This window comes from Vanellus vanellus (assembly GCF_965231255.1).
Source record: "Vanellus vanellus genome assembly, chromosome: 16".
NCBI classification, from domain to species: domain Eukaryota; kingdom Metazoa; phylum Chordata; class Aves; order Charadriiformes; family Charadriidae; genus Vanellus; species Vanellus vanellus.
Window position 1 is genome coordinate 13,833,072 of NC_138921.1, and position 121,896 is coordinate 13,954,967.

General features: G+C 42.7%; 5 protein-coding genes across 5 annotated transcripts; 2 read left to right on the forward strand and 3 right to left on the reverse strand.

The window, feature by feature from the left end:
• Positions 1-12,645: 12,645 nt before the first annotated feature.
• IFT81 (intraflagellar transport 81) lies at positions 12,646-54,683 on the reverse strand (the record flags this gene model as incomplete). Its single annotated transcript, XM_082491546.1, has 18 exons — positions 12,646-13,132; positions 14,064-14,109; positions 18,910-18,995; positions 19,084-19,155; positions 20,736-20,822; positions 21,834-21,923; positions 23,081-23,209; positions 25,163-25,312; positions 33,931-34,077; positions 36,038-36,133; positions 38,807-38,970; positions 46,876-46,960; positions 48,228-48,338; positions 48,657-48,722; positions 49,776-49,865; positions 52,809-52,989; positions 53,635-53,738; positions 54,540-54,683. 18 exons carry the CDS (start codon positions 54,681-54,683, stop codon positions 12,950-12,952), a joined length of 2,031 nt encoding a protein of 676 aa, XP_082347672.1. The 3' UTR covers positions 12,646-12,949.
• A 5,105-nt stretch (positions 54,684-59,788) lies between these two features.
• P2RX7 (purinergic receptor P2X 7) lies at positions 59,789-75,497 on the forward strand (the record flags this gene model as incomplete). Its single annotated transcript, XM_082491923.1, has 13 exons — positions 59,789-59,913; positions 61,984-62,116; positions 62,670-62,741; positions 63,591-63,663; positions 64,616-64,712; positions 67,774-67,854; positions 68,423-68,552; positions 69,483-69,607; positions 72,970-73,060; positions 73,523-73,588; positions 73,679-73,795; positions 74,401-74,496; positions 74,973-75,497. The coding sequence occupies 13 exons, from the start codon at positions 59,789-59,791 to the stop codon at positions 75,495-75,497; spliced, it is 1,731 nt and encodes a 576-aa protein (XP_082348049.1).
• Positions 75,498-77,776: 2,279 nt separating this feature from the next.
• P2RX4 (purinergic receptor P2X 4) lies at positions 77,777-84,759 on the forward strand (the record flags this gene model as incomplete). The annotated part of the gene is made up of 12 exons (XM_082491781.1): positions 77,777-77,907; positions 78,529-78,676; positions 79,702-79,773; positions 79,868-79,940; positions 80,406-80,502; positions 80,687-80,767; positions 80,874-81,015; positions 81,352-81,488; positions 82,935-83,028; positions 83,115-83,180; positions 83,271-83,366; positions 84,066-84,759. 12 exons carry the CDS (start codon positions 77,777-77,779, stop codon positions 84,096-84,098), a joined length of 1,170 nt encoding a protein of 389 aa, XP_082347907.1. The 3' UTR covers positions 84,099-84,759.
• A 960-nt stretch (positions 84,760-85,719) lies between these two features.
• Positions 85,720-99,070, reverse strand: CAMKK2 (calcium/calmodulin dependent protein kinase kinase 2). The gene is made up of 17 exons (XM_082491870.1): positions 98,949-99,070; positions 98,050-98,539; positions 97,241-97,288; positions 96,766-96,819; positions 96,554-96,605; positions 95,952-96,085; positions 95,243-95,279; positions 94,415-94,436; positions 94,033-94,121; positions 93,598-93,797; positions 93,454-93,507; positions 92,903-92,976; positions 92,258-92,345; positions 91,925-92,020; positions 91,221-91,349; positions 89,410-89,510; positions 85,720-89,032 (listed from the first exon to the last, which is right to left on the reverse strand). Exons 2-17 carry the CDS (start codon positions 98,488-98,490, stop codon positions 88,960-88,962), a joined length of 1,692 nt encoding a protein of 563 aa, XP_082347996.1. The 5' UTR covers positions 98,491-98,539; positions 98,949-99,070; the 3' UTR covers positions 85,720-88,959.
• A 6,801-nt stretch (positions 99,071-105,871) lies between these two features.
• On the reverse strand, positions 105,872-120,952 carry ANAPC5 (anaphase promoting complex subunit 5). Its single transcript, XM_082491675.1, has 17 exons — positions 120,730-120,952; positions 120,532-120,611; positions 119,600-119,709; positions 119,015-119,210; positions 117,521-117,587; positions 115,726-115,827; positions 114,506-114,696; positions 113,498-113,579; positions 112,681-112,770; positions 111,548-111,729; positions 110,937-111,072; positions 110,626-110,700; positions 109,729-109,850; positions 108,449-108,556; positions 107,774-107,921; positions 107,004-107,166; positions 105,872-106,191 (listed from the first exon to the last, which is right to left on the reverse strand). Exons 1-17 carry the CDS (start codon positions 120,931-120,933, stop codon positions 105,977-105,979), a joined length of 2,271 nt encoding a protein of 756 aa, XP_082347801.1. The 5' UTR covers positions 120,934-120,952; the 3' UTR covers positions 105,872-105,976.
• Positions 120,953-121,896: the final 944 nt, after the last annotated feature.

The following is a 121,896-nucleotide window of genomic DNA, read 5'->3' on the forward strand; positions in this document are numbered from 1 at the left end:
TTTTAGTATTCCACATCTTCTAAAAATGTCTCTTTCAAGAATGAAGTCTGTTCTCTGAGTTGCAGCTGGAGAATGAGGGCAGCGCAGGCCACCCCAAATCTCAGGAGATCAATAGTGTTAGCAGCTGATGATCTAATTATGGATTATTTGGGTCGGACTCTTTTCTCCTAGCTAGGTGTGACTTGATTTACTCAAAAGAGGTTAGTTCATTCGGTTCATAGGGGTTACAGCATGAGTGAATCATTCCCCCAATAACTGTCATCCTATTAATGATAAGGAGAGTCTAACATTTCCTATAAGCAGACATTTTGATCTTATAAGACATTTTTTATGCATATCTTAATGATATTGAATGAATTGCTGGCAGTTATGTATGTTATTATTACACTTGCATTAGTTCTCTATATTTTTAGTAAAGATCAGGATGAAAGCATTTACTCATAAAAATACTGTTGCGAATGTTTCGTTTGCAACGTATCTCTCTCAATTTTGCAAAGTCATATATCCAAAACAGGCTGTCATAGTGCGTAGTCATTCATTCACCTTAAGCTGGCCATAAACAAGTCACATGATAATATAGGCCTTATTACATATTTTAAATATTCGTTGCTTAAGAGATTGAAAAATATTGTCTGCTTGAATTACATTATTACCCATAATTGGATTCCAGTATTTTGGAGTTTTCCACAGTTTCGTGCATAAGCATTTTTGTAATCTTCCTATTGTCCTGTTTTACCTCGTATTAACTATCAGCCTTACAGAACATGTACAATGTGTCAGGGCATTAATGCAGCATTGAATAAAACTCATTAAATTCTGCCTTACAGTAAGCAAGGCTCAGTGTAAATGATGGGGTACGCTAATTAGGGCAGTCTATTTTCTCTTTGGTTGTTCCAAAATCATGCTCAGGAGGTCGGAAGGGATCTGTCCAAGACGTTACATCAGGAAAGCGACTTATGCTGATTTATATCAGTGTGTAGGCAGACAGATTTCCAGAACTTTATGTTCTAGTTCAACAGATGCGTACGTTCTGTGATGGGAGGACAATGAGTTTGTAGATGGAAAAGCGTTCCCTGGAAAATCAAAAGCCCAGGTGATCTTTCTGCAACTTTGTATTTAATTTTTTCCAGAATCACACAAAGGAGAGGAGCGTGGCACCTCTGACAAAGCTAATCAGAAGTTATGACTATTAATTTCCTGCCTTCCAACACTGATCGCCTGGTAAGCATTTCTTAAATGATAAAATGTTTCTGTATTATTTTTTGTTATTTAACTCTGTGTTCACTCAACATCCCGTTAGGGGAGTAGGATTTGATGAAGGGGAGATTTCACCTTTGTTTATGAACTTTTTAATAAAACAGTTGTTTTTCTAATTTGCCTTCAGACCGTCTTGAGCCGATCACTGACACACATTGAGGACAATAGGAATCTATCCAGACAGAGGTGCAGTTCTGCAAAACACATTCGTTGACGGTGAAGGCAGCGTAGGAAGCTCCAGACCCTTGTTCTCTGTGTCCCTGCCCACTGGCTCCCAGCTCCTTGCCTGCTGCTCTCTACCCCTTGGGTTGTGCTTTTACAATTATTTGTGGCTATAAACTGAGTAACTGAGTTAATAATCATCTTTCACCAAGAAACTGTGATAAGCCTGACCATGCAGCCCCACAAGGAGTTGTGCCAGCACAATTTCCGCAGTAATTGCAAGCTGGTTTAGACTATGGTACCATAGAGCAGGGCAGTCCCACCTCTTCTCTCAGGCTACCACTTGGTTTTTCTTAACCATTCACACGTCTATCACTGTATGCTAGAGTAATCCATCAATGAATATACTGACGTAGAATCTTTGAACTCATCTGGGATGCGAAGTTACTGTCTTTCATAGGCTTTCTATCCAGGCAGCCTGGGGTTTCTTTACAGCTGTTTTGCTCCACAGGCGCTGTAAGTGGGAAGGAGCGTGCTCTGCCCATGACAGAGCTTCTGTTGTGTTCTTTAACTAGCCCTACGTCCTGGTTTGAGGTAAAACACGACACCCGCTCATCTTAGTGTAGACAGCACTTAAAATAATAATTTATTTTTTAAAAATTATGCAAACAGCATGAGCCTGTATACAGTATCTCATAGTATCTTATACTGCATTTGTGGACTTGTGTGTCCACAATGTGTGGCTGCAAAAAAGCCTTGAAAAGGGGGGTTTCAGATGGGTCAGTTCTCCAAAACTCTTAACACGCTGTCAGTCATACAAGGAGTTTGCTGACGAAGCACACAGTGCTTACTACTGGAGGAACATGAGTGGGGGGACTGATGTTTTTTCCCATTAGTGCAGCAATATCTATAAAACAGCAGTCCTATGGGAAAAGAGAATCTTTTATGCTGAACAAATTTTCGGATGGCTCTGCTTTGGGCAGAATGGTTGGGATTACTGGAGGCTGTGGTCTAATGGCAGGAAGTGTGTGTGTGTGTGGAATGCATGTATGTGCAGTTTCTCTTCTGAAACAGTGTTTTGTCATTTTTGGTTTACTGTCTGTGCCTTGTAAAGATAAATTGTACAGAACGTATTAATATATAGCAAGTAATGATCTCAGTTAAAAGCAGAGTCCTTGCTACTACTTTACTGGAGGGATCTTGTTTTTGAAAAAGCTTTGGCTTAAGCTCCATACTGTCTGTGCAGCACCCTGCATCTCTTTTTTTTTGGCCTTCTTTTAGATTCCAGGTGCAAATTATTGATGGATTTAATCTCCTGGAAACCCACATCCTCATTGTATTCAAGGAGCAACCATAGTATGTGCAGTAAGAGGGCAGGCTTAATCCATGCTTACTTACTGTGTGCTTTATCTCCGGCCAATAATCACCCCCAACTTAATTAGCTAATGTTGTGTTTAGGTATTCAATATTTATGCATCAGTGAAGCAATAACATTGGAAACCACTCTATTTGTTGAATGCCCTTTTATAAAAACTGGATGTACCCATACGGATTGTTTCAAACAAAGATAAATTGCACCAGCACTATGTATTTGCAGGTAGAATTGGCTCTGATGCAGCTACTGGATCAAAGGAAAATTCCCTTATTATGAAACTCCAGTGTCTATGCCTTTCCATGGGGAATATAATACTTGAAAGCATTGCTGAGCCTGCTGTGAAGAATTCATCTGATTCTAATGGAACTACACGGTAACAGGCTGTACATCTTGTAAGTAAGGAATACATTTCCATCAAAGCTATTTGAGTTGGTTTCAATTTTTTTGTATTGACTAAAAAACCTTGTGTCAGTTTTCTTTTGAAAATTTTAACTTTGCATTAAAAAGTTGTGGGATTTTATAAACATGATTTTTCATTTTTTTTCAAGAAATAATATGAAAATTTAATTTTTTGTTCTGTTTAGACTGAAATTTTTCATGGGGCAAATCGTTTTACTCCCCTGTGGTATCTGCTTGTATCAACAAAAGTTCTGTTTTTGTTTAAGGCCAAATTTATCAGACTAACCAGGAACTATCACCATTGACGGGGTTATTCATTAACTGAGGTTACCCTGGATTTGTTCTCACATATAAAAACAAAATGTAGTGCTCCTGTGATAAATCTGCTGCCTTTCTATTTGAGGTTCTAATTCCAACCAATTCCAGCATGCTGATACACTGAGGAGTAGACCAGACAAGCAGCAGCAGCAGCTTTGAGCACAGCTGCCTGGGGCAATAAACCAGAAGCACAAACTCTCTCGTCCCTCACCATGTTCAAAGCCAGCCAGTTTTTCTCTTGTGGCGCTTTCACATTCGTGCATCTTTACATTTTTTGAAGACAACATTGAATAATATTCAAAATCTCTTCATTTCCTCTAGATGTTTTTTTTAAGAAAAACTAGAATTTCCTGTTGTTTCTGCACTAGGTTATACACTTAATGTGTTTCAGCCACAGCACGCAGCAGACACTTGTGAAAAACTGAAAATGTACCCAGAATAGGCACACAAATAAAAAGTTGCCCCAGAGTGCTGTATACTGGTTTATAACTGAGACCTAATCTTTGTTTGCATGCATGCATGCACATAGAGTGTTTCTATTTAGGACTGCTTCTCCTGATATTTATCTCTCTGGGACTATAAAAAGATCTCAGGGTAAGAGAAAATCTCACATTTAGTTTTGTTGACTCCATTAGCTCAATGAAGGTAGCTGTGATGCTTTTTATGTTTGAAATTCCTTGTCAGAATTTAATTAAAGACTCCTTCAGGAAACGGCTTTACATTTGTCTGTATCGTATTTGTTTATCTGTATCTGTTATGGCCTGTTCCGTTACACGTTTCAGTGAATTATCACGTTGCAAACGTACAGACATTTTACTTCTCAATTACTTTTTAGGGACTGGCAGGGGTCAGATGAGGATACTCAAAGCTGGGACACTGACGACTGCACTGGGAAATTTTGTGACGTTTGCTGTATCATTCCTTTATGTTCCAATACACCAAACCTGGGGCTAGGACGAGGGTTGGGGGTCTGAACGACCACACTCAGGACAAGACTCGGGAGGTTTCTCCAGGAAAAGGAGATCAGGCTGTGAACCCTGGGCATGCCCCGAGCCCACAGCCCAGAGACAAGGGCTGCATTCCGAGTTTTGCTTCTGTTTTGTTCCCTACTGTGGTTTCTTCATCTAGAAAATAATATAAATAGCAGCCACTTGTTTATCTGGCTATACAGTCAGCAGACTTTACTAAGAGTTGTTTGTAAATTATCCTGAGATAATGATGGAACTTGCTATACCAAATAGTTTATTTTAACATGATTTGTGCATATGCTAATGTAGTCACGCTCACGTACATACAGGTTCACAGGATCAGTCTCGCTTCTCTTAAACTGTCCACAAATACTTTACATGAAAATGCCGTAAAAACAGGGAACTGGATATTCTAGAGTTTTAACTTGAGCCATCAGTCATAGTAAGTATATAACAGAGCTACAGAAATATGCATTGACAGTAAGTGTAATCAAATGAATATAAACAATATACTCCTAAGTGGTATATTTACATCTGCATTTGCATAAACCGCTTATTTCAAACAGATTCCACTGGCATGACTAGATTTAGTTTCCATATTATGCTTTGTATTTGATCATTAGGTAACACCGACAACATTATTATTGAAGAGAGTAAATGTTGTACAGGATACATGACAAGAATACTGTCCTCTGTCAATTCTGGTTTTATTCACAGCACTGAAACTGCATTATCATTGCAACAGACTAATTCCATTTTGTTACAGAAGGCAGTATGCCTGTAACAGAGAGTAATACAAATTAATTAGAAGATATTGATTATATAGAAAATTAAGTGCAAACTATTTAAAACATCTTAAGTGACTAGATGTAATAAAATTTTACAGATACAATTGCACAGCTGGCAAACCGAAGTCAGAAGAAAACAATCACCCCATTCTAGCTGTACAGAGAACCTGGCTCCTAACCTTGGCTTTTAAACTTTAAGTTTGACAAACAATATTTCTCCTGTGATGTGGACAGGTGGCAGTCCCATCATAGAGCATTCGCCAGCATTACCACGCTCCTCATTTAGACTTTACATCAAGTCTGTGTGAGCTCTGGCTTGACATCAGATTCCTCATGTTTATAAGCAAAGACAAAGGCTAACGCTTATTTATTAGCACTAGTTCTAAAGAAGCAAAGGTATTACATAAAGGACTGCTGTTCATTTAGATTACACAATATTTTTAAGGGACATGTGATACATCAGAGGACTTTTTATATGTCTGTTTACAAGTAACTGTTGATTACCTAAAATAATTCTTATCCTAAACAGACCGACACTACAAAGAAGGTACAGAAAAACAATTCTACAATAGCATAAAATAAAACTGTCTCATTTGTGGGTACACAAAAGGATTAAAGAATATAATTTTACTCTCTTAGACCAAATGAAGTCCTAAATTGGAAAAGCAGCTCCATCCAAGGTCGCCTCTGTTGTTTCCAAAAATATCTTGAAACAAACGCAAGAGGGGCACTTTGTTGGGTGTTATCTAGACATATATAGTTTCAATCAAATTCTTCAAGAAGTGTCAGAATAAAAGTTGAACATTTGTTTGACACTGCCAAGTCACTAGCAAGTGAATCCCTTCAAAGGTTGAAAATAACTTTGATAACAGAATTAAGAATTATGGGATGTTTTCTTTACACTTAAAAAAAAAAGCCACAGTAATTTGGGATGGAATTGTAAACACTTTTTAGACATTTCATAAAAGGATTGTATAATTCTTTCCGCTACACGGGGTGAAGTGTTACAAGGTTGTGTTAATGATCCCAGGAAAATATTTATAGTGCTTTTTCCAGTATATGAGTTCTCTCTTTCCCTCTCGGTGTATTTTACAATCAACCTTGACTTCATTCAATTAAATCAACAAGCCGAAAAGGACCTTCAGTGTATATAGATTTTCAAGTGATGCATTTCACATACAAATGGTTGAAGTATGGTGCAGTAAAGAAAAAATACAAAAGGAATAGTAAGCACAACAGAAAAAAAAACACTACGAAGTATGCTACTCTCCACCTCTTTGTTAGAAGAATTCAGATTGCTTTCTAGTTATTAGCTGTGGGAGATATTTTCCTTAATTTTGAGATGATGTTGTCATTGCCCACGAAATAATAAATGCCCAATTGTCATTACTGTTCTGTGAACATTAACTAGATCTCTCACTGTTTCCTGGCTCACTCATGCAGATACCTGAGCACTCGAATCAGCCTACGTAAAACGAAAATGAAGTAGAGAAATCCTTCAAGACAAAAGATGCAACGTGAATGTAAAGTATTAGTGGAACAGGTTGTCTGTGGGTGACTTTCAATGTTCTGATACAGTTCTGTTTGCTTTTTAATATGCTATAAAAACATGGCAAATCTTTAAGGCACAGAATAAGGGAGATGGGTACAATGTCTTATAAATACTTTTAAAACCTCAAAGTTTTGGAATGCTGCAGTCCACAGAATGCTGGTTTAGAGCACTGCATCATTTAAATAGCAGTTGATAGGCAAAATGCATCATTTTCACGGGATTTTTAATTTTTAAATCTTCCATTTTTAGAATCCCAAATTAATCGGCCATTTTTGCTTTTGGTAATTCTTCACTGACGGCTCTGAGATTTCTGTGATAACTGCAAAGAAATGCCTAGACACTAGCTTACTTGCCAGAAAATGCTGCAATAGTGTAAACGAAGTAAAATGCTGAATTATTCATATCTTATAACCTTAGAGTTTCGGCTGCTATTTAAAAAACAGTAATCCAGTAAAAAAAAAAAAGGCATTAAACTCCCACAAATTTTAATTGCAGAAAAACTTAAGATTGTTGTGTTTTTTTTCCCAGTATGAACCAGTTGTAAAATTTATAAAGAAATTGTGAGATTAGTTCCTTCAAATGATTTCCCTTACATGGTTATTATTTGTATGTGATGTATGCCTTTACGGTTTTGTTGTTGCTGCTCCCTTAAGTGCCAGGCATATTTTCTATTCCATTCCAGGGAAAAGAAGTAGGGAGAGAGAAAGGAATTTATCTTTGAAAATTGGTAAGATCCCATTTTCCATACTCCTACCAACTGCATTTTTTCTGGTATTAGCAAAATGTGCAGGATTTGGCTTTATCCTATTTAAAGAGTAGACCTAATTAAGTGCTTATTGTATAAATGAGTGGTTTTAAAACTTGAGTAGTTGCAATAAAATGTAGACGCTTAAAAAAATGACATGCTATTCTGTACTGACAGTCTGAACTGAAACAGTGTAATAGACATTGGCTTGCGTGGATCCATTTGCAGGAAAAGAACTCTTGTTCTTGGCATTCAGCAAACGTTGGTTGTATGTATCCTAATTTGCAAAAACATACTTTTTTCAAAACTACGAAGAATGGAAATGCAAAAAGGTAAAAATATACTTTTAAAAATAATAGATATAAAGCCTTTAAATACAATGTAATTCATAAAGTTGTATTTTAATGATAAACACTATAAATACTTGGGCACTACATTTGAGCAAGACAGCCTCTCCTAGACATCTAATAAAAATCAAACCATATCACTAGGGACGTGTATTTTGATTGCTTGTGCTGAGAAAAACTTCCACAAACATTTAAATTTTGTTATAAATTAGAATGTGTCTACAGGAACATTGATTTGTGTTGGATGAAAGTTGTTATTTTAGATAATTACGGTTCTTTTTTATTCTCTGTGTCTTATAAATCTGATGCTGGCCCTTTAATTCCTGCTTGTTCTGTCAGGAGGAAGAATACAGAGCTAAATCCAGCAGACCTTATTTTGGCAAAACTCCCACTGAAGTCAGTGAGGGTTTTGTGAAAGTAAGGACTGCATGATTTGTCTCACAGTTCCTGCTGATTATTTGGAATATGTTTGCTGCCCCCCTCAAATAGCAAAGCTCCTCACCGAGTCTGACATCACCGCTGCACAGTGGCTTACAGCATTTTTTTTGCCTGTAAACTAGAATCATGCAAATCAGTGTAATGCAATTGTGAAAAATACCCTTTTCACCCAATGACCTTGGAATAAAACGGATTGCCTTGGGAGTCTGGAGACTGCTATTGCGGAACTAACACTACAGAAAGAGGAACACTGAGAATTTGGAGAACTTATATTAAATTCAGGCCGAGAATTTAAAGAACTCTTTAAAGAAGTTGGAAATAGGTCAAATTCTCATTGTTAAAAAACAGCTACCCAATTGGGTGTTGCCCAGACAGGTGGTACCTTGTGATAAAATTGTTGATTCATGTAATACTTCCTCACTGGAACACTGCATGTCCATGAAAACTTCTGTTCTGTTTCCATTACAGATTGCAGTAGAGAAAAGCAGCTGAAGAGTTAACAGCATTCCTTCAGCAGGAAACCTGCTGCTACAAAAGATAACACAGGGCACACGTTCAGACTGAGTTCTTTCATTTTTTCACTTAAGTCTGAGCAAACGCAGGGCCAACGAGAGAAACCAGATCGGCAAGCATCAGCGCTCTCCTCATCCACAGGCAAGAGGATGGAGTAACAGATTCCCACACTCCACTGTGTCAATGTGTCATGACCTTTCTCCCAGGAGGACACCTTTTGGGTGACAACACTTCGCTCTCCGTGGTCTTTCAGTCATACATCTGTCTGCCTTCATGTGGAAGCTGGCTCCAGGCTCGCCAAACACTGCCAGAGTGGTGATTTAGGAATCAGACTGATACTGCCAAATGGCTCTGCATAGATCCCTGGCTGAGGGCAGCCACCAGTTAGTTAGCACAGAGCTTTCAGTTGCTGCCCATCTGGGCCAGACATGAAATAATGATCTAAGGAGAAGCAGCTCTGTACTTTATTTCCAGTTCCCGAACCAGCAAGTCACTTGGAGAACAGATTTTGTATTGCTTTTTGCGTACTGTAATATCCATGCTTATTAATCAGAACATCCTCATCATGAGGACATTTTGTAGGCACTGAACTGTTGCTAAATACTTCTGCTGTACTGTGTTTTGTAACAGTGAGCAGCATCATACTGTAGGGAAGTCTTATCAAGAAAGCTCTGGAAATCAGTATATTTAAGGATAATAAAGACAATAGCAGAGCCTAACTTTTATGATTCTGGGTGACTATATGCATATGACCTCATTAGGAGTAATATCCATTTGAGTAAAGATACACAAATAGGTTACTTAAGGAAGTCTAAGAACGTTTCTTTTATTTATCATAGTTCAAATGGAAGTAAAATGGTGCCACTAATAAAATAGTATGGTACCACTAACAAAATAATCTGATATCCAGATGGTAAAATGGCTCGTCATGTAACTCGGTAGATGTACAGAATGTTTTCTCATGCTATTTCTGATGCCTGGAATTATTTCATCTCTTAGGTCCATACAGAATTTGCTTGTAGCTCTAAGGACAGCTGAAGTCAACACAACTAATGCAAAACTGCAGAATACTATAGTAGTTTTGTAGCTGGAATACTTCCTCATCCAGTTCTGGGTAAAGATATGGAGAAGCCTTTTTGAAACCACTGCTCGTGAGTGACTGGTTGGCTCAGTGTTCCAACTGGAAGAAATCCGGTAAGTGCTGAGGCCCCAAATTTAACTACGCACATTTTTTATTTATTTGGACCTTCACAAGGAAAAGGCAGGGATTTTTCCCATATGGCACGTTTAATCTTATTAGTTAACCAGGTAGGCTATTAATAATAACAAAGTAAAAAAAAATTGGAAGTAAGCTTTTTGTTGCAAGTTAGGAAGTAAAGATATAACTGTGAAATTCAGTCAGAGTTTTGAACACTCCCATCAAATCATGAACTAGGTGGAAAAGCCAGTGACAGAATCCATTAAAGTTGCATTTATTAAATGTCCACTTATATAAAAAGCTAAAAATAGCATTTGAGTTTTTCCAATTTTCTTTTCATAGCAGTTATTATGATTTTCTGCTTCATCTCAGAAAGTCATTTTGCTGCTGCTGTAGTGTATAATCTGTGTGCCCTTTCTTGGTGCAGTACAAATGACAGAACACTAATCAGATCAGAACAACAATCACGTCATCTTTGAGTAACTAGCAATAAACTGTTTTTACAAGGAAGAAAGATGAACTATTTTTAGGGCAACTCTGAACAGAAAAACAGAAAATGATTATACTCAATCTTACTCTACATCATTGCTATGAATTTCAAAAGCATTGCTTTTTCCTGGGCAGCAGGCTAATCCGTGTGATACATCTTTGCATAAATGGTCTAGTCAAATAGGGGGTTTTGTTAAAAGTTTTGACTTGACGTATATAACATCCCCTTTCTCCCTGCCCTGTCTGGTCACTCTGAACCATAGGCTGATTAAGGAACCTAAATTCCCATTTTCGGTGATTATCCCATGTTTTCAGCGCATCTCATATCTAGTTGTCTGTGTTATTTTACTGTTGCTGGCAAGTATTCAGCATACCCCTCCTTTAAGAGCCCAAGTATATGACTACCGTAACTTTCCTCAGATCAACAGGCCCTACAGTGCAACGCAGGTGAAGTACAGTAAGAACGGTACAGGGCTAGCAGGGAGAAAATGTAGAGGTGTCTCTGGAGATGGCTGTGCCCACACTATATAGTCTGCATACGTCCTTTTCCTGAGCTTCTCCCTTCCCGATCCCTATGGTCTCCCTCCAGTGCCTTACTAAATCCCATTCTCCTGCCGTGTGATCAACTCATGGATGCAGCGGGTGGTGGCAATGCTGCACCATGTCCCCACCCCAGCTAAACCTACCTGTGCCTGTGTCTTACACAACAGCCTTCCTTCCACACTCCCTGAAAATGTGTGTAGGGCAAAACGTGCTGCTTCTCCTTGTCCTGAGAAAGATTAGTGTGCAGCTGTTGAGAAAGACTATCTTCAGCTATTCAGCAGTGTGGGAGGGCTTACATGAGGATGTCCTGGGAATCTACGGATCTGAGACCCACTCCTTACACATATGCTGCGGTTTCGAACACTTTGGGGGCATCTGAAATAAATGTCATTAAATGACCCATTCAAACCTCTTTTGCCTGTGGCCCAGCAAGCTGCTTGTCACTAGTAATTTACCTTCTTTCACTTAAGAAATGTAAAAAAAAACCCAACCATACAGTCAAAATGTAGTCATCAGATTTTATTTTAGTTCTGTTAACAAATATACTTAATGCAAAGGCAAACTAGGAACTATATAATTACCATACTCTTTCTTGATATAGAAAACAGCAGAAGATCTCATAGTTAGGTACCAGAGAAAATGAAATTATTTTTTATGTCCTGAAAAGACATTTTACCTCAGGCAGGAAAAGCTAAAAAAACCCCAAACCTATCTAGAAATTCAATAAGCCGAGAGACTAAAGAAGAACAGCAGGAGTTCTGGTCCCGCAGACTTATCTCTCTGCTACTGATCTTTGTTTGTTGCTAAGAGGCGCTCATCCGAGATGATGAAGCGTGGGGGACAGTTTCAAGCCTCACCTACATTCCTCTTACCCCGGGTCTCATGATGCAATTTTAAGGGCAGTGACAGTTGCTTGTAGCTCACAGGTCAAAGCCAGAGTACAGGGCTGCCTTGCCTGTCTCCCTGTTTTGCACACCCACCCTAACATGTGCAAGAGCCACTCTGCCATGTCTACATCCATCAATATCCCTCCATCCCTGGGACGACCCTCTTTGGGTAGTGTAATCAGTTTGGAACCTGCTGCAGAGACAAAACAGCACAAAATGTCCTCAGTGGAGAAAGCCTTTAGTCAACCACTGTTTACACTTGCTCGTGGGCAACTCAGAAAAAATAGAAGATGGTATAAGGAAAACACATTCGTTAAAAACAACAACAAAAGATAATGGAAAAATCTCAGAGTCCAAGTAATTGTTCTCAAAACCTATTCCTGACGCTGTAGCAATGAACTGTCTCCTGGAAGCACAATCAGTTTAATTCAACCGTGCAAGGAAAGTATGACTAGGAGTGTGCAGGCAAGGTCTGTGCAGCTCAGAGCGAAAATGGCTCCATTCTTGCCAGTCACACTAGATGAATAAAGACAATAGGGAAGGAGAGGGCCAAGCCAGGAGGGCCACAATTATACTATATCAAGTCCCAGGCCTTGCAAAAACGTAACCTTAGTGATACAGAATAAGGAACAGAGCAATTACCCAAGTTTTCTGTGACCCTGGAGAAGGATTTCTTTTCCTTTGATCTCTATGCAGATGCATGCCATTCCCAGCCTCATAAACCAAAGATTTACGATGAGGTTCACCCTAGTGCAGCTCTTTGTAACAGATCTTCCTAACCACGTTATGTCACCGAAACGATGGAGGAAAAGCTTCGTAGAGTGGTTAGTTGCTCTTTGTTTATCCGCCAAAACGAAACAATGTACAAAAAATTTATGTAGAAATGATGAAAGCAACAATATTTAGTAAGAGGTTACCTTTAGGAAGCCAACACGCTGTCTTCCTACTTCATGTTGTTAGAAGGAAGAATTCATAACACCAGCCTATCTTTACCTCCTTCCTGAATGACTTGACCAATGGCTGTTTGATTTTGTTGTTTCAGAAAACATTCTCTCTTACATTCCATTAACTGCTCAAAATCCTGCCACATTTTAATTTGCTTCATATTTGGCCCGTGACTTTCCCGTACAACTTTCTGCTTCTCTCGTAATTTCTGTTAAAAATACAAAAACATTAGATTTTTGGAACAGTTGTACGCCACAAAAGTTGCTTACATAGGCAGCTTGGAATGACAAAGGTTTTTATATGCTACTGAAATATTATTATCGCTCCTTGCAAGTGATAAATGCGTTAACACCTGGGACTCATATCTGCTTTGTATGGATTGACAATGACAATGATTTCAATGTTTTAAAACTGTCTAAATAAGTCTTGTCTATTTCAGAAGTTATGCTAAAATTCTTAGTTCATTTCCATACAGAGCTCTTGCAGTATAAAGCTGCAATGAATTCATATCATGATATTATAAACATGAAATTAATGTTTTACAATGAAACCCGCTACTGATTATTAATAGTGGCAGCCCAAACCTGTAGAAATCGCTCACAGACTCTCTCATAAAAAAAGAAACTAATAAAAGAAAGATGTTTAGCATGAGTTGGTAAGCCTAACCTCGTCCATGCTGATCTGAGCTTCATACAAGATTAAAAATGGACAACTGCTTTTGTTTAACACTGCTGTGCTGATGATCCCCTGGCCTTTAATAACAGTGATAAGGCTGACAGGCTCAAAATTTATTGTCTTCAACAGGTTGCTTTATATACAACATAAAATTTGAGCTGGCACAGTTTGTTATGCCCATGTTTCAATTTCTTATCCAAATGGTTTTCAGGGAATGTGCTGTCACGTTAAGCTGTTTGACTATCTTTTACAAGCGGCTCATGCTATACTCTGCAGGAAATCAAGCCCTGAAGAGCGAGCATGATCTCTTTTCAGGGTATTAGTTACCAATGCCAGCAGTAATGGAATTTTCTTTGTAGGCTGCAATATGCTTTTTATAAAAGACTGACCACAGCCTTTGGTAATAAGACTCACAAAAATATGAACTGTGCAATGTTTTTACAAGGTAAAAACCTCATTCTTACCTTCCCAAGGTTTTCTTGTTCAAGGATCATTCGTGCATACTGTTCTCTAAAGGAAACATAAAATAATTTTATGATTTTATTCCGTTCCATGAAATAGAATAATAGATTAATAGATGTATTAATGTATTAATGTAACAGAATAATAGAATAATGATGCAAACATGAAAAATTATGAAAGTATTGGGAGGTTCATAAATGAGATAGAAAAGGAAGCATGAAGAAACTTTTTTGTCATTGGACAACATATCCCTTGACATCAAGGATCAGATCTCTCCGATTCTCTCCATTGTGCAGTTGGGAAAGGTGATATCGGATCAGTTCTCTTACATTTTTGAAGCAGGCATGATTACTGCTCCTTCCAGCTTGAAGACAACAGCAAGATCATTTAAGGTAAGACATACTTGACGTCTTTTTAATAATGCATTTATCCTGGTGGTATTCTGAGGTTAGCCAGCGGCCTCATTTGTACAAGCATCAGAGTTTACAAATCCACAGCCTGGAATTGCTGTGAATGTAGCGTTAGAATGGGTGGGAAAAGACAGGAATGAAGGGGAATAGTATTTCACCCCAGGTTTAACAAATCTAGTGACTGCAATGGAACCGCTGCGCGTTCCTCACTTTCAGAAAACAGCCGTCACATTTAGGTGCCTAAATATAGGCTTAGAAGCGTAACTGTTGACATTCATTATTAAAAATCTTGGCTGTACACCTTTGTCTGTAACAAGTGGATGGATCACTTTCTGACATATGCAAACTTGATACATGAAACCTGACAATATAATATGCAAAGCATAACAGCAGGATTCAGATAGATTAGTATGTACTCATTTTAATTTTTTTTTGAATGTGACAATAAAAAAAAATCTTTTCACTGATTCACTTGAAAAGAAAAAAAAAATCAATCATTATATTTTGTGTGCAACGGCTACACTTAGAGGTTGAGAGTTTGTTAGCGGAATACAAAATAATGCAGCTCATCTAAAGAACTTTCCAAATTACTCAGGTAGGAGAACATTGCATAAAGAAATCCTAATTTCCAGAAAGAGGTATCAGCCTTCGTGATACTAAAGCGTGACGGTTTGCTACAGCATGGTGAGCAGCCGTGTAGAATTGTGTTTCTTATATTCCTTCCATTTCTGCTAAGTACTCCAGGCTTTCGACTTGGGCCCCAGGCCACCTGGTCCTGCCTGCCACACTCCCTGCAGAATGGACGGGCCAGGAATGAAGCTCGATCATTGTATCATCTCTCACTCTGGGACAATTCTAACCAGAACAAATCAGAGTCGTCCTGAGGCTGTTCCAAGTGCTGTGCTGCAACAGCTGATCCTGAGCAATCCTCACCAAATCAAGGAGATGGAAAGCCACAGTGAATCTTCTTATTTCCACTGGCACACAGCATACGTTCACACACATTTGGCCTTAAGAACATACTGTTTTTTGTTAAGTAGAGTTTTGAAAGTAATCATCAGAAGATTAAATGTCTTTCCTAGTAAGTTTTTCTTTACTATTTATAATGATGACTGGAAAGAATGCAACTTAATAACTTCATTAAAAACCCCACAACTTTCTATTTTTAGAGAAGAAAATTAACTTTTCACATTCCTAAGAAGTGACTCCACGGAACAGAGAGTTTATATTCAATAAAGAGGGTCGGAATTAAGACATTTTTTGTTCAATACGTTGTTAGGAAAGTGCTGTTCTATTTATGGTTCATTTTTACTCCGTTTACATTCCAGTGACTGCTGAAAAATACATTCACATTCTAAAAGGACGTCTACAAAAAAAATGTATCCTCTCATTTAATATTTTGCAAAGATCTCTATATCGTACTTTGTTGTAATTCATTTAAATGCGACTGGTCTGTGACCTCCTAACAGAAGGTCAAAAATGTGTATAGTCACTGCGGGAAGGATAATTTCCCTACCTTCTGTGCCCACAGTTAGCAAGTGAAACAGGGACAGCGGAGAGTGGTAATGCTCCGTTCACATTCTCCTCGCCATACCTGGAATTACATAGCTGGACTCCCGCTTAATTCCAGCATTTGGCTTTGATGGCCCGTCTATGTGAATACTTGCATTGTGGTTGTTCATTTCCCAAGTATTTGAGTTGGAGCATTTTTTGCTGAGCATCTGTGAACAAACTCAGACCCTCCCCTTCCCTGGGAGGCCATAAAAGGACAGCGCCTGCCGTCTGACCTGCATTTCCTCTCAGCTGCGCGGCTGAGCTGTCTTGCCTTTCACACTAATGAATATTCACATCATCACTAAGATTTTTCTCACAGCCACTTCTCTTTTCATCCTGCTGCTTAATTTTGCTGTTTCATCGTCTTTCATTAGACAAATCTTTTATTTTCTACAGCCTTCCATTATTTTGTAAGATGGAATAAGAGGTTTCTTAGCCTCCACTCATGTTCTATCTCCTCATCCTTTTCTTCTCCCACCCTAACATTAGTAGTTTTGATTCTTTTCTTACTCTTATTTTTCCTACATTCTTTGCTGCATAGTGTTTAAATATTTTCATGCCTTAGATCCTGGCAGAAGGTCTCTGTGATGGGTATTAATCCAGCTCTTCATGTCCTAGTGACCTCTGCCTCATGTTCTAGAACCGCAGTTAATGCAGCTCCACTGACACCAGTACAACATGCATTGGGGCAACTTCTAGTTCATGGAGGATCTGATGGAGGAAGAAGACCTCATCTCTCAGTGTCTCCTGAGGGAATGCCTGGAGTTTTCTCACTCAGTTTGACACATCACTATCCCTGTCAATGACCCCATTCCGGAGCACATAAAATCTTGGTCAGCTACTGCCTTTTTTCACTCCACTTCACAATGAGTGAAGAAATTGCCTCTTGTGAATCCGAATGATATTTGATTACATATACTACCAACTAACTTCCCTTGTTGCCACCACTACAACAGAAATGTCCAGAAATTATTCTGAAAGGTCCTAAGAGGACAGATATCTTGGGAAATTAATTTATTCTTCCATCTCCTTTGAGAAGTGACAGACAACTACTGTTTCTCTTTTCCTGTTGTGATGTCAGCATGTTGGATGGTCTGAAGCTTTCAAATGGAATGTAGAATTATTATTAATTATCTAATTAAGCAGTTCTGTCTTTGCTTTGCCACTCAGTCATGTTTTTAAATTGTTCTGTGAATGGGACAACACTGTGAAGCATTTTGGCACATTGTACAGAAGACTGTACATGAACCAAAGCTCTGACATGACAGATTACACAGATCTTGAGCAACAATCTGTCCTGTCTCTGAAATACAAATGCAGAAATCTAAGAAAATGCCTCACATCAAGGAGCTCTTGCTATGACTTTTAAAAGCCTAAGAAATATAGCAAACTGTGGGAATGAAGATTGATGCAGACTGTGAGATGGAGAGGTACAAGGCAGAGCTGATGCCCCCTCTGCTCTGAACTAAAAATTATATACTCCATGGAGATTGCTTGGTACAGTAATGACTACACCTTTAAAGAGACCAAATCCCGCTTTCAAAACAGAGTGTTTTTCACTCATCCCACTCATTAAAAAAATTAAACAAAAATACCCTTGATCAAACCCAGCAAACACGAATTTTACAGTTACTGTTTTGATAAATATTTTCATGACAGAAATACTATGGTGAGAAAGCCAAAGACCATTTTGTAAAACTAGTGACAACAATTTAAGTACAATTTAAGTTTATTTTGTTGACAACTAATTTTTGGGGGGTCAAAGATAAAACTAGCTGGCAAGTGGAATTTCTATTTTATGCAAAATTCTGGAATTTTGAAAAAGTAATTATGAAGTTATAAAGTGTTTTGTTTAAATTTATAAATTAAAGTTACAAATGTTTTGTTTTGGATTTTCCTGGTATTTAATTTTGATGGGGCTGAACCAGCTTGTTGACTCTATTGCCTGAATGTTTCAACTTTTAGATTGTACTAAAAGATTGAAAATATACAAAATTTTAAACTGGACACTTCTACAAAAATATTTAGTATGCAGTACAGCACAAAAAGATCTGTATGACATGGTAACGTTTAGACTTCTTAGCACAGATAATTAATCTGAAATATCTCATTCTCAGAAAACATTTCAATCTTTGGCAGGACTGCATCATTTAAAACGGAAAACTACACCCCCAAAAAATCATCAGCTCAATCGATAACCTTTTTCCGCTTCTCTCCCTACCAGGCAAAGGCAAGACATCCTGAAAAAACTCACAGGATGAAGCAACTTTCTTTATATTGGAGTAAATTAAATTGAGTGTAGAGATGAAGGTTAGTACAATGGTGCACAACAGCATTCTTTCTACCTCCAGTAAGAACTGCAAATAGGAGCAACCCAAATTCCATTTAGGATGAGTATACGTTCTCTTCCATTACTCTACCAGCGATGGTGACAGCTATTATACCTGGAAGAACGTTTCCAAGAAATGGCCAGAATCTGAAGGCAGCATATGGTTGCTCTCTGAGAGGTGGTAGACCTTCTACTCCTGCATGCTGGAGTCACGGGGGCCGAGGCATTACATCTGTAGAGGCATGCTTCCTGCAGGACCTAGCTGAAGCACAGCTTCTCTGAGCTTGTGCCAAGAGGGGCTGCAAGTTATAACCACTATCTGGGGCCCATAATCTCCAGCAGGAAGGGAAAATCTTTTGGTATGTCTGAGAGAACTTGTAGGTTTACAGCAGTATATACTGGAATTCGAGATGCTTATTTTTAGATTATTATAGTGTTTCTAAATTTATCAGGTAAACTCCTCCAGTTCAAATGCCAGTGTGAAAATTGCTAACTTCAACCTCAGTTTACGAATATCCTCAAGTTAACACAAAGGAAACACATTAATATACTTACCGAATTGCCTTTCGTCTCTCCTGTGGGTCTGGGGAGACGTATGCCTTCATTTCTTCTTTAGCACGCTGAAGCTGTATTTCTAGATTCTGTAAAGAAATACATAATTAAAAAATAATAAATTATAATTCCTATTTCATTTCACAATGAACAATTTGGTGCCTCTTGTGATCTTACCCTTTTCATGCAGTTAATATAACGGTAGTTGCTTTCTTCCTGAACACACTCCTCAAGAAGTCCTTTCACTTCCTGTAGTGCAAGAATAAGATTTCAAAGGACAACATAACTGGAATCCCACGGGAGATGCCCCGTGTTGCTGTATAAACCATGAGGATCCATAATAGAAATGGGCATAATAACTGAATTGATACTTTCTTAAATGTTTATAAAAAAGACTTCTGTTAAGCCCAAAATTTAAAGTGAAAGACAATTGATTTTTTTAGATTTGCAGTTTCAGTCACAGTTAGAGATGCTAAATGATTGTTAATAGGTGTTTACTAATATTACTGACTTCTAACAGACACTTCACAAGCACTGCCAAGACTCTTGTTCCTAAGCACATCTTAAGTGCTAAACACAGTTCTGAATAAGCATTTCCTGGAACATATCTGCAAAATGTATGTTAGAAGCTACAGACATGTTAATAGTATGTTAATTGGCAATCAATAATTATACTGAAGGGTATGAAGATAGTGGGTTACTCCCATCTCTAAATGGTCCACACCAAAAAAAAACAGTAATCCAAATCGAATTCATGTGCTCTGGGTCACACAGCAGTTGTTAACTCAAAAGCTCAGTCACCACGTGATTTTCAGACCATCAGCTGGAAAACTGAATTCTACTGCTCAGCTGCAAGAGTTTGCTGACAGTCATGTCCAGCTTAATCTGTGGATGTGATTGTCATCATGTGTTAGAAAATGACTAAGATTTGTCTGCCATGAAAAAAGCCTTCATTGCTATTGTAAAATAGTTCTTACGGAAGTTCCGCTGTCATAGTAGGTGCATATGTGCATTCTTTTATTTTGCTTAGATTAAGCCATACAAAGGTACTTTTAGTGCAGGAAAAGAATTATCTATATATCCACCCACACTTTAAATGTATGCCTTTTTTTATTTTGAAATATATTCCTTATATAGGCAAGGCCTTAAAAAATTAAGTCCAGATAAAATTCACAGCCGGTGATCTAGCGAGATAAAGCAGATTCATATAAACATATTAATACTGTCCACACCTTAAAGAATTGTGCTGGTTTAAGTACCTCTCTTCATAAAAGTGCTACAGTTCAAGTAATGCGTACACACGAGCTCTTAGCTATACCTACACGGTTGCATTTTTAAAAAAACTGTTGTATGCAAGATGATCACGTTTAATGAAGTATCCTTGCCATGAATTTCAGTGTATTAATTATCCATTGGATTGGTTGCTGATTTAATTAATCTAGTAAACGCATATAAAGATTTGTCTTGATAAATTAATCCTTATTTTATGGTCATATTCTTTCCTAACAGATACTATGTAGGTCAGCAGGATTTCTGGCAGATGCATCTTCTTTTATGATATCCTTGCTACTTGAAGCTGGATGTCGGTGGATGGACTGATGTACCACTGACTTCATTTGTTGCTTTTCAGAACAGATGTGTGCGACCGTAGCTCGCCCACAGCAGCTTCAGGCATGATTTGCATAGTTGTGGTTCACCGTTGACTCATTTCCACCTGAAGTGGATTTGTACTTTCCACATCCAGCGGGAAAGCAGGGAAAATATTGTACCTTAGTGAGTAACATGTTGCACAGCTTTTATTAATATGCACGAACAAATCACCATCTTACCTGTTCCAGTGTAGAGCGATTGCTCTCTAACCCCGCCGCACAACTGTCGTATTGGATTTTTTTTTCATCACATTCTTGAGTTAATTCCTTATGTGAAGAGGGCAAAAGGGTACATAAATGAAATCTTCAATTGACTGACATGTGACATTCAGGCAGACAGTGTTCTTGTCGGTCTCACACACCAACCTCAGCTATTGGCACACTCACAGACACTTACATAAACCAAGCGGGCGCACGGGTATTATTACACACAGGGAAGCCACTAGCCTCCACTCGCATACTGCAGGATCAGCTCTATGCACCACAACATAGCATGCAAATTTCCTCTTTGCAGCCACATCCACAGCTTTAATGCGGTAGGTTAATAGGGCAGTGTTTGCAAGAAGAAAGGAAAAACAATTATAAAAATAGAAATTAAGAAAGGATTAATATACTTGCTACCTATGAAGAGCCAGCTTCGTAGTTGTACGCAACAAACGCCTTAGCTGGATTTCATTTGCCGACACTTTTAATAGAACCATTAAAAGTAAATTTTCTGGAAATTTGGTTGATAGATAAATGGATAGCTCTATTTACTTCTATGGAAATGAGCCAACTTATAGCAGCTGTGGACCTGAATGACTTTTTTTTCAGCTCTCTATAAAATTCTGAAAACAAATGGATAAATCTGTCATTGCTACAGACTAATATAGGACTTAGATCAATGTATTCTACTATTTGGGTGAGACATTATTTGCAATCCATTGAAAAAGGAGAGCGTTAGTTGAGATCATTAGTGCCGAGATGCAGAAAAAGCTTTGAAACCAATTTGAAAACTAATTTTCCAATGATTTTGAACTGTGATTTTTCCCCTGGTGTAGTAATTTTTTTTAATTGCTATAAAGGACAACATTTTCAGCCTGATTTTGTGCATACACTGTCAGCTTTTATGAATTCCAGTCTTTTACATGTCGCCTGTTGCAAATCACTGTTGACCCATTCTGCTATTTCCAACTTTTCCTTTAAGGGTTATGTCTTCGTACAGCACTACAGAGAGCTGTAAATTAGACTTATTTGTGATTCTGACTTTATTCACATAGAATAAGTGTTTCTGCTAACCTGGCACTTTTGACGCAACTGTCTCAGTTCTTTGATAACAGGAGCCAGGCTTGCCTTCTTCTCCGCCACCATAGTGTTCAGTTTTTTTACCTGATAGAGGGACAAAATACTACATATTAACACTATGATACTAATAGTGCATTTATATAATTAGGACTGTGAAAAGAAAGAGAAGAAAACCAAAATATGGAGAGAAAAAAATGTGCGATAAAGCCTGAGCTATATATAATAGGAGTTCAGGCCTAATTAACAAAGGGAAAGAGCCCACCTTGCAGTGGGGTCACTACCACAACTGAGACAAATTCTGCTCCTGTTTTTTCAAGTGACAACTTCATAGAGAAGTCAGTCCAGAAGACAGCCTGTGTGCCAGGCACCTAAAGAGCTTAAGGAGTAGGGGAAAATGAAGGAGTTGCATAGAGGTGGACTGAGAGAAAGAAAGAAACCCTTAGGAAAACAAAAACCAAACAACAAACCTGCATAGGTTAAAGGAAGTTTGAAAATGCTAAAAGAGAGTCACTTTAAAATATTTATACTGAAAAATTCAAATTTGATCCAGCTTTCTATTTGACAGCCATTCTGTCTTAATTATACCACTTTATTTTAAAAGTGCCCTAATGATTTCAAAAAACACTATTTTGCTTTTTGCTCTTTTATAATATTTTCAAATTAGAAATTCAAGCGCTGCCTTGCTTCTTTGGCTATGTGTAAAGTTAAATCAAAACACGAGCGATCTAAGGGCAATTGAAAATTAGGCTATAGAGAAAAAGACAAGGTCTTTAGGCATATTAAGTATTTTCTTTTAACAAATGCTTAACTCCAGTGATTTACAAACATTTTAGAAAAAGACTCTGTTAAAGATTCAAGCCATTTGTCTCTTTCAAATAATGTGCAAGAACAAATAAGAAACCACTTCTGAAATCACAAAAAAGTAAAAAATTGATGATCAAAAGACTTGATATCCCTAATGTTTCTGAAGGAGAGGAAAATAGGACTTATTTGTAGGATTAATTTTTTTTTTTTATAATTCTAAATTTATTCTTCATACATTAAAAGAAATACACATTTTAGTAAACTTTTTCAAGATTACCTTTGCAGATATATACTGTTTGAAAATTTATATATATATATATGTAAAGCTAGATTAAAAGCAAATTAAAAACCCAAACAAAAATATTAAACTTGGGTTTATAGGCTGAGGAACCAGATATTCAAATTGAGGAAACGCAATAGCTTAAGACAAAAATCACCATTTCAGACATGTTATCTAGTGTTCGGCCTTTCATTTCATCCATTTCACTCTTTACTGCAGATACTCTTTCCAGCTCCTCCTGGGTGTAACTATATCCAGAAATACCTTTCTTGTCTTCAATAGCTTGCTGCAGACACAAAAAATAAATGCCGAATGAGTCCATTAATTGAGTAACATAGCAAATTCCTTCATTGTGCCAAATTATTGTAAGAAAGCAGAAAAGGTAAGTACTGAAATCAATTTATTTTAAAGATGACTAATAATCTAGCTGCCAGAACAACAAACTTTTTATCTAGCCCCTGTACAGTACAATAATAACAACTTTCTGTAAATACACTATTTGGTCATCTACTGCCCAATAAAATTAACCAAAAGATTCCATAAAGTAAAGTGGGCTTTAGGTCAGGCTCTGAAGAAGTTCAATACGTAAAATCCAGGTCCTTAATCTGAAGATGTAGCTAATTATTTTTTAAACAACTGTCAAGGAAAACCAAGTAAGTATTGTATTCGTGATAGTAATACTAATACCATCTTACCGAATTCTAACATTACATTACATAAACTTTACATTTAGTTATATGTTGATGTCATGGTCTTTAGCAATGCTTGCTCGTTAAGTATGTAAGGAGGGTAATTTCTGTAATCTGAAAGCTCAGAGTTGATTAAAGCATCCACAATTTGCTAAAAAGCAAAACATTCATTCTTGAAAGTGCCATATATGCATGAACTCCAAGTCCGTTATCCTCAAAAACCTTTTACAACCATATATTTAAGACAAGATTTGTCTCTACTGACAGCAACAGCTACCACGATGGGAGCATTTTGTAGACTTCAAAAGCAGTGTGTAGTTTGACAGGGCGTTACGCCCAGGGCTAGAAAAAGTGTATTTGATTCTGTGAGGAAAAAGTGTGCCTAGTTCTAGCGGTAAGAACTTTATGAAGTCAAAGCTCTGTAATTTTACTACAAGGTAGTTTAGAAAAGGTCAGACTTGAACGACAATATACTGTTGACCACGTGTAGGCACTTCCCAGAAAAACTTCTAGTGCTTTGTCTCGGCTGTTTTCCCATGAGATAAGTAGTGTCTGTTAGTTATCCTGCTGTGAAAAGACACATCCACCTTCCTTCCAGCTGAGCAGCAATCACGAGAAAAAGCTCTGATCCTACTGCTCAGGTGCTTCTTTCTACCCAGGTAGCAGTTCTGGGTTTATTTTAATTAAACAATGAATGCCCTCTCGAAACAGCATGACATCATCCACTGCAGCTATGTGAATATCTTTCCAAAGTCCATCCCATGTATTTTCACACTTTCCATTTTCTTTTAATAGGCAAATACTTTCATGTTTAAAAATGCAAAATATGTACATATAAAAACACAGATATAAAGTAAATAAACCCAAAATATTTTGATAACAAGAATACTGGTATTGGAAGAAAATACAGCAGTAGATTTTTGTGAACTGAAAAGGGAATCTCTTTGCATTTGGGATGCATGCATATTCCTCGAATGCTTAGTTATGCTTAGCAGAAATCCTTCTCCTGCTGATCTGGCTTAGAAAAAGCATTCATGCACTTTCAAATTTTTCACTTACTGTGAAACACATTTTCTTCTAAATATTCTGGGGTTAGAATGTTTCCTTCCTGCCTGCTCTTTTTTTAAATACTTTTCCTATACATTTTGCAGCAGTAACTTGAAGCCTACTTGCTGTTGATAATTCTCAAAGCCCTTACTATGTATGTGGATACCAGAACCCAATTTAAGAACCCGGCCTCGCTCTAACTGGAGTTAGTGAAGATTTACCATTGACTTTAAAAAGCAGGGTCAAGCCCCTCAGTCTGAAAAGAAATTGCAGAAGAGTCATGACTGCCTGTAAGAAACAGTTGCCGAACATAAAGTACAGCAGCTTAGCATAGTCACAGACAAAAATAAATTTTATACCCTAATGACTCTTTTTCTAATGACAGCAGGAGAGCTGAGGATAATATACATTAGAATCTAACAAAACAACATCCATCTTCTTATATAGCTGTTATCAGGGAAGGAAGGGTGATGGACCGTGGAAGCAGTAAACGCTTGTATTACCAACTGCTGCTGAATAGCCTCGTGGCGCTGTTTTAGAAGTTCTTCTGTCCTCTGGAGGATACCATACTCAGCTGTAATTTCTGCTATTTCCAGTCGCTTCTTTTTATAAAATGTGTTCTTGCTCCGGAGCTTATTAACATAGTGTTTAAACTGGAATGAGAGAGAACAGAAATATCCTTTCACTTAAAGCAAAAAAGAGCCTTATCACAAACGGTTGCTATATAAAATGTAATTATTCTGTTTGGACTGCGTATTGAAGATTAAGTGTTTAGAACAGAGGACTGGAATTCAGGATTCCCAGGGTCTATTTACTTTCAGCTCTGCATTTGTTCACTGGGTGAGATCAAGAAAACCAGCTCTATTGCTTTCTGCCCCAGCTCACTCATTTGTGATGTGAGAGATCATTTGGTTCTGCTCACCACCATTTGACAGTTGGAAAAGTAATTACTCTTTGCAAAATATTGCGAGAATCACGGATAATAAAAAAGTTAACATAATAGTAGTTTGCCCCTGTAAGAGGGCACCAGATGAGCAGTGTGTAGCCCCAAAGAGCTCTGCAGACACAGAAACATGCTACGAAAGTGCAGAAAAATTGGAAGAGGGCATGGGAAAAGACTATCGTTTTTTAAAATGCTTCTTCTCAATAGTTAAAATTTGTTGTTCTCTTCCCTTGACTCTAACAGACCTAAATGATATCATTGGCTAAGTTTTTAAAAACAGGAAAATAAAATCCCAGTCCTTGCATAGAAGCAGAGAAATGCAATATATATTTCACTCAAAATCTAAAGTAATGGAGAATTTATATTTTTATTAAAGACAAAGGAAAATAATACATATCTTCACAGATCTCTAATTTACATCTGAATCTGTGTGTGCTCAATTTGTAACATATGAAATATCAGGTGTTGAAACAAACATGTAATGTTTTTCTTTGCCGTAATGTTTTCCATCTGTCAAACAGGCTCAGCTCTTATTCTTGTATTTTATGTGAGAGCAGTGAGGCAAATGCCAGTCACAGCTCAAAAATACATTCAGATTCCGAGATGGAAAGCAAATAAAATTTTTTAAAGTAAATGATGTAAGAACAGGCTTCAGAATGTTACTTGATGAGGAGGGATTCAGTGTGTGCAGAGCAAGCATAAACCAGGCATCCTCAAGGAGAAAACAGGAGTCCCGCTACCACTGATACAAACTTCAAACTCAAACACAGAAGAACTTAAGACTTTGAAATTTACATTAATTTTTCTTTTTGCAAAATTATGCTTCTCCTTCTAAAGAATAAATCCAAAAAAACAATGTGACCACAGCCTAAGAACCCCCAGAGTAACTGTATGTTCTATAAAAAGCGTCCTGGGCAAAATGCCCAAAATGAAATCAACCCTGTTCATCTGCCATCCTGCGCAATATCTAGGCCAAAGCTGCTTCTCTCTTGCTATGCTCCAGAACTATTTTTAAAGCCAAAAGCTATAAACGTTTTTGGTGAAAGAACAAACCCACAAATTACTCAATGTGCTCTATGCAGATTGGACTATGTGTGGCTTTGGAATACCATTTTACATTGTGCATGCTACCTAGGACAAGGAGAGACAAGGTCACCTAAGCCACCGCGCTGCACGGCGGAGGCAGTTCTGGTACTGTCATACTGTCTTTGTTGTACTATTGGCACACTTAATGTAGCATTACCAGAAGTAATTCTTTTTCACAGCAAATTCAAGTATATCCTCTTTGTTAATACAACGGACTTTTTTTTTTTTTTAAATTCTTTAGACAATACCAAGTTTTCTGTGATTTGCAAGAGATTATAAATCCAACAAACTGAGGAAAATTTAAGGGAAGCACAGTTGTCTGTCTTGATCGAGTAGTTCCTGAGATATTTCATTTGTCCAGTGGAATATAGTAAAGAATGATGTAAAGGATTCCATTTACTTAATATGTGACCACATACAGCTATCAAATCTGAATGATTTTCTGTCAGTTTATCCCAGAATGAAAAGCAAACTATTATTCTCTTCACTTCTATAGCTACTTTTAAGGTCTTGAAAATAGCTCAAGTGGGAGGTAGAGTATTTGCATATTCAATATTCATAGCCTAATGTATTTTACAATGGAAGTCAAAGAATCTTGTTGATTAAAGAACTGACTCCACCGATGTTCTATTATTAGTTGATTAAGTTAGAACTATATAATAAAAACTTAATCCAAAGGAACTACAAGTTGCTCACATTGACAAGCAAAACCTATTAATTTTAGGAGATGGATGTCTATCTTTCGTTGCAACCTCTGGCTTTTTAAAAGCAAACTTAACCTTTCACACAGCTTTCATTGCAGCAACCAAGGCAAAACAAGATATAAACAACAGTAGCAAAATGATAATATCCGTAGAAAATCAATCAATATTTGGCAGAATTTCCAACAAACTTTGTCTACTCCAAATGCAACAGAGATCAGCTCCTCAAAATCTCACTAACTTCTTTAGATCCAGGGCCAAATTCAGGGCTGGAGTTACTAGACTTGACTCCACTAAAATCAGCAGTTTGTAGGGATCTTATGGCAAAATTAGGTTTCTTCAGCCTAAAAGTTGAGAATCATTCCATAGGTTTCCAAAAATTCTAAATAAGCTTCTTGTAAACTACCAGTGCTTTCATTTGTGTAAGCATTCCTTCTGAAGCTTTATACATCTCGTAGAGATGAAAAATCAAGCCCTTAAAATGCTGTAAAACATTGTTTTTACTGCGGTAAAAGGTCTTTTAAATAATTTAAATAGTTCACAAAAGAGTAACACTGTCTAGCCACATCACTTTAAAGTTAGCCAACCAAAAGGAATCCAGTTCTGAGCGGCAGCATTTTCCCATAGACAGGTCAACTGCTCCCTGCGTAGAAACTCAGCAGGCTCAACCTACAGAATTCCCACGGAGCTGTCGGTGCCCGCAGTGATGTACCATTCAAGGCTATGTCCACTAGTAAGCTTTTCTTTCTCAAGCAACTTAACACAAATAGTTATTTAAGCTTCAAAGATTAAATGACTGGACAAGAACCAAATGCTGGCACTGAGTTAGCAGTTAAAGTAAACAAGCCTGGAGACCCATGCTTGCTAGCTGAGCCAGAGCCCCCTGAGATAGAAAAACTATCCAAATGAAAGCAAAGGAAGATTATTTTTTTTTCACTTGGCTATTTTTACGGGCAACTGTAATATAACAAGCGTGGAATCTAGATTATGAAATAGAGTGAATGAAAACAGGACTTTGATCTCTCATATAATGTTCCGCAGCACGCAGGTATCTCGCATCCCTTGGCGGATTCCCTGTATTATGTTCCAGTTTTATTGAAAGAATCCAGCAACGCCAGTCCTTTATGCTTCTCCACTCATTACAGTCTGAAAGAGATTGCTATCACCAGATTAAGTTTTACCACACTTTTGTGAATCAATTAAGTATTACGACAATTATAGTACGACAAAACTGAATCACAGCTATTAAAATGGCTTCTCCAGGACCATATGGAGTCTTGCAGGTTACCCCCCTCCAGGAAAGAACATAAGCACGTTGACCACATGCTTCAGTGCATTGCTGAATTGGGATCAAAGCCCAGCGCCTCTAATGCTTTGTCTTATGCTTTCCCTATAAGCCCATCATTTCGTCTCCTTAAAACTAACATTTGCCCCCTGTGAAATTTTCACAAGGTTCTTATTCCAAGATTATCACTAAAGGAGAAAATGGAGAAGGTTGTTTTCAGAAAAGAACGAATCCCAGATTAATCCCTCACTTTTGAGTCAAATCTTTAAAAACAGTATTTTCTGGATTACTGTATCAATTGGATTGTGTTATAGTAATCAAAATATTCTTCATATGAAAGTGCTACAGAAAATAAGGTATTAATTATAAAAAAAATTATTTCTGAAATGCATACAATAAAGTTTTGTTAATAAAATTATTTGCATAAGCACAATAATTACAGAAAATCTTAGGTGACTATCTCTATTTTTATTAAGAATCAAGGAACACATGTTTCAGTTTTCTAACTAGACCAATTAACAGGATGCAGACTGCCCAAAGTATTAAACTTCAGTTAGGAAAGGTTCCTGGTCATGACACGTTTTCAGTACTTTTTCCTAAGAAGCTCTAAATTTAAGCTACTACAGCCCCTGTTGGATATAGTTAAAACTCATACATAGGACAAACTTCTAAAAGACACAATCAGTATTACTTCAAGCTATTAAAATGAAAATGTCCTACAGCCTGCTCATTGGACAGATCAATCAGGAAAATTCTTCATTAGCATTAAGTAGGATATCTCTTCTAGGAGTGCTTGCTGCTGGTGAGGAAAGGATTAAAGTAGCCATTACTAATAATTTGGATCAATCAGAATATTTATAATGAAAAAACATTTTCAGTTAGCACTGAAAATGCACAGATCAATAAAATTGATGATTTATTCATGCCAGTGGGTGCTGAAAGAGCATTCAGTTCAGCTCAGATTTGTCTGAATCACTGCATACATTTGGCTTCGATGATGGTTAATTTCTTACAGCAAAAAGCTTCTGGCTTCTGTAAGAATCCTACGGATTTGCCACTTCTGTTCTCACAACTTGACTACCAGCTACTCTCCTATTTTCACGTGTAAGGAGCCTTTGACAGATAGGAATATAACTGTACCTAGAACCTCAGCAAAAAGTTACGAGAAAGATAAACTGATAGGATAATACATCCTGGGTCCTGGCTTAATTAAACCATTTAATGTTCAAGTTGTGAGCTCCTTTATAGCTACTCTCTTAAAAAAACATCCACCTACTTTGGAGCTACACAACTGTTTCTGGTGGATTCAGATGGACCCGACAGGTTTAGAGGAAAAGTGACAAGATCTATGGTCCAAGACTGACTGTTTTCTCTGTTTGCAAATTGAAACATTTTTTTATATTGTTCTACCAGGGGGCAGGAAGGCATGGATGAGCATTTGTATAAAAAAAATTAAACTCCTTATGTAAATGACTATGCAAACCTCACACAGCTGTTAACAAACTGATAGGACTTTCTACTCCATGATCTCAAAAACATATTCATTTCAACTACTGTAGCTAAGCCCAGCTATGATACTATTCTATTCTGATGCCTTGGGAAAGTTGAGGTTCTTGGGGCCCTATGCTGAACTCTGGAAAGTACAATGTGTTGTGTAAAGAGCTAAAAATATCACAGCTTTACCTAGGATCACTTGTAATTGAACCATCTAGCCTTCTAAGTGTCAACATTTGATTCCCTAATTTTCAGGATCTGACAGCTGCAGCTAGGAGCCTGCCAACTTTGCCCCATGCTCACTGTACTTTGTTTGAAGTACTTAAAAACATTTCATAATCTGTGGAGCAGACGATTTATTCCTACCTTTTTGTGCTTGATGTAAATGAATTGGTTATTCCTTGCTGTTTCTTCTAAGCTGTATCTAGCTGTACAACCTCTCCAACCAACTGGAATGCTGTGACATTCCTTTTTATGATTAGAGAAGAAAGCAAAACACCAGCACCTAAAAACATAAGCCAGGATTGACCTTTTGGTGAATGAAGTGCTAAGAAGACCTTAACTGGAGATCCAAATACTGGTACAGGAGCGCAAGCTAGAAAGGCACCGATTCTTCGATTGCCAAGTCTTGTGAGTGCCATGACACAAAGAGGATATCGCAAAGCGAGACAGAGAAGATGAGAAATACTGGGTATAGGAGAAAAAGAATTCTTTGATTTAACTGTAGCATTTAGATAGGTTAAACGTGGCAGGATTAAAAGCCCGTTTGAAACTTAAGACAGCAAAACTATTTGTTAAAATCCCCTCTTTCTTCCTTTTTTGAAAATGGAAGAACTAAATGTAAAACGTGTGTGACTGCAACAAGAAAGCACAAGGAAGCTCTCGGTCGTCAGAGAGTGCAAAGTGAAGGTTGAATGTACAACCTCTTTCTGTCCCCACTTAAGATACATATTGCAACAATGACTCACCACTACATTAATCAAGATTTCCTTTGGTATTGGCTCAAAGTTGGAGTAACGGAGCACTGAACCAGAAAATACAAAATTTAAAAGCATAACATATCAGAAACAAATATATAGCAAAAGGTTGCCTGGTGAGTGATGAACCGAGACTGTTACTGATGAAAGATAACCTGTTCACTTCACTTTTGCTTAATCACCTCTTCACTGCCAACTTACTTGTCTCACCTCCCAGTTCTGTTTTCTCACAACCTAGACTCTGAGGCAGGACTTCTTCTGTAATATGTGTTTGCAATGTACTCTAAGGAGATACGAAGACTGTAACACCAACATCCTATGCAGCATTTTTGGCAGCAGACATTTACAAAAGAATTAAATATCACTATCTCCATTTTCCAGATGAGGAATCTGCGACCTTTGCAAAAGCAGAGATCAAAATCATCAAGAATTCAAATCCCTTCCTAGATTTAGCCACAGGAAACACTTTTTACTGCTTTACACTGGTGCCCGTGTGTACCACTGCAGTATATCTCATGAAGTAATAAACAAGAACAGGACACCGATTATACAATACCGGCTTCCCTGGGCCAACTTGCGAAACACGAAATGCTTCTTATGGAAAGACAAACACTTCTTATTTTAAGCTGATGGTTTTGTCCAAAGTGCTCAGTGATTTATTCTTCACTCCTCAAAATGAAGACTTGAAAAGATTTAAAAAGTCGAAAGCAGAACATGTTTCAACAAAAGGAATGCAGGTTATGATCAAAACAGGTCTTATCTTTTTTCTGTCTTGAGCCTCTTCCTTTTTGTCAGACAATTAACTTGAATTTTTCATTATAAAGCCTCTTACGAGGTTCCTCCTTACAAGGTTTCCCTCCTACCCTGTTCTCCTTGAATTTCTATGGATGTATGTTGTCCCCCTCAAGAACAGGCACAACATGAATTATTTCTTACTTTACAGTGCATTTGCAGATAACGTAAAACATATGTTGCTGTCCTGGTAATGCATTCTTGTTAATTAATTAAACATTTCTTTCCCATCACATGTCATGAAACACAGATTGTCTGCTTTCTGTTTTTATTTTTACTGTAAAAGTTGTCCAGGACTCTGGCAACATGACCACTGGGGTTGAAAACCTTGTAGTGGAGAGACATCTAATGCAGTAGTCTTATTATTGCTACCTATGGAACACCTATGGAATGTGTATAGTATGTCATGGTAAGAGAAATCAACATCTTAATTTTTCAAAGTCTCTGTGCCACTGCTTCCACCTATAGTTTTCATCTTGATTTACAGAAGAGGAGAAAGGCAAGAAGGCACAAGTGAAATATGCATGGATTCCATATTACACAGGAAGCCTTTATGCATGACTGTACACATACACGAATCCATACTTGCTTTACTCTTTAAGACTCCTGTAAAAGAAAAATGGCTTTTGTGGAGCAGGCATGTCCTATGGGATCAGGAAGGGAGTTCCTTCTACAAAGGGCGTTCCCTGTATTGAGCAGTATGTAAAAAAAGCACAGAAACAGACAAAGAAAAAGAAAGCAGAGACTGTTACTCTTGATAAATGATGGCAGTGCAAATGAAGACAATATGTGGGGGAATGAAAAGATATATTAAGTTAGAGAATGATGCAGCTAAAATACTCTGCTTTGATAAGTACAGCTTCAAATATAACTTTGCCTGAGCTATGGTGACTGTGCTAGTCAAAGCTTGTATTGCAGGTAAACTTCAGGAGGGTCCGGGAAAATTCTTTTCAAGTAAAAATCTTTGTGGGTAATAAATACAACAGGACTAACTGCATTTCTGATAATCGCTGGTATTATGCTTTATGATCATCTATCATATACAGAACAGATAGTAACACAGGTTTTTATTATACATCAAATAACAAAATTAATCTGCATTACTTATCACTTGAACACTGAATCTCTTCATTAGTCTTGTTGACTTTTATAGTTATTTACCATCATACCATTGTGATGATATTAACATTATTTTGACTCAGGGGCTGGAATATTAAGACAGCCCAACATTAAGTCCTCATATACCTTGCCATCTATTAGGTATAATGTGAATAACTGAAATTTATAATTTGAAAATAGCTACAAATAACCCGGAGAAGAGAAGGTTCCAGGGAGACCTTAGAGAAGCCTTCCAGTACTGATAGGGGAGCTACAGGAAAGATGGGGAGGTTTATCAGGGAGTGTAGTGACAGGATGAGGGGGAACAGTTTTAAATTGAGATTACATTTAGATTTAGGAATAAATTCTTTCCTGTGAGGGTGGTGAGCCCCTGGCCCAGGTTGCCCAGAGCAGCTGTGGCTGCCCCATCCCTGGAGGTGTTCAAGGCCAGGTTGGACGGGGCTTGGAGCAACCTGGGCTGGTGGGAGGTGTCCCTGCCCAGGGCAGGAGGGTGGGACTAGATGACATTTAAGGTCCCTTCCAACCTAAACCATTCTATGATTCTGTGATACAAATCAAGCACAGATGCAGCATCAATATTGGAAAGCACTTGAAATCACTGGACAGCATTGTACTACCTGCACATTAAACAAAAAAAAAACCTCTTCAAATATGTTAATTTTGGAATTTGATGACAAAAAATGTGCATTAAAAAACAGAGGCCAATCTGTTGCAATGCTGAGGCCATGTAGCTTGACAACATACAATAAAAATGGATAAGATACTGTAGAAGCATTTATTGCAATGTAAAGTTAAAAGGAAATTGCAAGTTAACAAAAATTGATCCACCTCTTACAAACTTCCTCTTCCTTATATTCACTGTTATATTGCATACCTCATCCCCTTTCAGAACTTCAGAGCCTTCTAACTCATGGGCCTGACTGGTCTTCTGTAGCATCTGCCTTTCAGTGTTGGACATCTCTTCCTTAGCAGCCTGAAGTTCTTCTGCCTTGGCTTCCTTTTTCCGGGAAATTATAGATGCCTGCGTGATCATTAAAAACACATATGGACAGGTAAAGTAAAAATCGCCTTGTTTAATTGTTAGTAAAATGTAATCCATTAAATTTTAGGCATTGCACCACTGAAACCATACTGTAACTGTCAGAAACTGATTTTCATTAAGAAATGTGAGCTTGTCTCACTGCAAAGAAAAAAAGCATCTATTACACATTATATACAGCTTCACTGAAGTTGATTGCAGACTCTCAGATTCCTTCAGTACGGCTGAGATTTCAACATACCCCTTTTTCCCAGATTCATGTTGATGGATTTTACATTGTGGATTCGCATTTCTTCACCTCATTTTTTCATTTTCATTGAAGAAAAAGGTAGGCATTTTAGCTGCTCCGTTTCTTCCACTTAGTCCCTTTTTGTGCATATGTAAGATACACCAACATGGCTTAACTGGAAAGTTATCCAAGATTTCACAAATGTCATAATACAGATTTTTATAACTGCAACCTACTCCAACCTACAGAAATATGTTATACTAACAGCAGAACCAAGCCACTAAATCTTGGCAAATAGCTAAAGATGATGAATAAAGCAATACAGTACAGAAATAGTGTAGATTACAGATTATTCTTTTTTTTTTTTGAGTCTAGAAGATAAAGTATTTTAAAAATAATAATTTATACAAGGCAGAATATTTAAGAGTACCTAACATTTGACGAGAAGCTAACAGATTTGGGAACATCAGTATACATTAGTTCAGGTGAAAAAAAAAAAGTATTTTTATCTTGCCAAGTTACACTATTTAAAAATATTTTAAAATAACACATTAATTTAGATGCACGCGCATGAATTTGGAGGCATGGTTGGTTTCTTCATATGAAAGGGAAAACTTAAGAAAAAATGAAGCACTGACTAGGTTAAAAGGACCAGCTTTATTTCTAAAAATATATCTAACCGAATTCTGCTGGGGCAGTGTCTCAGCTCTTTGTTTCATGAGACATCTGCAGTGACAAATTGTGGTAAAATATATATGACTATTTTGTGAAACAGAAGCCAGTCCCCAGCAGAACATAGCAAAGACCACCACATGCTTTCAACTCACAGCAGCAACCTGAACTCCTGGAGGGGTTCCTCCATTGAACATAATCATATCACAAGGCAGTTGGTCTTTGGTACCAGCACATTACGTGGCAAGCTTTTCTTTCAGCAAGAGCATCTCTTACAAAACAAAATGGTGCGTTTCATATCGCATATGTGATTGAACTGCAGTATACGTTTTATCACAGTTTCTTTCCTCCCATTGATGTATTTTACTTAAGCCATTTATTTTTTAAACTGTCACCATAAGCATCATCATGAAAATCTGTAATAAAATTAGCAGCGGTACAGGTTGCCTGAAAAAGAAATCACTTATATTTCTGCGTAAGCTCTGAAAATCTCAGGGTTCATAAATCCTTTTTATAACTTGTGAATTTACTAAGACTAGACCAGACAGCCTATTTTCTAGAAAGACTATTTTATAGCCTCAGGATGGAAAACCAAAGAATACCTGCTTAATAGACGCAATGGGAAAAAATAGCATGTGGTCAAACACAAGCAATGGATATAACTGAAAGCAAGCCTTGCATCCAGGTTGGACTGCAGCAGGCAGCCTACATGCTGCCTTTTAAGAATCTGTCCACAGCTGGAGCTTTACCAAAATAGCTCCTCCAAAATGATCCTTCCAGAATTAATGTGATACAGCTGAAGGGCAACACCTACCAGCTTAAGGACAGCAGTCAATACCAACTCACTAACATGACTGAAAGCAAATGTTTGACTCAGCCCTAAACATACATATGTTCAACAGCTATTTATTTTCTTTTTGTCCTTCATTATTACATATTTCTACTGATTTATGCTAAATAAATTAAAGAAAAAAATCAGTATGTACAACAATCAGTGGCTGAAATTGCTCTAATACTGCTTAAAAAATGTTTTGTTCTTACCTGTTGGCGATACATGGAAAATTTACTATCAATTGGCTCATACTTCATCATTCTTTTCTCAATAAGCTGATTTATTTGTGCATTTATTTCATTTATCTGCAAGACAGAGTAGAAAACTAAGGAAACAGAGCTTTATTTCTTGGTCTTCAAGAATTAAATGCTTTGCAAACCAGACTTACAATCCAGCTAGTTCCATTTTTAAAGCAGAGAAACAAACCCAAAAAACTCAATGAGTCATTAAGTATTGGCCAGGAAGAGGCTATGTTTTTGGATTTCCAGTTCTGTGCCTTTATGATAAGGCAGAAGCATGACGTTGGCCTTGAAAATGAAGTAAACTCGTGTATGTGGAGAGAAAATACATGTGAATTGTTATGGACAGAAAAAGGACTGATGTTGTCACATACTATGTGAAAAATGCAATTTTATCAATATTAACTAAAATTCCTGTTCACTCAACCATTTATCAGAAGTTTACAGGGGAGCAAATAAAGTCTAAGTAATAGCAAATTTCATCAATACTTTGATGAGCCACAGACCATCATACTCCAGCTCTATGGTACCTTCTTTCTACTGCCACAAAATGCACCTGTTTGTCCATAGTCACAAATTGTTGATCCTCATTCTAGCTGAAGCTTTAGAGCCTCCTGCATCTGGAAACTCATAAACAGCTACACCAGTGTACCGATTGCAGCTTTTCCAGCCCTGACTTAATGCTACACTGGGACTCTCATCAGCCATGGAAACCACAGCCCTAGCAACCTTCCTTTAATTCTCTGCTAGCTAGATGAGTGCTGATAAGCAAGCAGTGTAAATATGTGCTGATATCCAATGAAGTCAAAATATAACACAGGTAGAGTGTGGGCATTAGTCTAAAATTTCTATGAGCAATATCCGTGTACTTTGAAAGCTAAGTATTTCAAGCAAAGTGCTCAACAGGACTAAAAATACTCCAACACCTGAAAAAAAAAATATCTCCTGTAAATTCTATTCCTTTACAAAAACTAGAACAGGCCTCAATTTGAAGGCAGCATTTATTCATCTCTGTGAATAAATTCTGGGTTTATATCTAATAAAATGCATGATAGTAGCATGCTTGGTGCAACTCAGCTCCTTTTTAAGACACTGAGATAATAGAAGGCTGACTTAAAAAAAAAAAAAGGCGTCTAAGGCTGTGCTGTGGTAACAGCCAAGTATACGACATGTATTTATTATCTATTAAGAACAAACTTCCAAAATATAACAAATTAAAAGGTTACTTCATGGGGGAAAAAAAAACCCAAACCAACAACTTGAAGCTTTTTAAATATTGCCAAAACCCCAACAATACTCTTGGAGAAGAAAGGTGCAAAACAGGGCTTCAACTATGCCTAAAAGAAATAACTGCAACCACAAATATTGCTTTGATTAGAAGAAATAAACTAGGAAAGCAGAGGCTGAATCACAGAGCTAGTTTAATATTTCAGACCTAATCTACCATTTAATAATGCGGTCATCCTTAAAAGTATAACAATCAGGATCCAAAACGACATTGGGCTGTCACTGATATTACGTTTACAAAAAGTAGTCCTAACGTTAATGTAGAATGTATTCTTGATGACACCTGACTGCTGTTTCTCGTCTGATCAAAAAAACCTGTGGGCATTTCTTTATGACATTACTTTGGCACGTTCTGTGTGTGAATGCACAGGCTACTACAATGTCGATGTGGCTGCTGAACCTCTCGCTGCTTCAAGGCACAAGATGGCAGCCCTCATGGTAAAACCATTCTCTGATCTATTACAAATACTCTGTTTCCTCATTATCTATCTTTCACAGCAAAACCAGAGTTGGAGATCCTGGGAATATGAAAAAACAATTGATAACAGAAAAAGAGATTTAGACTGAAGAGCATACCTAGTAGTATGTTGGACTAGTCTTCCTACCCTAGCTAACACTGTAGTACATTTTCATCATCATCAATAGAAATACTGATAATTAGCATTCCTCTAAATTCTTCTAGAACATAATATTACATATTTAATCCTTCAGTTAGTATTATGCAAATACGAAAACTTCATTGAGTGAAATATATAAATTTACTTCTGTGGCAACAAATACCTCTGCACATTTTGGATATATATTACAAATAAGGATTTTTGCTCATTCTAACACCATTTCCTTTTAACTTCTGATAAAATCGGAAAGGTAAATGAAGTATTTGATCTCCAAACTTCCTTTGGTCTTACCAACTAAAACAAACGACAGAGACCAAATGAAAACAGACCTATTCCAAACACTACGGAGTTCTCAGCCATTGCATATGGATTAAGACATAATATTGCTGAAGATATGTCACTCAGATGTTGTTCACCACTCCATAAACACTCTCTATATGTTGGTATAAACTCCTTTGATGTCAGAGTTTAAAACAAGTGAAAACTGAAGAGAAGAAAAATCAAACCTTTAATGCTAAATCAACTTCTCTGCTCATACCATAGCAAATTGCTAACACAATTTTCTAAATAGCATTCAAGGATAGCATCGGGTTTCGGGTTGAGTTTGGTTTGGTTTTTTTTTTTGTTTGTTTGTTTCGTGTTGTTTTTTTTTTAAACTTCTCTAAGGGTTTGCATTAAGTGATTAACATATCTTTTCTTTTACAACTGAAGAGATGTTCCTTTGGGAATGAAACATTTTCTCAAGGACATAAAGTAGAGATAAGAAAAATACAGTGTACAAGAACCTTAGACTATGCTACGGAACACAAATTATGCGTGACCTTGGTCAGCTTACCTTGATTTCAAGTACATTGAGATCAGATTGACTCATAGCTGGCTCTGCAACCACCTTTTGTAAGAAATATGCTGAGTTCTTCTTACTTTCTAGCTCTCTAGGTAATTTTTCGGTAACCATGTATGAATTGAAATTTATTTCTTCTTCTAGTTTCTTCATTAAACCTTAAAAATAAATTAAATAAGTGTGTGTCTATAAGCATAATGTAGCAGATAATTAAGTTTGATTTCACCAACACATTAAAGTATTTAGTAGCAGATTACAGTAACAACAGCATAACATTTGTCTTCGATGCTCAAAGAAACAGGTAGTTACTTGATTTAGATTTTTAATCTGGATGTTAAACAATACAATATGTATTATCATCCATCTGTACCTCTATTAACTCCTTGACAGATTCTTTTCATCAATAGACAAGTAAACCCCCTCTTCCATGAAACTCCAGCTGAATCAGGTGCAAACTTCAACACGCAGCATTGATCTCGAATGCCATTAACTCCATGTGGCTCTCACACACATCAAGATATTGGCTTCTAAGTTACTTTGTGTTGTTACTCTTGTGAATTATGTTCTTTTTAAGTTTTAAAAGTTGAGGGCTAGATTTTGGTGCTGATGTGCATGCCAGGTGAGGGGCAGCAAAGCATGTCAGAGCTTTTTCGAAGCTTGTAATCCCTTGGAACTTCCCTGGCTGGAACAGTGGAGCAAGCGTCCTGGAGTTGGTCCTACTCACAGACTGCATAGGTCATTGTTTTGTGTGAATTACTTCATCTACAAACGGAAATTAGCTCAGGGTGAGTCCTTTATCTGTACAAAGATCTTAATTTGGTCTACCTTATGTATAGACTTGTTATATCCTTGGAAATTCCCCCTTAAAATAAAACTTTACTCCAATCTGGCATCTAAAAAGGGCTTAAAATGAGCAGAATTGAATGTATGCCTACTTTAAGGGTCTCTTACATTGCTGGAATGCTTATAAACTGTCTCCCTGTAAACAGCACACTATTTTTTCTGGTAAGAACAAGCTAATCTCAGGACAGTATATAGACTGAGAATGCTGAAAATAATAATAAAACAGAAAAAAGAAAAACCAAGAAGGAATTCCTGACTAACATCAAAAATTCTGTTGAGAAAAGCTCTACACAAGCCTGATGCACACTGCATGTTACCGTGCTTATGACGGCTTGGCTCCTGCTAGGGAGAGTAATTTAGCCTTCTTAACAGATAATTTATAAATAAACACAGGTACCTACAGATAAGAACAATACACAGCTACAAAAATGCGACAGAATAAAATAAAGCATCTATTTAAATTACATTATACAGTCTTCTGCTGACAACAGGCAGTTTAGTGCAATTACTCCTCCGAGACACCTGTGCCAAGGACTACAGTAAGACTGGGAAGTTGTATGTCAGATGAGAGTGGGAATAGGTATTTCAGAGTATTTTTCATTATCTAGATGACTAAAAGGCAAGTATCCTAGGTATCTTTTAAAACCACTTGCTAGAGTTGGTGCTTTTTTTTGATGGGGCGGTTCTCTCCATCTTTTGGGAGAACGCTGAATTGCCATGAAATGCCAAGAAAAACAAGAAATTCGGTCTCTTTCATATACTGCACAAGAAGAGGAAAGCTTGAGTACAGAGATACAATAGTACAGCTGATGTCGCTGAAACAGAGATGCAACAGGATGTAGTGGAAAGCAGAGGGTTTGGTTCTCAGGCTGAAAAGCCTGCCAACCACATCACCGACTGACAAAAGAAGGTCAGAACAAGCCTAGGAAATGAGGCCCCTGTTATTCTGCCGCTATTTACCTCTAGAAACACCACACTGGTAGATCCTCCTCACCCTCTGCTCCCAGCTCAGACTGAAAGGAAAGCTACACGGTTTAGCTGCCAGAGAGGAAATAAACCATTAGTTCTTGAGAAAGCCTCAAGAGCTAGATGAAAGAGAACAGACCCCAGGGAAAGCAGTGTTGCTAACAAAGTTGAGTCAACACAAACTAAAAAGGAGCGGGAATTCCTCTTTTCCAGCAGTTTAGTTTGTTGATTTCTGTGTTCATGAAAAGCAACACTGCCACAGGATCTTTTCACCTTCATGGCAAGGTCATTTATCTTGTGCAAAACGAACAGCATCAATACTGGTTTTAGAACGATAAGTGGAGTTACTCTATGGATGCAATAGCCATTATGTACCTGCCCTACAGCTCTACCCTGACAAACACGCTTGGACTTACTGAGAGAGAATTCCCACTTCTTTCTTCCAGAAGAACTCGATTCCAGTGTTCCTCAGCCCACGACAGAGCTGGGCAGGAGGGACCACATTTTAATGTCTCACTAGAAATCTGCCGCCTCTGCAAATGCAGCAAAGCTTCCCACGTACACCGTGAGCTGAATAATCACCTCAGAACTGAATAGGAACACAACTCCCAATTTGATATTTATAACCAAGATCTTTGGTGTGGAAAACAAAGTGATATCAATTAAATTATTGATATTAAATATTAATGTTTTTATTTCATCAAACAAATTTCTTGTTTTCGCTTAGTAGCAAAAAAATTCTGCATGTATAGCCGGTACTTTATTTCTTGTACAATTCCAGTTTTCCAATAAAAATGTACATGCTTTAACAATTTATTGTAGATATGACACTAAATTTAGGAAATAACCATGCCTAAACAATTGCTTTCATAAGAGCGGGGACCTACTGACTTCACAGGGTATAACCTTGATCACTATCTAGATTTATTTCTCAGATAACCTGAGAGCTAACACCAACTTCTTTTAAACACCAACTGTTTCTGCATCATGCTTACTCTTGATCATGCAACCAGCAATGAAGTGAGTTAAAACAACACCTCAATGGGGAAAGACATTATGATGTCAACATCCCTCATGACTAACGTAGTTTCTTTCCTAAGATACTTTCGATATATTTTTCCTTCTATACGATTCAACATACGGAGAAGTAACTACCTAAGAACTATTTTTGCTGCTTAACAGAACCTTAAAAACAAAAACAGAGGGTAGCTCATTTTATTTTCTTTTTAAGTGAAAAACATTATTTTTTTCAAATTCCCAGGCTAGAGGAAGGAAAAGCAAGCATACTTTAAATCTTTCCATTACACATATAAATTCTGGTTTTAATGTTTTAACACTGACTTCTGGTTACAAAATCTACATACGTAAGCTGCACAGAAAGTCTGGCTCTGTGCCCTAAGGTTATTTTAGCAAGGTTCTGCCAACCACATATTTACATGTGGAGAGCTATTAACAGCAACTCCTCATGTTTTCCACTCAGACTTTTTTATTATTATTATTACAAAGGGAGGGATGGGAGAAAGTGTTTCTTAGTGCTTGCTCAGTCATGTAGGAAAGAGGCAAGTTTCTCTGCATAATTCTGCTAATGGATCTAAAACTTGATTCACCTTGCATTCAGATTCGTACTTCTTTTCCCTCTACAGGCTACCAGTTGTGCATCCTACACCAAAAACATTTGCAATAATAACTGATTTTTAAAAAAAAAGGGAAAAAATTAAGAAAGTGGAGCACTCATTTTATAGACTTATCTGCCAACATGCCATTTAATATCACATAGGAAGGCCACAACAAAGGCAAGTCTAGAACAGACTTCCACATAGCATCCACTTATATCATACCCTTCACTTCGCCTTCTGCAATCATGCTCAAAAGCAGAGTACTAAAATTATTCATCCACAGCTTCCAATGACATCACTCCCAATTCCCTATATTAAACAGAGACCTGGGACATGCAAACAGTGACAGATTATGATCAAATCATCCCTTCGATATCTCCTTGAAAAACTAAAAAGCTTCCTGAATTTGCCATTGTAAGTTATGCTTTCCATGTTTATAATTATTATCGATGCACTTTGAAACCTCTCTGACCTTTCAACATTCTTCTTAAATTCTGGTCAGTGGACACAACATTGCAGTGATGGACATATATTACCTCTCTTTTAGCTCTGATAGCTCCTCTATTCTTTTTTTTTCCATAAATAAATTCATGGATAGCATCCAATCTTTGACACTGGGAGCTCCAGTTCTACCATTTTTACACCATGATCCACAGGTCCTTTTCAGAGTCACTTCTTAGGAAAGATTCCCACATGTTATAACTACATCGCAAGTACATTCTTCCCAGAAGAATATGGTGGCATTTGGCTGTTCCTTAAAACAGATACTGTTGGCATGGGCTTGGCTTCCTAAGTGATTAAGGTCACTTTGAATCAACAGTCGGCCCTCCTCATTATTCAGTCATTTCCCCAATTTTTATTTCATCTGACAATTTCACCGGTGATCATTTGCTATTTTCTTTCAGGTATCTGATGTAAATACTAAACAAAAAAGAGCCAGACACTGGTTTCTGCATGTCCCAATCAGAAACACATCCACTCAGGTGATGATTCCCTGATTAATTTCCTTTCTAAAACTTTCTATAAACTCCTTCTAATCCTTTTAACATAGGTCATGTTGAATTTTTGCTGCCTCGTTTGTTCTTCAAAATAGGGTGCAAGTTAAGAGCCAATGGTCTTAAAAAAGTCAATCATGGCAATACTATTAATCTTACCAACTAGACTTGTATTCTCAAAGACATCGAGTTAGCTTAAAAGTGCTTTACCCCTGACCTTACATCAATTGACAGTGACTTTATAATAAATTAAATAAAGATGGAAATAAAATTCCACCTAAGCCATTCTCCTTTACCAAATACATCTATAAATTTAATTGTAATGTGGTTTGCAGTGTTGGTGGAGATAATTTAAACTTGGAATTTTAGGGAAAGAGAGTTCTGTGGAAAAGAAAAATGTTAATGTTTTCATTCAAATGGAATATTTAAATAATAGCATCCTAAATTTCTATTTTTTATCAAGTGTTCAGAATGACATAAAAATAGACAACTGTACAAAGCAATTCCTCTTTGACCAGTATCTTTGAAGTTCTCAGTGTTCTAAATCTATTACTACATATAAACTTAATGAAGTATATAAATTACACTTTTCACTGTTTGTCAACAATCATCTTAACACATTCTTTTAATCAATTTTCAAGCTAGTCATCCACTTCTTCATATTTCTGCCAATAAAGTGAACAATAATGTTCTGCAAAATGGACAGAGATCAAGAATTTCAGTAATTCAGTTCATTTCTTGGCGTTAACAATTTGTGTTTGCACCAGCAGAGAGACTCAAATTAAAAAGATGGCAATCTTGCTGAGAAAGCATGAGCTAGGTTATTCAACCTAGTGGTCAGTGATAATAAAAATACTATTTATATCTGGAACACCACCACCACCATGAAAAAACCCAGAAATTGCAGATTCGTGTTACTTAGTGTTACCAGCAGCAACTGCCTCACTGTAGTGAAACAACGTACTGAGTAGTACTGAAGTTATTAAACAGGGAAGGTGTGTACTGTGGAAACCAGAATGATCAATTTCAGTCCACAAAACATCTCACAACAATCAACTGGCTTTCATGATACAAAGTTTTCTAAATGTTATATTTCTAAGAGTTAAAATCCTACTAAACATAAGCTGTATTTTTCTGGCACAGCTGAAGCAGACTGATGCTAATTACATGTTAATGATACTCATGAATATGTGCTAGTTGCATTCCTTAAAGAGTTCCTTTACATTTCTTTAAAGCACTTCATCCTAAATATAATATGAAGTAATCAAAGCAGCCTGCATCTGCAAGACAAACAAAAAAGCTTCAACTCATTAACAACAACTTTGATCTTTTTCTCTCACTTTGGAAGTAAAAACACATGAAGAACTAAAAATGGAAGAAAATTATTTTAAAGGAAAGTATCTAACTTCCAGTGAAAATCCACACCTACCAACCAGCCGATGAATTGTCAGCATACAAGCTATACTGATACAAGTAGGCAGCTGAGGTACCAAACTGTGGCCAAAGGGAATTTTTAAAATAAAATAAATTGTGCTAACTGTAGACCAACAAAGCTTTTAAAATAAATGGAATCCTATTCAGTGCATTGTGGTCACCTAATTATTTAAAAAACACAGCTGGCATTCTGTAATTGCTACTACAGGCAGTGTCTTTGTAACTACTATGGGGAAAAGCAATTACAAAGCTAAGTCCTGAATACTTTGTTTGGGCAAAATTTCAACACAAGTTTTCTTAACTAATGACTCCAAGTTTTCCTTCAGAACATCTAAACACTTTTTTTTCCCCTGTAAGCAGGACTCAAGATAAGGAAATTAAATATGTTGACTTTATCTTTATTTTCATCTCAATGATTAAATGACATATTTACTGGCTTTTTATTATGTTACCTTTGCTTATATGAACTGAGCCCATCAAGTTTCCATTGGCCTTAAAAAAAACCCAGGAACTGAAATAGAAATGTTGACACAGCTTTGCTGTATAAACTCCCCGATAGCTACTGCAAAAATGGAACAGTTATAAAATCCACTGCGGGTCCCTTTGAGCAAAGAAGATAGTTCAAATACTCTTTTAGTTCCACTTGTGGCTGATGAACATTGTAAAAAAATTAAAGTAAAATTACAAAGAGATAACAACACAACGTGGCAGTGACTGAAAAAAATTCTCTAACTCAAAACAGCCACCAAAGCAGTTATGTGATGCAACTGGAATATTAAATGGACTTGAAAGAGTAGGACAATGACTCACTTTACTAAGTTTAAATTGATAAATAGATTATATCATTTTGCGAGTAATTTATACATATAACAAAAAAAAAATCTATGGCATTTTTTTACCATAGCAACTCAGAATGCAACTGGATAAGCCCTGTGAAATGGACCATTCTGAGTCTTATAGCTTCACACTACTTTACATACATTAAAGTATTTCCCTATAAATCAACCCCAATGCCTGTATGCACAGCATATAAAACCTCTATCAATGCTGTGACTGAGGAAGTGCAAGAGACAAACTGAAAGGGGTTAAGTGATTTGCCAAAGATCACATACACCTGAAACACCAAACCCTAAATCGACTCCCAGTTTTGCTGTGAAACTGCCAGGCTAATCCTTGTTATGCTTCCTTCAAAGTGATTAAATCATCAGAAACCTAGCGGTTGTAAAATTGTAGCCTTTGGAGACAGTTATGCATTTATCTAGTAACCACAATTCCTTCCCACCTTTTATAAATGATCATAGACCATTAACTTACTCCACAAGTAGTATAATTTATTTTGCTGAGGTTATTTGCAGACTGATATATCACTGAAAATGAGGAGAAGCAATCTTGCTATTATTAATGTAATACAGCAACATACAACTCAATCAGCTACAGTCGTATCATGAGAACAAAGTATTTTCATATGTAAACAAATATATTAATATATAAATATATAGGCTTTAATATAGAGATATATCTAGAATATATATTACTTATATGCATAATAATGTATAAGAGCATGTGTGTATATATAATCCATGATCTATAAAAAAAGCTTAATTAGGAAGTAGCTTTATTTTTGGTACCATACAAAGCTACAACACAAAATTGTACTACTATAAGAAACAGGCCTTAAAGCTTTTCAAACAAATATTTTATAGAAGGTAACTAGAAAAAAAAAGAGTCTACACTGCATAAAACATAATAGTCAATGTATTTGTACATTCATTGAGAAAATTTTTAAGAAGCAGTATTTCACCAAGGCCCAATTACAAACACAAAAGACAAAATCTTACTAAATCAGAAGTTTGTCTTTTCTAAGAGGTTTCTCCTTTTTCCAACCCTTTGTAGTTTCAACTGTTTATTTCTTGCAGAGTATTATGGTTAGTATTCAGTATTTAACTGTTTTAAGATTTTAAAAAAAGGAGACCTCAAAATATGACTGATATCTTCCCTTGTGATGGGTCTCCCTGGCTTTTTGCGGCAAGGCATATTCAAGCTTAGGATCTCCAGCATGTGCTTTTAGAACACAAGTTATTTCTTTCTTTAGATTCTCTTAAGATCCTATATGCTTTTTGGCACTACCATATTACTGACAGCCACCCAGTTTTTATTTCATTTCTAATAGACACATGTAAACCCCCAGCCTTTATAGATTACTACTTACTTTCAGGTTTTGAATCCACTACTGCGTGATGCATCTCTTTCAGCTGGACCTGTGCTCTTTGCAGTCTCTGCTCTGCATGGAACAACTTTTGAGAGAGAATTGCACACACATAAGCTCCTTCCTTTGAAATGCATATTGAATGAAACAACTAAACCAAAAGAGTATCAAAAAGAATCCCAAATATAAAAAATGGTAGCTAGAAGCATCTGGTGATTATCTACTTCACAAGGGAACATGCCAAAACAAATTTTCAACAATTGGCCTGGGTTTACTTGATATTCTGTCATGTTAATTAAGGACAGTATTCTTATACTCCCAAGCAATATTTTCTCTATGGCAGAAATTCATTAAACAACTTGCAACCAAAAATATGAGTGGCTTGAACATTAGAACAACAACAACAAAGACAGCAAGAATCAGGACTGCAGCAGATAACTATCCTTATACTGCAGTTCTTCAATGCAGCTGAGCTGTCACAGCAATCCACTGTCCAAGTTGAGAGCACACTGGAAAGCCTGTTGCCAAACAACACCCAGTTGATTAGCATTTTTGTGATTCAGAGGGATGTGTACTAAGAACTGGAATTAGCTGGACATCGCATTCATTTTACTTGTGATCTTGCTCAGGTTCAAGCAAAGACCCAACAGCTTGTAAGCCTATTGATTCACATTGATTCCACGTGTAGATATAGACTGCAATACTAGAAATTTGGGGTTTTTCCCCTTTTAATACAGTGTTGAAGTTCACGTTACAGAACTTGGTGAGACGACATAACAATATGGAACTGGATTTTATTAAAGTATCTTGTTTAGACAACATAGCTCAGGAGTAAAACCCACCCTTATATTCAGATGTCAACTGCTTCCAGTGCTTCCCAGGACACCACCTTTGTCAAATTCAGGGACCAAAATCCCAAGGTTGCTCCTGAATACATATTCCTCCCACCCAGTGAAAAGCTGAGGTACTTGCTGTGTTACTCAGCCCCTGAAATCTTAGTGCAGATGCACAGAGATACAAATCAAACTAAGGAAACCTTTGCTCACCACCATAAATACACAGAATTCTCTTTAAGTGCTACAACAGTAAGTCATGGAACATTTCCTGGGACTGCTAAATGATGATGTCAGTGGCAGCTGAGGCAGCCAAGCACTTTGAATGAGGTGTTCAAAACTTGCAGGGTCAAGCCTCTTCCCTTAAAATGTACATAGATATTCGTTTTTAAAATGGGATTTAATTTTCTGAGGTCGTGAGAAACTCTGTGCTGTTGTTCATGATGTACTTTTTTAAATGCATGATTCCCAAACAAATGTCAACAACTATTTATTTTAATAGGTATGCTTCTATGTCAGTACCTGATTTTTTTGTTCTTGTTTCTGTTGAGCCAAAGATTCTTCTCTCTCTTTTTCTAAGCGAAGCTGTCTTGCTATTTCAAGCATTCGTTGATGATTTTGTACTGTCTCCACCTACAGCAAGTGGATAAATAGTGCATGTTACTGTCAGATAGTTGAGAAATACATTAAAGAGATCATATGTCTCACAAGCCCACTTAGCACTTCCTTTCCATACATGTTACTACTCAGAAATGACAGCAAAGTACTGGACTCAAGATTCTTAAAGGCTCTGGACTAACGCCTAGGGAGATTCCCTGTAGGTCAATTAGTTACTCGATTCCTTCCTAGACATACAGTATGTTTATCTTAATCCTTGTTTGCATTCCAAAATCAGAGTTGCAAGCCAAGGATTATGACACTGAAATGTAACAGCGTTACTTCTCTTATTACCCTCTTCTTAAGACGCTCTACTCTTTTGATGAGTTGATCTTTCTCCTCTTCCATTGCACCGATGTCCTAAAAAGCAGAAAAATAGATAAACGTTAATTTATTTACAATATAGTATGGATTGAACTAAATTCTGTTCAAACTAATACGAAAATCAGAATTCTCCAAATACACTGAAGCGGTTATAATTTTATTGATCTATGATCAGAACACCCAGGATTCCAATCTCTCTCTTCTCTCTTACTTCCCCCACAGTTCCCACTCTCTTTATGCTAACATTCCTTCATCTGCATCCCTGAGCATTAGTGTGAACATTTAAAATAAAAGCAGGTGGATTTCTCTAAAATAAAAACATACAAACAGAAATAACCAAGAAAAAATCAGCATGAATTCAACATCTGATGCAGTCAAACATACGTTCTTAATGCTACTTCCTGGCAGACAATTTTGCACAAAGTTGCACAGAAGCAATGTTTGCTGCCACTTTTTCTATTACAATTGTCTTAAAAGAAACACTTTCTAGTGCTAAACCATGTATCCAATTACTATGCTCCTTTAATCCTATCTTAACCAGCAGAGATTGATAGTTATGAGAGAAAGGGCAATAAATTCTTCAAATTTAGACCTTATCTCAACGTTTGCTTAACTTGTCTATATGACTTACTTAGAAAGCTGTACACACGCTTAACTATTTTGCTGAAACAGGGTAAATATCTTTACTTAACACCTTAGACACACGGGATCATAATTTTTGTTGACTTAAGATCTTAATTCATACAACATCCTCTGAAATTATTACCCTATATCAGTAAAGCAAAAGGTTTTGTATCAGTTTGCATTCACAGGAAAAGGAGGTTTAGTATTTGAAAATCATGCTGAACAGAATCTTGGCAGCCTTGTTTCCCAATCTGCCTCAGAAAGCTCAGTTCTAAGCACGAGTGAGGACTTTCTAATCTGTTTGCCAACAGAGAACTGTTTCAAAAAGGCAGCTGTGTGTTTATCAGCTCTGACCTCTATGACTTATACACTGCAAAGAGTCCACAAAACCAACAAAAATAGAATGAAAATAATAATAAAAAAAAATCTAAACAAAGCTTGTGCAATTTTGTCAGGTTTTTTTACCCTTCTTATTTCTGCAGTAGATAAACCAGATGTTTTGAGCTGCTCGCACTCCTTATGTAGGTTTTTAAATGCTTCCATCAGTTCTTCATACTATAAAACAAAATCAATACCATGCAAAATGAGCTTTGTGTCGAAGGATTTTCGATCAACATGTTGCTTTACTACTAAGACAGTAAATATAGAAATAGAAATACAGTGAGAACAAGAATTAAAGGCATTTTTTTTCATCACAAAAGCCTGTCAACTTAAAAAGCAAAAATAAAAATCACGGTAAATTATCTTCCATTTGAAGGTACACTCAGAAGTTTCACAATTTCTTTAGTATTTTCACCTCTTCCCTTGTAATATATATTGTATTTTCAAAACAGTAAGATAAGATGTTATCTGAAAGGGACATGCTATATTAACAAGTTATTCTCTCTTACTATAAATCTGTATATATCACATACATAAATTTATCAGCCCAAAAAGGAAGAGCTTGATCTAACAACATGCTTGATCGAAGCAATGCGGCTTGAATTTCTAGAGCACTGAGCTTCAATCCAGCAAAGCGGTCCAAGAGCACACCTGACTTAACATGTGAGAAATAGTTTTGAAACATTGCATAATCATGCCCTCAGTATAATATAGAGATTGATATATGTACTTCGGTAGTTAGAAAGAAGTAGACAGTGTGCTACTTCCACACCAGTACATTGCCCACCAGTAATCTTAAACTGAGAGGCAGTGTGAAAGTCTGTGTGGGTAGAGAAATAACAGGGGACAGAAAGAGTTTAGAAATATGGATAGGAAATAAATTTAGATTCAACTTGGAGAAATGCAAGCTGAGATATAACGAAAGATAATCTCCACAGAAACAGCCATTCAATACGATGGAAAAATCTAAAAAGAGAATATCAAGTCATTTTTCACTTCCTGGAAAGAGCAAATATGAATGTGGAGCACAAAATGGCCCCAGCAAAGGCCAGTTCAAACAAAGGCATCATATCCCTGAGCAGTGAAGCAGCAATTCTATTCTATAAAACCCTGGGGAACCAGTATCTGGAATGCTCTGTTCATTTCTGTTTTTTTCAGTACCAGGCACACACTGACAAGTGGGAATGAATTCAAAAAATTAGCAATAAAATGGCTACTGAGAAGAAGATAAAATAGAAAAATCTTGATTAAATGACAAATAAAGGTATGATAAGGTATGCACATGCTGGACAATGCAGAATGAATTTAAAAAAAAAGTAGGAGTAAAACCGCAACTGGCCTGCATTATATAACTTATGCATTACAGGAGTTAAGTACTTTAACAAATAATGAAATAGAAGGTAGTCTCTGAGCAACTGTATTCACAATTGCTGATGTCCAACAGCTCTCCTTTGTGTGGATTCTCTACCTCTTTCAAAAGGTGAGTTTAGTTACTCTTTTCCTTATTGGGACACAATATTTCAAGACTAATGGTAAGATTCAAACACGGGCATAACACAGTTTGCTAGATCATAACGAAGGGAAGGTTCCTCACTTTCATTGAATAAAAGCTGCAGCTACCCCATGTGCACCCAAAATAAGCGACACACTCAAATGACCAAAAAACACCCAGGCTCCTGCAGTGGAAAGAAAGATTCCTGGCAGTTGGGGGCAACTCATTGAAAAGGCATAAATGTCATTGTCCAGTTAAGTTGCTTGCTTTTTACATGATATACTGCACCTAATCTGATGTCCAAATCACAGCACAGTTAAGAAGATGGCAAGTACTCTGAGTACCTTTTTAAAGTAATTTACAAAAGTACATTTGAGCTTCATTCTGTACACCATACAATCTGACCATGGTCTAAGATTTCCAAACTCTAGTGTTTGAAATGTTTCTCTTAAAATACACTATTGCAAGGCTAGCTATCTAAACACTTTAGGCTAAATTCTTTAATTCATTAGTATCTAAATATTTGCATAGTAATATTAAATACATTAAGGCACTATATTACCCCAGCTTCTGTTTTGAATTAATCAGCAGGGTATTTAATAAGTTTAATAAGACCGTTATATTACTGTAATCCCAAAAAGGAACACATCTTACGTAATGGAAATAATGGAGCTGGATATTTATACATATTAAGACTGCGACATACTGAAAAAACATACAATCTACATTCCTTTCTCTCTTTCCTACTTCTGCTTAGTTATTCCAAGTTATAAATCCAACATTGTTATTGGTAACAAAAAAATAAAAGGCTTAGTCAAGTTTCAGTCAGACTATACAGCTTTGCTGATGCACAGTTAATAAATGGAGTTACCTGTTACAAACATTCAAAAACACTGTGATTTTACAAGTCACTATACATAAAAAAGGCACAAATAACTGGATAAAAAATAGGTAAATATGTACCTCAGATATTACAGATCTAAAAACATAACTTTGGTTCACTTTAAGCTTTACATTTCAAATCCACCCACTCTGACTATCTAAAATCAACATTTAATGCTCACAAAAGAAGTGGGAACATAATGAGCAGGAATGTCAGCCCAGGAAAAAGAAATTTTTTACTTATTCACAAAAAAATAAATGGTTGAAGCAGAAGTGGGATAGGCTAATAAAAATATTAGGAGATAAATACTACACAATCAATTGACAATTAGGAGACTGGCTTCTGGTCATAACATTTTCTGGACTACTTTGAAGTGGTAATGGATAAAATTAAAAATATCCATGTTGTAGTTCATAGGGAAGAAAAAAAAGGTGTTTAAGAAATAAAAATCTGTCATGGCCAACATGGCTCTGAATATTACTTAGTACCCAGTACTTAATGGGCTTAAAACCTTTTAATTCAACGCTACCTATTAATATACAATTTCAGGGTTATTGGAAGAAAGGTGGCGAAGACATATATTTCTTATTACAAATATTTGTTCACCCTTGATTCCAACATGCTCTTAACATAACTCATTTGAACACATATCTCAACAGTAACTACCAGATTAATTTATCCCTCCTCCTATTGGGACTTCAATTAATTAACATAAAATGTTGGCATTCATGAAAAATGGTACCTGTTTGTTGATGTCAGCCACAGTATCATCCTGTAGGAACTCCGCTGGCACTTCCAATTTTACTAAGAAACGTGCCAGGTAAGCTCTTTTCTTAAGTTCATTGGTCCTCTGAAGAAGCCAATGTAAGACAGGATGAATTACAGGTTTGCTTCCAGTAACTAACCCTTGGCGAAATGCACTCCTATATGAAAACAACAAAAAGAAAATACCAATAAATCTCAAACTAAAGAACACTGGCTTGAAACAAAAAATTTGCAATATTTTGGCATTCTCCTTCCACTTGCCTAATGATTTTCTTAATGCTGTTAAAACAGAAAACACTCATGAGGCCATTTTGCTATTTATGATCCCAATTCTGCTACCTTGAGACAGATAAAAACCCCGTAACACATCAAAAGGCTAAGGCCAGCAACAACAACTCTTCCTTTTCTGCGATATTCTTCGGGAATAAAGGCAACGTGGGAAGCGCGTGGGTTTTCTGAGCTATAACCCGGAGCAGGAGGGTGCAATCCAGCCTCGGGCGGCTGGTCTGAAAAGGATAGGGAAGGGACTGACCCTGCCAGTCATGCGGCACCCTCTCCTGGCTGACTCCGCAATAGCAGCTCTGCAGCAGGGCCGGAGGGGCAGCGTACACCTGCAAGAGCCTTCTGCTGGCGTCGCCTATACCATATTCTATAGTGAAAAGCGAGGAGCAGCCTTCAAGGCTTTACGCATACCCACTTGGGCAGTCCAGGTCAAAAATACACGCCTACTGAATTGGAGATTGTTACCGTATAAGCTGTAAAAGATGTTTTTACCGTGATTTGTAGACAAAAAAAATACTTACAAGTCTGATATACTTCCTGGAGGTTTGTATTTAAGGATACCAAGGAGACTCAACATTCTTTTAGCTGTTTGTTCCGGCAGCTCCTCTCTAATGTCAACAGCATGCTAAATAGTTAAAAAAAAAAAATAATTATCCACTGTCTGTCCAAGTCATGTTAATTAACTAGCAACACTAAAAGAATTTACTTTATCCATTTATCATGTTATGTCGATGAAGTGAGATGCTCTATATAGAATATCCTTTTTATCACCAAACTTCAATTCTCTCCTAATGGATTTTTCTCCAACATCTGTATTCAGGTAAATTTATCCTAGGTATAAATTTTGTCTGCTCATGGGACCTCACCTATGCAGATAAACCAATTACTTCCACCAAGGAAGACAGATATCCAAGCACACAAACGCACATGTATTGGTACCCCAGATGTATGAACAATCCCTCCTGATCTTACACACACTTTTGGTAGCCTCAAAGGAGAGGGATTCAATACCTATTGCAACAGTTAAATCATGAAGTTCAGTTCTTTATCAATTCCTACCTTGTGTATGTGTGCAAGACACAGCCTGACTTTTGACTTAAGAACACAGCCGTTGCCAGTATGAACCAAGTTAACATATGTATCCCAAGGAAAAATATACAGTCATCAGTCTCTAGGAGACAGGGATCCAGTATCCCTGGCCCAAGAAACATTTGCCGGTTTGCCAAAAACACATAGACGTATAGACAGAAAGAATCCTTGCCAGGCACGTTTATTTCCAGGAAGATTCATATAAGCTATTTTGGTAAACAAAACATGCCACAAGATTACACAGAGCCAGACCTAAATAAAAGCAAATTTCTGTGTCAAGTCCATTTAAGGTGTTCGCAATTACACAGGTCTGAGCACCTCTGATTGCCTTTCTTACCTTTGGGTCAATCTCCCCCAGAACATCATTGAGCAGCTGCAACAGCTGCATTGACTCTAAGGAGTCAAACGTGATTAAATTGTAGTTCTTCCTGAAGGGCTCCTGATTGAGCTTCTCAACAATGAACTGGATTTGATCACTCATGATCGTGGCCTGGAAAAACCTCTGCAGGAAAGGCAAAAGAGCTGTCAGGAGGCCTCGGCGGGGAGCGGGAGCTGGGGGCTGCCAGGAGGGCGGCTGAAGGCACCACCTCAGCGAGGCCCACGGCAGCCCAGAGGCGGTGCGCTGGCACCGGGCGAGGCCCGGCCGCCCCCTCGGCCCCGCAGGGCACCTCGCGGCCTACGGAGGAAGGTCGGGCCCCTCAGAGAGACCGCGGCGGGGGAGGCGGCCGGGCCCCCACCGCCAGCGGCAGCACCCTGAGGCGACGGGGCGGCCTCGTCCTCCGCCTCCCGCGCGGGCCGCCCCGGCCCTCCCGCGCGCGCCTCCCGGTTACCCTGGTAACGGTTGCCCGGGCCAGGGCGATGGCGTCACTTCCGACGCTACCGCGCGCTTCTGCCAACGCGCCGAAGCGGCTGGAAACGGGCCCGAGCGAGGGGGTGTCCGCGCATGCGCAGAGCGGCGGAGGGGTGGGTTGTGGGGAGACGCGGACGCCCCGGCGGGTCAGGCCGTGTCGGGTTTGGCTCTCCCGGCGGAGGGTGGATTCCTTCCCTCTCCTCGCTTGTTTCGCCATCGACCGCAGCCTGACGGGAGGCAACGCGGAGCAGGCCGCACCGGGAGGCTTCCCGGCGGCGTCGCGGCCTGCCCCGGGCAGCCCTTCCCGCCGCGCCGCTTTCCCAGCTCGGTGGGGCTCTGGGGAGCTCAGTCTCCCCCCGCTTCCCGCCCTGAATTGGGCAGGAATTGGGATTTTTATTGCCGGCTTCTGACGAGAGGGCAGGTGGTGGCGGTGCCACAACAGCAGGCCCTGCCCCGCGCCATGGTGTGAGGCAGCCGGAGTAGGCGCAGCGCCATGGCGGGGCATCAGATGGGTTTTGCAGCAGGGTAGGGTCGAGGCCTCTTTGCTGTGTGGGAAGCATGGCTGTGGTCGCTGTGGGTGATGCTGGGGTGTATGCGCCATAGGCCAAATCTCTCATAGGGCTTCTTCACAGCACAAGCGACCTTGATGCAAGGAACGGCAGAAATAGGTTTGAGATTCACCCTTTAAAGTATATACTTAGCTTTGCGGTTTCTTAAGAGGGAGGCTGTTGTCGCATGTGTAGGAGATGTACAAACAGGTTGATGCAGTTACCCAATTAAGATTTCTGGCAGTCTTTGACAGCATGAAGAGATGTCAAGTGTGGCTGGTGTACATATCAGGTGAATGGTTACTTCATTTCTTTCAAGTGGAAAAATGCACAGAGGATCCTTGTGAAAAAGGAGTGCCAGTCCTGTGCCCAGGCTTCATTAGGGGCATACGGCAAATCTGTGTCCTCAGGGTTGAACATCAATTGTCAGTGTGCCTCAAAGTAGCAATGAATCCATAGTACTAGCTATGCTAAATCTGAAACAAGGACAGGAGCTTCAAAAATACCAAACAATCAAAAATACATTAAAATGAAGCTTGTTCATTAAATGCATAACTCTCCATCTGCAAGTTTTTTGTTGCAAATCCTTCAAAACCCATGCTCAGACCTTAAATAGGTGGATTTGGGAGCCTCTGCTGTAGCTTCTTGGATAGTCTCAGAATCCCATGTGAGTCCACAGATGATGGATTAAAATATGCAGTGAGTCATATTAAATTGGTGCCAATTGAAATGCACAGGTTGTAAATCACTGCAGAATTTGACTCAGTAGATAGCAATCATAAATGTAATACTTTGCAATTCTAAGCACTGCGTCTATCTTTTTTCTTTCTGAAGAGCAGAAAAAGCTTCATAAAATGCTAATTCACTGGTCTTCACGGGAAGCCTGAAAAGTGACACTGCATTGGTATCCTAGCTTTCAACTGGCTAAACTAAGTTGCAGAGGGGATGGGTGGGTTGCTTGTGATTGTATATGAAAGCTGTGGTAGAGCCAGGAACATAATCCAAGTCTCCTGACTCCTGGATTTGAACTTTAAAACCAGATCATATTTCCTTTGTGCTTTTAGTCTGTATACTGACCTTTAGGAATTGTATTTACCTACAAGTTCCCAGAAGAGATCTACTTTCCCTTGACATGCTTTCCTGGTATCAATTACACTTTTCTTCTGATGAGTATTTTGAGTATATAGAATACACAGAGCAAATGAAAATGGTATTTCCTGTGGAGGCGCTGGGGGCCAGGTCTGCTCCCTGTAGGCTGCGTTAATAGCTAATAGGAAGTGGTGGATGTGGGTCCGCCACTTAATGCTAGAGAAACACTGTTTCTGTAAATATTATTACACATCCTCTCTTTAGACCTTGGCGCAGAGAGAGTGATTGTGCTTACAGTGCTGAGGATGGAGAGGGATCTGTGCTGGGTAAAGTGTGAGGGTGGTGCTCTGAAATTCTTTACATCGGACTATTTCAGTCTCTACACTTTCCAAGAAGCAAAGGACTGTTACCCTCTTCTCATGTCTCCATAACGTTACAGAGGCAACAGATAAAGAAGAGGAAGGATGTCTAAAAACTTTAGAAAATGCCAAGATAAGAAGAAAAAAAGATAGTGAGATTGTTTCACTGTGTCATGGTGGAAAGCCACGAAGCCTGATTGTTCTGACTCTTGGGGGAGGAGACCTGCATGACCAGTCATTAGAACTAGATTGGCTGAGCTCTGCCTTGCTGGACTGTTTGAAAGCTCAACTGATTAAAGGCAGGAGCAAAATCATACATTGGAGCCGAGTTCTATGTGACTTCTCAACTTGGGGAAAGTGTGCGGGATCCTGTGTTGTCTTTAAAGTTGTAGGTTTTCATGATCCTTTTTACAGTTTTGTGCTATTTGTACGTGGAGTGCAAAGTAGCCACACTGCTACCACAGGCTGCCTGCCAGCTGCTTGATATTTACAGTCTGTAGTGGTATCTGAATTTTCCAACTTATTGCTTAAAAAATTAAGGTTTAGCTCAGTATCTTGACCTCTGTGTCACAACAGAATCTTCACAGACTTAAAAGAGATGATAGCTTTCAGTGTAGCCTTCAGTAAATATCACAGGAAGCAGCTGAGATGTTTGTTTGACGCTTAGCTTGTCTTAAGTTATCTTAGTTGGAGTCATGTGGTATCTGGATCAAGTCTTGCGGAATAAAAGGCCAGAGTCCATGTATATTTGTTGTAGAATTCTGGGGGTATTTTCCAAACTCCCAAGTTAGTTTGCATGGAGAGTGATACAGAGTTTCAAGCAGTTTCCTAATGACATGAGAGTTTATTGTAAGACCTCAGCCCTATAGTTCCATCCATTTCTCTGGATAGGGGGGGGGCTTACATTTTGTATTGCTTGGGAAATGCTTATGGAAGCTGCTTATTCAAAAGGCATCATGCAGAGGCAACGTGCAGAAGAAAGAGAATGGAGCCTGCAAATAAACTATCCAGATCGAAAGGATCTGCAGGCACAGCTTCATTACTCCCTCCTGACTTTCTCCTCCCTTTATAGCCACTGCTGTGTGGAATACTGCCTTGCAAAACTGTGAGAGAGCTCGACCATAGAGGCCAGCAAATCAGAGTGGAATGAAACCTGAGCAAATCAAAATCGTGCTCCACAGGCAAAGAGAGATCACCTTATATGGGAACATCATGGGCAAGAAGATGAATACGTCCGGCTGAGCTGCTGAGGTCAGATCCCAAACAGATGGAGGACGTTAATGTGAAAACAAGAGCATTTAGGAAGAGAAGACAACATTTACTTCTGCTTCGCTTATGCAATCTGAGCCCTCCTGTTTTTGTCTTTTATTATAAATATTGTTATGTGTATGTACACATAGGTCTGACTGTGCTATATTAAACATCAATTTCTTTGTGTCTATTCTAGCACCTAAGTGCATCCCAGGTCTGTTTCTGGTTCCTACTTGCGGCTTTTTCAGTTGTTATTATGTAGCAGAATTTTGCTTGCTGAAGTGTCACTAATACCAACCCTAGCAATATGGACTGTGGTCAGCAAAAGCCTAAGAAGTTATCACTGATGTCTCAAAAAATTAAGCCTGTTTGTGCAGAATGTAACTTGTTCCTGTGTGCTGAAGCATTTAAGACAATACCAACAGCCAAGAAGCCTGTCTGGTTCTGAATGTTTTGTCATGACTGCAGCCATAGGCAGCATCCTAGGTGATTTGAAATACTAAAGGATTGGAAGAAAACCATTAGATCTGTGCTGTAGGGTTTGTATATTTTATGCCTCTGTGGGTCTTCTGTTGCAAGAGAGAGGACCCTGGTCCTTTTAATCTGGGTCTAATGGGTCTTGTCTTGCAGATTCTGAGCCTGAGATTTACAGCTCTGCATCTTCACAGCTCTACCTCCTGTGTTTACAGTGTCAGATGGTAGCGTTACAACTGCTCCTTCACCCCCTGAACCGGATGCAGTGGGCTTGCAGCACACTGACCAGCTCTGGCTTGTGCATGGTTCTGTGGAGTAGAAGAGGCTGCAGCCAAAGGATATGCCATGTATTGGCTCTGCTGAGAGGAGTAGTGACTTTGTCACTCCCTTTTAATCCCATGACCAATCTAAGACCAAATAGGATGGTGTCCCGTGCAATGTGAGATAAGAAGCTGGAGATCTCTGTGGCCACTGATGACTCAAAAGCTGGCTTTACTATTGCCCTGTGCCTTGCATCGCCATTGCTACCCTTGTGAAGTGTGTGTTGCATGCATCTGACCAGTCCAGAAGTGTATCGCATCGTCTTTGCGCTGGTGCAGAGTTTTGGGTGGTGGAGAGTCAGGCTCAGAAGGAGGTCAGTGTGACACCAGCTTCCATCTGTTTAGCCTCATCTTTACAGTTGTCCCAGTGTTACTTCAGACTGGCAAAGTCTGGTAGTGTTGCGGAGATATGGTGCCGTCAACAGAAGGTGACGTGAACAGTGCTGAGCAATCAGCTCTGGAGCTCCAGGCTGAAATTTGGTGCTTTTTCTGTGAACAAACCAAAGGGTGTGGGTATTCAGGCAGCTCTTGATGCCATCAATTGCCATTCTTTAAAATGCCTGTAGTACCATTATCATACAGGTTTCTGACTGTGCCTTTAGGTGGGGTAGCCTGAGAAGGATGCAGGGGTGGAAGAAGACAATACCAAGTAGTTGCGATTTTCAAAAGTCAGTACCTCCCAGGAAGTGCTAGCAATGGGTGTACGTGGCTGGCTGGAAGGCCTGACTCAGTACGATTCTCCAAAATACATACGCGTTCAGAGTGTTACATATGGATTCGTGAAAGTTCTTCTTTACATAACTGTTGCTCTGTCTATTTGGTAAGTGCACGGTGATGGGGTGCTGTGTTGTACGTGAGCAAATGTTTCTTGTATTGGGGGTTGTCTGGTTGGCTTTCAGCGGTTAGAGTTTTGTGGTACCAAACAAGATCATTGATCTGGTGTTAGATCATTCTTGGAAGATGGATGTGGTTGTGGGAACTTTGTGGTGGGAATACAGCATAGGATGTTATCTAACAAGGTGGAGTTGCTTGGACAGAGTTAATTAAGCTTCCTCTAAAAAACACTTGCAATTTTGTTTCTTGCCATGCTGTCTGGTTTTGCTTCTTGTCTGAAAAATCCAAAATAACTCCACTGAATAATCTCAGATTTACACCAGTGTTTCTGAGATTAGAATTTGCTCTGTAGACTCTCTTATTCAGGGTCAGATGAAATGGCAAGTCACCCCTTGCAGCAGATTTCAAGAACAATAAGATGTTTTAGGAATATGCAATAATTAATTGCCTCTAAAGGGCAGATTTTCCTCTTTGCTGCCAAACTAGGCCTGTTCTCAGTGATAAGTGTTTGCTGAACAAAGTCTGCTGAAGTTCATAAAGTTAGTTTCATTCTCATGGGAGGGCAGCAAGCCAGGACATTGGGCACACTGATCCCAATCTCACAAAGAATCAAGTCTGCAGGAAATTCAAGTTGCCTTACTTCTCCCTCTCAGGGACACCTTATTGCAGCCTTCCAGTACTTGAAGGGAGCTTATAAGATGGGGCCAGACTTTTTAGCAGGGCCTGTTGCGATAGGACAAGGGGTAATGGCTTTAAACTAAAAGAGGGGAGATTTAGACTTGTTAGAAGGGAGGAATTTTTTTACAATAATGGTGGTGAAACACCGGAACAAGTTGCCCAGAGAGGTGGTAGATGCCCCATCCCTGGAAACATTCAGGGTCAGACTGGATGGGGCTCTAAGCAACCTGATTGTTGTGGTTTGGGCTGGGCTGGCTGCTGAACAGACAACACATGCTCTCTGTAACCTCTCTCCCTTCAGAGAAGGGAAAGCATCTCCCTTCAGAGGAGAGGAGAGAGAGAATGAGAGAGAGACGGATTGAAAAGAAAATTAAAACTACTTTAATGAAAATGTTGAAGATGTCTCTGCTCATTGCGGAGGGGGTGGACTAGATGACCTTTAAAGGTCTCTTTGAACTCAAACTATTCTGATTGTATGATTCTACTAAGGTACTATACCCACCTACTGCTGCTCAGAGCTGGGTTCCCACTGCCGGTTTCCAACAACGGTTATCCCAAAGCACTCTTCTCCAGAAGGAAAAGGCTGAAATGCTATTATAATAGACAATATAAATAAAGGAACGTTGATGACTTGCTCTGTATTTCTGTTCTTCAGATACTATTTTATCCCTCACCAGAACAGTCTGTTGTTAAACTGAAAGGGTGCTAGCTCTTGCGGCTTGTTTTTCAAAGCAAACCTTTTATATCACTTTTATGTAGTGTGGAAAGTATCTTCTGAACATACAGAAGTTTTTCAAAGTTGATGCTGCTTTTATGAGTTAGATCAGTCTTTTATTAACACATTCAATTCATAAGAAAGCAAAAACATTAGGTCAAGTTTTTTGAAGCAACCAGCATGAGGCACAAAAATAGTCACTGTGGAAAGTTGACTAAGTATTTTAAGCTCTATTAAAAAAAATGTAGAGAGGGCACTACTGTTTGTAATGGACAAAGTCAAAGTCTAGGTACGCAGCAACACAGCATGAGTGAAAATTTTGGGGTGACATCAAGCCCCGTTGCAGTTAACTGGTGTTTCACAAATGGCATCTGAAGGGCCAAGATGTCACCTCATGTTTTCTGTATCATTTAAGATGGGAAAATAGAAATTCTATTATTGCATATATCAATTCATTTCTGACAAAGCCAAAAGTTGCAAAAGTGAAACCAAGGTAGACTTTGGTCCAGCCAATACATGTATCTCACACAAAAAGGCTCTCAATTACTTGAAAATGTCCATCTGACTTTTATCTTGCAGTGCATTTTGTCCAAGAATGATACAAAGAAGCTGACCCATTTTATTCTTATAGGCTTATTTGTCCTTTCTGTTTTGTCTGGCCAGTGGTATTGTCATCACTTACAGACTCTATCAGGAGGTGGATGAAATCAACAGCTCAGTTCGCACTAGTGTGAAGGGAGTAGCTTACACGAACAACAGGATCTGGGATACAGCCGAATACACTGTACCAATGCAGGCAAGTCTTAATTTAATGTCAGTCCAGTGTTCAACTTCCATTGATACATCTGTTGCTTTCCTGACATGTCTTTATCCTACCATTCAATGTGATTACATTGGAGACAGCAATGTTTAAAGCCCAATCTTCCCCTCCTCCATTTATGTAAGGAAAAAAAATCCTCTTTTATGAGATTTCTGTGGTGCTGTTTGTTACACGATTTTTACATGATCAATTTAATATTTTGGTAATAGCAAACCTAGGAACAGATTCACTCCAATATAGCTGTACTAAACACAGTAGTGTTGTACCAATTAATGCTAGTCTTTCTCAGTTGTAATGCCAGTTTAAAAAAAAAAAAAAACTTCAGTGCCTTCTTGGCTCTGGCTGCTCCTTCCTGCCCTGATGATGTCCCTGTCTTTTCCTGTTTGAGCTGGATAGAATCTGAATGTACATCAGGGGGAGGTAGAGCAGGAACACCCTTGTTGTCCTTCCAGGTGATGATCTGGAATGACAGAGGTCTGAATCAAGGATGCTAAATGTCAGTCAGATTCATATTCTTTCCTCTGTGTAGGCAATAAACTCTTTTTTCGTGATGACCAACATCATTAAGACAGAGAATCAGAGAGAACAGACGTGCCCTGAGGTAAATATGTTTTGTGATTTATACTTATGATGTATCGAATGTATGTTGATGTAAAAGACTGAACTGTCCTTGGAGCAGTCTGGTACAAGCAAATACTGTTGCTCTTTATGTCTGTATCTCAGCAGATAACATGCAAGATCTAGTTTAATTGCTTTTCTTTCTCGGGGAATCAAGTGGCGGTTGTGACTTTGCCGTGCACCAATTAACTTGCAGCCAAACCGATCTGCATCACTTTCAGGAGGTGATGGCATTCAGGCCACTGGTTGCTGTCCAGCTTCTCTGGCATTGCTGCTGTTCTTGAGGATAACCTGAAGGAATGATGGAGCTACAGAATTGCTCTCAGCCTCTCTGCTAATATGGTGCTCTTACTATTACTGTTGTTCATTCCTACATGTCCCCTTCCTTCCTTTCTGTAGGTCAAACCTGGTCATCAGCTGCAGCTCTCCTCTTCATTTGGCTGGCCTAAAAGTGGCACCTTGCAAAGTAGTTCCCAAGTACAAGTTGACTTTCACTGGCAATGTACATGGGACTGTTAGTAAACAAAGAATTAAATAGTCCAGTATTAAATTTATTGTGCGTAATATTATAGGAGAGAGTGTGAAAAATGGGAAAAGACATAAATAATAAAGGGAAATGTTATTGTAAGCAAGGAAAGGGCTTCTATTCTCATTTTGCAGGTACCTGAGCCTTTATCTCCTATAAGCCAAATAATTAGTAAGGGTTATACCTGCTCTGCATTGTTATTTTCTCTTATTATTTGATATTTTTACATTGAAGCTGAGTAAGACTTTTTGCATAGGTGTGGAGAGGGAGATATTTATATTGCTCTTTTATGTAAATTTTTTCCAGTATCCCTTTGCCAAAGCTATCTGCTCTTCAGACGAGTCCTGTGAAAAAGGGAGTGCAGATATCCACAGTAATGGTAAGTAAATGGCATTTTCAGATTGAAATATTTTTTGTGGGTACTATCTTCTATTGCATTATTGACCAGTGCAGCATGTGGAAGATCCAACTTGGAGAATTGCAGTAGAACAGTACAGAATCCTAAGAGATATCTGAGAACGTATTTTCAAAACCACAAAACTGAGTTCTTACCAGCTCGTGTGTGCCCTTACTAAAAGGAGAAACAGTGTGAGGGAGCAGAGGAAGGGGAGAGATGAACCAATACAGACTGGTGTGAATGAGGGCCAACCCACGACGCTCTCCCATTGAACTCCATGGCTGCTTAGGAAGTGGAGTGACAGCGGGATCTGTTTGAAGGGTCTGTAACACCCCTGTGATGGTTAGGTGGTTCTCAGAATAAGTCAGGGGACTTGTGTCCTTTATTTGGGACCAGCTGTCCAGCAGGCATCATATTGTTTTCATCTGCTATGCGAGTTCTTTGTAGTGCTGAGATTCCCTGAATTTGGGCTTCTGGCTGGATTACTACTTTCCCTGGTAAAGACTAAACCCTCACAGAAAATGCTGACTTTCCAGGAGTGCAGAAAGAATTAAGGTTTTCTGCCCACCTTTATATCCTTGTTTAATTTGCTCACGTTGTTGAATTAAACTTGACTGAAACAGTTGTTTCTCGATTTATCCCAAGACTCAGATATGTAACCTCATAAAAAACTGTGAAGGAAATTACTTCACCCTCAACCCAAACAATGACAAGCACTGTTGACCCAAGCAAACGGCTAAATAAGGATTGATGAGGTGTGGCAGGACCATGGTTTGGGTAGTTCTTACAGCTTCCTCCTATAGAAAGCTGCAACAATCTGAAATGTCAAATTCCTGATCTTACATTTGAGGAGGAATCCACTAACGAGTTGAAACTGTCTCCTAATTGGCAAAAAACTCTTGTCTTTGCTAAGTAAGAGCTTGTCTCCCTACAGGAATTCAAACAGGAAGATGTGTGAATTATAATGCAACTGTTAAAACCTGTGAGGTGAGGGCATGGTGCCCTGTGAAATCCATGGAAACACCCCCTGAGTAAGTGAAAGAGATATCTGCATGTTTTTTCTATCTAAAGAAAGATTTACTTTGACAAAGTCATGAAATTTTAGGATAATCCCTTTGCCTAGGCATATATAGATCTCGTGTAAAACAGCTATTTCCTACATAGTCATACTGTTAACACTCATTATAATATCTAAATATTCTAACAATCTGTCCCATTGTATGATTCTGCAGTGATGTCATAGCCTCCAGTTTGTATCATCATGCAGCTGCCATAGAAACTATTTTAGATACCACAGGCTCATCTTGAATTCACTAGAGGCGTTTGGCTCATTAATTCAAATGTCAAGGAAAATGCATCAACGTAAGATAGGTTTAATCAGTGACAGAAAAAAAAAGTTTCCTAACTTGGGGTTTTCTTCTCCAAGGCTTAGGGCTCTATGGTATAGAAGTTCTTTGTGGGCTCATTTATCACTGTGAGGTTGCTTCCACCTCCCAGAACAGTAGGGTAGCATGGTTGTCTGTACATTGTGCTGCAGGCTACTGTTTGGGGATCCACCTCAGACTGAAGAACAGTCTCTCCATTCTCTCTACGTAGATGATGGCAATCACCTCAGTGCTGGCAATCTGTAATAGTGATCTGAAGAAAACTCTAGGAAAAAGACTCCACGGAACAATGCTGCTGTGACCTGGAGAGTAGGATGGAGGGGTCTTGTTGCCATCTTTTTTTGTAACCCCGTGACTGTACAGTGCTCCAAGATTCTGTATCAGTCAAAGCATGAAAAAATTTTATAAAAGATTTGATTTCAACCAAAATGATGGAAGTTATACTCTAAGAGAGCAAATGATAATAAATTTTAGCTCTTCTCAACCAATTTTGAAATACATGTGTAAGAAACTAGGTCAATTATCACTTTTATTAACTCATTGATTTTAAAAGATACAAGCATGATTCTATGTCTGTATCCCATCTTTTCCCTAATTTGGGTGTTTCTGCAGACACTGAGCAATTTTTTCACTGCCAGGTCCCGTCCAGAGCCCACAATGCCTCCCACAGCTCCTTCTGCTGAGTTTTTTTCAGCTTTTTAAAGGAATTTCCATTCCCTTCTCTTGCAGACAGAGTTGTGATCTGAAAAAGGCTTTGTCCAACAACAGGAAGGCTGTAATTGTTCATACAGCATCCGGGAAAGATATGCATGAGCTTCCTGAGTTAATGAAATCCTAGTATTTTTTTATAAAGTTTCAGTGACTGCCAGTCAATTTTAAATGTCACACTGCGTGGGCTCACTACTGCATAAGTTACAGAGGGAATTTTGCTTTTAATTACATCGCACAGTTGACACTTTCTGTCTTGTTTCCTAACCTTCCTCTAAAGTGACAGTAGTCGGTTACTACCAGGGACCAAAAATAATGGATGAGATGTTTGATCCAAACCTCTGGTGTATAAAGTTCCTTCACAAGTTCCATTGGCAAGGAAAAAATGAGGAATCACTAAAAAGCTGAGTGTTTATTTTCTACCAAAACGGTACATAAGACCGAGGTCAGAGCCCAGGAAGCTTTGCCATCTGGTTGAGCCACTGAGGTAGCAATGTTGGGCATTGGTTACACCCATGATTGTCTTTATTGTCCAAATTTCTTTGAAAGGTAAGTTTCATGAACTATACAGGAGGCCTCCTTTTCCTTCCTGTTAGTTATGGCAGGAGCTGAACAAAGGCATTGCATGTTGGCAAGAAGGTTCTTTATTTTTGATTGTTCCTTTCTGCCTAAGGCAGGGCATGGTTGTCAGATTAGCTGGCTGAAGGGCAGGTGTTTACAGCACCTTTTTCAGAAGAGCTTTGGATCAGATTCCAGATGCTTCCCAGTGGATGACTTATGAACAGTTTCACATTATAGGTTCATTCATTTTTAATTCTTTAAAAATTAGCATACAAATTAATGTCTTGACTGTTATACACTGAAATTCATCCATGACTTCTGTCCAGGTAGCATCCACAAATGTTAATTTGGTTTGCAGTCAAGTCACGTTCATTGACTTCGTTTAGAAGACATTCATGAGAAGTCCCTCATGGAAGCTGCATGTCATCCAGCTAATGTGCTTCTTGTCATCACAGATCTCTGATGCAAAGGCATTGCTTGAAATACAACGATAGGAAAAATATTCCCTGCTTAGAAGCACTGTCCTTTATGTGGATGACTGCTGTGCAGACTGGGTTTCCCCCTTGGAGTGGCTGTCTTGATGGAAATGAAAATATTCCTGGCTCATTCTTAAAATGGAACAATGCCAATATTCCAGTTCAGCGTTAATACCTATGCTAGACAAACAATGCCAAAAATTGTATCCCTTACTTTCCTATAGCCCTGGCAAGTCCTGGACTGTAGCAGAGGTTGTCTTACACAGTAGAGGCCAAGGTTATCCAGCTGGCAGCTTGTGGGAAAATTCCTTCTTTCCTGGCATGTTAGATTCAGAGAAATCATTCTTTTGAGGAAGGGTCAGACAGGCAGCCTGCTTTCCATTGTGTTTGCATTCCACGTACATACTTAGTGACACAAACCACTGTGACACAAACCACTGTAGGGCAAGTCCTCAAACTGGTATCTGCTAGGAAGGCAGGACAACTTTTGATGATGTGACTCGACACCTGACTTCCAGAGACATCCTGGCTCATTCTTATACTCTTACTAGCTGTGCAGCTCTGGTGTAAATGGCCACTTATCTGGCAACCAGCAATGAAACTGCCAATTCATTGTGCAGAAATCATCAGCTGTCAAATGATGTAATTTCTTACTACTATTCTATAGCAAGATTTATATGAGAAGTCTCCTGAGATCATATTTCAGCTGCATGTAGAGACCCCAGTTAGGCTTGGCCCACACAAACAAGTGCAATAGAGAGAGAACAATTTATAACTAAAACTAAGAAAACCACATATATCTTTCTTGATGCCCTGAGCCACCTAACTCCCTGTATTTCAATCTGTTATTCTTAGCAACATATTCCTCCTACTGACAGCTTTCCAGGTAATAGTAAAGTAGCATAACATTAGCTGATGTATTTAAGTAAAAGAAGTTCGTTAATTTGATGTTCCTTTTTTAGGCCTGCTGTTCTGAGGAGTTCTGAAGACTTCACTGTGCTAATAAAGAACAATATTAACTTCCCAAAATTTAATTACACCGTGTAAGTACAAACATTCCTCAATGCTTTCTGAAGAGTAAGTTGTGCTCTGAAAAAAATGATGGTATAAATTGGCACCTTAAAAAGCCTATGCATTCAGGGCTGTATCTGCCTGAGTGACAAATAGCAAGTTTCTTTAATTCTTTAGCCCTATTAATCCTTCAGGAGCCAACAGAAATAAGGGGAGCTTGGGAACAGAGCCTCCCAGCATAACTCTATTTCTCTCATGCACTGGACAACAGAATTTTTCATTCAGATATACTGGTTTCTGTTAGGGTAAAATCACTAAAATATAGCCCAACAGACATGCGATTCAAATTATAAGGTGAAAATGTTTAGTTTACACAGGTAAAATTTTGCTGGTGATAATATCCAAAGAGTAAAGAATTCATCTTGATTCCCAAATTACAGGTAGGGGTATATAGATCTGGTAGGTACAAAACCAAAAGCTCGTTTACTTACAAACTGACCACACTTAACACAGGTTCTAGTACATGTGAAGTCACTTACCTGTATCTGTAGCTGCTCCAGCTTGTTTTTAAATGTAAACAATTGTTTGTGTTCTTCACAGACTAAATTTTTCACCAAATTTAAATACTTCCTGCACATACAACAAGATAACTTCCCCGCACTGTCCAATTTTCCGTCTGGGAGATATCCTTCAGGAAGCAAAACAGAATTTTTCTGAAGTGGCAGTAAAGGTCTGTGGTATCGCTTTTTTTTCATGCTCAGTGTTAAAATATTTTCTTGATTCTCTTCCTGCATGTTTTGCTGTCTGCCATATAATGGAATGGTTCTAGGTTTAGAAACCGATTGTGTGAGAAGCAAAGTAACCCTAACTTTCAAGAATTAAATGTGCTTAACATCTCACACGATGGAACCCATGTTTTTTACTATTGTAGCATGTAGAGGCCCATTTACAAAGCACAGTGCATTTAAATAGGGCCTATGCAAGGCTGTCACTCGTGATCATCTTTTGATTCTACTCAAGCAGATCCTAAATCATGAGGGAATCATCCAAAAGTCAGACCAGCACAAATGGCAGCTTATATTCAGAGTCAAAAACCACTTATTTTTGCCATTACGTTTTCACTCTGTTCTTTAGGGTATTGAGCCAAATGCCCTTAACGCAGTATCCAGCCATACCTCTAGAAAGTCAATATTGACAGATGGGTAGAATAGAAGTAGAGACAAAGTGTCCTGCCCAGGGTCATCAAGTGAGCCACATTTATTGGTTCTTAGCCTGGCACTGTGCATTCAGATGAAAAATTTGGACTGGGTGCCTACAAAGCTTAGGCTTGCACTCAGGCTTTTGGTCTGAGCCTGTACATAGTTTAAAGCAGCAAAATGACTGTCACAGTATATCAGCTACATCCATCCACACTTGTGCTACTAAGGTGAAGAGAAATAGAAGATAGAAAAAGCCTGAATGAGTGATAGCTTCTAGCTGACGTAACTAAGTCACTTCCAGAGAAGACTTCTTGATTGGCAAATTTTGCTTATGAGTTAGCATGTCTATAGAGATGTGTCCCTGCCAATGGCATCCCTCAAGTCTCTGCTGACTTTAACAGCAGTTTAGCACAGACAGCAATCACAGCACTAGTCCCTAAGCTCACTGTGTCTGTTTCTAGGGAGGAATTATTGCCATTGAGATTAACTGGGACTGTAACTTGGACAGCTGGTTTTACGACTGCAGTCCAAAGTATGGTTTCCGCCGCCTTGATGACCAAAAAATAAAGCCTGGATTCCACATCAGGTAAAAAATGTTATATAAATCAAGTAGTGTGTTTTCTGAGTTGAAGCAAAGATGTCATGAGGTGTGAGGAATAATGACTTGGAATGACAAAGCGTTTGATTCTCCTTCTTCACTGTTGTAGTCCTGTCCTTAGCCCGCAGCTACTGCAGTTGTATAGGTGTATCATCATGGTCATGTTCCAAATGAGTGTGCTTGTATTGCGGGAGATTTTACTTCTGTGTTGAAAGACCTAGAAATTTCCAACAAGTATTCTGGGAGCTAACACAGAGAATAGTTTGGGCAGATTCTACCATATGGCAATTGAGCCTTGAAACTACCTAAACTTGTGAGTTTCCCAAGGCAATTAACACAAATAAAATAACAAAGTGTTTTTCTTCCATCTGGGTAACCCCACAGTTCACTGAATCAAGATTTATTCAAAAGCAAATTAGAGCTTTTGGTTCTGTGTGCATACAGCAGATTTATGAGAAATTTTGACAAAAAATCTTGACATGACTCCAGTTCTAAATAGTTAAACAAAGCATTTATCAAATGCTTATCAGCGTGTTTAAAACTAAAGTTGTCCCTCAGATCTAGGTGAAAACTCTTGCGTAACAACACTCTTTTTTTTGCCTTGTGGCATGATTATTATTACATTGTGGGTTTTCATACATCTGCGATGCTAACATGAGTGCCGTTACTGTACAGGAGCTGCGAGCGTATTTCAAGCTGCATTGTGCTGAAGCTGTGCAAACAAAGAACAAATAGGTGTTCTCTCTGACAAGGCAACCACAGACAGGAGGTGGGGGAGATCACAAGGAAAAAGTAAGACAGTGCTGTGAGGCTGAGGCTAGCAACCTTTCCGTTGAATGCATTTTTGTAGGCAAAGCAGTTTCTGAGAAGGTTTTTGGAAGAAGACAGTAGAGTAGTTTTGAGGATGTTTAGTGTCAGATTAACAGCCGGGGTCAAAATGCCAAGAATGGGTTTGCCCAAAATTTGTTATCTTTTAAGCATCAAAGTACCAGTCTGTAGCAAGATTATTTTGCTGCAGTTCAGCTGAAAGGTGCTGCAGGAAGTGAGCCTGGTCTGAGAACGTAGGCTGCTGGAGAGTGTGCATGATGCCAGACCACATCCTGGTAGCATGACTCTCTATCTGTTAATGAAGGGGTTTATTGGCAAAGAAATGTTATTCTCTAATGTCTCGAAAATTAAAAAAGAGGAGCAAAGTAGTTCAGTGCAGCAATTTAAAAAGCAAAGACAGTGAATAGATGGAGCATAATATTATTTAAAACAAACATGGATGTTTTGGCGAAGAACATGCACAAACCCTGCTACACTGTTGAACTAGTCTATGCAAACTTGTATGAACAAAGCTGCTGCTTTCAGTGAAAGTACCCAAGTGAGTAAGGGGGGAGAGCTAGAAATAAATACATTGAAAACTTTTTTGACATCAGTGACATGTCATAAGAATGTAAAATATTATCATATCAGAGGTCCATCTAGCCCAGTATCCCAAAGCTAACAAAGATCAATAGCAGGAGAAAATTTTGGGAAAGAGCATCAGAAACAGGGCACGTATAGAATGCTGCTTCCCCTGCGGTCTAGCTGACCGGAAAACTACTCTGGGTAGTTTATAACCTCTGTCTGCACAGAGCCCTATTGATTTAAGCTCAGTTCCAAAGGGAATTTTGTGACAGACTTAAATGGAAACAGGCTTTAGCCTTCCAAAAGAAAAGAACTACTTGAAGTGCAAGGGAGCAAAGCTTCAGCCAGTGATCAAGAAAGCTCTTAACAGGTAAGCTCTGAGCACAAAGCTGTTACAGAGGAGAAGGCTTCTATGCTGTCAAGAGCAGATGTGAAATAACCTCTACCCTGAGGGCTAGAGAAAACCTCTGATCCTGGAAAGAGTTAGGAAAACTTTCAAATAAAATCTAACTGACCTGCAGGCTTCAGAGGCTAAGAGTTCGCCAATAAAACATGCCTTCGGCACAGACCATGGAACCGTTCAGCACAAGAAAAAGGGCATTCCACGTCTGTGCAAGCAAGGAGAAAGCGGAACACGTTACAGTGTGTTTTTTCTGAGTGACTCACTGCCTTCAGAGAATACAAATCAGATTGCGGTGAATGGGACGCAAATGATCGCATGATCTAGGGAACTCTGATTAAAAACACTCTGAAAGTCTGCCAAACTTAGCTTGCAGCAGGATCTGCAGGATAGAGTGGAACCAAGTAAAAGCTCGCTGTGGGCTGGTTTGTTAGCATCAATATGGCAAAGCAGAACAGCAGGGACTGAATGCAAAGAGAAAGGAAAGGAGGAAAATGTATTTTTCTTTAGATGTCTCTAGCATCTGAATGAGTACCTGGAGATGCTAGAAAGCAGAGGTCTGAGCTGATGGCATTTACACCAGACATAACCTCTTAAACAGTTTACTCTTTCAGTACTTGAACAGGCAATCAACTATAAATCAAATTTTGATTAGCAATGACAGAGTCATCTGTGAGTATCTGCCACCCCTGGAACTGACCTTCTGTCCCTTTGGCTAAGCAAATTCCCATTCAAATTAGTTATCTAAATGGAGAACAAGTCTTAAAGATCACTCGGGTAAACTTGTCAAGAGCAATACAGCACTTTAAGCCCTGACAGCATGTCTGAAGCAGAAAACATATGGGTTGTTATCAGAGGTTGGATATTAATACCATTCTGTGTTTTAGTATGTCTTTCTGTTTCATGTAATTATTTTGTCTGTACTGCCAGCTTTTCATTGTCAGATTTAAAAAGACCTCTTTGTTCTATGCTCTGTGGCTGCTTATTGATCCATAAGCTGATGTGAGCTGTGCATCAGAAGGGTTGTGTTCTTGATAGAATAAGAAACTGGAAGTTAGTAAAGGCCCACGTGATTCTTGCAACTCTCTACTGATCAAAGAATAGAAAATGGCTAATATCCATCATGCTGAAGTGTGCTCAGCAGTTCTGAGTTGGTCTTGGATAATATGATATTAAAGCCTTCAGAGCATGGGCAATCTTGTCATTGCCAGCACCTCACATAGCCTTGCTGGGGTTTTCTATCTGCTTTACCTGTGATTGAACTTCTTTCTGCAGCTTCAGGTTCCAATTTGAATTGAGACAGCAAAACACTCGTTGGACATTAGTGGGATTTTTAATTTGTCTACATGTATATATATGTATTAATTTAATTTAGACTGCCAGGTCAGATGCTGGGCAAAATACTGTTCGTCAAGCTGGCCTCAGCACCTTCATTTCAGAAGGCTGAAAGGGCTGGAGGAAGAAAAGAGAAGAAACTACGCCTCTTTTTGTGTTCTGCAGCCTCATGGCATTACATTGCCTGGGGAAGCTGCACAGATCTTCATTTACTCTTTTGCAGATATGCAAAGTACTACAAGCTACATGGGAAGGAGCAGAGAACCCTTTTCAAAGTCTATGGAATACGGTTTGATGTTCTTGTATTTGGCACAGTAAATGCAATTCTTTTTCCTTGTGGAGGGGGAGGAAAGCTTGCTATTTTCTTAGCCCCACTTCTGCTGTATACCCCTCTCCTCTCTCCTGTCCATCAATCTGGAATGGAAGTCATGTCAGATGAGTAGATCTAAACTGAACTGAGCAGCATAGGAGAGCAAAGCTGAGGATGAAATGGCTGGGCTGTGAGAGAACCAGGATTGTTGTTTAAGACTGAGGTAATAACAGGTATGGTCATGACGTGATGTTATTGTCATGAACCCCATGTGTCACCACTGTTTCCCTCTCAAGTTGTTTATTCTCCCCTGCTAAGTGTCTGAGAACTTCTATAAAATATTGGGATTGACTGAATTGTAAAGAGACAGAGATACATTGTGAAGAGACAAAAAGAGAAAAGCCATTAAGTTGGATGAATGGTAACAGACCTTGCCTCCCGGTTATTCTTTTCTGCTTTCTTTAAGGGTAGAAAATTTAACATCATTGAACTCTTTAAAAACATTGGGTCCATGATCTCCTATTTTGGTTTGGTGAGAGACTTATTTTTTGTATTAATCAAGTTCTGAGATACAGTCTCATTAAGAAAGTGGAATCACTACTTGCTTTTTTTTCATGGGCAGGTCGTGAGTGCCATTGAAATTGCCATTTTTGCTGTTAATTGCTCCAGCTGCAGCAAGTCACCATTCTACAAAATTTACAACAGGAAAAAGTATGAGACTGTGCTGAATCCAAGACAGGTAAAGAATGTAAATTGCCGCTCTATGGATAAAAAAATGCAGCTGATCCAGGAAGCTTCCATGGAGCTGTGCACTGCATGCACTGCATGAGTACAGTGGGCTCTACACACAACCTTGGCGTGGCAGAGTCACACCAGCTCTATCAGGAAAACCTGCAGGGAACAGCGATCCTTCAAAATAGCAGAAGGATGTCATGAAAGGGTTTTCCATGAAGAGGGCATTGCTCAAAGACTCTTCCCTGCCAACTTCAGTTGCCTCTTCCTCTTTTTCAAGACATTAATGGTTATCTATCTAGGCTGCCTGTAAAATGCCCCGGCATTTTAGACATGCATTTTTAAAGAAGAGTGAAGAGAAGCCCTGCACAACCAGACTCCTACAGTTAGTTCCATACCATCTCTTCCTGTTCCCTCTGGCCCCGCAGCTCCCCATGTCCTTGCTATCCCAAGTATTGGAAATATGGACCCTTGCAACATGCAGTTGCAGGAGATTGTTACTGGAGTACAGACTGCAGAACCCAAGCCCTGAGGTCAGATCTATGCTGTGTTTGTCCCCTATTCTCCAAGTAACTACTCCAGCTGAGAATGCTCATTTCTTCTTCTTCACAGGTGATATATGTGTCCTATGTTGATGAGCCACATGTTACCTTGATAAAGATGCCTCTGAAAACAAGCTTGCAGCATGCTCAAGGCAGCATTGTTGAGGTAAAGACAGACACTTGACCTTTGGGATCCTCCCTTCAGAAGGGAGAACTGCGGAATGTCATTCCAAACTGATTTGGGTTTACGCCATTTTCACCCCCCTATATTTCCAGATTAGATTCTGAGGGGCTAAAACTAGATTCCTATTGTCCGCTTCAAGTTAATAGGTCCCGTGACCAGAAGATGTATTTTCTAGAGTCAGCTGAAAATTGCTGTTTTCCTGTGGTGGGCATGTGCCAGCGGGAGTGCGTTGGTGTTGAAACAACTTGCGAGGTGTCGATTCGATTTCGCTAGGGTGGGTGTTGGCGACACAGAAAGACAATCCTCCTCCAGATCTGCTGATCTATCATCATTATCCCTATTGTACTGTGTCAAATGAAAAAGCCAATGGTGAGGATCACTGTTGTAAATTCACTCTGTGGTTGGATGAAGCAGCAAATGCTGTTTTCTTTAATTTATGTTGGGAATTGTTGTTGCAGAGCCACCCTGTGATATTCTGTCATGCTGGCAGCTGCTGCACCAACGAGTCCAATGAGAACCATGATAATGAAGAATCCGAGCCGATGCATACCAGTGAGTCCAATGAGAACAATGATAATGAAGAAAATGAGCTGGTGCAACCTCTCAGACAAGGGGCCTCTTCCCCAGACTGCCAAAAGTGGTGCTGCTGTGGCAAATGCCAGCCAACACAGAAGTACCAAGAGCAGCTCTGCTGCCGAAGGAAAAAAGGGCAGTGCATCACAACCTCCCATTGGTTTCAGCAGTTGGTGCTGTCCAGTCACACCCTGAAGAATGCCCTTCTCTACAGACAACCCTTTCTGGACGTGAAGGATGGCAATATCAACAACCAGCTGCGTCACCTTGCTTACAAGCAGTACATTCTCTGGCGCTTTGGGTCTTTTGATCTGGAAGACAGAGCCGTCATCCCAAGCTGCTGCAGGCGGAAAATTAGAGATACTTACCCCAAAGCAGTCAACAACTATACTGGTTTTAAGATGGAATGAGGATGTAGCACAACTTGAGCTCACACTGTGACTCACCTTGGACATTTAATCTTTGTTTTCTTTCATGGACCTTTTAAAAAAAAGAGAGAAGAAAGCATATGACTTCCCAAAATCTGTCGTATGGCTGAATTCTTGTATATTGTCTTTGGAGAGGCACAGTTGCCTACTGCTTTGCATAGAGGAACAAATACCTTGAGCTAAAGCGCTTGCTTCTGCCTCCGCTTCATTCTGTGAGTCACCCCACATGGTTTGGAAATGTAGGCTCTGGGGTGAATTTTTAGGGCTAAATTGTAGTGGGAGGTCCCGGGCCTCCTGCCTTTGCACTGGTGCATACCAGAATCCCAGCTGAGTCAGGAGATGCCCAGCACCCTGAAAATAAGATGGAACCAAGAGTCATCTCAAAGCAAGACCCTTTGAAGGAAGGAAGTCCAAAAGAGATATCACTTGAAAACGTGGTCCTGAGCATTTTTCTCCCCCAGCCTCACCACCTTTCTGCAGCCCTGGATCAAGAGGCTCTAGAAAGAGGCTACTGAACATGTAGTTTCATAACTGGCTGTTGAAGGCCTCATGGTCCATCCAGATTAAACAGGCTCATTTTAGTGACACAGACAAAGCATTTTCTGAAAAGCCCAGCTGTTCTCTTTGTATTACTCCTTTTAGCTTGAACTCAGGAATTACAATGAAAAGTACTTTTACCATCTTTGTGTAATATTTTTGGGCATTTCATTCATACTCATTGAAATTGTAATGTTGGACTTTGGCCTCCTGTTTGCTCTTAGCTTCAAACAGGCCTTGCTCCTACACCTTCTCCTACTGAACTTGGCACAGCACGAGTTGCTTTGTGCTATGATGCTTCGGGCAAAAGTACAGCTGCCAAGGAGCAGCAAATTCAGGGTAGGTTAACCTGTGCTCCAACACCTTTTCAGTTCTTTCTTTTTGTTATACTTGGACGTGTTCTATTTTTGTAGAAACAAGGTGAGAAGGATTGGAACATGTATATTCTGCACTTCTTTCAACTAAGCTTTTTTCTTTCTGAGCTAACCCAGCAGTTTGCCATTTCCCACATATATTTTAAGATATATTGCTGGCAGATTATGCCAGCTCTAATTATATCTTTAGTTGTAATATGCATTAATTGTATTAACATTCATATTGCAGCATCTTATGTATCTAAAGTGAGAAAGCATTACAGTTGGTATTAATGCATTCCTGTTCTGACACGTGAACCGATTTTCCTTCTGGAAAGAATTACACTGAATATTCACTTAAGACTGTGATTTTAATTTCCTTTCACATTTGTGTATATGTTCTTCCTTATCCTCTCTCCCCTTTTTTTGGTCCTTTCAGTTTTGACTGTTTTTGTAATAAATAGTGTTTTACTAATCTACAGCTGATTCAAAGTCTCTAATACGTTCATACTGTTTGAAATTCAGTTTGTCAGTTTGCTTCATCTCCTAAGGATTTACCTGCTGTTGTGAGCGTTATGGTGATGATTCTAAAATAAGCACTGTGTCGGGCAGCTCGGCATCAGGTGGAAGGTGCAGATCTCTGCTTTTATAGCAAAGATTAATTCTGCAAGAGGCTAAAGAAAGAATTTGCTCATTGTGGATGGGAGGGTGACAGTCTTAGATATGCTTCTGCTTTTTTTTTTTTTTTTTTTTCTTTTGCAGGCAGGTGCTCTGTCCTTGCCCTGAGATGCCTGCAAGTCATGTCTTGGTGTCAGGATGGCCCTTGCCTGAGGTCATCCGTCCAGCTTCTTCATGAGACTTCATAGCCCAGACTCAGTATAGAGCTGACCACAGCAGACTGCCAGGTAACGGTTGACTCGCGTCTGGCCAGTATGGAAGTGAAAAACTCCCCATAAACTTGCTAACAATGAGTAGCACGGGAAAAGAAAATCCCGCAGATTTAGCGACTAGGGTGAGAGCATCCTCCTCCGGATGGCCTGCGCTTCCCAACCCCGTACCCAAGGCACAGCAGAGCTGCAGCAGTGGGAGGCCTCAGGGCAGAGCCCGGTTATCCCGGGCAGCCCCAGAGGGGTCGGGGGGGCCATGAACCCCTTCTCCCTGCCGAAAACAGCCGGGGGGGGGAGCTGCGGCGCCTCCGGGCAGCCGCTGCCGCCTCCTCCTCCTCGGCCGCGGGCAGGGCGGGCGGCTGGCCGGCGGCCCGCAGCTGGCGAGGGAGGGCCGGCAATCAAGAGCCGGTACAAGCCCCGGGGCTTGCGGCAACGTTCTCCGGGCTGCTCGGGGCGCTGTGGTTCCGCCGGGCTTTAGGCCGCCATGGTGTCGTGCGGGGCTTTTCACAGCTTCCTCTTCGAATACGACACCCCTCGTATCGTGCTGATCCGCAGCCGCAAAGTGGGGCTCATCAACCGCGGGGTGCAGCTCGCCATCCTCGCCTACGTGATCGGGTGAGCGGGCGGCTGGGCCCCGCCGCCGGCCCTTGCGTTCCCCTTCCCGCCGGACTGCGCTCGGGGGTAGCCGGCAGCCCCGCGGCGGCTGTAGGGCTCGGGGCGGCTGCCGTGAGGGAAGAAGGGCAGCTCCTCGCTGGGAGCTCGCCGGGGGAGCGGGAATCGGCCTCCTCCCTCAGGGCGAAGTGGCTGCCGGGCCTTTTCCTGTCAGGGAGGTGCGGGCTGGGCTGGGGCGGCGGGAGGCGCCCGCCGCGGGGCTGAGGAAGGCCGGAGCGCGGCCACGGCGGCGGTCCTGGGTGACAAGCGGGTGGTGGGACAGCTTAACTGGGGTTGTAGGGCTGCTTGGAGGACAGGTCCCCGCAGGAGCAGAGACCGTCCTGGGGAGTGTCATTCACCCGGTGGCGCTGTGCATAAAAGTGATAACTACACCCTGGCAAACCACTCGGGGGGGATCAGAGGAGAGATTGCTCGTCCTGTGACCCCATAGGGAAACACTATGAAACTACCTGGATCAGCCCTTTCAGGTGACACATGAAAAAAGGAGACATTCACACCGCCTGTGCCGCTTTATGGTGTTTACCTGTTTTCTGTTGTTTATTTCTTGCAATTTTTCTCCTGCAGCTGGGTCTTTTTGTGGGAGAAGGGCTACCAGGAAACAGACTCTGTGGTCAGTTCCGTAACCACAAAGGTGAAAGGAGTGATACTGACAAACACCTCTGCCTTGGGAGCCAGGATCTGGGATGTAGCTGACTATGTCATCCCTCCTCAGGTATCGGTCACTTCCACACGGGTTTTCTAGCGAACATCTACTGCACTGCCAAAGTCCGCTAAGGTCTGGAGCAGCTTCGGCTCCAGTGTGGCCTTGATATGAGAGAATGAAGAAGCTTTGCTTTGTTGCAGATTGTTCCGAGCACCTGCACCACTAGCTCTGGGGAAGCTTGTTTCAAGAAAAGTGTGACTGTGTGTGTGCTTGTATAGGAGGGAGAATTTCGCAGGCTTCAGGAAAAAGTTGCAATGATAACCATGTGTCCTCTTTCTTACTGCTTTCTAAAGCAAACAAAGTTAACTTGTTGGCAGAAACCCCGGGAATAGCCTGCAAGTCACTTGATGCGGAACTGAACAGGAGGTATTGCTGTAGTTAATGATTGACCGTGTGTGTCTGTGGGAATCTGCACTGTGTGGGCAACACCTGGTGGCCTTCAGGGTTGGCAGGCACGGCCAAGCTGCTAGTCGTGGGTCACTCTGTCTGCGTGAGATGTGGTGCAGAAAAGGTTACAGATTTAGCCAGATTTTGGCTGAGCAATCCTATTTGCATATTGGTGGAGCAGAAGCAAATGACAGATCCCAAATTGTGCAGATCTAAACATAATGGAAGTGGTGCTCTCTGAAGAAACAAACCAGGACTGGTCAAATTTCTAATACACATATTGAGAAAAAAACCAACAAAACAAGAGTGGGAGTTGTGCTCAGACTTGCAGCTGGAGCTTTATTTCTGCTCCTGCCTTGTGACTCCCCTGAGCACCTGTGTGATCTCTGTTTTCATAATGTTAATGAGGAAATTTGGGCCATGTGGGAGGACGGAAATGGTTGCTAGTCCCACAGTCCTTCCTCTCCCTAAAGGCAGCGGCATCAGGCAATACATGTGGGAGTCTGCTCTGCTACACCAGCACTGTCCAAAGCAAGTCTCCTCTGCGGGGCCACCTGGGCTCTGTCAACAAAGACATTTGGGGCAGTGCCTTGGGTACTCTTTGCAGATTGTTGCCCTTAAATTTCCTTCTTGTTTTGCATCTTCAGGAGGAGAACGCTGTGTTTGTCATGACCAATCTGATACTCACACTGAATCAGCGCCAAGGCCGCTGCCCAGAGGTAGGTACAGGATCTGCTTTAATCCTGCTTTGTGTGGGTGGGAGTGCAGGGGAGAGGGTTTGCAGAGTTTAGTGTAATTATTGTTCATCTCCAGCTTCCAGATGATAAAACAGAGTGCAAGGTGAAGAACAACTGTGTTCCAGGATATGTCAGCACCCACAGCAATGGTAAGAAGCCCACAGCAAGGGCTCTTTTCAGTCTGTGTTGTGCCTTCCCTCCTGTGAAGGAAGCAGCATTTCACTTCAGTCTCCTTGTTCTCTCACACCTAAGAGAACTGAAAAGGAAGCTCAGATTTTTCTGCTGGGGGAGAGCAGATGGGCTTAGGCTATGTTGGGTGGATGCTGGATAGATGTGTGCTTTGGTGAGTTAGCAAACCGTGTGAGGGCTTTCTCAAGACCTTGAGTCCCTGAAGCAGTATTTCACGTAGATGAAGATTTGACTCAGAAAAATGCCCTGATGCTTCCTTCTCTGAAACTGCACTACAAATTGCAATGGAAGATAATGGGGGTCTTGGTACTGGCACTTCACCTCTGAGCAGATTGCTTTCACCTTACAGAGTGAGGAGATACAGAGGCAGTGTTTGCCCTGTGATATTTTTGCTTGGTAGTACCTCCATTCACATGTCTTTCCAGGCATCCAGACTGGGGAGTGTGTACCCTACAACAGCAGCATTAAGACCTGTGAAATCTTTGCATGGTGCCCTGTGGAGGATGACTATTATATACCCAAGTGAGTGCTCTGTGTTCCTACTCTGCAGTGGCCCTCCTGAGAGGAGGCTATCGGGTACACAGCTGATGTTTCTCCCTGTGAGGTACTATTGGGAAAAGCTGAAGAGGTGATCACCAAGAACCCTGCAGAGTACTGTTTGTGAAAATATAAGTGAAACTTATTTACTTTTCATATTGTTTTGTAGGCCAGCATTTCTGCGAGAAGCTGAGAACTTCACCATTCTGGTGAAGAACAACATTTGGTACCCCAAATTCAACTTCAGCAAGTAAGTAGTGTGTGAGGCATCGTGCTCTCTGTTCTCCTGGACAGTAAAGGGGAGCTGGAGGAGTGGAGGAAGATGCAACAGATATTCTCTCTCTGTTCCCCTGTAGGCGAAACATCCTCCCTACAATTAACTCCACCTACCTCAAGAACTGCATCTATGACTCCAAGACAGATCCCTTCTGCCCTATCTTCCGTTTAGGGAAAATAGTTGAAGCTGCAGGGCAGGACTTCCAGGAAATGGCTGTGGAGGTATTTGGTAGACTCTTCTCTTGGGCCTCAGCTGTGTAGAAGAGGAGTGGTGGGTGGTTGTCCCCCTCTGCCTCGTGGCATGAGCCACAGGACACAGAGCAGCTGCTGAATGGAGAGCTGCTCTGGCCAGAGGGACTGGAGTCAATCTACTTAACAAATGCTTGTCTTTGGGTTCTTTGGGTGGGGTTATGTGCAAGGCCCTTCTGTAGCAGGGGGAAAGAGTGTTGAACTGGGACTGGGACGAGGGCCAGTAAATCAGGGTCCTGGTCAGCAGAGAGTCTAGTGCTGGGCTGGCCAGGCACTTGGACTGCTCACCTTCTCTCTTCTGCTTGGCAGGGTGGAGTCATGGCGCTGCAGATCAACTGGGACTGCAACCTTGACAGAGCTGCTTCCCACTGTGTGCCAAAGTACTCCTTCCGGCGCCTCGACAACAAGGACCCTGCCCACACTGTCTCTCCTGGCTACAACTTCAGGTAATGTGGCTATGGAGGGCACCTGGTGTCCCTGCGGCTCAGTCTACCACTGGCACAGTGTTACAGGCTGCCTGTGCTCCTCTGGCAGCTGCGGGTAGTCTTTGACTTTCGATGGTGCTGTAAAACTTGGAGAGTTTCTCTGATGCTGTAAAACAGAGCAGGTCGGATCTTCGCTGTGTGCAAACACAGCAGAGGGGGGACGTCAGTGAAGCTCCACTGATTGCGTCAGAGTGTCTGAGTCATATTTGCACTAGCATTTGGGTGACTGTTTGGGCCAGCCTCGGGTGGCGTGGCAGTGTGAGAACTGACTGTTTCAGGGTGTGCTGATAGGGCAGTATTTGAGGGGGCTGGGGTGTGGGGGTGGGAGACTGAAGCACCTTCACTGTGTGTGAGGGGAAAAACTAACCTCTAGGAAGTGGCTTTGTGAGTTGAAGACCGTGTCTGCACCTGCAGTATCCTTCTGGCATATACCACCACATATGCATTCTGGCCAGTACAGATAGGTCCAGCACCTCCAGTAAAACTGCCAGCACAGAGCCGGGTAGCAGTTTGGATCCAGACTCAGAGCTATTGGAATATGGATTTGCCACCCTGTCAAGATCCTTGCAACAGTCCCACTTGTGAGGAAACACAGCTCAGGGCTATGCTCGTTTCTAGAATCACAAGCTCTCGCTTAGCACAGGGGATCTCTTTTGGTGGAACTTGAATGAGTTCACTGAGAAGCTGCTGTCATGCAGACAGCACAAGCGTGTGTTTGGGAGGTGCCAGACCTGCAGGTCTTTGGGGTGTCAGGTGGGACTGGCTGGAAGATACCGCAGCTCAGTTGGTGCAGGTTCTGAAATGCTCTTGCTAATTCCAGACCGTGGTGCAGCCCCTTACCAATCCTTCCTCTTTTCTACCACCCTCTTCTCTGCTTCCTCCTGGCTTAGTCAACCATGTGGCGGCGTAAGTCGGATCTCATTTATTTGTTCTCGTTCCTTTTCCCTATCATTTGCTGGCGATTCGCGTTGTGCCGGACAAGGAGCAGCCTCTGTGTGCCAGGCTGAGCTGTGCTGCCTCCCTCGCTGCCTGCTCCCGGCCCTGCCCTCTCGTGGCTGCCTGCACTCCTGCAGCCTTCTTCTTGCCTCTGTGGGGGCTGGTTCTCACATGTAGCTGAATTTCTTCCCTGCTGTCCTTCTGCTCCCCTACTAAAGCTAACTTTCTCCCCTTCCTGTGCTTTGCAAGTTTACTGATTTGGTTTGTGCTAACTGCTGTCTTAAATTTGCCTCTTCTAGGCTTTTCTCCTATATGTGCTTGCCTGCATGAAATCCCCATCATTTGGGGCTTGTCTCTGGAAGTACGAATGTTCAGCCCATCCTCTTGGGATGGGGGACACACCTGGATGTTGCACGATCACATAAGCAACCTCAAAATCTCCAGCTAAGCTCTGATCTATCTTTTCTTCAGGTTTGCGAAATATTACAAGGATAGCAATGGCACTGAGTCACGGACGCTTGTCAAAGCTTATGGCATCCGCTTTGATATCATAGTGTTTGGAAAGGTATGGTGACTTAATCCCTGGGGACCTTGTGGTGAGGGCTTTCAGAGATGCTGAAAAACTTATTCACCCTTGTAACTATCTTCTAGGCAGGAAAATTTGATGTAATTCCTACCATGATTAACATCGGCTCTGGCTTAGCGCTGTTTGGCGTGGTAAGTGACGCTGTTTGCACTTGGACTCAATTCTGGATTTGTGCCTCAGTTCTGAGGATTGGTGTCTTAAACTCTTTCAATCTCCACTAGGCAACAGTGCTGTGTGACATTGTTGTTCTGTATTGCATGAAGAAGAAATACTACTATCGGGAGAAGAAATACAAATATGTGGAGGACTATGAATTGGTAAGCATCAATGAAGGCAGAGTGAAGGCAAAGTTGCTTCCTCTTCTGATGCTGGAGAGTTTCTGGAACAGGATGTAGAAAATCCACATCAAACAGGGATTTTGAACCACAGCTCTGAGGAAACTTTGTCAGAGAAGCTAATTTTTACCTCAAAGCTGTTGCAAGGGAGGAGGAGCACTAGAAACAAATATTGTCATGTTTCCTGGGCAACCGCTCTTGGAGAGGGGAATGTATGTTCAAGAACTTGTCATGGTCCCACTGCACCTTCGGGTTGCAGTCCTTGGCCGTTGCCTTCTGAGAGCTGCAGACAATGGCTCTGGTCCCCATCAAAGCCTTCCTTCTTGGCTTTTGGGGGTTCCTGCTGCTGTGAACAAACCCATTCAATGGGTTGGTATTTTCTGAGACCAGTATGACAGCCACAGCTACGCCTCCCTTCGGGTTCCAAATGATCCGTTTGGCCAGTAGAAGGATTTAGTGGGGTTGCCTGACTGGTGCTGAGGGTAGACCCCAGCCCTGCAGCCCTGTGCTTGGTGGGGAGTGTTGCTGCAGGGGGTGGATTTCTGAATCAAAAGACCTTGTCGCATTGGAAATGTAAAGTGAGTAGGGGAGAGTAGTTTGCCTGCGCAGGGGGTTTTGTGTGAGAGGAAGGGGAGAAAGAAGAGTTTTCTGGCAGAGAACTGTAATCTCTGATCCTTGCAGGGAGTCGATGAGACATATGGAACAAACTCCTGACCTCCTGCTGCTACAGCACCAACTGCTGCTGTGAACTGCTGCTGTGAACGATACTCTGACCCCGCCATGAGACCCACCCCATCTTCATTGGAAAGAAGGGGAGAACAAACCTGAGAAAGGGACCTTCTTCACTGCTGTTCACTACTGTTGCTGGCTGGAGCCAACCCCAGTGAGAATAACCGGGTCTGCTCCTTGTCTGCTGGTCTTTAATTGCACTAAGGACACAGGGAGAATTGTGCTTTTATGCCAGGCCTCTGCACCGGGTAAGCCTGGGACAGGGACTGCTCCAACATTGTCGTTTTGACAGTCCTCCTTTCCCTGAGCTTACAGGTAGCAGAGAGCACCAGGTAACAGGCACAGATTCTTCTTTGCAGTGAACATGGCCCCTGCCAGGTGTTGCCTAACCTTGGGAGAACAGCTCCTTGCTGTTGTCAAATCACTTTTCTGTGCCCTTAAGGATTGTGATGCTTAGCTGAGCCTGTGCCTACTATTTAATTGTGTCTCCAAGCTCCAGTGGCCACAGACTGAGACAAAGCAGTGTCTGGTTCCATTGTGCTATGGTAAATGGCTTACTGGTTATAGATATTTTCTTTTCTGTTTTGTCTAATTTTTATGGTACTACTTTAAAATTTACATTCTTTTTAATAAATAAAATATTGTTCTCTCTTAGGTCTCTTGGAGTCCTGCAAGCTGGGTTTTGCTGGTTTATTTTTCCCCAGGGCCTGTGAAAGTTAGGGTCAGTGAACCATCTTAATTTTACTGGAGAGCTGTCAAAGCAGGTGCTGCTGTCTGCATTGCCTCTTGCTTCTCTCAGCGAGAGTGTGGCTGCAGCTACAGCTTCTGGTCCACCTTGGTTCTCCCAACACCTTGTCTGTGTCTGTTGCATTAAAACCCTCTCCAAGGGAAAAGACTTGATAGCTAGAGGCCAGGGTGGGTTGGCCTGGCATGGCTTAGCCAAGCGCTAGTAACCAAGTGCTCAGAAGAACACCGCTATTACTCCCTGGAAGACCTCTCACACTTTTCACTACCACCCCCAGACCTCTGTCTGGGCCGCTGCATTTAATGGGTTTAGATAATATGATTTAAATGAATTTGTTGGCTTTTTATCTTCACGTGGCCTTGAGCATCTCTAGTGATCACACTGGCAGAGAAGGTCCAGCTCTTCCCTTTCTCTGAATCTTTTCTAGTGTTACAGAGCACTGGGACCTCTTCCATACCTCCAGTATCCTTTGCTGCTGCCTTCCACTTCTGCGCAGTGGGTTTGCTACAGCATTATTGTTTTGTTTTATTCTTTATTTGCCTGCTGCTGCTGAGTGCCCCAACTCAAACGGTGCCTTTCCAAGAGTCAGCGCTCCAGTCTGTGCATGCGAGTGGCTCAGGTTGGATTATGTAGTGACTAGAGCCGCTCTGGTCTTGTCCTAGCCCAAGGTCCCCAGTAATGGTACAGCACCAGACTTCACTAACAGAGGAAGGTGCTTTCAGACTCCTCGTCCAACAGGAAAACTCTCAGAGCTCTATAAAGACCAGTTAAACAGGATAATGGTTCCGCTTGATCAACTAACTCTGGATTTAGTTGCATGTCATTTATTTCAACTTGTACAGAGAAGCTTGAACAGCTGTGTGGAAAAACACTTAGTTTTTTTTTTTCTTCTTAGATAATATAATTTAAAAGTGGTAAATACACAGTATTTAAACTTGATACACCTGATAAAGTTAAATGCATAATAAAGGGGTCGGAATGAAACACAAGCCTCGGTCGTTAAACAAACAGTATAAAAATCAGCAATAGTTCAGGACCTTAGAAAAGAAACAGATCAATTGTCTGATAGGTAAGAGGGGACCACCGAGAAAAACTACTCGAGACAAAAGGCCTGGTTTCCCCTTAGCACTTTCCTGTGTGCTTTCAGAGCCAAAAAGGCTTAGTACCCAGCATTAAGCCTAGTCAGCACTGGGCTGGCTTGAAAGGAAGGGAGTTGGGGAAAATCAAGCTACAGCCCAGTTCCAAGGCACAAGCAAAATGTTTACCTCACTCGAAGAAAAAAAGCTAGCTTCACTACTAAGGGACAGCAGCTAGGGAACTGAGCAGGTTTATATATATACAGTACAGCTTCTCTTAACGGGTCATGCATTTTGCTAGCTCTTCCTCACACAGCCGAGCTTTATGCTTTCAACAGAACTACTCAACAAGAACAAAAAATCTACATCGAGTTTCTTTCGGAGGTGTGCATTTGGCTGCAGCCCTACCGGAGCTGGCACTAAGAGACCATCGTTTCGGAGAGCGCCTTAGAGAAGTGCTGAGCTTACGGCTCCTTACGAACCCAGCCCCTGCTAGCCGAAAGACGCTGACCTACGGTACTATCTGAGGCCCAGTAACTATGTGGCTGGGCATGGAGGAACGGGTACAGCTTATTCTGCTTAGAAGCTGCGTCGCACCCGGCAAGCCCGTTCGGTAAATGTAAACTGTCTCGCTGGGCACCTGACACATCACAGCCCGGAGACAGGCAGCACAGAGCATCTCTACACCTCACCTGTAACGACACACACCACACACATTACTACGCAACAGCTATAAATAATCAGATCCCCCTTGGGTTTTTTTGTTTTGTTTTGTTTTGTTTTGTTTTTTCTTTTTTGGCAGAACAAGTCCATTTACAAGGTTAGAGAACCAAGCCGCCCACTCGCCCGCGTTTCCGCAATGACAAGTCCCGTTTAGGAAAGGGGGAGCGGGCAGCTGTAGTAGTGCTGGCACCCAAGTTACCTGTTTGCTTTTCCCATAGCTGATGCTGCAGGGCTTTGGCATAGCCTCGGACTAAAACGGGAGGGAAACAGTGCGCATCTTATGGCTCCAAACTCCATAGTACTGCTCCCAAACCACGAACCACCGTCGCTGGCTTTGGAGAGAGGCCAGCAGCACAACGTTTCGGTAATAAATTGCGATTTAGGGGGAGCACTGCTTCAAGTGATCAAAAGATGTAAAGGGACAGTTTGTGTAGGCACCTGCACACTTGCTAACGCTGCACTGGCTTTAACAGAGACCTGTCCTAACCAGGAATTCCTGGGCCAGGTCTGACCACAGCAGGGCCAAAGACCTTGGCACGCTGCTGCTTGCGGTGCCCAAGATCAAGGAAGACATGGGGACAGCCACTTCCTAAAGGCAGGGCACCCCTGGCCAGGGGTAGCAGGCACAGATCTTACCATCAACCAAAATACTTGGGTCTCTCCTAGTGCCTCTTTCCTCAGGGTGAAGAATTACGCCTTAGCAGTCCCTTACATGCTTGGGACATTTGAATCCTCCCCCTCTTTCGGGTACACCATCATTTGAAATGCCTCGCTCAAGGTCACACAACCACATCAGGCTGAGAAGAGGTGAGGTCAGACCTTTTCCCTCCCCTTCCCCTGCTCCGTCCACAAAACAACTGTACTTACCCCTTTCCTCAAGCAAACCCTGACTCCTCCAGCTCACCCATGCTCTGCCCTTCTCCAGCTTTGTCCGAGCACAGAGAAATTGGGAAAGTGAGTCCGGAGGCCAGAGTCTCTCCCGCCACACAATAGATTATTATTTTTTTACAAGCACCACAAAATAATCAGAGTAATCTGACTGAAGGTGAAAGAGCTCTTCATAAGAAACAATCCATGAATTAGGTATACACTTAATTTACTAACAAGCCTCTGATCCACAGGCGTTCACAAATTACTGGTAACGAACTTGCAAAAAATACATAGCATTGGCCCCAAAATCCAGATTAAGAGTTTGGAAAACAAAAGTTTCTTTGAAAATTACTAGCTAATCTAAATATTTCATTAAGATCTTGAATTCTAAGCAAGCCCTAAGTCTATACTTAAAAAATAGCATAAGTGGTATTATTTTTAATTGTAGTAAACCATGTAATGTACATGGAAGTGAAGGATTTTACCCTGAATTTTATATTTAATAATATATCTACCTAGATCAAGTAAAAGGTTTAGAAACAAACTGTTGTTAGTGCTTCCTCTGCTGTTCAAAGCAAACATTCAGCTAAACACCACCTTTCACTCCTATGTCTGCAGCAAAAATAGTTCAGACTGAACTTAAGCCCTTAAATACCTTTGCCTTTCATACACTGAATACTCGACTTACCAAGTCCCAGCCACACCAAGACCTTAGGAAAGGTGTTAATTACCTTAGGAGGCAATTAACCTCACTTTCTGAAAGCCCGGAAGATGCTGTTTAACACAACTTGGCTCACAAAGGCAGGCATTCTTTAAAAAAGCTGAAAAGGTGGGTTTTTGCTTTGTTCCCATGCAGTTAAAAAGGTGTCAATTAAAAACAAACCAGAACGACGAGAGAAATAGATGCAACAACATTTCCGGTAGGTCGCGGACTCTCAAAGTGCGCACGTGTAGTTTCGACTGTCGTGTTTGCCACTTGGCAAAAGCTTCACCCTTCTGCGTGTGCCCACCGACTACGCGACGGGCATACAACACCCCTGGGATGCTGGCGTTAGTCCCCGGAAATTATTTGGCATTAAAACCAGGTAAAAGCAGTTCCAAATGCATTTTTTGTTTGACTGCTTTTTTTTTTTTTTTTTTTTTGCAAAGCACTGTTGCTGCTCAACCCGACAGCTCACCTCTCTGCTGTCAGCCAGCACCTCTCCCACAAGAAGTCTGCGGTCCAAGCGATCGGAGATGTTCAATGTTTATGACAAGTAGTCGGATGTCTTATAACATGCTGCTATGTAAGCTCTACCTCCAGCATTATACTGAAATGGCGCCATGTCATGCTGTGTTTGGTGTAGGCTCTGTTAATGTCACTCATCCTCAGCTGCACACTTTCATAATGTGCCCTGGACCAAGTTGCTGAACAGAACCGTAAAGTCGATGTTCACGAAAGAAGTTCCTCCTCTCCCACGTTGGGCAAGTCATTGCATTTCAGATTATCTTCGCTGCCTTGTTTCCTGTTTTAAAAGGAAATAAAACAGTTGCTGAGTGACTCAGAAAAAGGCAAAGCAGACAATGAGACACCAGTATCTGCCCCCTCCCCGCAACGGGACCTTTGGGACCCTGCACACACGTTGTCTCCCCCCACCTCCCCTGTAACAGGCTGGAAGTGCCATATAAAGATGCTGTTCAGCCCACGGGAGGGGCAGGATGTCACGAAAATCATCCCACAAAGCGATATGGGTCGGACATGTCCCCACAGACATGTCCCAGCCATGGCCCCACATGAAAAACTGAAAGCCCAGCGCCTCAAATTCTCCTCCTGTGTTTTGCAGCAATTTCCCAAGCAGAAGACAAGCGGCAAACGTCCTTTTTAGGCCATGATGACACTTACGGCAGCAGGTTCCCAGGGGCAGACAACGACCGCTCCTCCCTCCTGCTCCCCTCGAACGGGTTCCCAAAGGATCGTTTCCTGATCATCGTTTTAACCAAGATCTGCAAGACCAGATTGGAGTTCGTCAGGGTGCTACCGCTTTCCTTTCATTCAAGAGCAACAGGAACACCCAACTCTCATGCTCAGGTAATTAAGAAAACTACTGAAAACAAGTCAGTTATCTATTTTTAAAAAAAAAAAAAAGAAAAAAAAGAACACGGAAGCATGTTTACAAGCCTCCAGCTGCTTAATACAGGAGCTGTATCCTCGTCGGAAACCCACGGTGCGACAACTAAACAGGCAGATGAGAGCCAAACGAGGTGTGAGAGGCTGGAAAGGAGAGCAAAGCCAAGTCTGGGAAGATTTTCTCCCCCCAGAAGTAGGTTTTACCGATTACTGCATCCAGTACCTGCAAATTCCCAGTTCCCCACAATTACCTGGCAGAAGGATTCATTGGATAGGGAGAAGGGAAGGAAAGAACTGTCACAATTTTGCCTTAACGTTTACTAAAACTAAAATCAAGCCCAAGATTCCTATTTCTCAAAAAAAAAAAAAAAAAAAAAAAGAGTCGAAACCACGGGAATCTCGGGAATCTCGTATTCGAGCGTTAACGCCTGCAGTTGGACGCACAAAGATCAGGCACCTGGAGGGTAATTTCGAATAACAAATGCAAATGGGAAAATAGAAGATCTGCCTGGAGGTGGTGCGTTATTTAAGAGGCAAAAGCCGCAGTAAAAACTCATTTGCCCCGAGCTGTGCTAAACACACCCGGATTTTCAACGGGGCCGGGAGCACTGAGCCATCCTCCCTGCAATCGCAGCAAGTCACCTCCGAACAGGAGAAAGGGGGGAACCCCCCCCCATCAATGGTGATTTCCTTAGAGCAAGATTTGTTTTTTCAGCTTGAGCGGCGCAAGGTGCATTTGCATATTAACGTATCTGCAGCTGAAGAGACTTCTGCGGGGTACAGAAGCAGGAGAGAGCTCCAGAAATGGAGCCAGACGTGGGCACAGCCACGAGATGGAAAGGGGGCTTCAAAGGGAGACCTGTACTTCAAAGAAATCACAGCCTGGGTGTCTGCGGGCAGATAATGCCAGGCTGGGGAACTGCGAATGGTCGCTCACTGTTTCTCCTAGCATGAGGGCTAGCAGGGCCCCAAAGAAATCATTAGGTTCAAAACCCCAAAGGATTTCACTTTCCACACAGGGCAGGGTTACGCTGCAGTTCTCACCACCACCACAGCGGGTTGCAGAGAATAAAAATATGAGCTTGAAAAGAGATGAGATGAATTCCCCAAGAATAGCTGCAGGCGGGGGCTGGCGTGCGCCGTGGCCCAGATAAAATCTCCATCCTGGGAAGATGGAGATCCCGCAGCCCCTATGGCCAGACCGGCAGAGCAGGGCAGGAGCTAATTGTGCTTGGCCAAAACACCCACTCCCGGCCACGGGCAGGTCCTGGACCAGATGCTCTTGTGCCCTGAGCAAATACAGTGATATTTAGGCAGCCAGCTCAAGTGTGGAGACCGGCAACCCGCTGACACGTCCCTTTGGGACCGCTCTGAAATATTTCCCCGCGCCGCAGGGTATGGCCACATCCAGCAAGATGCTGAGACACCATCTTGCAGCTCTTGTTTCTGACCGAGGGAAGGTCTTTGCCCTAGTCCTGCCCAAAGCTTTTGGCCTTCAGCATGGAGCTCCGGCTGCTCGGGACTGCCCTGGGAGGCAGCACGGACCCCGGTGTGAGTCCGCAGACCATCACCTCCCTCGTACTCACCACGGTGGCCAGGCTTGGGATGTGCTTGACCGAATTCTCCACTTCCTCCTCCGTCACCTCGACAAGGGTGCAGTTCTCATCCTCCGTGGGCAGCAGCTCCGCTCCGTTCTTGGTGACCCAAGGGTGCAACTTCAATTAATAACACAGCCTGTCAGGAACGATTTCCTCTTTTTCGTAACTCAAACAACACCAGCCTGGCAAACGCATCTCCTCACCCAAGCTACGGCCCCTACATGCTCCTGAAATACCAGGGAGCAGGGGACAGACGTGCCATCTCTCCAGCGAGCCAGCTCACCCCAGCACCGCTGGGAACGGCTCAGCCCGGAGCGGAAAATGCCGCGATGCGGCTCATCCAGAGCCAGCGCTGGCCCCATCTACGCAACCAAGCAGTAACCTTGGTGACCTACAGCACTGGGCATCTCAGTGGGTTTTAGGGAAGAAGACCTATTTTCACTCCCATCTTACGGACGAGACAGCACCAAGAGGCAGGAGCGATTTATTCCTGACCGTATGTATGAGCAGTAGTGATGGGGAGGCCCACGGAGTCCTAGTCTTGGACCTGAATTACCGGTCTTGGACCTGAATTAATGCACAACAGAAGGCAGAAACCCCTCTTTCTCCTTGCCCACACACCTGGCACCTTGGGCGGCTGCAGGAGGAGAACAAAACAGTTCACCAATTTCCCCGCAATCCTTTCCCCCTACCTTAGTCTCCATTTTCTCAGCTTCTCGCCCCTTCCAGGCTCTCGCAGGGGCGGAGGACCAGAAATCTCCTGTGAAAGGCTGTTGCACAGTACTTTCCTGGTAGCAGAGGAAATACTGTACTCAGGGGATTTCCTTTTGCCTGTGACTTCTCTAGGCACCAAAGGTCCCAAAGCTGAGCAGGTCCCAGAGCAGGGGAAGGAGCTGGGACTTACCTGCCCAGGGGTCCTGGGCACAGGGGGAGGACCTAGCCTGGCGCGATCAAACTGACTCCCAAAAAAAGGAGAACTCAACACAAGTGAAGCCACAGCCAACACCAGGGGGTTGGGTCAGTACCTTGATTTCTGGGACGGAAATCCTAGATTCGGGATTTTTATCCAGCATCCGTGTAATCAAATCCTTCAAGAAGTCCGTAATTTCTGGCCTGGGGAAAGGAGAGGGGAGAGATGAGATGGGGAAGGGGGCGGATGCTCCTTCTCTTCTTCACCCCGGTCCCAGCCACCGAGGGCCTTCCTGGGCAGACTGAGGCTGGACCCCAGCCCTGGCAGGGATGCAGCTCCAGGTACTCGCGCACACTCAGGTGCCACATGGCCCTTCCTTCCCAACTACCCCCAGAGAAGCAAAATATCCCCTTTTTGGGCAATCCGAAGAGTGATCCCACATGTACAGGGCTGGGAGAGCCCGACATCAACTCCACTTGGGCTAAAACCCAACAGGCAACAACTGCAGAGGTTAATTCGTTCCCTCAAACGCCTCTGCAACTTCAATCGCTCCTTCTTCAGCAACTGCAAACCGAGAGATGTTGCCTTCGTTTTTCGTGCAAAGGAAGTTTTCCAGGGCCGAGGGCCAACAGAAGGGCTCAGAGCCCCAGTTTTGCAGAACGGCAGTGGAGCAGGGCCAGGCCCACCCAGGCAGTGCCTGAGAAACGGCTCAGAAGAGCTTTAAAATAAGGGCTGAGGGTTGGGGGTTTTGGGTACTTACTGGTCTGGGAACTCCAACGTTTGGGTCTTGATTTTATTGTGTAAACTCAGGATCCGTTCATCCATAAAAGGGCACTACCACGAAGAAAAAAAAGAGCAATGAGAAAAGCAACAACCTCCGTTACGAAGCCGCAGTGGGGCAGCCAGTCGGGCATTGGGATCTCGTAGGGTTTGGTGGAGAGCAAGGAGCCAGTTATAGGGAAATACCAAAAGGTTTCCTATTAAATCAACGTCTTCTTTTAAACGCCAGGAAAACAGCATTTGGCTAAAAATGACCACATCACTACAACAGCTCCTCTCCTAAAAAATCTGGCCAGGCACAGATTTTTTTTCCCCGGGGAAAAAAAGAAACACGGTCCTTTTGGCTGCACCCATCCCGTGGACCGGCAGAGGTTTCCCATTTCCACCCACACATCCCCGTCTCCCCTCGGCAATTCCCGACTGCTCGAACAGGGGCGCAGGGTGCAAATCCCACCGTGTACCCAGCACGCGGGAGGCACACGGGAAACCCCCCCAGACCACCAACAGCGCTCAAAAAATCAGTCTCATTACCTGCCCAAACACGAAGCAGTACAGCGTGATCCCCATGGCCCAGACATCCAAAGCCTGCGGAGAGGAGAAAGGATAGTTAGATCTGCAATACACAGTGTGTGCAAGGAACGTTAGTCCAAAAACCTTAAAATTGCTACTAAACACCTTTCCAGAGAAGATTTTCCTGGTTTCCGAGAGCGTCTCCGGTGCCATGAAGGCGGGGGTGCCCACCGTGTTGGTTAAGAGGGCATCGGCTCCCTTGAACTCGTTGCTCACTCCGAAGTCAGCGATTTTGACGTGCCCGTCTTCCCCCACGAGGAGGTTGGAAGGTTTAATATCCCGGTGGATTATCTTTTGATAGTGCACTGCGGCCAAAGGAAAAAGAGGCAATTCAGCAGCAGCAGCAGCGGTCTGCAGCAAAGGAGCCACGAAGTGCAGCTCTAAGCCTTCTGCTAACCATCACCAGCCCCAGCTTCAAAAACCCCCGTGCAGTAGCATGAGCCACTGGAAATGGCACCATACACCAGGTGAAAGTCCAGCCCCGCGCGTTTAGAAAAAAATAAAAATAAGAAATCCTTTTCTTTTTGCACAGACACTCACAGTATTCAATGCCCTTGATCAGATCCTGGAAGTAGAACCGAGCCTGGTCCTCGCTGAGAGGTTTCAGGGTTGGGATTTCCATCACCGGGCTGCAAAGGCAACAAAGAACAGAGGTTGTTCCCCATCCGGATGTGTCAAAACAGGTCCCGGAGGCTTTGCTGCCAGTCAGCGACAGCACGTGGTCTCAAACGGAGGTGCACTTGTGGGTGTGCAGAACTGTAACTGGGTTGGGCAGATGCTACCCAAATCCATAGGAGACCCATCGTGAACCTCCCCATCGCCTCTGCATCTGGAGCCCGCCTGAGGTGGCCGAGCTGTGCGACCCGCAAACCCGTCTCACGTTCATGCTTTAGTAGGTTTAAATCTGGAATTCAATACTCACCCTTGCTTCACCAGTTCAAACACTGAAACACAAAAGAGAAGGTGATTACCGATCACTTACAGATTAGAGCTCCTGCGAGCACAGTCCCAGCACAAAAGCAATTATTTTGATGATGAAATTATGAAAACAATATTAAAAAAAAAAAAAAAGAGATGCTATCTTATGCAAGGCACACACCATTTTGCATGTTTCTGTCTTTAATTAAGGGGATGCTGCCAACTACCTTCTTAATGCTGCAGCTTCAGCATCACGAAACACCCTCCACAAGGCACCCTGAAACCCTCAAGTCTGCCTGCAAGACCAAGGCCAAGTCCACGCTCCGAGCAAAGCTCTGCACTTGGCCATGAAGGCGTCACACACTCCTCAGGCTGAACATAAACGATGGAAAAGAAATTCCTCCTCCAAAAGCACGTGTATTTACATCAAGCAGACCACTGCAGTCTGCAAGACAGGTTGGGAATGAGCTCATTTGTACAGTGGGTAATTAACATGTGCCTTGTTCTCGAAGCCAAAGAAATGAAGCTACTTTCCAGCAGCCCGGCTTCAAAGCTGAGAACACACATGCTGGTACCTCTCACGACAAAGCATGCCCTGATGTCAAATTAAAGCCTATAAAGCACTCCTGTCTCCTTTCTGAACCCAGACTGGATCCCGTTTGCGCTGACCATTAGAGGTGATTTGCTCCTCCAGCACGTCCAGGCCATACCCGCTCTGGAGGAGGGCCCCAACCCCACATGCAGCCACCCCAAAGTGTGGGGTAACCCTTTGCCCTGGCAAACCCCCGTCCCGCTGACACCCCACGAGCGCCACAGGGCAGTGGGCAGTTACCCATGTACAGGTGGTCCTCGCTGGGGTCATCCAGGACCTGCCGAAAGAAGTGGAAAGGAAATTAAACGGCACCGAAAAACCTTGCAAATGAAACACTGTGATTTTTTTTGACTTTGAGGCCATCTCAGTTCTGCACCATCTGCACCGTTAGCATGGTCTGCTCATCTCCGAGCTTCCACCCACAAGGGGTGGGGGGGAAAAAAAAAAAAAAAAAAAGAGGACAGAGATATAGCTGTACTTCAAGGAAGTAAATATTTAAAACACACAGGAAGCATCATCTGACTCATGAGCCAAATAAACTCCAGCCCGCACATCCTTAATTCTTGATTTTTGGACCGTTTCATACAGTTAGTGGGCGGAGGGCAGGACAACTGCGCCACAGAACCAGCAGAAACACCAGTTCCTCCCCCAAAACCCATCTGAGCACTTGTTTCCTCCATTTGTTGCTGCTCCAGGCAGCAACATTTTTCTCCGTTTCCCTTTCCAGGCAGGGAAGAAAAAAAACCCTCTTTCTGGGGGTCGGAGGGGGAATAAAGAACCTTTTAAGCTAGGGAAAACACGAGTATCCTGCAGGCAGGACCTGCCACAGCCATCCCAGCCCCTCTGCCCAAGCCAAGGTGTAGCCCATCCCCACAGCATCCAGGCTCCTTCACGCTCGGGGTGGGTTTTGGGAAGGGGCAGCCATGGCATACGGCCAGCGGGTGCTCACCTCCACCAGCTTCACCACATTGGGGTGGTCCAGCTTCTTCAGAATGGCGATCTCCTGGTAGACCTGTTCGATGGGCCCTTTGGGCTGCAGGCAGCCCTCGGAGGCAGCCTTGGCCCCGCGGGGCGGCGGGCGGCCTGTGGGAAAGGCAAAGATGGGGTGTCCGGCCAGGAACAAGCCCCCAGGGTCCCCAAAGCATAGGATCATAGAATAGTTTGGGTTGGAAGGGACCTTTAAAGTCCATCTAGTCCAACCCCCCTGCAACGAGTAGGGACATCTTCAACTAGAGCAGGTTGCTCAGAGCCCCGTCCAACCTGACCTGGAACGTTTCCAGTGATAGGGCATCTCCCACCTCTCTGGGCAACCTGGGCCAGTGCACAGGGGCAGAATGCCCTCCCTCGCCCTGCTGGCCACGCTGCTGGGGATGCAGCCCAGGATAGGGTTGGCTTTGTGGGCTGCAGGCGCACATTGCCGGCTCATGTCCAGCTTTTCATCCACCAGTACCCCCAAGTACTTCTCGGTAGGGCTGCTCTCCATCCCTCCATCCCCCAGCCCGCATTGATATCAGAGGTTATCTCCCACCCCAAAGCTTTTATGCCACTTACGGGGGAAACCCGCCTGTCTCATCAGCTTCTTTTTGGAGAGGACCTTCATTGCCTGCAACAGGGGAAAAAAACCCATGGTATTTGAGGGAAATCGAGGATAAAATTGGGCTGGTGGGATGGGGCCAGCACAGAGCCGGGCAGGGATTCAGCGGAGGGGATCCATCCCCATCCCACCCACCCCACTGTGGGCTCCGGGGCTGCACACTACTCACATAGTAGGTGTTATCATCCTCGTTGTAGGCCAGCTTCACCACCCCGTAGGAGCCCTAGAGAGGGGCACAACCATGGGGGACCAGTTAGGGACAGTCCAAAAAAAAACCCCACAGCACCACACCGGGCTCCAGGCTCCTCTGCAAACCCGTCCCCACCGGGATCACGGAGCTGGTGTGGGATGCTGGGACTAGCAGGGTGTACGCTCTGGCATCACACCGCCGGCAAAGAAAAGCTTCAAATACCCCATTTTGTGGGAGGGAGGGAGGGGGAACGGGGAAAGTTAGTAACAATTTTAAAAATATATACTATTCAGTCGGCACCACCCAGAAGGGACCAGTGTCGCAGCGAGGAGGCGACTGAGCTGCCGTGGTGAGCAGCTGAAGCCGCCATCTCACCGGCTCAACAGCAAAAGCCATCCCAGGACCCTCCCGCCCCAAATCCCCCTGTCCCACCCCAAACCTGGCCAATATTCACCTTCCCGATCTCATCCTTCAGCTTGTACTGGTTGAGCTGCACACAGTCCTGCGGGGAGAGACGAGGGGTCCGACGTGAGCCACGAAACCGCTCGCGTTTGCTCTCCTCCTTTTAAACCTCCAGCAAAACTCTCTCTGCAAACTCGCGCCCTTTTTCTGCTCTGCCCGGGCACCGCTCGGGGCTGCGCACCTTTGGTTCATGAGCCATAAAGAGCAGCCGCCCGGCCACGCGTCGGCGTGTTTATAGAGGGCTAATTGCAAATGTTAACGGCTGGGCAGGCAATATTGTCCGCTCACACGGAACGAGAGCGCACGACGGGTGGGCGGCGGTGGGGATCGGCAGCCAGGAGAGCCCCGGGGGGGTTTAATTCTGGTGACCCGCTGCTGAATATTTTTATTTCTTATGGGCAAAGCAGCCGCTCGCTGCCTGTTTTCTGTCAGCGCCGGCAGGCTGGGGGCAGGCAGGGACATTTCCTCTTTAGATCTCAGTGGGTCTTTCTTCTTTTTTTATTTTTAAGGGGGAGAAGAAGAAAATTGCGGCATGCCGCCGGCTCCCCCGAAACGCAGCCGTGAGAGCTGATGGCATCTACAAAAGGCACAAAACGTGGCGAGCCGCTGGGTGCCACCTCCCCGGGGGCTGTCCCCACGGCTCAGGATGGACCAGGACATCCCACCGCTTCCCACTGCACATCTGTGACCATGCTGCAGGGGTTTATCCCAAAAAAACAAGCGAGAAGCAATGCCACAGTGGGGGAAATCCAGGTGGACGGGGGCAGGAGAACCGCGGGAGTAGCAATGACTCCCCCTCACCTGCAGTCCCATGATGGACACGCGGTTTGACTCCACCGTCGGCCGCCGCGGCAGCCGTGGGGAGGAGTGCGGGGACGTCACCGGAGAGTAAGGGAGGGACGGGTAGATGAAGCGTTCATTGGTGCCATCACCGTTCCCAGGCGAGCGGGCAGGCTGCGACCGCTCCTGCAGGGAGAGCTTTCGGCCGGAGAGGTGCAGCTTTGCCCTCGGCTCCCGGTTGTCCCCAAAACCCTCACCGCGGGGCGCGTTCATCTCCTCCTCCTCCTCGCTCGCGCTCCCCGTGGCGTCGTACTCGGTCACCACGATGAGCGAGGCCATGCCGGGGCGGCGGGGACTCAGCGGCGGGGGGTTCTGCGGTGGCCCGGGCACTCGGTGGCCGCAGCCTCCGTCACGGCAGAGGGGCCACGGGGCGGGCGAGCTGCCGGGGACGCATGATGGCATGGTGTGACCGACGGCCTCATCCCGGCCACGCTGCGACGGGGAGGCTCACCTGCAAACACGGGGCGGCTCAGCTGGGCTCCCCTGGAAAGTGGGATTTCCTCCCGCCCGTCGTTACTCTACAGATTAATTTATACACCCCAGAGGGGATGGTAACGCCAAGGGCAGCAGCACAGGATGGCACCAGGGCTGTGCACCCACCTTGTCATGGGGCAGACCCCAAGAAGGGGTCCCCGGGCTGCTCCTTCCATCCCTTTTATTTAAACGCCTCCAGGGAATAACCACCCCATCATCTCTGCTGTAGAAATACCCCAAAAGGGGTATTTCTCAGGTCCTGCACTATGCTGGCATAAATACTGCTCAGTTCCTCGCTTTACTGCTCGGTCCAGTAGTGGGAGAGGACACGTCTCTGCCAAACACCCCCCAAATGAAGCAGTTCAGGGGCACTGAGACCCACTTACCAAGCGTGGGGTGCAGGATCGGCCCCCCCAGCTCACTGCCTCCTCCCGCAGCCCATCGTTGCCAGCAAGTTCTCTTCCTCACCCCGGGTTCCCTCTGGACTTCCGTGCAAAAATCAGGTTCCCGAACCTTGGGATAAATGAGAGAACAATTCTGTTAGCAACAAAGAATTAAAAAAAAAAATATATATACACTTAAATAATAATTTTAAAAGGGGAGAAAACAGTGTAATTAACACATGCTGGGTGCCCCGCAGCAGTCGGGGCAGTTCGATGGTTGGTTATAAACCATCGCTTTTCGCTGCCACAATGCCAATGCTGATTTTAATTTCTAGGTTAATGAGCTGCTGCAGAAGCAAGCAAAGAAAAAAAAAAAAAAAATCCCGAAACAAACAGCCCAGAAGCAGGAACAAGGTTTGAGGCATTTTTCTGCCTGGTTCCCACACCTCGGCGAGGCGGCCGGTTAAAATTAGCTCCACTCATCTCCATTGAAGTTTCCGTGCTGCACCCGCAGCACAACCGCTCTGAATCAGCCCAGCAGAAATTACGGGTCAAGTGCAGAAACCAAATCGTCTCCCCCTTCCTCAAGGCTTCACAATGGCCTAATTGCTGTTTTCAACACAGGTCTATAAACCAGAGTGTTTTTGCTGGAGCGGGATCGGCCCGGAGCTAAAGCTGACCCAGCGCCGCTCGCTGCTTCGAGGCGCAGAGAAACGCAGGGGATGCGAAGGCTATAAATAAGCCGACGAACAGCAACAAGGACAAACTATTTCAGAAACGCCGCGTTTCGTGGGGCTGAATCCGCTCCCGGCTGGGACTTTGCTGGGCAAGATTGCCGGGAGCTGCCAGCCGAGCCAAGCCGGGGCTCCACGTCTCGGGCACCGTGGCAGCAAAATCCGCCCCCCCACCCCTCCCGGCGCTGCTGGCAGCCACGGCAGCATCTTTTCATGCACACCCAAAATGGACACAAATAAACAGGCACCCCCCCACACACGCCCGGATTCATCCTGAGCCCACAGGGACGCGTCTCGAGGCCGGTTGCCATTTGCCTGGCTTGCTTTGGGCACCCCGCCAGCGGGCACATATATAAATAGCCGTCCCCCGAAGCCGGAGCCGATCCCGAATGCCGTGCCCTGTACCCTCACCCTGCACCGCGGCCGTACCAAAAAAGGCAGCTTATTGGCATGGCCCCGGGATGAAGCCACCCCAGGACCATCGCCGGCCGTGGCACTGGTCCCCGGCGGTGGCACGGCACAGCCGGGCATCCCATCCCGCCTCAAGAGCATCGCCTACATCTGAATTTCCAAGGGTTCGTGCTAAACTTTGCCAGGCTGAAGCAAACTGAGCGATGAAGTCTCCGCAACACTTGAGAGAAGAGCATGCCCTGGCCGGCCGGAGTTAATTGGCTTGACCAGGATAAACATATCAAAGCTGATTAATTGGAGCAGGCTTCCCCGGGCTCTGTAAACAGGCTAAAAGTCATCCAAGCACCACCAACTAGGGTGGAAAATCGGAGGGTTTTTCCCTTTGCACGTGTGCAAAGGGGCTGAGCATGGGGTTTTGCAGAAATTGCCCCATGAGGTGATATCTTCCCTGAAAGAAACCCAAAAGTGGGATCCCGCTGTTGAACGCAGCCCCACGGGACATGGGATAACCTCTAACAACGCAGCCAGTTCTCCTTAATAAGCACATGAGGAGGCTGAGGAGGAGGAGAACAGCCATATTCCCAGCCAAAGGGAAAACCAAAAGAGCTGGAATGGGGGGAATCAACCCAAAAAGGGGAAATATAGCCCAGAGACTTTGGCTTCACCAACCCACCCAGGACCTTGCCCGGGGAAAAGTGGCACATTCTGGTATGAACTCCAGCAGATCCTTATGTAAAAGCGAGCAGCACATGCCCACAAAATCCTCAGGAAATGTAACAGCCTGGTGTATAGGAATGATTTATCGGCACGGCTTTTGGCTGCAATCCATATATAACCCATAGCGGCTGCGGCAGGATTATCGAAGCAATCAGTCTCACATCTAATTCAGCAAGGAGAGGGATATTAAAATGAAAAGAGGTCTGTGAAACCCTGGCAGAGGCTCTCCCTCTCGCTCAGCGTCCACGTGGCTTTAACGGAAACAAATGGGAGTGAAATCGGCCCCCGAGAGGGTGAAGTGATTTTTACAGCCCCCTCCTGCCGCCCCCAGCTCTGCTGTGAGCGTGCGGTCCCTGCCTGGTCCCTGCTGGGATGCGGCCGCCTCCAGATGGGAACACGCCGACCCATTCTGGGGGTGCAGAGCGTGACACCTCGCAGCCAGCACTGGCTGCACAGATTTAAATCTGAGCGTATGGATGCATTGGCCCGTCCTCCCCTCCCGGGAGCTGTTTCTCTACCCAGGCGCAGGGTGGGCGATGGGACGGCGCGCCCGGCTCCCGCTGGCTGCCACACGCTTCCCTTTTCCCGCCTCCGACACGCTTCCCTCCAGCAAGGCCACATGTGGTGGCAGGGTCAGACCTTCCCAAGGTAGTAAAACTTAGTGGCACTCTGGTGGTGGCACCGCCATCCCTCCTTCCCTGATGGGGATCAGCTCATGCACTGCAAAAAAAGCTGTTCATAACAGAATTGAACACAAACCACCTAAACCATGGCTGATTTCACTCGCAGAAGGTCTGCGGTTAAAAGTTAACCGGGGCCAGCGCACGGGGCAGCGATCAGCTCTCGCTGGGCAGAGTCCAGTGGCTATTTTGCTTTCCCTGGTCACTGTCAGCGGTGGAAGCGCCAGTGCCAAGAGCGGTGTCATCTGCAGCAACGGGGGCATCGATCACAGTTTCCCTTCCTACGGGCGAGCGCAGACCTTGCCAGAAATATATTAGTCACTGTAGTATACAAAGACCATATGCATCCCCGCCTGACTTTTAATGGAAAAAATCTCTCAGCAGCTTCTCTAGAAGTCAGAGGACACCCAAAATAATGAGATACTGGAAAGAGGCACCCAGCCCCCATCTGCTCTGGGTCCCTGTGCCCGAGCGAAGCTTTTCATTGCCCCTAGGGGGGAACGGAAGAGCCTCCTTGCACTGCCCGGCCTATCCAACACAGGGTGGAAAGAATTGGGGGAAAAAAGGCAAAGCCGGGCTGGTAGTATTGTAACAGCACCGAACCCAGTGGCAGGTTTCAGTAGGCATCAAAAAACATCTTTACCAAGATAATAAAAAATCTTGATGATACCGCCTAATAATGCTTAAGCAATATATAACGAGCATCCCAAAACAAGAGCGTAAGCACCGTACATGGCGTTGAGCGTGAGCCGGGACGAGCTCAGGGCACCACCATCGCCTTGTCCAGCACCGCCAAGCAGCTCCCGGCTCTCCTGGAAACAGCAGCTCCAGCCCACGATGCCCCCGAGAGAGGAAACGAGAGCGGCTCTGCACTTTGTGAACACCACTTAAAAGACATTAGGGCTGAGTTGAAAGCAAAGCCTCCTCCAAATTACCGCCCCGATCTGATAACAGCCGCCTTCCCTGGAACAGTGCTCGTCCATCAGACATCTCTCACAGCGCTCTCAGGGGTGGGGTCTCAGGTTTTGTTGGGTGTTTTTCCCAAACTGAAGTGCTTATGGAGAGGGGCCAGGAGAGGGATGGGGCTCCTTCCCCCAGAAGAGGGGCTGCCTCTCCAGTTGGGGGCCATGAAGGCAGCTCCAGCGCCCACAGCCACCACACGTCCTGTCCCTGGCATGTTCCCCCTGGCCCTGAAGGATCTGGTCCTGTCCCCAGGAATGGTTTCTGCTCCTGCAGCGTTGTACAGCCGCACGGTCAGCCCACAGCTCCATCACACCAGCTTTCTGCGGTCATCCCACCGCTGCTTTTGGGCTTTACTGTTACCTCCATGCTCCTGATGCTCCTGATGCTCTGTGCTATGCACGTGGCCGCAGGACTGTGTCCCACCTCCTAACCACGCTCAGTCCCTCGCAGCAACCCAACCTGTGGCTTCTCCTGATGAGACCTGCCCCCTGTACACAGCTGCTCCACGAACTCCGTCGCCTCCATCCTCCCACCCGACCTTAAAAATCCCCTCTTTTTCCCAACCCCACGGCCTCACTCTCCCCAGTCCGCCTGCTCCGAAGCCTCACCTCCCCGGGCAGGAGCCCCACGGACGCCTGGTATCACGGGGACGGCCACCACCCTGTCACATCCCCGAGGCTGGGATGCTGCCAGCCCATCGGGTACCACCGGCACATGTCGGGGCTGGTGGGCGGCCGAAGGCGAGCGGGATGTCCACCGGGCCCGGGCGGCCACAGCGCGGCTCCTCCAAACGGGATGGGGAAATGACACCACCGATTTCCCCCCCACCCCACCCCACCCCCCCCCACCCCCATCGCCAAAATACCGGCACAGGCGGCTGCGAGCCCGGCGGGAAAACCCCCTTTGAAGGAGATGCCGTTTTCTGCTCGGAGGGCATCCCCGGTCCCGGCCGCCCACGCCCGCCGCCGCCGCCGGTCCCTCCGGGCGCGGCTTTGTCTCGGCAGCCGCGGGCGCATCCCCCCGCCCGGGCCCGCCCGGGCCTCCCCGCCCGCACCCGCACCCGCACCCGCCGCCACCGACCTGGCGGGACGCGCCGCTCCGCCGGCGGGAGGGAGCGGACCCCGCAGCCCCCGGAGCCGCCGCCGCGCTGCGCTGCCCGCGGGGGCCGGAGCGGGGCCGCCCGGCGCCGCCTTCGCTTTCGGTTCCGCTCCGGCGGCGGCAGCGAGGGAAGGAGGGAAGGAGGGAGGGAGGGAGGGATGGAAGGAGGGAGGGAGAGAGGGAGGCCCCGCTCCGCCCCGGGGAAGGGGAGGTTTCCCCCCCGGGCAGCCGCATCCTGCCCGCCCACCCCCCGTGAGCCGTTCTTTAGGGTAGGTTTTTTTGTGTTGTTTGTGGTTTTTTTTGGTTTTTTTGTTTTTTTAATATTTTATTTCCCCCTTCGGCCGCGGGCTGCGCGGCCCCGCCTCACCTCGCAGCGCAGCCGCGGGATGCAGCCGGGGAGGGGGCTCCGGCCCGGCCCGCTCCTCCGGCCCCCGCACCGCACCGCACCGCACCGCACCGGGCGGCGGCCCCGGGCGCACCCCGCGTCCCGCCGGGGCGGAAACCGCAGTGCCCTCCCGCCGCTGCTCGGCCGGAGCTTCCCCCTCCTCTGCCCTTGTGCAAACACCCCATCTCCAGCGTGGGTGCAAATGGGGTTACCTGCACCAGCCCCCCCCGGACCCTCGCTGGGCGGTTGCCCGACGCGTCTGAAATCATCACCTAAAAGGGCTTTGAGAAACCAGTTGTTTGGAAATGTCACAGCGGCCACCGCCAGGCCACCGCCGCCACCGAGCACAGCTGCCGCTCAGGTTGCAGCTCTGCAGCACTGGGACGGAGGTAACGCTGCCGCACGGGCACGGCCTTCAACTCCCCGGCTGGCACCAGCCCTTTGTAAACATCTCCCTTACTTTGTCCATGCTAATTATTTGGTTTTTCTTATCGAGCACGTTCCCACCAAGCCCCATTCTCGCGCTGAGCTCACCTGCAGTTTTCCGATCCGCTCTTCTTTCCATGAAGCGACAGCTTCAACCTCGAGCAGATGCAAACACCACGGCTGGCGCAACCCCTCGTCCTCGTTTTGCTTTGAGACCCATTTGTGGGCAACCGCTTGGGCATTGCACAGCTCCCCAGAGTAGAGCCACGCTTCCGTGCGAGCTTTATGGATAAACGCTCCTATTTTGACCAGGATCTTGAAAGCCACTCTAGAAATTAAGTTAATGCACTTACTGTAAGATAGTAGGTGCTCCAAACAGTTTATGGATTGAACTCCTCGACACTGATTAATGGAGGTCAGATAACGTAGCTGAGAGGGGGCGAGCCACTGAAACCAGCGCTCCCGTGAAGCCCACATGGGAACCTGGGTTACTTTTCACGGTTCGAAATTCAGCTGCTGTTTTAAAGTGAGGCACCGATTATCTGCCAACAGCCACGCTGCAACACTAATAAACAAGATGCGTAAACTAGCACTTGACGACCCTCATTTCAACCACATCTTAGAGCTGCTCTCTTTCCTGCCTTACCTGGCAGGGCTCCAGCAGAGCCAGGTTTAGGTCAATGCCACAGTTTAATCTACTGCTTCCTGGCTGGGTCTCTCTGAGCGTTTATGCTAACGATGCTCAGCTTTTATATAGTCACAAGGTGAAAGGACTGGCACTCCCATCCCCAAGGTTCACCCACAAAAGGTTTACACTCACAAAAGTGCAACCCCATCTGCCTTGAAATCCCACACCATGTCCGAAACAAAATTTTCTTCCAGAATGAGGATCTAATGGCAGCATATCGGATATTGAGTTAGTTGTGATCTTCGTTTATTCACCCACGAAACCAGAGCAGGTAAATTATACGTAGCGCCAATGGCAGAACGTGTACAATAAAAACATTTCAGCTGAGCTGGGGCTTTTGTTTAGCACTTGACTCTTCCCAGCCGCTCTTTGCACAAGGCCACACGTAACAACAACGCCGGGACTTTGCACCAGTAGACCTCTCCAACTGAATCCTGTTTTTTCCCCTTCTGCCAGCACCATCTGTTTCTACAGAGTAAACAGTGACTGTAGACAGGTTAACCGCAAGGACACATTTTAAATGAGACTCCCCATTCTTTACGACTTAATGAGCACAAAGGAGCTTCGCTTACATTTTCCACTATTTTTTGTACCCCAGTGTTCATAAAGCCAGCATTGATTCTGAAAATGTCACTAGTAAGAACAGATATTATTTCATCGCGACTGTGCTACTCCCCTCAGAGTGTTTATAATGCAGTCAAGAGAGTCTTTTCTTTTTATCTCCCCATTCCATTCTTATTCTTAATTTCAAATACAGAATAAAAGTGAAATGGGTGGAAACCTACGTTCTCCCTTAAGTTATTACAAACAAATGCAAGTTTGTTGAAGACCATGATTTATTGACGGTTTTTCTGAAACACGGATGACTGAATATAATAAAAAGACAGTTGTAAAAAAAAACAGGAAAACAAATCTCATCTTTAAATGCATCACTTGAAGGCATTGATTAAGGGGACACCATGTGCCGGCAGCTCCTGGTGCAACTGACGGAACAACATGGCACATTTGTTCCTTTCCTGGGTCTTGCCCAGGGTGTGGAACAGCCGGGCTTGGAAGTAGAGAACATCTCTGAGCTGCTCTTTGCAGTCCACTTTGGCAAAGTAAGTCTTGGCTTCATTTAGATTCAAGATAGCAGATTCCAAAGCTGCAAAAAAAAAAGGGGGACAGTCATATTTAAGATAGTATCACAATAACAACTCCAAGCAATACAGCTCAATTCTAAGGGGCCCAATTATAAATTCCTCAGCTTTTCAAAACAGTTTGTGTCTTAGCAACATCGTCTTTCAGCTAGTTTCTGTTATTCAGCCTTTGCTGCAAAATACAAGTGTGCAAGTATGCAGATAAACAAGATTCCATTATAAACACTGCATCTGTTGAATAACTAATTCCAAATTAGTTATTCCCCCAAAATAGGAAAGACATGGACCTGTTGAAGGGGTCCAGAGGAGGCCACAAAGATGATCCGAGGGCTGGAGCCCCTCTCCTATGAGGACAGGCTGAGAGAGTTGGGGTTGTTCAGCCTGGAGAAGAGAAGGTCTCCCAGTCCCTAAAGGGGCTCCAGGAGAGCTGGGGAGGGACTTGTACCAAAGGCATGTAGTGATAGGACGAGGGGGAATGGCTTCACACTGGAAGAAGGTAAGATTTAGATTAGATATTAGGAAGACATTTTTCACTGTGAGGGCGGTGAGCCCCTGGCGCAGGTTGCCCATTGAATCCCTGGAGGTGTTCAAGGCCAGGTCAGACGGGGCTTGGAGCAACCTGGGCTGGTGGGAGGTGTCCCTGCCCAGGGCAGGGGGTGGCACTGGATCTGCAAGGTCCCTTCCAACCTAAACCATTCTGTGACTCTATGAAATTAATTTTGCTATCCGATAACGAGGTAACACACTCTAACAGTGACGACCATGTAGAAGGACTCCATGTAGCAGTTTCAGTAAGGAGAATTACTCTTCACACTACCTTCAATCTTCTTTTCTGGAGTGTAGGAAGCTGCAGAAGCCACCTGACATTTAGCCACCAAGAACATGGCGCAGCCTTTGTCCAGGACAGCTCCGTGGGCCAAGACAGGTTCTATTGCCGTGTGCAGAATATTCAGGGCTTGTTCAGGAATGCCAAGGATCAGCTGAAAGACAAATACTTGCTGGTCTAATACTGGAATCCACTGGTAAGAGCAGCTTCTTCTGAGAAGACCAACACAAACCACATCTGTTTCTATTAACGCAATGCACTACAGACAAGGATGTAAGTTTTTTCCCCCACAATCGTCTTTTAAATCAAAATTTATTAGTAGAAATGAGTGCTCTCTGAAACGATTAGGCATGGCTTCTCCACCGCAGTCAGTGCTGACAACCACATCTCTGCCAGCTCAGAATAAACAATATAACTGAACTCCATTACAAGCATTATTTGTAATTCAAACACATGCCAAACTGTGCTACTAGAAAGCCAAAATACTAGCAGGAAAAATAACAACCGAAGGAATGAAGGCAGGGCCAATTTATGCTTGCCTGCTTAATTATATGCAATAACCACACATGTCAGTGATACACATAAAACTCAACTTCTATTAACTTCCTCCAAAGATTTTACATTTAGGATACACTTCTTCAGAATCAATAATTTGATTCCAACGAGGCTGTGTTCTTAAATCTCACGGGAGTAAAAACAGTATCCAGATCCCCAGAATAAATGTTGCCCTACAGCCCTGTGAAAACACAAATCAGACGTACCTGGGAGAAGGCCAAGTTCAGCACAGTTTCAGAAGCCAAATACTGTAGACTATATTCTCGAGAGAGGGCCAGAGCCTGCAGCAGGACAGGCAACGCTATGGTATGACATGAAGATCTCCAGTAGAGCTCCGCTATTGAAAGCAGTACACTAACCAAAACAGGGGGAAAGAGTTACAAACATTTTCTTTCGATGAAAAACATCCACTTGTTTCCCAAACAATTATTCCATCCATAATGGTATTGATTTTATTATGAATTACATTACTGCATATACAATAAACTTCCATTACACCCTGAAGAGGAAACGCTACCGACATACAAAAGATTAAATAACACTGTAAGTACTCGGCAGGTTCGCACAAAGGTACGGCGACACACATACATTTCTATTTCCTATTTATTTCGGATGCAGCATTTCCTTCTTCCGTAAGTCTTCACGAAACTTTAAAATAAGTTTACCACCTTTTAGTTTACATATTAAAGACGACTAGGTTCCAATTCCACAATATTTTGAGGATTCCTCCATACCACGATTAATTAATGAAATTATATTGTAATCTCCAAATCACAGTAAGCAACCTGAAGACTAGTGAAATCTGAACACAGACACATTGAAATGGCCGATTCTCATCACTGCAAAGTGTCTCTAATGCTCTGAAAATGAAACATTCTTACCTAATCACCATCTCGGTGTTCTTGATTTTCTGGCAGTGGATCAACAATTTCTGCAAAAGTTTGTGTGCCTCTGACATTTGATTTTGGGCTTTCAATACAATGGCTTTTCTGTCACGGTAGAAAGAAAATATCACCGGTCGTATTTTTATAGTTTAGATACAATTCTGCTCTCCAAAACGCAGTAACGTAGGTCTCTATTTTGTGACTTCTGTTTCTTGCAACTGCAGAACGGCATTCTGACAAAGAGTACACAATGCTACACACGCCGGCGGTGGGAAAATCAGCTGTCTCCGATTCCAGCTGGACAACTCCCAGGCAGAAAGGATCAAACTCATAAACCAGATTTAAATAGAAAAAAAAGCATTGCCAAAACCCAAAGGCCAAACAGGCAACAGAAGTGGGAGGGCATGCAAGCTAGAAAGCACAAGGAATTCTTTGTAAGAAAAACAGGTATGAGGTAAAGTAGCTAAAATCGACTTGCGCTAACACGGACAGGGAGCAACAGGGAAAGAGCGAGAACAGGGAAATAAGAAGCAAAGACACAGCAGTAGGGGATGCATAACAACAGCCCTGACCCATACACCGAGCAGAATATTTCAAGATCAGGGAAATCACAAACAGGCCAATTCCAGAAGGACAAGCATCAGGTCCCACAGCTTGAATACCGATCTTCCGGCTCACTGGCATTGGCTACGTTTTCAGGTGTTTTGCCTCATTGAAAACCAACAAGAAATTGCTTTCAACAGTAAGTGGCTTTTCATACCCACCAAATAAGTTTTAACCCGACCCCTTTCTAACGTGTCGTTTCCATTTAGAAACAAAACCACGTTAAGGTGAGAGAAAAACCATATTGTCCCATTTTGTAGATGTAGAAACCAGGACAGAGATGAAGCTCTTACGGCGGCAGAGCCGAGACCAGGCCGGCGATCCCCAGCCAGCTGACACAAAATCCCGCGATGTGCTTAGGTCCGAGTACAGTTACCACAACAGATCTTGAAGAAGGAATTTGTGTTTTCACAACAGATCTACAGCTCTAGAATAACACCAACTTCAGCAGCGCTATTCCAGTTCTTAAAACGCCCAGAGAACCAACCAGAAATGATTATTGCAGGACATACTCGGATGGAATAAGCGCTACACGTTAAGACAACATGACCGTAATTAGTTCTGGAATGGGAAGAACATGTAAGCACACGTGACTGCCAGCAATCGTTTTGCTAAATCTTTCATTCTCTTCACGGAACACACCTGCAAGTGTGTGCAGATTCGTGATTTCTTACCTGTATACGCCTTCAATGCTATTAAGCGCTGTAATTCCTGCTACAAGAGAATCTGCTATATGATATCTTCCATCATTCATGGCTCTCTCAAACTGTATTTTCTGATCAAACAGCATCCAAAGCTAAACAAAGAACATCCAGGGACAAGTTTTAGAAGCTGTGCCTGCTCATTTTCTAGGTTAGAACTTAATTTTTATTTTCCCCTGTGGATATTTATGTCTAGACACAACTAACTCCACTGTTCAATTACTGGATTAACTCAATTACTGTCCTCAACAGAAATGTTCAGGTCTGGATTAATGTTTCAATACCAAAGCTCACCTATTTGACTGCATTTTAAGTAAAAAAGCTCTTTTAAATCATTACTAATGCTTTGAAACAGTAGACTTGTTCTGTAGCGAAAAAGAGATGGACCAAATGATATTTAATGGAATCTTGGACACTTCAATGTAAATACTATCTTACAGACTCATGTGTTAATGTATTTCCCAGAGTCATACAAGAATCAGCGTATTCTTTCAATTATTTCTAGATTGTAATCTATCAAACTAAGTAGCACTAATTAAACAAAACTTTGACGCTCCAAATCAATGCAGAGCATTTAATTCCTATACGTGCTCATGAAGGAGATTTATATTCCTCTGTCAATGATATTTCTATTTCAACAGCTTTTTCTTAGGAGGGTACGGCGAGATAAATGTCTCACCAGTCTTAAAATAACAGAGGCATCTTTTTCATGCTTTTGTAGAAAAGTTTATGCCAAACAGCTTCCCGTGAGGTCACGAGCCAAGTGAAATCAGCAAACGTGTAGCCCAAGGCATAGAGAAGATGCAATGGAATTCAGATCCTATTGGATCATAGTTACATAATTTACAAGCTAAATTGTAAATATTCTACCTGTGCATGCTGACTATTGGGAGGGAATCTTTCCTTTAGGTGTTTCAATATTTCGGAAGCAGCTGCAAAGTATCCCTGTAACACAGAAACAGCACTCTGAGTAGCGTACACAGGGGCAAGCACGCTCCCCTTGATTTCCACACAGCCTTCGCGGAAAGAACCTGCCGAGCAAAACCCCTGTATATTCTTTGCCCCCGACGCAGGGATTAGGGGCAGAACAAAACAGGAGTCAAGTCTTGCACTCTCTGTCAATAACACCCACACCTCCTCTCACCCAAATGACATTTCGTGCAACTAGCCGTAAAACTCACCTGCTCTGCATGTAGCTCAGCCAGGTGACACAATACCACGGCGAAGGACTCCGTGTTATTCTGCTGAACGCCCACGTTCACAGCCTCCAGACTGTTCATGCTCAGCAACGTTTGGGCTTGTTGAAGTGCCATGGTGCTTGTGCAAGAGAAACATCTTTTAGCTTTCAAGCAACAAACAACAACCATTTAATCTATGGTCTTGTTATGACAACAGCCTACATTTTCTGGTAAGCCAGGGGTCTGGAGAAGGATGAAAACTTGTAAAACAACAGTTCAGGAACTGTGGACTACGCAGGCACAGCAAGTACTACACAGGAAAAGCTGCACACAGTCTAAGCACAGAGATGCTGAAAATGGGAGCACAGGAACAATTTATGCACTATTTGCCACTACTAAATGGAAACTCAATCTCTTCTCCAGTATGAGTTTTAAAGGAACACAAGAGAATGGAAATAATTGCACTCAGCCTGTACTGAATCACAGTCTGATTGCTTTATTTGAGTGCACTGGAGAGACAGAGTCACTTGTTACGCCTATATAAATAACTCAAAACGCATTACGTGCTAACAAGTACAGTGAGCTAACCCAAGAGTTCAAAAGAAACAAAATACCTGCGGCCGTATAATCTCCAAATGGCAGTCTTCTGTGCTATACTAATATCAATAAGCTCTGACAAGCTGTGTTTCCAGTGCAAGAGATCAGAATCTTTTAAGGCATCCATCAGTTTGTTGGCAGCCTTTCCTGCAAAAGCTCTTTGCTGAACCAAGGACTGTATTCCCAGGGAAGCGAGGTACTGGGAAGAAGACAAAAAAAAATACCAACAGCACTGAAAGACAATAGAGTACTCTACGCTTGCAAATTACACCGGAGCAAGAGTTCTAAACTAAGAAAAAAATCCCAGAGAAAAAGATGTGATGTTATTCAGCACAGACAAAGGAACGCCGCTCCAGGCAATTCTTTAAATACCCACTTATGCGCACCCACACAGATGTGAATGTCATTTTGTTAGATGCGAAAGGTAATTTCCACTCCCCCACACAGAAGTCTTAAAGACGATGACAGGACTTGTACCTGGATTTCTCCAATGATGAAACAGCTGTGAAAACGCAGAGCCTTTCCTCCCCTTCCCCACTAAGCGGCCATGTCCACTCTCATCTCCCAACATCAGCAGTTTAGCTCCTTTTAGAACAATTCTCTTAACAAAGAGATTGCGGATCTTGGGGAAGACAGAACTAAACATTAACAGCCAAGAGATTCGGGACAGAAAACTATCTAAGGAGAGGGCTGCCTTGCAAGATTTTGCAGCTGGGGCAGAGCCATACAAGTAAACTTGTGTTCAAAGCCCTGCCAGGGGCATCGGCACTGAGTTTCAGGGAAGGCGGAGGCCTAAGAACCGCCCTTGAGCACCAGCAGACTGTGCTACGGGCCTGAGGCCAAAATGGTGCACGGGGCCAGGCTGGTAGCCACAGAGATTTTCCTGCCTGAAAAACAAACAAGTGAAAAGGAAAAACAGCGAGCCTTGCAATAACGCACTGGCATTTAACCAAGTGAACTCTGGTTTGTTAATATGACGAGTAAAAACGATAGAAACAGCTAAATTTTGGACTGTTAAAATACATTTGCTTAAATTCGGTTACATATTTTGAACGGACCAGCTGCAAAACCCAAAACCCTATTGTGCACACTCCCCTTGCCACGTGTGTTTGTCCCACAATAAAGTTAAGGATAAATGAAATGGACTTACCGGCAAACCAAAATGTAAAGATTTGTTTACAGAGTGCTCCAGCAGAACACAGCTATCGAATATCTTCTGCTCCAAGATGTACAACCAGCTCTAGCAAGGAAAAAAAAAGTTAAATCTCATTGCAAATAGGTGATGGATGCTCAACTTCTCTTACTTTTTGCACAGAATGCACAAAACCTCATTGGAAATAGAAACCACTTCAGAATTAATATGATACTAAGGAAACTTCTATTAAATGCTGCACAGCAAAATACATCAAAAGCGCAGCTAGGCTGAGACACTGGCTTGACAGCATTCAACGCTGGAGGTTCAGAGTAGTGCACAGAAACCCCATTATTAACTGTGGAAAGCAGCATCTCAAGAGTTTGATACCATTGATGCCAATTAATTGTACCAATAATGTTAATTACAGAACAAAATACAGAGGAATCTAAGTCTTCCCCTTCTCCTTTTTGTTAGCTCAAAAAAAGAATGATTACTCTTTAAGAATCCAACAGGCAGTAAGGAGAAAGTTTATGAAATACTTTGCCTCTTTAAAACATATAAAACTAAACTTCAAGTTTAGTACCGAGATCTTATTACTCTGGGATCACAATTCCTGTCTCAGAAAGTAATCCTGGGTTGCAACAAAACCATCCCGCGATCTCCCTACAGTTTGTTGCTTTGGGTGACACATCTGCCAGACTGTCGCATTTAAATTACTGAAGCATTCGATGAGATACCACTGTAAGAGGACTTCTGCAACAGTTCACTGAGCAAAGGCTCAGGTAACAGAGACAAAGGTGACTTAACCTCTGTTTCGACACAGCTATCTTACCAGGCAATGCTGCAAGCAAATGTGGTCGTTAGACTCCTGTGCAATTCGGATGGCTTCCTGAAGCGCGAGTTCAGCCTGTTGACTATCAGCAAACAAAAAGGGAGAACATATTATATTCCCACGGTGCTTAAAATACAGCATTACAATATGGAGGAACATCGATCTAAATTATGCATATCGCACTCAGAAGATCACTCTGATTTAATAGACTGCTGAGAAAGGCGGTGTTTTCCTCCTAGCGCTTCAGCAATATATTCCAGTCTTGAGGATAATAAGCAAACCAGCATCTGCGAGCCACTACAGAAATGCAACCGTAACCCCTAAGAGGGCTTTCAAACCCTGTACGTGCCAAGTCATTGTTTGAACAGGGGCAACGTTAAGTGCCCGTGTAAAGTAAGTTGGCGTTCTCAGTTTTGCAGATGTCCTTCCCAACTCCAGTCCTTTCACATGATGCATCCAGGCAGCAGTCAATAAATGCAAACCATATATGGAGACGGGTCCGTCAGCTTTATCAATAAAATAACACTCACTCCTACGGCATTTTAGAATTAAAAAAGCTCAGATGGCTTTTTTTTTTTTTTTAATTACTCTTTTTCCAGATCATCAGCTCTATGTTGATTTGAACGTTAACAGAAAACCAACCCCACTTTCTTGAGAATATAGCTGAAAATAGGCATTCGTATCCACTGACCTTTCTGAGGTCACAGCAACGTAGCAGTTGAGAACTTAAATACCTAGGAAGCAGTTGCAACCAGACACAGAAAAATGTCAACTCTTACCCTGCTCTAGATGGCTCAGTTATTATGGAAACCAAATAAATGTCAAAACAAAACCAAAACAAATCAAGATTCCAAGACAATTCCAACCCAACTATAGCTGTTATGAAATTAGAGAAAGACCCTCCTACTCCTGAACAGATTTTCAGAACGAACAAAAAGGTCTACCCCTCAGCACTTACGAGAGGCGATGAGATGAATTTTAGCTGTGCGGTCCAATAGATTAACTTACTAATGGCCAAACCGACAGTGCAGCGCAGCTAGATTCAGAGCAGCGTATCTCAGGCTCCGACCGTAGCCTTCATCCCCGTTGCTTTTGCTTTCTGCTCCGGTGAGAATTAAACGGTCAAAATAATGAAGGAGGCTGTGTGTTGAACTGAAGACGTCTTGCACTCTGAGACTATTTAAGTAGCTTAAATAATGCTAAAAATTGAAGCAAAATCAGCTGTAACTATCCATAACTATTAAAACAGAGGTTTTATTTATGACTACTACGTATCTTCTTACTGAGAAAGGCTGCCTAACAAGTGCAACCGTGAAATACTGTATGGTCAGGAAAGTGCTTGATCAGAAGCCACCTGGGCAGAATTTCTGTTAATCTTGGATAAAATTGGTTGTTTTCCCTAACAACGTCTTCCAGATGGCGTCCCATAGGCCAAGATCTGGCCATCAGAATTATCCCACCCAGCCTGAGACCTCTACATGAAAGGAGATGCTAAAACTACATATTTTCTTCTGGGCATTGAGACCTGGGCAGGACAACCCTTTACAGAACACTGGAGAGGACTTCTGGAGTTGTGAGGTCCCGCGGCTGCTATGGCAGCCCTTTCAAGGATACGTCTCCAAATGGGAGCAAGGAAATTCATCTGCCTCAGCCCAGGGCCACTGGGAGGAAGAGTTAGAAAGTAAGGCAGGAAAGAGTTGACTGGGAACTCACAGAACTCGCTCAAGACTAAACTGTTGAGGAAAAAGGCAACGCTCACGGGACAGGTCTGGAATTAACTCTCAATGGGAGTCATCTACTGCTTTCCGTAAAAATTGCTATTAAGCACCAGAAGTAAAGTGAACATCAGTCAGCAAAATCAACAGATATTGCACTTAATACTGATTTTTAAGCTATGGGAGTATGAGGCCTGAAATTTCTTTGGAAAATGTGTGTAAAAAGAAATCAGTTTTAAATTTAGTTCAACAAGAACGCACTCACATAGTCTCACCAAAATTGAGAGTATTCTATCTGTGCATAAAGCCAGACATGTGGTGAAGTACTTAGCTTAATTAAGGTTTCTGTACCTTCAGGAGTTCAGTCTGAATTACTAAACATTTACATGCAACTTGCTCACGTTTTTATCATCTGCTTGTACTTCAATATAGAATAAATTACTCCCAAATAATCCCACCCTAGAGATAAGAAATCCCTTTACAACCATTTTGGATGAAGAAAAAGATACTTACTGCTTCAGCAAAGTCTGGATTAAATTTTAACAAGTTGTTCAATTCCTTTTGTAAAGATGCTGGAGTAAGAGCCTTTGTTTCATCGTTCTTTAATAAAGAAGCCTGGAATTGAAAAGTAAAAGTAAGATAAGTAACTCAATCTGGAGGGTTATAAATGTATTTCGATACATGCTTGTCAGTTTGTTATCTGCTTTCAGTGAATATTAAAGAAGATCTTGTAACAGCTCTGTCTGATGCTGAAACATCAGTGGCAGTTTTATTCTATACTATATTATAGCATTCACTTTCCAGAGATCAAAGAGACCAAGTAAAATAAAAGCTCATTCATAAAAGTACTTAAAGAATTCTGTTTAAGTTTCTCTTTGAAGAACTAATACAACCGATCGCTTACTGGAATTACAAGTATCTTCTCACAAAAAGTTTAGTAAACTAAACAAAAGTAAATCCATAGTTTGCTTCGGTAGTAGATCAATTAATAAAAAATTACAATAATCTAGCTACTAGAATAAGCATTACTGAATACTGACTAATGAAAAGACTTTAAATTTCAGAACCCTCCTAAATATCACGATTCCTCCATAATACTGCAATTAGGAGGAAAAAAAAAAACCACATTTATACTCACTGGTAGCAGATACTCTACATAAGTCACACCAGCTAAAAACCACAGTATAACAGAACGTCACTGCCGTTAAAATCCACACCTTGCACCAGATCACTGCAGTCTGTCTTGTTTTCTCATTAAATCCCATTTCTAACTCTACTCCTGGATAAGGGGTTCCCTGTTCTGCGCGTGTGGGGAGATGCTGCAGTGCCAGCAACTGGAGCTGGATCACAGGGTTCCGTATGGCGGTGGTGCAGCAACCAGAGGAAGCGAGAGGATGCGTGTCAGTGGGTGAACACTGGCGAACATCAAGCTGGACTAGGCAGAAATTTGGATAAGCAGCTTGAGAGCCAAGTATTGAAACAGCCATAAGACTGGGCCAGGTATTTCTCTGAATGAGACACCTGGAAAAAGTGCAGGCCAAGCAGGAGGTCCCAAGCCAACCGACGGAGAGACTGTGGGGCCTTTGGGTCAACGAGAGATGCATTTGTCTGTGTGTCATGTCTTTGTGCTGGAGGCAACTGGGACAAGACAATCCTTAGGGCCAGTTACTTGATAAGCTGAGCGTGTAAGCCCAGTTACTGGTGGAATTGAAAGAGAGAGCACGAGCGCATACATGTAAATATTTCACACTAATGGACCTTCATCCTCATCAGCCAGGGAGGGGAACAGCGTAACAGACAGTGTGCTCAGCCTCACCACTGGTTGCACTGGGGGTGATGGAGCTGCAGGAGCCTTGCCATGATCAGGCTACTGGATTCAACAGCCCCTAACAGTAAAGATCCTAACGGGACTGAGAAGTTACTTCGAACTTATGATACATAATGTTTCACATACATTTTAACTGCATTTTGGTTTTTTAGGAAGCAATTATAAGCACGCAGCACATTTACTGACATTGGTGTCAGTATTTCTGCTCCATTTTGTATTTACCAGCTGGAATAATCAATAAAACTGCACATTTTGGTGACACCAAATCTGAGGCGAGTAGTCAGAATGGAAGCGATCAAATATCATCGTAGGGTGTACATGCCAAGACAAAACACTTTTGGCCCCAAGTGCTCATACTGAGCAACTGCACGCAAGTCTTTAACGGATCTAAGAAAACATCATGTCTAACACTGTGGATAAAACTGAAGGTGAAATTCATGTTATGGACCATTTACTCAACTTTATTCAGAAGTAACATACCTGCTGAGAAAGAAAATACTCTGCTTGTTTCTGGGAAAGGGGCCCACTGCAAGATATCTCTTCTTCCCTGATAAGAAGCACTCTGGTTAGAAACAAGGGCAATGAAATAGAATACAAGGAAATACATTTTATTAGACATTCCACACTTTTGCTTTGTAAAGTTTTATGAGCTATTAGAGCTCAACAGCATGAAAGGAAACTAAAAGGAGAAAACTTAAAAGAATAAAATCTACTACATTGAAATCAGCAATCCAAATGAATTCACGCAGTTTAGTTGTAATCTTCAATATGCAGAGACCGTGGTCAATATGAATGTTACCCTAAATACACATGAAAACCCAAAGAAAAGCAGCAGACAGAAGATTTGGGGTTCAAATCATAGAATCGCTGAGGTTGGGAGGGACCTTTAAGATCATCAAGTCCAAGCACTAACCTACCCTGACAAAACCACTTCTAAACCATGTCCCCAAGTACCACATCCACCCTTTTTTAAACACCTCCAGGGATGGCGAATCCACCACCTCCCTGGGCAGCCTATTCCAATGTTTAATAACCCTTTCAGTGTTGACATACTCAAGTGGCTTGGCTCCGTTTTTCCTTTCTTCTGAAGAGAATCACAACGAAATGAACTGGCACTTTGGCCACATGCATCGCTCCAGAAAACAGCTGTTCCACGAGAGCAGACAGAAGTTTATTCCGTGGAAAGGCAGCAACTACAGCATACAGCCAGACTCCAAAAGCTGGTAACTGACTTATGCTGTAGCAGCGTATGCACAAGCACAGGTTTGCATGAAGACATTTTAGAAAGTACATTTTAAATATATGGATACACAAAATGCTTTTAGGATTATTCTTACAGTGGAGCACCTCTTTAGGGGGTGAAAAGTCTCAATATTCGCTTCTCATTTTTGATGTAAATAAATGTGAGTTCTTTTATTTGGGGAAGGGCAAAAAGAGAAACCAAAACCGTTACGCTTAACTTTTCCTTATTGAGCAATCTTTCCTTCGCTGGAAGCAGAAGTGACCAGCAGCTTTAGCACATCGCACGCCAGCACAGCCAGAGCAGGCGCACAGCAGTGGGCTGTACAGAAGGGAACCTTGGGCAGCATCTGGCCTTCAGCTTGCGATTCCCGAAGGGAGCCTGAGAATGGGGTACCGCCATCTTCTGAGACACTGAGCAGAACTGCTGCCATTGACAAGTGTTACCACATGGTGGCACCAAGGAAACGGAGAGGCCACCCAGCTCTGCCAGTGTGGCTCAGGCTTTAAAAAAAATACAAGATTACAGTAGGTGACACCTCAGTATCGCAGCTGAAGTCGTTAGTGACAGGACGTGCACAGGGCCAGATGGGCATTCGTGGAGTTTGGAAGGTTTAACAGGAGTAGCATCTTGAGCCGGACAAAATTTAAGTTTACTCTGATGCGCACAAAGGTAATCTGAAATAAGACTAATTCACTTAAGAAGTGGGAAAGACTTTAATATTAATATATCACCTTAAAGGTACATCAAGTTCTTCTTTCTCCATTTTCCCCTCCAGTTCCTCTGTATTTGTCAGTTCCATGTCATTCTCATCAATTCCATTTTTTTTCTCATCATTTTGGAAGTACTGCTGAAGGGCGGTGTAAAGTTTATAGACCTGACTAAAAGAAAGCTTATTGTATGCCAAGATCATATGGCGCAGAAACAGACCTGCAAAGGAAAACATCTGTTATGACAACTGTCTGTAAGGTTGCTGCTTCAGAGAGGAGACCAGAAATCACAATAACCGGAAGCTTAAAGTGCATTATTTAATTTTGTTTAAGTGTCTCATTTCCGCCTCCCAATTGATAAAAAAACAGTTTTGCAGGGTGTAAATCCGGTATTAATTTAGTGACAAATCTCACAGACTATCTGATCACAGAAAAATTGTTCGGATCAGTAAAAACCGCACGATACGAAAAATTGTTGGTTAATATGAAACATCTGAGCAAGATTATGCAATCTTTACACCTCCCCAAAACCAAAGCTATATCCTGAGTGAATTACATCAGTGATAAGATATCACATGAACTACAGCTTATAGATAAAAAAATAGTTACCTACTACACTTGTTTTATGAACTTCTGGCTCTGTCCCTGTAAATGAATCTGAAAGGTCATCAAAAAATTGTTCCATATCTTTCAATTCTCCTTCTGCCATAAGTTTTAGCCTAAACAGAAAGAAAACCACACATTTTTTTTAGGGTATTAATAATATGCATATCAAATATTCTTCTATTTTGGGTATAGAGGAGTAAACACAAACAGAACAAAGTGGTAGTTAATTCGTTATGCCCAGAAGGTTTTTATACTCATAAGCTAAATCAAAACATACTAAATATTAGTAATAAGCCAAATAATAATCAGGTTGGTTTGGTGCTTTTATTTTTCCTCTTTAAACAGTTACTTTAATAAAGAGAACAATTAGAAAAGATTGTTATTCTTCTAACTAAACAATTAGGAACCCAAAATAGACGGATTTTTAAAACTGTTGCTGTTAAGTAAGGTAGCTAATGTCAAAACAGATCTTCTGTATCACAGAAACCTTAACACAGATGGCTTCCATGTTTGGTTTGGGTGCCTGCCGGAACTCACTCCTGAGAACTTAGAAAACTGTAGGGGCACTTTTGTGCTCCGAAGGCACTTCTTTTAACTACACATTTACACACCTCAGAGCACTTTGTAATAGGGATCAGAGCAGATATAGACAACGCAGAGCACGCTTTATCATGTCGCACAGCCGCATCGATGGCAGCGGCCGTGTCTCCACATTCCCAACACAGAATACAGACACCCCAAGACGGGAGGCGTGAACGGGATCGGTCCCTCAGCCCCGGCAGGAGGGCAGCCCGGCCGGCCGCGGCTCCGAGCCTCCCTCCATCACGACCCCCGACCCTCAGCAGCTCTTCTCCCCCCTGTCCCCGATCGCGGGGACTCGGTTTAAGGGTCCCCTGCGGTGGGGCGGGGAAGGGAGGGGCGGCGCCGGCGCCCACCTGATCTGCACGGAGCTGGCCAGGTGCGGGCAGGACTCCTCGATGGCTTTGCGCAGTCGCGACAGCGGCATGTCAGGGCCCTGGGGAGGAGAGCGACATGTCGCGACAGGCCACAACGCCAGCAGCCCCTTGGGGTGGGCGCCGCCTCCCCCCTCATTCCCCCCCAGGGCCAGGCCCAGGCCCGGTCCCGTCCCCGACCTGCAGCAGCGGCAGCAGCAGCCGGTTGAGCCGCCGCCGCTCCAGCAGGCCGAGCTGCGCGCCGGCGCGGCCCAGCTCGCTCAAGAGGACCAGTAGCGCCATCTTGTAGGGAGTGACCCAGTCCTTGATGCCGAAGACGTTGGCATGCACCACGCCGTTGGTCATCATGGGGTTGAAGTACAGGCTCTCGTGCACGCTCGCCATGGCGGCACCCGGCCGCCACCGGCCGCCACCGGCCGCCCGGGAAACCGGCCTCGCCCGCCAGCCAATCGCCGCCGCCACCGCCATCACGCGGGCCGCCCAGCGACCAATCAGAGGCGGAGGCGTGCGCCGCCCTCGAGGGGCCGGCTGGCGGCCCGAGCCCCGGCGAGACGTTCCGGGGAGAAAAGGGTCCGGGCGGCGGCGGACACAGGGGAGCGGGCGAAGGGCGGTACACGGCGGGCGGGCTCCCGCGTCGCCCCGGGTCCCCGCTGGGTTTTCAGTCAGGCTGTGGGCTGCGGCGAGCTATGGCCAGCGTCTGAGTGAGTTGGCCACAGCCTGTTATGGCTCACAGCCCAGGGACTGGTCAATGTCTCCTCCATTGATGCCGTCCTCCATGCTGCCCATGGGGATGGTGGCCAGCGGCTCGGTGGGCCCAGCACCCCAACCATGACCCTGCGAGGGCTTGGGGACCCTTGCAGCCCTACGTGGATGTGCCACAGTCCCTCTGAGGAAGGCGTGACCACCACTGGTGGGTTTGGTGCCACGTGTTCCAGTGAGAAGCAGCACGCTGAGCAGCCAGAGGCACAGCGGCTCGGCAAGGACACAGCGCTTCTCTGCAACTGGTCCCCAGTGCACCCAGTAATGTATGGGGAGCCTGGGCCACACACTGGCGCGAGCGTTTCCCTGGGGCAGCCCGAGAACACCATGGAGTGGATTTGCTCCCGCTGGAGTGGATTTCTTGCAAATTAATTGTGATGCGATAAAGATATTTCCAGACACAAGTTTTTATTTGCTCAATAATTTGTTAAAGCACTTCATTAAGGCATCATGTTCCCAAAGAAAATACTCCAATTATTATAATAGTACTAATTTTTGTAAGCGAGAGCAAAACAGAACTCAATATTATCATACATCTGTGTGTCCCCGGGGAGTTCAGCTGAGTTGCTCCTGATTCATGCCTGGGGG

Bases quoted from the DNA above. Each gene is read 5' to 3' on its own strand.
- ANAPC5 (XM_082491675.1), bottom strand. From the start codon at position 120,933: ATGGCGAGCGTGCACGAGAGCCTGTACTTCAACCCCATGATGACCAAC. The intron at 107,922-108,448 runs GTAAGAATGTTT...TGTTTTGGTTAG, and splicing joins AACACCGAGATGGTGATTAG to TGTACTGCTTTCAATAGCGG. The intron at 107,167-107,773 runs GTACGTCTGATT...TTTGTCTTTCAG, and splicing joins TGAACTTGGCCTTCTCCCAG to CTGATCCTTGGCATTCCTGA.
- CAMKK2 (XM_082491870.1), bottom strand. From the start codon at position 98,490: ATGCCATCATGCGTCCCCGGCAGCTCGCCCGCCCCGTGGCCCCTCTGC. The intron at 96,820-97,240 runs GTGAATATTGGC...GCCCCTCTCTAG, and splicing joins TGAAGGATGAGATCGGGAAG to GGCTCCTACGGGGTGGTGAA. The intron at 94,122-94,414 runs GTGAGTATTGAA...TTGCCTTTGCAG, and splicing joins TTTGAACTGGTGAAGCAAGG to CCCGGTGATGGAAATCCCAA.